Source organism: Triturus cristatus, chromosome 1_1 (assembly GCF_964204655.1).
Source record: "Triturus cristatus chromosome 1_1, aTriCri1.1, whole genome shotgun sequence".
Taxonomy (NCBI): Eukaryota; Metazoa; Chordata; class Amphibia; order Caudata; family Salamandridae; genus Triturus; species Triturus cristatus.
In genome coordinates this window covers 1,074,319,795-1,074,463,973 of record NC_140579.1, presented here as the reverse complement: position 1 = coordinate 1,074,463,973, position 144,179 = coordinate 1,074,319,795, and the positions used below count along the sequence as shown (strand labels likewise).

General features: G+C 48.1%; 1 protein-coding gene and 1 long non-coding RNA gene across 2 annotated transcripts; one reads left to right on the top strand and one right to left on the bottom strand.

Annotated features, from left to right (window-relative positions):
• Positions 1-28,569: 28,569 nt before the first annotated feature.
• LOC146871567 (uncharacterized) lies at positions 28,570-97,105 on the bottom strand. The gene is made up of 3 exons (XR_014981021.1): positions 97,004-97,105; positions 67,530-67,693; positions 28,570-30,317 (listed from the first exon to the last, which is right to left on the bottom strand). It is a non-coding gene; the product is annotated as an uncharacterized LOC146871567 (long non-coding RNA).
• MLN (motilin) lies at positions 88,130-131,537 on the top strand. Its single transcript, XM_085651171.1, has 4 exons — positions 88,130-88,358; positions 94,984-95,088; positions 128,169-128,277; positions 131,371-131,537. Exons 1-4 carry the CDS (start codon positions 88,242-88,244, stop codon positions 131,376-131,378), a joined length of 339 nt encoding a protein of 112 aa, XP_085507297.1. The 5' UTR covers positions 88,130-88,241; the 3' UTR covers positions 131,379-131,537.
• The last annotated feature ends 12,642 nt before the right edge of the window (positions 131,538-144,179 follow it).

Sequence of the window (144,179 nt, the reverse complement as noted above, 5' to 3'; positions counted from 1 at the left end):
CACAGAAACATAATGATTGAATATTCAAAGGAGAAAGAGAGGAAACATATAAACAAAATTAAATACAATAAGAAGCAGAAAAAGGAAAATAAATAAAAAGAAAAGAACAGATAAGTACTGATAAAAAAAACTTAATTTAGCTTAGAACAACTAGTAAACTTCATAAATCCATACGTTTGGGAACAAATCTCCTGCGACTACTCTTCCTCACCAAAGAAGTAGACGTATCTGGAGATATACCATCGCTAGTTGAACTTTTCCCGCTCAAGTCAATCTCCACACCATCAAAAGATGATTTATTAGAAGAAAAAGCAGGATTAATTTTCAAACCCACCTGATGTACAACTTTATCAGGCATTTTATAAATCCTGGATACATTCCACCAATTCTTCCCATTGACTCTCACAGCATAACGTGAAACTGAATCAACACACATCGGTTGACTACATTTTGAGAGACCTTTGGGTACATTATGAGGATTCTTTATCTTAACCCAATCCTTCTTTGTGAGAACTCTGTCCTGAATGGTATGAAGTGTTTTCCTTAGCATTAGCTTTTTTGTGTACAGGAGAATGCGTCTCTCCCTCAACTCTCTCCTCAGAAGATAACAAAAACGACCTGGACAATAGTCCCCACTGCCTCATCCAAGCTGGACACATGCAGAACGTAGCAACTCTCCCTCTCAATAGCTCAAAAGGACTTTTCCCAAACTCAGTGCCCGGTGTGGTCCGATGAGCCTACAGCATACTCTGTACAGCTCCTCTAATATCAGTTTTTCCAGAGACCGCCCATTGCACACATTCCACCAATATGCGATTCATGCGCTCAATGAAACCATTCCCTTGTGGGTGGTAAAGAGCAACTCGCCGATGGATAATACCAGATCGATTTAAAAAACTGGACATTTATTTGGAGACAAACTGTACCCCATTGTCTGACACTAATTCCTTTGGAAAACCTTATCTTGCAAAAAGACTCTCTAAAAACTTAATGACTTCATTCGTATTAGGATCAGTCATAAAACAAACCTCCCACCATTTGCTGTAATAATCGGCAATGACCAAGGCAAATTTGTATCTATTGGGCAAAGCATTAAACGGTCCAATAAAATCCAACGCCAGTTTCATCCAAGGCCCAGAAGGTAAGTCAACTTTCACTTTGGGAGGAATGACAGTCTTGATTACTTTGTCACTGGAACAACAAGTAAAACAACTCTCAACCATATCCTCTATATAGCGATCCTTTGAAGGCCACCAATAAATTGAACGAATTCTACGTTTGGTACATGTTTGCCCCCGATGACCTTCATGTCCGGCCATAATTATACGATCTCTCAAACTTGCAGGAGGTACAAATCTATCACCACGTAAAATCATCTCACCACCTTCTAGAGACAATTCATCAGCCACTTTAGAAAAAGGTTGCAGTTCTCTATCCAGATATTTTTCCTTTGGCCAACCTTTAATGATACATTTTCTTACTTTCTTGAGAACAGAATCAGAATGCATTGCATCAAACTACTCTTCCTCCTTGAAACACCCCTCTTTACAAACGTCAATACTCGCAATTAAACATTCCTCATCTTCATCTTCAGTACATTCACTCTGCACAAAGGCAGTCTAGAAAGTAGGTGAGGTCTAATGTTTTTTCTTCCAGGAATATGTTCAACCACAAAATTGTATTGAAGAAGTTTGGAACTCAATCTAGCGATCCTGGGAGTGTGATCTTTCACTACACCATTGAGAATAGGAATAAGAGGTTTGTGATCAGTTAATAGCTTAAAAGACCTACCCCAGAGAAAACTTTTAAACCTCTCAATTGCCCAACAACCAGCCAGAAGTTCTCTCTCGATGACAGAATAATTTTTTTTGCTGGGACGTAATGATCGAGAGATGAAACCAACAGCATGTTCAGCACCACCTTCCATTTGAGTCAACATGCCACCAAGGCCATCAAGACTTGCGTCCACAGATACAATAGATTCTAAAGAAGGATCAAAGGGAGTCAAAATTTTGCAGGAACCAAGTTCACTCTTAATATTATCAAAATCAGTTTGACACCTTTGATCCCAGAGAAAACCAGTTCCTCTCTTCAAAAGTTCACGTAAATCAGCAGTTTTGGCTGAAAAATTGGAAATGAACTTTGAATAAAACTGACACATTCCTAAGAAAGATGAAACTTGCTCTTTGGTCTTGGGAGAAGGATCCTTGACAATAGCCTCTATCAGACCTACTCTAGGAAGAATCCTCTTTCCAGATATGCGTTGTCCTAGATAATCAATGGACTCCACACTAAAAACACATTTGCTCAAATTACCCACAATACCCTTCTCTTGTAATCTATTTAAGACTTCATTCAAGCTTTTGTCATGCGAAGATCTGCAAACTCCTGCCACTAGGATGTCATCTTGAAAGACAACAGTGTTATGAACTCCCATCAGGACTTTTTCCATGACAAGCTGGAACACGGAAGCCGCCGAGGCTAGCCCAAACGGCATCCTTTTGAATTGGAAAGTCCCAGATGGAGAAACAAAAGCAGTCAAGTGTTTAGACGATAAGTCCAGTTCAACTTGATGGTATGCCGAAGATTAAGTCTATCTTCGAAAACCATTTGAAACCTTGAAACTTAGCGATTATATCATCAATGCGGGGTAGCGGGTGTGAGTCCACCCATATATTCTTATGAAGACAGCGCAGATCAATGCAGACTCTGAAATTCCCATTCTTTTTCCGTGTGACCACCAAGGGACTTAACCAGAGAGAGGATTCGATGGGCTCAATCACACCTGATTCACACATCTTCTCCAACTCTTTCGTTAAATCATCCCTAACACTCAAGGGTACATTTCGCAATTTATGTTTAATTGGAATATCTCCATCTTTTACTTTGATAAGATGTTTAAAACCATTGATTAAACCTAGTGTGTCACAAAAAACATTGGAAAATGTTCTTCCCCAATTAGAAGGGTCATCATCGCATGCAAATTCATTGACACTGGTTCCTTTGTGCTAGGTCTAAGGGTCATCCCGAATAAACCTTGGTGATACCATCCTAGGATGTTTAACCCTTTTATAGCCACATAGATCTTCCCAGTTATAGATCTCTCTTTGAAAACTAATGTACTTTCAAAACAACTCTTTAGTTGAATCTTCCTTCCTTCATAAGATATGGGGCTTCTATCAGGAGGTTCAAGATGCTTATCACCCCACACAGATCCAAACAACTCTTCAGTGATCATCGTCATATGTGCTCCTGAATCAGCAAGCAATTTCAAAGTTTTTCCATCAACTATAATGTCAACAATGGGATCTGCACACTCCTCACAATCATCTTTAACCACTAACATTAAATCACTCATGGAACTTACAACTTCCGTGTCACTCTCCACTTTGTCATTCTCCTCCCACACAACATTAATATTCCTCCTAGAAGTACACACTTTAGCAAAATGACCTTGCTTACCACAATTTCTACAAGAAGCATTCCTAGCAGGACAAATACGTGAGTTAGGGAAATGTGAAGGAAAACCACATTTGGAACACACAGTTTTCTTTTGAAAATAGAATTGTTTCTTATCATGTCTAACTGCAGGCAATTTCCCTTTAATCTCATTACTGTTTTTCTCAGACCCACTATTCTTCTCCGCCCCATTTTCCCTTCATTTACAACACCAACCATAGATTTGTCTGATCTAAGCTCGTTGGAAGACATCTGGGATAACTCAAAGCTCTTGACTATGGAGACCGTTTCTTCAAGAGATGGATTTTTTAAAGTTAATAACTTCTGTTGAACTTTTTTATCTCTATGTCGTACAACAATTTGGTCCCTGATGAGTTGAGACGTAAAATTTTCAAACTCACATTCAGAAGCCAAAATACGTAACGAAGCAACATCCGACAAAATCATTTAACGGTTCATTACCCTCTGCTACTACAGGTAAAGGTAAATGTTGTAACACAGCCTGACCCCCAAACCCAGGTTGTGTTCAAGGATAAATCTCTTGCGTTCAGCACTAAACCTAAGGCCACCAATGGCTCCTAAATATTTCGTAAATGCCCTGTACCATACTTTCCACTCTACTGGTGGGTCTCCTGGAAGCTGTAGGAAAGGAGAAGGTGCTTTTACATTCTGCATAATAAAAATGCAATGAAAAACAAGCTACGAGACTTTGAGGTAAAACAAGTAGTCTCCCTTTCCCAACAAATATTCTCTTTTTTTTCCTTTTAAATATTGATCTCAAACGTTGTCAGATTTGCTCCAAAATAAAAAGAATTGGTGAAATTGCACATGCAATGAAAAAGAAGTAGTATTAAAAGTCACCATTTACCCAGTACACTAAGGTGCCGATACCGATCCTGTAAAACCCGGGTACGAACCGTCGTACGGAGCATTTTCTCCGTCCGACTCGTACCCGGGAAAACCACCTTACAAACCCGCAAGTACGATTCGTACAGAAATACCATTTCCGTACGATTCGTACAAAACACCGACCGGCTAAAATATACCGACAATTCCGATCCGGGACACCGTGTACGTGACGTCCGGACGGAGTCAGGCAGCGTTTTACGAACCAGCAAGTACGATTCGTGCATACGTCACTCCGCACATAGCATTTTTTACGGGAGCCAAAAACTGCAGGGAAATTGAGGACGAAGCGAGGAAGGAGCACCTGTACGCGGCGGACAGCCATGGACCCCATCCTACGTGTCATCCCGGCCCTCATATCCTACGACCTGGTGCACAGGAACCGACGCAGACACCGCAGAAGGTCAGAACAACACCCAGGGGCAAAGGTGGGGGGCAGGGGCAGGAAACATAACCCCCACCCAAGGCAAAATGTATACATGCCCTGTACATACCGTACCTCCAGGGACTGGTCACTCGGGGGGGGGGCGTGTCCACCAAGGCCTGCGTCCCGCCACAACGGAAGTGGACGTGGATGCGTCCTGTCACCACAACAATTGTGGTACGCATCGTACCCACGCCTTAAGAGCGTGGGTACGGGTCGTACCACGCCTACCCCTACGTCACCCCAACATTGGGGGTACAGCCCGTACCCAGGCCTGAACAGCGTGGGTACGGGTCGTACCACGCCTACCCCTACGTCACCCCAACAATGGTGGTACGGCCCGTACCCAGGCCTGAAGAGTGTGGGTACGGGTCGCACCACGCGTACCCCTACGTCACCCCAACAATGGTGGTACGGACCGTACCCAGGCCTGAAGAGCGTGGGTACGGGTCGCACCACGCGTACCCCTACGTCACCCCAACAATGGTGGCACGGCCCGTACCCAGGCCTGAAGAGCGTGGGTACGGGTCGCACCACGCGTACCCCTACGTCACCCCAACAATGGTGGTACGGCCCGTACCCAGGCCTGAAGAGCGTGGGTACGGGTCGCACCACGCATACCCCTACGTCACCCCAACAATGGTGGTACGGCCCGTACCCACGCTCTTCAGGCCTGGGAACATATGAGGGGTGGGTGCCTATCACTCCCAGCAGTGCCCAGACATATGAGGGGTGGGTGCCTAACACTCCCAGCAGTGCCCAGACATATGAGGGGTGGGTGCAGAGGACTCCCAGCAGTGCCCAGACATATGAGGGGTGGGTGCAGAGGACCCCCAGCAGTGCCCAGACATATGAGGGGTGGGTGCCTATCACCCCTAGCAGTGCCCAGACATACGAGGGGTGGGTGCAGAGGAACCCCAGCAGTGCCCAGACATATGAGGGGTGGGTGCCTATCACTCCCAGCAGTGCCCAGACATATGAGGGGTGGGTGCCTAACACTCCCAGCAGTGCCCAGACATATGAGGGGTGGGTGCCTATCACTCCCAGCAGTGCCCAGACATACGAGGGGTGGGTGCAGAGGACTCCCAGCAGTGCCCAGACATATGAGGGGTGGGTGCAGAGGACCCCCAGCAGTGCCCAGACATATGAGGGGTGGGTGCCTATCACTCCCAGCAGTGCCCAGACATATGAGGGGTGGGTGCCTATCACTTCCAGCAGTGCCCAGACATATGAGGGGTGGGTGCAGAGGACCCCCAGCAGTGCCCAGACATATGAGGGGTGGGTGCAGAGGCCTCCCAGCAGTGGACAGAGACATGGGGGTGTGTACATCATCCTCCCATTAGCAAAACTCCATGGGTGCATGAAGGCATCCACAATGTGCGACAACACATCACTGACAGCAGTGTCCCACTCCCATGAGGATGGATGTCCTTCCCCCACTGCATGACACACCACATGTGGGTGTGATGACAAATTACACATGCATACCCACCCCTGGCGGTGGCAGCACAATACACACACTGAGATCATGCAACAAGACTGTATCCTCATGTGAAACCCCACTAAACTAAGAGAGCCTAAGGGAACACACACTGTCACCCACATTCCAGGACTGATAGGAATGTACAGGTGCTGGGGCAGCCAACAAGTTGTTGCCTCCCATGGAAGGAAAAGGGTGGAGTACCCACAGATACAATGCCCACAATTGTCAGTCAGGTGCCCAAATACCCTGCAGAACAAGTAACACATGTGTGCTAGGCTGGGAGTACACACATGCATAGTGCGGAAAAGGGACCATGTCCACATTAAGCCATTGCAACATACTCCATACACAAGTACAGTGACTACCAAGGATGGCACAGACGATGCAGGCGTAGACATTGCTGAGCAGGCATGGGCAAGTTGAAGGGATCCCTCACACAGCAAGGAACTGTAGACACAGGTCAGCACAACAATTGGGAAATACCCTGCAGGGAAGAAGTCAGGTGCCACAGAGGAAGGTACACTCCTTGGGACAATGTCACCATACAGTAAGAGCTTACATGACCAATGATTATTTGCAGAGACCTTGTGATGGCACGCAGATACCAGGGTCCTCCCCATGAGCAGCACACTACAACATTTCCCAGAAACCTAACACATTATCACCACCCCAACTCAGGGAGCAGCAGCACCAACAGCAATACCAGAAAAGCATTTGTGTGCAAATGAAAAACAAAATGCTTTATTCAGCATAAAAAAAAAATTGGATTTGAAATGTACACTATATACAAGGCCCATAGGCCAGTCCATATGCGAATTCCGGGGGGGGGGGGGGGGGGGGGGGGGGACCACATTGGGACGCGTCTCCCCTAGCTTGCCTGCACAGTTCACAGTTCCTTTCCATCCACAGGGGGGGGGCATCAAGTGGGGGGGAAGGACCAGACACCGCAGGGGCAGGAGGGGCAAGGGTAGGTGTTGTGGGTGCAGGGACGGACGACTCCACCACAGGGGGTGGGGCAGCGCCAAAGGTGGTGGTTAGGATGGAGCTGCACACGGTCGCAAGGTCTGCCAGCGTCTCCCCTGCCCCGAAGGAACCACAGGCCCCAAGGAGGGGGGGGTCGGAGGGATGGGTTGCAGCGCTACTGGGGGAGGGTGTGGACAGGGAAGGGGGACTCAACTCCCCTGCCTGGGGACTTTGACCGCTTGCGGGGTGGTGTCACACTGGGGCTGAGGGACAGACTGGCCATGAAGGACTCTTTGTCCGACTGTTGGGCAGGGGAGCGGTTTTGGAGGAAGTGGGTCGTGAGGACTGCGGACTCCCACTGTGGCTGCGTGGCTGGAGGAGTGCGCATGGCCTTCCCTGTTGGTGTGCTGCCTGTGTGGGGTGCGTGCATGGGGATGTCTGGGTGTGCTTGGGACAGGCATGGGAGTGGGAAGTGTGGATGGGGCAGGGGTAGGGGGGGACGGAGCGCTGCAGGAGACCCACTGCTGCCGTCAGTGACGAGTCCATGGACCTCAGCAACATCCGTTGGTCAGACATCGCTGATGACATGCCCTCCATGTACGACACCATCTGTGTCAGCAGTCTGGTGTGGCCATGGAGGACATTAAGCAGCGATGTCTGACCAACCTGCAACTGCCGCAGGATGTCCACAGACTCGGCATTGACGGCAGCAGGGGAGACAGGGGCAGGGGGTGCGGTGCCTGGCATGAAGGAGATATGTGGTCGCCTAGCACGGACAGAAGGGACCCAAGCAAGTGGGAGGGCGGTGATGGGAATGGAGGGGGAGGCGAGAGATGTACTGCTGCTTTCAGCTGTGGGAGCAGCCTCCGCCCCCTCTGGGAGCTCAGCCTCGGACCCGTCAGCGTCATAGTCGGTGTTGGGACTGGACAGGTCCTCCGCCTGACTCCCCTCGCACTCCGTGCCACTTGCTGCGCCAGACTCCCCAGCACTGGTGGCACCGGTGCTGGATCCCTCCTCCACGTCCGTGCCAGTGTCTCCCTCGGTGTCCCCAACGATGCTGTGGGCAAGGTGAAGAGACAGGAAATAATCAGACACCTGTATACATATGACACATGAGTCCAAACTACATAGGTCACAGTGCATAGCATGAAAAGCATCATGAGTAACATCTACAATACTACGCACATATGTAGGCCATGCACTACACATTTGGTTGAGCCACCATGCCACTATGAAACAATGGAGAGCATGACACAACAGCAAAGAACTTGATATCGAATTATACAGAGAAGCTAGTGTCTGTGGACAGTCGAGCACAGCATCTGGACCACACACCGTTAGCAAAAATGGATGAGCAGGAACCATGTCTTTTAACTTTTGACACATGCTGCAAAGCACAAACATTAAACCCAGCACAACATGACTGGGTCAATACTTGTTGAGTGACTGTTCCGACATCACACACAGGCCAGACCTGGCAAGGAGACATATGCTTTGGACATGTAGGCCTTGCCCGCAAACCCCCCCCCCCCCCGCCCCCTACCTGAGACAATGTGATTGAGACAGAGGAAGGACTTACACCTCTTAATCAGGGATCACATTAATGGGCTCCATTAAAGCCTAATTGCACTCTAACTACCCCTCGTGGGCTGACCACACATATTATTGACAAACAACCATCATCAGATAGTTGTACACAGACACACAGGCACTGGCCAGTGTGAGGATGCACAAGCCACATTGGGTCACCCTGTACATTGTACACATGTAGCACACTTTACGTAAATACAAATGAGGCCAGGGTACAATGCCACAGAGGCCAACCTATGCTGAAGACACTGAGAATGTCCACAGTGTTGGATGACACACATGATTCCTAGGAAAAGGTGTCTCAGGGGACTGTAGTGGCCACACTGCTCCATGGTCCTGGATAGATCTGACTGCAACAGGAGCAACCGTCCCCGCACTATGCATATCTCCCCCTCATGCACATCATGTCTGAGGCCCCAACATCGGTCATGCATGCTGCAAGGCAGTTCATTTTAAGCCTCACACTCCTATGTTGAGACTCTGCATCAGTGCTAACAATCATGGACCCCCAAATGACTGAACTGGACAGGGCACAGGCAAGGTCCCAACACATGTCACAGACCACCCCCACACATGATGCTGCAAGCATTGGGCACTTGGATTAACTGCCAGCCTAGATTACCTTGTGCAAGAGTGACTACACACAGACCAGGGAACACATGTCAAGGAGGGGAAGAGAGGAAAAACAGGACCGGTTGACTTTGGGGAACAGGATATACACTGCACATATAAACCCTGGCATTGTATCCAGGCGACTGAGCACTTCCAAAAGCTGGTGACACACAACAAACACACATGTACCTACCCCCTTCCTGCTGCTGCTTCTCCTGTAGCCGCCTATCCATGTCAGGGAAGACCACCGCCAGGACACGCTTCATTTGGTGGGTCAGGCTCCGGCGCCCGCGGTTCTTGCCCTCTGGTGAGTCCCCCAGCAGGACCCGGGCGATCCTCCTGGTCCAGCACCGGATATCCTGCCAGCGTTTCCTCACCTGGGCCAGGCGCCGACTGAGACCCTCCACCGACCTGACGGCCCTGACGGCCCGCTTCCAAATCTCCCCCTTGGCGTAGGTGGCTACCTGTGAGGATGACAAAGTGAGACAACATCAATACACCTGCTCCATGTCACAGAGACACACGTTAGAACAATTGGGCTTGTTTGAACAGGGCATAGTATGCAGCAAACTCATTGCACCTTTGTCATAGGGACATTATTCTCTGGGAAAGGCCAAATGCACTACGTGGCATTTAAAGTACACAGGTGGCATGAGGGGTGCGAGAGAATCAATGATCATGGCTCACACTGTGCATCACAAGCAACACCAGGATAATGGACAGCACCTCAAAGCAGTCACATGCCCCAGGCCACTGACACAACCTCAGTGGAGTACACAGACACACACAGGCACAGGACAATCACCTGCCATTGGCAACTGCGGGTACAAACATCACTCTGCACATGTGCCACTTGACTGGGGGGAGTCACAGGTGTGGGCCTAGCTCAGCACGTCAGACACACAGCACGGCTCCCTGCTCACATCAGATGGGTAGGGCATATGCATCCTCCATGCAGCTGGGGTGCAACAATCCACATAGACACTCACCCACATGACAGGGGACTTACACACACACCAATGACCAGGGGCCGTACACATCATTTGGACACTATCACCACAGGTACACTCAACTCACACACATCTGTGGGTACAGTCACCTGTCACACTGGGGGGAACACAGAATCACATCAGGACTATGAAAACAACATTCCCAAGGGGATTAGCCAGGCTGAATGTGGCATGCACCGTGCAGTGATTGTCACAGTAAGCACAATGCAAGTGAGGAGTGCAGATATGAACCACATCAGGCTCTGCATGGGAGACATAAGGCATTCTCCCCCCCGGGACCTACCATGAACAACATTGCATGTCTGTCACACCTGGACACAATGCCAGAAGTGACAGACACAAAAAAGGGGCACAGTCACAGCTAGTGGAGTCAGCACTCACCTGGTCCCCTGGTCTCCCATATAGGCAGGGGTACTGTGGGAGGATGACGTCCAGCAACACCTCATTCTCCTCTTGGGTGAATGGCTGGGCCCTCTCCACAGACCTGGACATGGTGCCAGAGGAATCACGAGCAGCAGCAGTGGTGTGGAATGAAAGGTTGTGCAGGCAAGTGCTCTCTCATGGGTCCTGGCTGCCTTATATCTCCCTTGCTGGGCTGTTTCATTTACAGGAGTACAGAGTGATTGGTCAATCTCATTTGCATCCTACGTTTCCTCCAATCCCTTTAAACCTACCCCAGTGAGGGCCTTTGCATGGTTCAAAATTTGAGCATGATGTCAAGTCAACAACCACTTTGCAACATAGTATATTGTCTCCAACCGACTTTTGCTGGCCACCTGATGCAAAAATTTGAACTTACAACTCGGTCTGCATGACAACCAGCATGCATTTAGGCCCTTATACTTGTCCCTCATGTGTCCCCTATGTAATTTCACTATCCACACACAGGTACGGTGCGTTCCACACGTACCCCTAGGGCACCACTACTCCAGTGATACAGTCCGTACCCGCGTGTGTAGGGCTCAAATCACTTCGGTAGTGTTGCCGTAGGCGTACGCCATAGAAATAGGGCTCGTACCCGCGTATGTACGGCCCGTATCTCTGTGGCGTATGCCTACGGCAACACTACCATAGTGCTACGGGCCCTACACACGCGGGTACGGCCCGTAGCACTAGGGTAGTGTTGCCGTAGGCGTACGCCATAGTGCTACGGGCCGTACATACGCAGGTACGAGCCGCATCTCTATGGCGTACGCCTACGGCAACACTACCCTAGTGCTACGGGCCGTACCCACGTGTGTAGGGCCTGTAGCACTAGGGTAGTGTTGCCGTATGTACGTCCCATAGCACTATGGCATACGCCTACGGCAACACTACCCTAGTGCTATGGGCCCTGCACACGCGGGTAGGGCCCGTAGCTCTAGGGTAGTATTGCCGTAGGCATACGCCATAGTGCTACGGGCCGTACCCGCATGTGTAGGGCCCGTAGCACTATGGTAGTGTTGCTGTAGGCGTACGCCATAAAGATACGGCTCGTACCCGCGTATGTACGGCCCGTAGCACTATGGCGTACGCCTACGGCAACACTACCCTAGTGCTACGGGCCGTACCCGCGTGTGCAGGGCCCATAGCACTAGGGTAGTGTTGCCGTAGGCGTACGCCATAGTGCTACGGGACATACATACGCGGGTACGAGCCGTATCTCTATGGCGTATGCCTACGCCAACACTACCATGGGGATAGGACCAGTGTGTACACGTACGTGTGTACGGTCCTTGCACACACGCGTACTCCTACCAAAACCCCATATTGTGATACGACCGTACACACGCCCTCAGAGCGTGTGTACGGTGCGTTTCACAGCTTAAACTGGCGATAGGAGGCGCACAGGAAAGGAATGGAGGTGTATGACTCGCACAAGGATGGACATCAAGTCATTGTCAGTGCATCATGTGTAGGGCCTAGGTGTGTCAGGCAGTGAGCTGGCCTCATAGTTGTGTGATGACCTGTGTACACATGTCATGTGTGATGGGGCACCATGTGGCGCACTTCCCCTTCACACCTTTTACATGTGTGCATGTATTTCAAACTTGTCAAGCACTGCATCACTTGGATGGCACAGTCCCCAACACCCGCAAATGTCCCCTGATGCCAGGTAAACGGATGATGACACCTGACATCTCACTACCAGCGTGCCACGATGTGACTATGTCATGTGTGTGTCATGTGTTCCCATGATCTTGCTGTTGGTGTTCCGTCAACGGCATCTGCAGTCGCTGCATCCAACATGTGTCTGTGTGTAGATGGCCATGTCACACTATTACACACACCAGGACACATGTGGAATAACATGTGACGTGTGTCTGTATGCATCTAACAGGGACTTGCGAGCTTAGGACATATCTGCGTAGTCTCAATGTCTGTGTGATCATATTTGACATGTACCCCTTCATGGCAAGGTGTGTGGTCTGTCCTTTTTCCATTACATGTGACCTGTGCGTCTAGCTTGCCGGCAGCTGTCTGTATGAGATGACATCCTTCAAATGCACATATGTGGATGTATGTCACTCCTGTAATGTGTCTGGCTGTTCACTCACACTGGCCCACAGCTACTTTAATGGCATGTCATGTAGACCTTGACAATCCATGTTTGTAGCTTGCTCTTGGTAGGAGTAGCACCTGGCTGATATACGTGTGCAGGATGTATTGCACAGACCAGACTCTGTATGTGGCATATGTGTATTAGCTGTTGAACATGTGCTCAGTTAATTGACATTGGTGTAGTAATGTACTCAATCTTCGTTATTCCTTCCTATTTTCTGCAGGGCACCGCCTCTCCCCCGACCAATGCCAGACTTGGCTGCCATGAGGGAACGTGACTGCATACGCCGCTACCGATTCCCCCAACGGTTAATTGTGGCTGGCACCACACCCCCAACCGCGACACAGTTATCCGACTGCGCTGACCCCCAAGATGAAGGTGATGGCAGCCCTACATTTCTTTGCCACCGGTACGTTTCAATTGACCATTGTTGATGTGGGTGGCATGTCTCAGACCATGTTCAGCCGTGTCCTGCATGATGTTTTGGAAGCCATGTTGGAGCACCTGGATGAATTCATCCATTTTCCAACTCGTGAACAGTTGACAGGTATCAAGGGTGAGTTCTATGCCCTGGGAGGGATGCCCCATGTAATTGGGTTCATTGATGGGACACATGTGGCTTTGGTACCACCACAGGCACAGGAGGTAGCCTTCCGTAACCATTACCACTCCATTAATGCCCTTGTGGTGTGTCTTGCTAACACAGTGATTTCCCATGTCTGTGCATGTTTTCCAGGGTCAGCACACGATGCCTACATCATGAGGCGTAGCAGGGTGCCAGAAATGATGCTGCAGCTGCACAACGAACGAGCATGTCTTGTTGGTGAGTAGACTCTGTTTGTCCAGTATTCAGTGTTATCTTAGTATGTGATGGCATCTCCTGATCCACTTCTTTACATGATGTTTCCATGTAGGGGACTCTGGCTATCCCAACATGCCATGGCTGGTGACGCCTCTCCGCAACCCGAGAACAGCTGCAGATCACGTTTCAACAACGCCCATGGGCAGAGCAGGTGAGTGATTGAGAGGACGTTTGGCCTCCTGAAGAGCCGATTGCGGTGCCTCCACAAGACCGGCAGGTCCCTCCCATATGCACCGGTGAAGGTCTGCAAAATCTTCCTCGTGTGCTGTATGCTGCACAACATGGCAGTGGAGAAAGCTGTGCCACGACCAGACTACAGAAAACATGACAGCCCTCAAGAACGCCACCCGCATACACCACCAGCTGATCCGCACCACCAAAAGAACATTCAAAAAACGACTGGACAACAACACCCACAACAGCAAGTAACTCTTCAGCATCGGCAAAGAGGTCTCCAACCCCAGCGCCGGAAACAACAACATCACACCCTCGCAAGTCCTCTGCGACTCACTCGCCTCATTCTTCCACCGCAAGATCACTGACATACACAACAGCTTCGGCGCACAGACCACACACCCAACCACCGAACCAACGCCCCCCACCACCACCCTCTGCAACTGGACCCCGGTCAGCACCGAAGACACCAACCGCACGATGAACACCATCCACTCCGGATCCCCTGCCGACCCCTCCCCCCACCACGTCTTCAACAAGGCCGACTCCATCATCGCACCCCAACTCCGGGACATCATCAACATCTCCTTCACCACCGCCACCTTCCCGGAAAGCTGGAAGCATGCCAAGCTCAGCGCCCTCCTGAAGAAACCGACAGTGGACCCCACCGACCTCAAGAACTTCCGCCCCATCTCGCTCCTCCCTTTTCCTGCCAAAGTCATCGAGAAGACCATCAACAAACAGCTTGCTGCCTTCCTCGAGACGAACGGATCCCTCGACCCCTCACAGTCCGGTTTCTCAGCCAACCACAGCACCGAGACCGTCCTCATCGCAGCCACCGACGACATCAGATCCCTGCTCGACCATGGGGAAACAGCTGCCCTCATCCTCCTGGACCTCTCTGCAGCGTTCGACACAGTTTGCCACCGCACACTAATACAGCGCCTCAGCAACATCGGAATCCAAGAGAAGGCACTGGAGTGGATCATCTCGTTCCTCGCCAGAAGAACCCAGAGAGTCCGCCTCCCTCCGTTCCGTTCCGCAGCCACCGAAGTCATCTGCGGCATACCTCAAGGATCCTCGCTCAGCCTCACCCTCTTCAACGTCTACATGAGCCCCCTCGTGGCCATCGCACGCCAACACAACCTTAACATCATTTCCTACGCCGATGACACCCAGCTGATCCTCTCCCTCACCAACGACCCCACCACCGCCAGAGCCAGCCTACACGAAGGAATTGAAGACGTCGCCGAGTGGATGGAGAACAGCTGCCTGAATATGAACTCAGACAAGACGGAAGTCCTCATCCTAGGATCATCCCCCTCCGCCTGGGACGACTCCTGGTGGCCCCCTGCCCTGGGCACCACACCCAAGCCAACGGACCACGCACGAAACCTAGGCTTCATCCTGGACTCCTCCCTCTCGATGACCAAACAAGTCAACGCCGTCTCGTCATCCTGTTTCAACACCCTGCGCATGCTCCGAAAGATCTTTCGATGGATCCCCACCGAAACCAGGAAGACGGTCACCCAGGCACTCGTCACCAGCCGACTGGACTACGGGAACACCCTCTACGCGGGATCCACAGCCAAACTACAGAAAAGACTCCAGCGCATACAGAACGCCACCGCACGACTTGTCCTGGACATCCCCCGCCACAACCACATCTCTGCCCACCTGAGAGACCTGCACTGGCTCCCCGTCAGCAAGAGGATCACGTTCAGACTCCTCACCCACGCACACAAGGCTCTCCACGACCTGGGCCCCAAGTACCTCAACAACCGCCTCACTTTCTACACGCCCATCCGCCAGCTGTGATCGGCCAGCCTCGCCCTCGCCACCGTTCCACGCATTCGCAGAGCCACCGCCGGAGGAAGATCCTTCTCCTACCTGGCAGCCAAGACATGGAACTCCCTCCCCATCCACCTACGGCTGACCCAGGACCATATCTCCTTCAGGAAGCAACTCAAGACCTGGCTTTTCGAGCAGTAACGGACCCCTCCCCCCAGCGCCTTGAGACCCTAGCGGGTGAGTAGCGCGCTTTATAAATTGTTTGATTAATTGATTGATTGCCACTCATCCTGGATCCCGATGAGCAGGAACATCCACCCGTGGAGGATGACAGCCTTGGTCACGAGGCAAGTGAGGAGGAGGAGGACGACATCCGGAGTCAGCTCATACGCAACTTCTTTTCATAATGGTGAATCCCTGGGTCTGAGTGTGCATGCTTTGAGCCTTTGAGCTCTCCTAGTGGAGAGGTGTGGCTCACTGGTTAGAGGCGGCAGACCCGTAAGCAGAGAATCGGCTAGGGACCAGGGTTCAATTCCCGACGCGGCAGGGTTGTGGACCAGGGTCAAAACGGACTCGATAATTCTCGCCTCGGTACCTACTCTAATCAGGAACACACTCGGCAACTCTGGGCATTAAGCTTGCCTCATCTCTACAACGGCCCCCCACAGATGCCAGGGAAGCCTGGTTTCACCTTGGAGATACCCAGAAAGGGACCATCTCACAGGGAAAACCAGGACGGGTTCCCCAGCGGTCTTCAGCGCCAGGATACTCCATGGAGTCACAGTGCGCTTTACAAGTACACCCACATTTACATTTGTGTGGCATGTGTTGCAATGTGTGTGTCCAGCTGACTGTATGCTAAGTGACTTTGAGGTGTGTGTCACTCGAGTGCTGATGTCATTCCACACATTTTAGCTGACACACTCAATTGACAACTGGCATGGTGTCAACCTTAGTCATGTAGAGTACATGACCATGCATGCGGATGACTATGTTTTTCCTGACTTCTTGTGTGTCTCTCATCCCCAGGTATTTGCGCATGCTGTCTGCTCGTGGCATCGTTGTGCTCCTGCTATTCCTCATGAGTAATGCAACGTGTGCTGAATCAGCGTTACATGCACGGACATGGTGAAAATTCTCCTTTGGGTAAGGATTGCAGCAAGGCTTTTTGGGTGTGGTAGTTGTTTGTAATGTGTGGGCACTGCTCCTGTGCAGGTTATGTTACTATGCATGGATGTCGACTCACCATGGGGCACATGACATGTGGCATGACTCACATGAATTGATAGTCACACTTTGTGACAGTCATCTGTTATGGGATTGTGGTTTGTGATGAAGGCATCAATGTGTGTACAACTTCCCTCTGAAACATACGGGAGGCTACGGGTGGACATCTTGCGGACATCCCCATATGATGCTCAATGGGGAATTGCAGCCTCTCCGTGTGCAGCAGGGAATGTTTGGCTCAGCCCCTTCACTTGTGTGCCAGTACAATGGATTTTCAGCATCTGTGGTGCAAAGGGGGTGTCCGGTGTAGGTCCCACATGTTAATCCAATAGACCTGTGAGTCTGTTAATGTTGATGCTTTTGCATAGGTGTGAGCCTGAGTAATAAAGGTGTTCCTCAGCCTCCAAGGTGCCTCATCTCTGTCAATGCAGGTCTCTTGCCACTGTGCATGCGGCATCTCTGGCATGGTTGTCAAGGATTGTGCATATGAGTCTATGTGTAGATTAGCAACCTGCATGCTGTTCTTCATGTATTTGATTCTCTATTGTGCATGATGTCCATGGCTGTGTATGTGTTTTGGCATGTTAGTCCCCCCGACGGGCCGTCAACACCTTCTGGGGTGTGTTTCCTGTGCGCAGATCGGCCTTCAGTTTCATGATCCGGTGTCAGTCATATTTGGTGATTGTGCATCCTTTGTCTCTGGGTGTGCCATTGCAAACCGGTTACTCCTTCCTTGACATACACCTGTTGCAGTAGTCCTTTCTGACATCCTAGTCTTTGTGTGGATATTGTGGCATAATTCCCAGGACATGCCGCCTGCTGTTGCCGCCACTGCAGCAAGGGCACACATAGTTTCCAGATTTGGCAGCACACACACATCAAAGGTGCTCCTCCCTCAACACATTAATTTGGCTGTCTTCGGCTTGTCTGTGCCACAGTTGCGGCCACGCGGTACCAAAGGCTGGACCGTCTGCACATGCAACGTGCACATTGCACGACCCCCATGTCCTTGCATGACCCACATCACACTACAGTGTGATGTTGCAGCCACCCTCCAAGCAAGGTCCATCCACACATCTCCCGCCTGCTCTCAGGCATGCACTGAGCGCACACACAACACTTTTGCATGATGAGTGTGCAACTCCGACTGCCTACACAGCGCTGCCACGCCTTCCAGGACCTGTCACACCTACCAGGTCATGTCCCTCCTACTCCCCACCAGATCTGTACCCCTGCAAGGCCATGGGAGTGGGACTCAAGGCTTCTGCATGTAGTATGCTTTCGTCGTGAGGCACATGACACAGGTATCATCTTTCAGCGTGTCAATCTACAATGTGTCCAGGACCCCCCTATCCACCATCACATGCGCACACGCCCTCATCATCAACTCGTATGCCTTTGACAGCCAGGCGCTCTTCACCCTCACCAAGGACGCAGACATTTCCAGTTCCAATATTCAAGATTACATGGGATCCATAGATGAATGGCAGAACAGCAGCCACCTGAGGCTGGACTTGTACAGGACTGAGGTCAACATCTGAGGATTGTCCCCTTACAGCTGTGTCAACTGCTTGTGTCCCACCCACAGAGGCCCCGCACAGGCACCCAGTGTACACGCACACAAGATGTTGTGCATCATGGATTGCTTGCTCTAATTTGCCATGGTAATCACCAGCATCTGTACCTCACACTGCAACACCCTCAGCATTATGCACATGATCCCCAGATAGATCCACTCCAAGGTAAGACGGACCATCCCCCAGGTCCACGACAACATCCGTGTCAAATACTGCCCTGCCCTCTACGGAGCAGCCACATCCAAAATCCAGGGACACTTGTCCACATCCAGGCTGCATCTGCACACCTCAGCGTCAACATCCCGTGCCCCAACCACATCAACGTCCAGCAGAGATAGCTGCAATGGATCACTGTGTGCTGCAGGATGACCTTCAGACTCCCCACCCACACTCAGGAGGCAGGCCACAACCCTGACCCAAAACCAACCTTGTACCACTGTCATCCGAGACTCCGTAGTGCCATCTCCGTGCATCCAACCTTGACCTGGCCACCATTCTTCTGATCCACCGTACTCCTGCATGCAGGACATAGTTCTCCCACCTGGGTACACATACCTGGGACTCCCTCCCCGGGAACCTCCAAATGAGGCATGACCTCTACGCCTTAATGTTACTCTTCCAAATAGGTGTGTCCTCACAGGTTCCCTAGCACCCCCTCAGCAGCTTGAGGCCATCACAGGTGAGTATTGTGCTCCATGTCTGCATTGAATGATACATTGTGACCCATGTGTGTCCTGTACCAGACTCCGTTCCCAGGGTATGGATGTGTGGAGTTAGTTCAACACTCAGGGATAGTTTGACATTTACACACACATATGTTGGTGAATAATGCCAAATGACAGCAACATCTCATGATGACAAACTTAAGTATTTATTTTTGGTGGGGTAAGTCTTTTGGTGGATGAAGTAAGGTGCTCTACGGGGTGCATAGAATCCAAAGTTCACAGGGGGAGATGGCATCCTTGTCAGTTGGGAGTCATCAGAGTCCAGACCACAGTGTTGGTCATCATTGGTCAGACTTACCAGCAAGTCCATGTGGCAGAGAATGTCATTGGGTGAGGTGGTGCTGTTGCGCCAGAGGGCCAGGTGCCAGGCCAGGTGACCTGGGAGATGTGGATGGTCCGCTGACTCTCATGGTCTTTTCCGTGGACGACCCACCTTCCTCCAGGGACCCTCAGATGCAGGCCTTGACGATGTCTGTGATGCTCCGTCGGAGGAATCCTCCTCCTCCTCCTCCCTCCCTGTGGCTGGTCTTCGCCTGGTGTCACAGGGAGGGTTGCCCATGTTGTCGGCAATCCGACGGAGTGAACGGCTCATGTTTGTTTGCACCGCCAGGAGCTCAGCCAGTCTTGCCTCCATACGTCCTTGGTGTTGTTGTTGACTGGCATGTTGCTCGGCCTGCAGGTTCTTAATCTCGTTGAGGGTCGCCACTACCTGGCTGATGCCCCTGGTGTCACGCCGGTATGTATCGACGATGTGGCGCATGCGTGCTATACCGGTTCCCTCAGCTGGCTGGTCAGGTTCTCGCCTCCGCCTGCCTCCACTCCCACCACCCCTGCCCAAACGAGCCGGGCCTGCCGTTGTGGGCATATCGGGTCTACGGGACCCCTGAGGGATGGCATTAGCGTGGTCTGCCTCCTCCTGGGTGCCCGGAGAACCTTGTCCCTCCTGGTCAGACCGGCTGTGTTCGGTGCGAGCAGGGCTCCTGGGTGTCTCCTGGGATGTGGCAGGAATGGGGGGGGTGGTTGGCACAGATGTACCTGATGCAGGTGCTGCAGGGGCTTGGGCACCAGAGGGGCCAGGTTGATCGGGGTCATCCACGGAGTGGTGAGATTCGTCGCTGCCGGTGGGGTCATCTTCACGCTGAGCCTAGGACTGTGATTGTTCCCCCCCCATTGTTGGGGGGAGGTCGATGACATTGCCCTGTGTGAGAGAGAGAGACAATGTTAATGCTGTTTCATGCCACATCCATGTTTCATACATATTCAAGTAGTCACAGTTCCTCCAGGTGGTTGGATGTGCCTAGCATTCCACTCAATGTCCACTTGGGGATGGGGATGTTGCGGGGGACAGATTGGTATGTGCTCCTGAGTGTTTGCCAGTAGTTTTGTTGCTGGGATGCTTTTTTGGCTATGGATTGCTCTTGTTGTGTCACATGTCAATTGTGAGAGTGGGTAAATCCGTTGCCTGCCCTGGGGGTGTGTGCTTGTGTGAGGGGGGGTGTGACCAGTCCTGTTGTTGGGGGGGGGGGGAGGGGGGTGACCAGTCCTGTTGTTGTGTGTAGTGTGATTTGTCATTGGGTCTCCCAGGTGATGTGTCTGTCCCCTCATGGTGCATGCTGGCATGACAGTGTGTGTGAGTTCCTGTGCTGGGTATGTGAGCTAGTGGAGTTGTTGTTTGAGTATACAGTGGTCACAGGAGGGCCTTGTGCTGCCTACAGCAGGGCCAAGTGTCAGCTACCTTGTCATTACTTTGCCAGTCCCTGTGCATTGGGCATGGTGCATGGGTATGTACCTAGGCCATGTGAGCTGTGGGCATTGGTGTCTGGTTCGGAGTTGCACAATGTGTTGTGTGAGCCCCACCCTCCCAGCATCCCGGACATCCAGTCTTGGGTATGTGGTTGGTGTGGCCTCGGACATGGCATTACCTTTATTTGTGAATGGGGCATGGAGACGTTAGTGGCATGAGCGTGGTTTTTAGGGTGTGGTTGTGTGTGGTGAGGGCTTGGGGGTAGGTGCGTGCATTTGTTGTAGTTGGGGTGTGGATGCCATTCCCCCCATGTTACGTGAGTTGTTTGTGTACTCACCAGGCTCTGCGACTCCTTCGACTCCGTGTACTCCCACCGGCGGAAGCGTGGCCATCACCTTCTCCTCCCAGGGATGGTAATGTACGGGTCTGCAGGGCAGCCCGCCTCCAGTGATGTTACTCTGGGCGTATTCCTCATTCATCTTCCTCTTGACTGCCCTGCGCAGATCGTACCACCTGGCTTGGCATTCATGCCTGGTCCTTCGGATGGGCGCCACAGCATTCACCTTATCGACGATCCTCTGCCACAGACTGTTTTTTTGGGCTAGGCTGATCTGTCTGACCAATGTTCCAAACAGCTGTGGCTCGACTCTGATGACTGCGTTGACAAGGAGCTCCAGCTCCGCCGTAGTGAACTTTGGATTCTTGTCAGTGGGCATGGTGTGGGGTGTGGATGGCTGTGGGTGTGTGGGTGTGAATGTGAGGGTGTGTTTGTGAAGGTGAAGAGGGGGTGTTTGTGAAAGAGGTTGTGTGAAGGTGTGTAACTGAAGGTGTAGTTTAGGTGTGAGTAAGGTGCGAGTAAGGTGCAGTTGTTTGTCTGTGGTGTCTGTAAGCAGTGGGTCTGTTGCAATGGCTCATGAGTTGTGTGTGTGGGCCCTTTTTATTGGTCCAATTTTTGGGTGTGGCTGTGTTTGAATTTGTGGTGGGTGTGTTATAAGAGGGCGTTGTGATTTGGTTCTCAGTTTGGCAGTTTGGATGTGGCAGGTCAGTCATAGAGATGTATTTTGTCATGTTGACGTGTTTTGTGGTGTTGTGCGAGTCGAATTGACCCTCCTTGTGCTGTATTACTGTGTCCTGGTCCTGTACGAGTCTTTTTCGCGTAGGTACGGTCCGTACATACGCGATGCTGGGTGAGGGTGCTGGGGTACGGTGTTGGGGTGCAGCGCATACAGGTGCGGGCTGTGCTACGGTGTTAGGGTACGGTGCGTACAGGTGTGGGCTGTGCTACGGTGTTAGGGTACGGTGCGTACAGGTGCGGGCTGTGCTATGGTGTTGGGGTCCGGCGCGTACAGGTGCGGGCTGTGCTAGGGTGTTGGGGTCCGGCACGTACAGGTGCGGGCTGTGCTAGGGTGTTGGGGTGCGGTGCGTACAGGTGCGGGCTGTGCTACGGTGTTGGGGTACGGTGCGTACAGGTGCGGGGCTGTGCTACGGTGTTGGGGTACGGTGCGTACAGGTGCGGGGCTGTGCTACGGTGTTGGGGTGCGGCACGTACAGGTGCAGGCTGTGCTAGGGTGTTGGGGTGCAGCGCGTACTGGTGCGGGCTGGGCTACGGTGTTGGGGTACGGTGCGGAGGGGGGTATGGTTCTGACGTACGGGGGTACAGTGCTGACATGTGCAGGGTGAGGGGGGCTGTACGACTCATATTCGGGCACAAGTTTACCCATGTACATGTAGGCTACAGCGTTCGCTCCGTACGGGGCCTTTTACATGCGGTTGTGTATTCGGACGGGCGGTACGGATCGTACTAGCGCGCTCGGACTTCTGTTTTACAATTTGCACGTACAAATGTCCGGCTCCCTATCGGACACTTTTCCAGACGCTATTCGGATGTAAAGTTTTACGGCTCCCTCTCAGACCATTTTTCCCGACGCAATTCGTATGTATTTTTCACGTACGAATCGTACTTCGCAGTTTGTAAGGTACTTGTACGATTCCTACGTAAAAAAAATACGGATACGAGTCGGATGGTAAATTTTTAACGGATCGGAATCGGCACCTAAATGAGTCCTTCATCCTTATATGAAGATCCACAAGATGGCGGTAGAACGTTATGAATGTATTGCTAGAAAATAGACGAACGTGCTCCGATGAATAGATTTAAATGAAAAACGACGTGCAGTGCGATGCAACAGTACCTTGACACACACTAAATATCTAGCAGTCCCCTTCCGTTGCGAACATCTTGCTGGGTAACACAGCATTCAGAGTAGGATGATTATTCTTAGCGTGCTGACTTCACTACTGGAGGACGTTACCACGTGAGGGAAATAAGAGCGCACTGACCTCACAACTAGAATGTAGAAGCAGGAAGAATACTTGATGAACGTGACAGCGCCATCACTAATACGCACCCCACGTCATCATTTCACCAGCCGGCATAGAGGAGTGAAGACCAACGGCTTCCTCGGATCTCGTGCACCTCCTGAAGCAATTCACCGATCAGGCAAGCAGCAAGATGCAGAACAGAGACTAACCCGATGCCGAAGGTAGGATGAAGCTCCGGAGAATGTTGCGATTAGATGAAAGTGCCGGTTGATGCTGTTAAGTCTGGTTCATAAATACTCTCGTTCCACAGTGAAAAAAACGAATTTGACTTACTTTAGATGATGTCAGTGATAGCCGAAACAGAGTGTCCCATCGGCAACGGAAATGTCAGTGCACTTCAGTGAGATTCTGATAGTGTTTGAGCCAAAGACAATTCTTTACCAAAAAAAAAAAGAATTTTAAAACACGAATCTCAAGTAGAGAGATTCCGCACACGTGGGTGTAGAGATGAGCAGTAAATCCAATTGCGTCGCCAATTGAAGTGACCACCAACACAGCTTGTAGGTAGAGAAGTCGTCTTTATTACTGCTCATCAAAGACAGCTTCCAGGGAATGAATACAAATATCACTCTAGACTCCAAGCATGAACATTCCATCACCAAGGAGGTGACAGAACATTCAGTATGTCATGACATTACCACTGTGGATACTACACTAGCTTGATGTGGTTTTATATGGTGAGATATGGTGCAATATTAAGATTGGATTGGCGGGATTCAGCCTGATGTTGTGACTGAAATGGTGTGATGTGGTGCTTGCGATTTGTTTTGGTGTGCTGTGGACTGTTGTGGTGTAAAATGGGGTGTTGTGGTCAAGGGTATTCTGGTGTGGTCTGGGGTATTATCTTGCAAGGTGTGGTGTTACATGATAAGGTGCAAAAAGATGTGTTAAGCTGTGGAATTGTTTGATGTGAGGGGGCAGTGATGTGTGGAATGGAGGGCTGTGCTATAGTATTAGATAATATGATGTGGAATGGTGTTGTGAAGTGTGGCATGCTGTGGCATGATATAGGTTTTGTATTGTGCATGCTGTGAGGTGGCAAATGTAAAAGTATCTTGTGGTTCTCTCTGGTTTAATGTGGGGTGATATTTAATATATGTATGGTACCGTGAGATGCAGTGATGCAAGGTGGGATGTGGCATTGCATAGTGTGTGTTTGTAATGTGGTACATTGTTGTTGGGTATGGTGTGATGATGTGATGCTGGTCTGAGTGACATGGTGCGAAGTGATGCTGGATGATACACTATGGGGCCGATTCCGATGGCAGTCGGACAGCTGTCCGTAGCCTTAGCCTGCGACCGACACGTACCCGGAGCCGGTCCGTCCTGTAGAGTAAGTACGATGTGCATTACTTCCAAAAACACGACCGACACGTAGGCTGTGATTCAAGACCCATTCTCCGTCTGAGCCATAACTCCTAAAGAGGAACCGTGTCGCCCGGAAGCAGTATCCATAGCAGTTTCCGGCATGACAAGTACGATGCGTACTTCCTACGCGCCGGACTGGTCGTCACGTACGGCATGTCACAGCATCCGGAAAACAAGCATATCAGCTACGATTCGCGCCACAAATCAATACACTGCTACAAGACGGACCAGCTTGCAGCGGGTTCGAGACGGAGCAACAAGCAGCGTGTACGACAGGAACACATCATGAATCCCATCCCGCAGGTCATACCAGAACTCTACATCTATGACCGGCTAAGGAACCGGCGCAGGCGGTAAGTCAGACACCTACCACATAAACAAACAACACGTACCCGCAAAATGGCACACAGACACAGGGGATCCACATCCTGGCCACTAACAACAGCCCACCATAGGGGTTGCATGGCCAGCACCACTAACACCCCCACCCATAGGGGGCCTGTTGCCCATCACTACTGCCACCCCCACCCATAGGGACTATGGTGCCCATCACGCATGCCACCCCCACTCACAGGGGACCTGTTGCTCATCACTACTGCCACCCCCACCCATAGGGACTATGTTGCCCATCACCCCTGCCACCCCCACTCACAGGGCTTATGTTGCCCATCACCCCGTACACCCCCACTCACAGGGGACCTGTTGCCCATCACCCCTGTCACCCCCAGCTATAGGGCTTATGTTGCCCATCACCCCTGCCACCCACACCCATAGTGCTTATGTTGCCCATCACCCCTGCCACCCCCACTCACAGGGCTTATGTTGCCCATCACACCTGACATCCCCACTCACAGGGGACCTGTTGCCCATCACCCCTGCCACCCCCACTCACAGGGGACCTGTTGCCCATCACTACTGTCACCCCCAGCCATAGGGCTTTTGTTGCCCATCACCCCTGCCACCCCCACTGACAGGGGACCTGTTGCCCATCACTATTCTCACCCCCACCCATAGGGAGTATGTTGCCCATCACCCCTGCCACCCACACCCATAGTGCTTATGTTGCCCATCACCCCTGCCACCCCCACTCAGAGGGGACCTGTTGCTCATCACCCCTGCCACCCCCACTCACAGGGGACCTGTTGCCCATCACTACTGCCACCCCCAGCCATAGGGGACCTGTTGCCCATCACCCCTGCCAGCCCCAGCCATAGGATGGGTGATGCGCAACACATCCAGCATACGCAAACAGCAGGTATGTCCGCAAAATACATCCCCCATGACATCATGGCAACAGTGTGTAGTCTGTGACAAATGCCCACAACAGTGAATATGGCTACGAGCATACAATGTAAGTAACAGCACATGTGTGACCAACACAAGAGTGTGACATACACAAGGCAAGCATCACCATAGCTCTGTGGCAATGTAAAAAGAACACCCCCTCACTGTGTAGAGCAGAAGTTAAGTGGGGGCTCACAAAATGCAGCAGATGTGGAGCATTGTGGTGATGGGGACCAAACCCTCCTCATCACAGTGACCAAAAGGTAAGTGTCATCATGGTCAAAGCTGCAAATAACAAACAGCATGTATGATCTCTGCTCCCAACACATCAAACACTTCTGGGGCAAACTAGTGGTTGTGTCCCATACACACAGAGATGTGGTGAGGCTAACAGTGCTGTGAAAACATAACACTCTCGGCCATGTGCAGACAAGCACCACACATGGGGGCTGACAATGCCTACAGTGTACAATGACACAACAGCAGAAGTGACCATCACCAAGCATGCACACATCTCGAAAATAGACACACCAATCAAAACATGTGTAGACTGTAGGTGTCAGCTCACAAACTCACATTCCATGCCAGCAATGGCACCCAACAACCAGGATGAATGTGCACAATGATGTGAAATGACTCACAGGGACAGCAGGCAAAAATCACAGAAACAGCATCCAGGCAAAGGCCCACAACAGCAATACCAATGCACTGGTGCAGATGCACAAACAGGCAAACTCACACTGCACATCAGACACAACATGTGTGTGTGTGTGTGTGTGTGTGTCACAGTATCCCCAGGCAACTAAACACATGAGGGGGGCTGAACCACAGTGACACAGATGTGAACACAGGGCCATACAAAAGTAAACCATCATTGGGACACCCTCAGTGGGCAATCAGGCATTGGGAGATGAGAGGGAGCACAACAGACACATGAGACACAAGCTGGAATCAATACCAACTAACGCAGCAAGAGACTGACACACACCAATACCCCCAGGGACCAGACAGTGGGGTGACACAAGCATGCATGACACCTCCACTGTGATGACAAAGGCAGATGTCGTACAAACTGGGAAACCCAGACATGTGTCCTGTGCCACAAACGTATATCACACATACACAAATCACTCAGCATGGCCTCTCATCCATGGACAAACGTGAGCTAGGGGACCGTCCATGTAAACATTCACATCAGTCCACCATCAACACCACACACCTGAACTGCAACAATGTGTATCTGTGAAGTCCACATGGACAGGTGACATTGCACATGCACCCATGACAAACACAGGAATGTTGCCAGGAACTAAGGTGCACACACACATCACACAAGGACGGTTTACAACCCTGGGGAATGACAGTAACAATGCACAGTATGCGGTACATGGCCATGACCTCAAAGGTCATGTAACCTTCAGAATCCCTGCCACAGTCCCAGGACTATGCAGATGTCAAGGAGGAACACAAGGCACCCATGCTGACACCTGCCAGCATCGCTGCTGTGAACCCGACAAGTGGGAGCAGTCTCACACACATACAAATGTCTCAATCACTGAAAATGACCATCTAGGGACAACTACATGATATTGCGAACAAACAAGTGCCTTGAGGAACCCTCACTGTGTCCCATCTGTGTCTGACAACATTATCAACACTCAGAACTGACAAATCACAATGATGATACACCAATTAGTAGTGTGTCATGCACCCACACATCTGGTAGCCCATTGGAAAAGTAGAGGGATGAACCCAGTACCACTCAGCAAGCATCAACAACAGGAACATATCAAGGGAACCCTGTCTGTGTATGAACAGGGATGTGGACACACACACATGCACATACAACACACACCATGGGCCCAGGCCATGTCACTGGACAACACACTAACTTGAGGGGACACAACTCCTGTGGAAGCCCAGCTGTGCCAAACATATTCACCGCAAGTCCCACCCATGTCTGCAGAACACTTGGTCAGTCAGCCATCAGTTACCACACAATGAAGGCTCTGGTCACAACAGCCTGGGTACGGGAGTCTCCCCTAAGTCAGCTGCACATACCCAAAACATGTCTAGCAAGTTGCACAGACGACCCAGTTGCTCCTATTACAATGATGCACACACCTGTAGGGCCAGTAGTGATGAGCACGAAGTATGTGGAAGTGACAATTTGGACAATGGGAAGCACATCACATGTGCAGGGATGCAAGCCACAGATGTGACCATGCCAATGAAATGCTCACGGAGAGAAGTACACAAATAGTTGATCCAGACACACCCAGGTAGCTGCAAAGGATGACATGGATACCCACCAAAATAGGATACATATCTCATGGACCACAGGGAGTACTTCACATCAACACATCAGTATGCAATATTGTAAACCAAGCATTACAGGTGCAAGGGCATGTAAAACAGCATCAACATGATGTACAGCTAAATCAAGTTCACATGGACAAAGAAAAAAGCTTTATTCAGCATATGAAAAGCGAAACGTCTGTGCAACCAAAGGCTAATGGCCAGTCCATGTCAAAATGGCAAGGAGTGAACTAGAGTGACAACTGCCACACCTTGCTTGCCTGCACTGCTAAGGACCGAGGTCATCCCCTTGGAGGGGCATACATGGGGGCAGGCCAGGCACCGCAGGGACAGGATCAGGGCGCAGCAGAAGGAGGCAGTGAAGAGGTGGGGGATGCAGGCGAGACACTTGCAACTGCAGTGGAGCTGACTGAAGTGGTGGGTGCTGTCACAACTGTGGGGCACAAGTCAGATGGGGTGGGTGCCGGCACAAATCCAGTGGGCAGGTCAGATGGAGTGGATTGGCTCACCACTGCAGTGCCCAAGTCAGACGGGGTGGTCGTGGACTCCAAAGCAGTGCATACATCCATGGGAGCGGAATGGGGGACAGGTGAGGTCGGCAGGGGGGGACACGGTCCCCACATCAGTGGCACCAAATGTCTGACCAGGTGTGGAGGAGCAAGTGCTAGGGGGGGATGGCCTTAGCATTTTGGGGATGGTGTATCTGTGTGTGGGGGAACCCGGGGCAGGGAGTGGCAGGGGAACCTCTGGAGTGGTGGCCTGGGGGATGGAGGACGGAGACTTTGCCTTGGAGCTGCGTGCTGGTCTTGCTCTTCTTGCGCCGGGGGGACTTGTGGGTGGGCATCTCGGTCTGACTGCGCCTGGGGGAAGAGTGTCCGGGTGTGAGGGGCACTCCGTTCTGTGTGTGGGGACTTCCCCTTGTAATCAGGATCTGCTGGGTCGGTGGGGAAAAGGCCAAGGTCCGAGAGGAAGAGCTTCTGGGGGGGGATGGGGTTGCAGGTGAGGCAAGGGAAGGGGGCTGGGAGGGAGACATCTCGGAGGACTGTGGATGACTGTGTGTGTTTCAGCAAACCAGCCCCTGTGAGTGTGGAATCAGTCCCCTGCGCTTGTTTGTGTGCACGTCTAGCCCTTGGTTTGGGGGTTTCTGTGCTTGGGACAGGTAGGCTGCTAGGAATCATGGGTGGTGCAGGGGTAGGAGGGGTGTGGGACTGTTGGAGGAGGGACACTGCTGCCGTCAGGGAGGAGGCCACGGACTGGTTGGTCCTCTGTAGGGCAGACATGCCCGAGGAAATGCTCTCCATGAATGACACCAGTTGTGTCAACAGACCTGTGTGTGCATGGAGGACCTTCAGCATCGATGCCTGCCCTACATGAATCTGTCGAAGTAAGTCCACAGACTCCTCACTCAGGGCAGCAGGGGACACAGGGGCAGGGGGTGCGGTGCCTGGCAGAAAGGAGACATGCTCACGAACACGGGAGCCCACAGGGACATCTGGGATGGGAGCCGATGGGAGGGGGGTGGTGGTGGTGGTGGTGGTGGTGGTGGTGGTGGTGGTGGTGGTGGTGGTGGTGGTGGTGGCGGTGGCGGTGGCGGTGGCGGTGGCGGTGGCGGTGGCGGTGGCGGTGGCGGTGGCGGTGGCGGAGACAGCCTCACTAGCTGGGGTTTGGTGGCTGCTGACACCCGCCTCCACAGGGGAGTCATCCTCAGAGCAGCTGTGGCCTTCAGCTGGGGGGATGGTGCTGACGACCCCTCTGTGTGGCTCAACTCGCCCTCCGTGCCACTGGGTCTACCTGACTCCTCTCCTTCTGTCTCTGTAAGGCTCTGTGGCTCCTCCTGGTCCGTGGAGCTGTCCCCTCCTGTGGCCGTGGATGTAGCTGGATAGGAATAGGAAGTAACAGAACAACATCAGTCACCTGCACCAACTGCACACACCACAGTGAGTACATCACATCACAGGGCAAGCCCTGGCATCATCAGCTGAACACAGCTCAAAGTGCCAACACTGTTTAGGATGAGACAAATGTCATTTTCAACATCAACCATGGCACACATATCCCTCCTTGACTTTCACACATATGTCTGTTGCATGTTGGATGCTAACACACCAATGTGTCAACATGCACCACCCACACATTAGTTGTACATGCAAGTGAACATGTAGGAGTATGTCACTAGAAACACAGCACATCTCTTGCGACTGACTCAGTACAGGTGTCCGGATGAAGGGATAGGCAGAGACTCATTTCACATTGGGATGCATGCCAGCAACACACACACTATGATGTACTCATGTCCTGATGGGCAAGGCCACAATGGGGTGCATGGTGCACACTTGAACACAACCCAGGCTCACTCACAGCAAGTTCAATGCCATGGCACTGGGATGCCCTGAAAGTCAGTCAACACTGTCTCCTGTCACAGGGGCAGGGCATCCAGACAACAACAATATGCACTGACTCAATCCTAGCTCAGGGGTAAATCTGACTCCGCAGATGACTGGCGCACTTGCCCATCCCATGCAAACAACATATCCAGGACCCAGAAGACCCCACATCATTCAAATCATTCATATGAGTCTCAGCAAACACAAATCCATGTACATTAACACATCACAGTCTTCCATGCATATAACCCAGCTGCATGAGGGACACAGTTGCATACACCATTGTGCGCTGTCAGATGATCACACACCTATGTCACACAAGTCTTGTCTCCCACAGTCACATTGCAGATGTCATGCTGACCCTCTGAATCATGGACACCCCAGTTGTATGTAGCAACAAGCCACACCCTAATGACACAGAGGCACACACCTGAGGGCACATGTCAATAAGCACAACCTGCACAGGAGTGGTATTACAGAGTGTTTCTGAATGCCCTTGAGGGGGCATGACTGGGCAGGACTAAGTGAAACAGTGTATTGCCCCGGACAGTAGTCAGGTGGCTAAGCAATTGTGACATACTTGATATTCATACTCCTGATGTCCAAAAATTGGAGTCCCCGGCTGCATGGTTTTGTTTTGAATACCCCAGAAACATGTTGCGAGTCAGACCAGCAATTAGTACACTTCTCAAGGGCACACACAGTTCACATGTCAGATCTCAGGCATTGTGTAAACAATTGACCCACCCATGAAACACACAGTCATGGGAACTGATGCTGACTGGTACCTGAAACATAGATGACTGCAGGGACACAGTGCCCTAGTGACACAAGCAACAGACTGTAGGGGCCACACCTGTGGAACAGATGAGGAGGGTGCATCACACAAATGAGGGACCTGATTTTGGGACTCCAAGACCTACGTAATGTGGAAGTGTGACCAGGACAAAAGACTGCTATTTGCATGTCAGACATAGTACACAGATCAGGCATGGACTTACCCCCTTCCTGCTGCTGTCTGGCCTTCAGCTGCCTATCCAGGTCCGGGAAGACCACCACCAGCATCCGGAGCATGTGGGGAGTCAGGGTCCGGTGTCTGCCCCTCCTGCGTGGAAGTGAAAGCTTCAGCTGAACTATAGCTATCCTCCGGGTCCAGCCACGAAGGTCCTGCCACCTCTTTTGGCAGTTGTGGATCCGGCACTTGTAGACCCCCACAGAACAAACAGCCTGGGCGATGGTCAGCCAGATCTCCTGCTTCTGGTGGGCATCAACCTGTGAGGATGACAAAGTGAAAAGTACATTAACACACATGCCCCAGATTTGTGCAGCACACTATTGGATATACATGTCATCATCACAAAGGGAAATAAATTACACAGGTATTGCAACCATGGGGAATGAAAACTCACATGCATGTCTGATATGTTAACAATGCCTGGGAAGTTTAAGCTTACACTAATGCAATTTAGCAGCAGGACACCTGTTCATTACATGTACCTACATACTTTGTGGGATGAAAGTAGTCAGTGAGAATGCTTGCCACTGGTGTACACACTGCTAGTACTGCTAGTCAGACAACATGCATAATTAGGAAGGCAGTGCACAGCACACTCACCTGCTCCCCTGGTGTCCCATTGAGCTTTCTGTACTCGGAAAAGGAGCCCGTCCAGCAGGGCCTGGTTCTCCCCCTCAGTGAAGGCTGGGGCCCTCTCCAGTGTACGTGCCATAGCAGGAGCCAGAGGATGCATAGACAGCAGCAGTGGTAGCAGGGATGTGGTCCAGTAGCATGTAGTGCAGGCAAGTGAGCTCCTTGGGGGCCAGCCAGCCTTATATCTGTGCTGCAGAGGCAGACTCTGTGCCATGTGTCCCAAGTGATAGGTCCAACACGGTTGCATCCTATGAATCTGGCCAATCCATTCAAAAGTACGACTCGTACACGCCTTCCGCATCATTCAAATCTTCACCTTCATGGAACACTTGAAATTGCAACATTGTTGTAGGCATCCAACTGAATTTCCAGTGTACAGCTCGTACAAGTTTTGAATTCGCATCCGTCTCCATGACAGTCCTGAGCCAATGGGTGCGCCCGGCTCGTTCAACTGACTGTACAACGCGTATTTTGAATATACACATGCACCCGTCTCCATACGATTCAATGACCAAGGCGTACGCCTGTCTCGGACCATGCCTGTCCGATGCGTATGCATGATAGTCACCTGCGTCGGACCTCATTGTACGCAATGACAATGCGTACGCACGGCTCGGTCATGACCCGTGGAATGCATACGCATTGTCACCCGCGTCGGACCTCATTAGTGTGACTATTAGACGGATGCAACACACATATACTGGCCATGGACACCTGCACACACCTGCCACACTATAGCATTGGCCACACAGTGTCCCATGGCATGTGAGGCTGCATTCCCTGGGTGTTTGAGGGGGCCACAGCTGTTTTTTTGTCTGGCACTTTGTGCAGCCACTCCCAGACTGTGCACGTGTACATGGGGGCAGAGTCCTTTGTGTGTTGTGCACATTAGCACTGTGATGTGCAATTGGACAGTAATGGGCATGAGTGAAGGCCACAGTGTCAGGTTGGATATGTTTAAGACATGTCACATACACCCCGAGTCCTGGGGGTGATGGCATGTACGTCACAGTGAGACCTGTAGCCCCAACACTGATGTGCACCCACAGTCTGTGTGCATGTTGTGTCTCAGATGTGTCTGATCACATGTTACCAATGGGTGACAGTCTCCACATCCATGTGGTATATGCATCAACCTTGATGGGGTGTGTGTCTAAGAGACGTACATGGAGGGCCGGCAGGAACAACATTGGCCACTACCTGTGGGACTTGCGCTTGCCTTGAGGTGTGTACGTGCTACGCCATGTCCATTGCTGTGTTGATGTGGCAATACAGGGAGCCTGGGTTTCTGCATGGCAAAGATCTGTGATGCCTGGGAGACACGAGTCCTCATTAGTAAATGGGGTGGGTTTTTTGAACGTTGCAGCAGCACATAGGTTGGGTGACACAGCCAGATGATTAGCCCATTGCACTACATGGCACTCATGCCTGTCCGACGCGTATGCACGATAGTCAGCCGCGTCAGACCTCATTGTATGCAATGACAATGCGTTCGCATGGCTCGGTCATGACCCGTGCAATGCGTACGCATGACCAACAGCACACACCTCAGTACATTGTGTAATGTCATGAACTAGCATGTGATAGTGATCATGGTCATGGCCACATGGGTGGATGTACTGACAATCTTCCTTTGTGCATCTCTGTACTGCAGGGCACCAGCTGTCCATCGGCCGTTCCCAGACCTTGCAACCATGCAGGAACTCGACAGCATCAGGCGGTACCGCTTCACCAGGCCACTGATTGAGGAGTTGGCGGAGCAGTTGGCACCACATCTGCTAACTGGCCGGACATACCCCACAGCACTGACCCCAGAGGTGAAGGTGATGGCAGCCCTGCACTTCTTTGCTACCGGTACCTTCCAGTACACTGTGGCTACTGCTGGTGGTATGTCACAAACGATGTTTAGTCGGGTGCTACGCAATGTCTTGGAGGGGATGTTGCAATTCCTCAACCTGTATATCAAGTTCCCGAGCCAAGATGAACTCCCTGAAATTAAGGATGCCTTTTATACATTGGGAGGATGCCAAACGTCATTGGATCTATTGATGGGACACATGTTGCCCTGATACCACCACAGGCACATGAGCAGGCATACCGGAACAGGAAGCACTACCATTCGATCAATGCTCTGGTGGTCTGTCTTGCTGACATGTTGATCACACATGTGTGTGCACGGTTCCCTGGTTCGGCGCACGATTCCTACATTATGAGGAGTAGTCACATTGCAACGCTGATGTCACAGATGCCAGCTGAGCGTGCCTGGCTTGTCGGTGTGTACTGACTGTTTCTCATTGTGTGTGTTTGGCAAAGTTGTATTCCACACTCCTACAAAAATCAGCTACTTGTTCATTTTTGTGTGTGTAGGTGACTCTGGATACCCCAACATGCCGTGGTTGCTGACACCCCTCAGGAACCCTGTGACACCAGCCGAGCTGCGCTACAATGAGGCACGTGGTCGGAGCAGGAGGGTGATTGAGCGGACATTCGGCCTCCTGAAAAGCCGCTTTCGCTGCCTGGACAAGACCGGAGGGGCCCTCCCATATGAGCCTGCAAAGGTGTGCAAAATACTGGTCTGCTGCATGCTACACAACATGGCGGTGCGGAAGGAGGTGCCTCTCATCCAGGATGACGATGACGACGACCAACGTCCGGCACCTGTGGAGGATTCCGGCCTGGGCCAAGATGCCAGTGATGATGAAGATGATGGGGACGTCCGCTCCCAGCTCATCAACAACTTCTTCACCTGAATGTGAGTTTCCAGTGTTGTTATGTGAATGTATGGAGGTAGCCTGGAATGTGCTGAGCCAGCTCTGTTGCTGTCTGAGTGTGTCAGTGTGCCACTTGACTGGATGCGTGCTGTGATGTGTCCATTCAGGTGGTGTGTACTCCACAATAGGGTAGTACTGCTAACTAGTGTTTGTGTAGGTATTTTGCAACATGTTTTGTGCATGTGTATTGCATTTCCCTCCTGTTCGTCTGTGCTTTTGACTGTATCTTGTCGGTCCTTCCCAGGGTCCTTTGCCTGTTGTGTGGTCAACACTGACCCCCAACACCCAGAAGCCAACACCAGTGTGACAGTTGACAATTCCCATCAACTGATGTACCACACAACCCTGGACTTCCATTCTCCAACACATTGTGAGCATGTGTCCACTGTTATGTAGAATTACCGTGCAACTAGTGTGGAATAAACATGTTGCTGATGTGTTATGAACCTGTGCTACGCTTTGTTATGTGCATTGTCTGTCTTCCCACATCTGAGTGACATCTGCTTACCTCACCTGTGGACTGGTTACCACTGACTGGGGTTGGTGTTGTGTCTGTGCATGCCAATGTGTTTCAGGTCAACATCTTTGTGTGTGATGAGTAACATGGCCATGGTGAGCATGTTTTGTGTTGCCATAGTGGTGTGTCTCCCAAATGTGTCACATCCCCATGACTCACCTTACGTTGGTCACATTGTTGCAGTATTTGGCATGCACTGTGTTGTGTAGCAGATCGACTTCGCCCTGAACATGACAAGTTGGAATCACAACAGAGGCAAGTATGGTGTACTGGTGAGTTTATTTACAAACATGTATGAGTGAAGTGCACAGGATGGTGGGTGCTGTACAGTGGTTTGGGAATCCAAAGTTCACATTGGAGTTGGAAGTGCTGGTAGATGAATTGTCCAGAGTAAAGTCCACAGTCGTCTGCTACATTGGCCCCACATGAAAGATTCATGTAATGTGGGCGAGTTGTGTGCGATTGGACAAGGTGAACGGGTTGCGCACAAAAAACATTGTCCAGAACAGGTTTGTAGGCCCTGGGGGATGTGCTAGGACATCTGCCTCTCACATGTCCTTCTTCGGACGACCCCTCTTCTTCGGGGGGGGGGGGGGGGGGAGGGAATCCTCATGTGCAGGCCTCTGCGGTGCAGGGGACTCTCCGCCAGAGTCCTCCTCCATTCCTGTGGCGCTGGCAGATGGTGTTGCGACAGATGTTGTGGGCACACAGGGGGGTGTGGACAGGTTGGTGTTGATCTGGCAGAAGCATTGTAGTATGTCCCGATGCACCGCAGTAAGGGCATCCCACTTTGCCTCCTGCTCGTGTTGCATGTCCTTGAGGATCCCCACTACCTGGCCAAATCCTCCGGTGCCATCCTGGTATGCATCTAAGATGCGTGCCAACTGGGAGTCATCATGCAGTCCAGACCCCTCTACAAGGCGTGCCGTGGGCCTCCCACCCCTTCCAGCACCCCTCTCCACACGGGCAGGACCAGCGGCGTTACGCACAGGTGACACTGGGACCCCTTGGGTGGTGTTGCTGGTGGTGTGGTCTGTAGCTTCCGGGGGGTCCTGTGTCCCTGTGCTGTGGGTGCGGATTGTCCTTGGTCTGTGTTGGCAGGGGTGCCCTGTCGGTGTCCAGATGCTGGAGGTGTGGGTACAGGGGGGGGGGCAGATGTTGCTGCTGCTGGTGCTGCAGGATGGCTCACACCAGAGGGGCCAGGTTGGTCGTCGTCATCCGAAGAGGACAGTGAGAGAGTCAGACCAGAGAGCTCAGTGTCCACCAGAGTATGGGACTGGGTATCCTCGTCATTTGGCGCTGGGTGCCCAGCACGACCTGTGTTTGGAAGAGACACACAATGTGATTTATGTTTCTACATGCATCATTGGTTCACAAACATGACATTTTTCAAACAGATGCCTGCCTGTACACTGCTTTTTCCCAGCTTGTCACAGACAGAGTTTGATCTTCTTGTTGGCCATTTGCCAGCATGGCCTTGTGCTCCCCACAACAGAGCCCAGTGTCAGCCATCTTCTCAGTCCCTTCCCACTCCCTGTGGGGCGAGTATGGTTCAGGTTGATCTTGCGGGGCCATGTGGGTGGGTGTAGGTTGTCTGTGACTGCGAGTCCCATCATACTCTTGGCTACGCCCCCCTTACCAGCATGCCCATGCTTCCTCCCTCTTGACTCTGCTTCCCTGTGAGGTGGTGTGACATCAATGGCAAGATGGCTGACTGTGAAATCCTGGTGTTTGTTTGGCTACAAGTCCCAAGTGAGCCCCTGTGCTTCACACAGCAGCACCCAGTGCGGGGTATCGTTTGCTGATATTTCAATGAGGTGGGTGTCAATGCATTGTACCCGGTGAGTTGTGTGGAGTTTGTGTTGGGGGGTGTCTCCCCATGCTGAGTAGTATGGTTAGGGCTGTCAGTCCTCCTTCCCATCATGAAACGTGCTTCCATTGTAGGGTGTGCAAGTTGTCTTTCAGGATGTCAGTCAGTGGTGTCCTGCTTCTGATCTGCACACAAGCCCTAGCAGGGCCTTGTGCTCCCCACAACAGGAGCCAGTGTCAGCCATCTTGTCAGTCATTTTCCACTCCCTGTGATGTGGGCATGTTTCAGAGGGGTCTTGATGGGCCAATCAGGAGGGGGGGCATTATCTGTGACTACAGGCCCCTTCATGCTTTTGTCTACACTCACTTCACCTGCATCCCCACTATTCCTTCCTGACAGTCAGCTGCACTGTGAGGTGGTGTGTTTGTGGTGGCAAACTGTCTGGCTGGGTGTATTTGGCTTAGTGCCACTGGCTTGCTCTATTTGTTTGTAGGTTGGTGCATGTCATGACACAGTCCACAGTCACTATGAGATGGCAGATATTGTGTTTGTGTGACTGGCATACACATCTTGGGTTGATTATCTATTGGTTAGTGTAGCTTTGCTTGCGGTGCATGGTTTCACTGTTCCCTTGCCACACAATCTTGGTTATGTTTGTGTACTCACCAGGCTCTGGGATGTCTCTTAGGCCATGGACACTCTCTGGTGGTAGGAAGTCCCGCACCTTCTCCTCCCAGGTCCTGAAGTAGACTGGTTTGGCAGGAGGGCCACCGCCGGTGCGCTGACTCAGGGCGTGATCTTTCTCGATGAGTTTCTTGACCCTCCTGCGCACGTCATACCACCGGTTCTGGATATCGTCCTTTGTGCGCAACGTTGGTGCTTGTGCGTTCACCTTGTCCACATATTGGTTTTCTGTTAGATGGCGGTTCTTTGAACCAATGTACCCAACAAATGTGGCTCTACTCTGATGATCTCGTCTACCAGCACTTCTAACTCACTATCTGAACTTTGGATTCTTCTTTGGAGGCATGGTGATGGGTGGTGGTGGTGGTGGTGGGGGATGTGTGTGAGGGTGCAAGTGATGTTGGTTTGGTGTTGTATGTGTGTGTGCTTTTGTATGAGGTGCTGATGGTGTATGAGTTGTGTTATGGGTGAGTTGTGAGGGTGTCTGTGGTTGCTGTGTACTGGTGTTTGCTGCTGGCTGTGTCTCCTGTTTGCAAGGGATGATGGTAGTGAGTGTAGTCCTTTATATAGTTGGAGTTGTGGGTGTGTCTTTGTCCCATGGTTTTTTTGGGGGTATTTATTGGCTTAGTCATTGCTTGTTTGGTCCTTTTTTTGTGTTTTTTCCTTTGTGTTTTGTAGGCATGAAGGAGACGTTCAGGTCACGAAAGCGGACGCTGCTGTTGTCTTGTGCGGGCTTCTCCACCTCGTTCACGCTGCCTGTCTTCTGTGTTTGGTACGCGTCGTTCGCAGCGGTCTCTATTGCTTGTGTGCCGGGTTGTCTGTGCGTGTCGGTCGTGCGGCTTGGTCTCCGTGCGAGTCGGTCTGGTTTTACACACATTGCATCATACTGCGCTAATCGTACATCGCGGGTACGGGTCGGTCGGGTTCATTCCGGGTTCGTGTCGGTCGGTGAAAATCGCGTCAGTTTTCCGACCGGATCACTATTTTGCCTCCGGCTTGGTCGTACGGCTTGTATTCCGTACGTGTCGGTTGTAATTCACTCGCGTTGCATCGTACTGCATGGGTCGTACGGCACTGGTCCGTGTCGGTTGGTATTCGGTCCGGGTCCGTGTCGGTCAGTTCGTTTTGAGGCCGGAATCGGCCCCTATGTTGTATATTATTGTGTAATATGTTTTTATACAGTGTGGTATGGATTAATGCAAATGGTCTGATGTAATGTATTGCTTTGTGGTATTATACTGTTTTGCATAGTGATGAGGTGTGCTGTACTGCAATGTGGTCCATGTGGTGTAGCATTGGGTCCAGTAGGGTTGAAAGAGGGTAGGGTATTTAGTGGTCTTTTCCACTGTGTTGCAAGGTGTTTTTTGGTGTGGAACGGTACACTGTTTTTGTTAACTAGTGTGAACCTATATTGTATGGAGCGATGTGAAGTTGGGTGAGGTTGTGTGGTATTAGATGGTATAATGTAATACGAAAGAGTGGTGTGTGGTACAGTGTGATGTATTGTCTGCTTATGTGATAGGTTGCTGGACAATTTTGTATGCTGTAATATGTGTTATGTAGTACTGACTGATGATTTGCTGTGTGATATGAAGTGGTACGGTCTGATGCTGCACAGTGTGGAATGGTGTGACTAGTATGATATAATGTGGTTGCAATGATGTAATGTGGTACGGTACAAAATGCATGAGGTATCATGGTTCGGTGTTGCATGGTATGAAGGTGTTGGAAGCAGCGTTGTATGGAATAATATGATGCACTAAAAAAGGTTTTGTGGAGTTGTAGTAGTAGTAAAGCTTTATTTCGATATAGAAACATATCATAAAAGCAACATGACAGCATAAAAACAATGGTCGAAACAAAGCAATTTACAATTCCTATTACCATTAAAAACATTTCATATTTACACGGGATAATCTTAAAATTTATGAAAAATCAAAAAGGGACACTTTACTGTATCGTCAGTTGTTTAGCAGATCTTATGCGCCAAGCCCAGCCTAGGAATTTAGCCAAACAAATGGCAAAAAAGGGTCTTGCATCTGAGAGCAGTATTCTTATAGCTTCCAGATGTGAGCGAGTTCCCAGGCTCCTACAAAGAGGCTTCAACCACCTCCGTCTAGGGGCCATATAGACTCGACACTCAAATAGAAAGTGTGCGACAGATTCGATTTTTAGCTCGCAGAATGGGCAATAGGGTACAGTTTGCAGTGGTGGTTTCCAGGTAGAGGTAAACTGACATAAAGGTAAGACCCCAACCCTGAATTTAAAATATAATGCCCTATCATGTGGACTGTGAATCAAGTCCAAATATGGTTCTCTGGAGGGGATATCTTTAACCATCAAGAAGTTGGCAACAGATCTTGGGTGATTTGATTTACCAAGTCTCTCGTTATCCACCCAAGACCAGTAAGCCTTCTTCAGTTCTTGTTTAGGAGGTGCTGTTTTATTTTCCCACGCAGCTCCCAGACCGAGCTTGTATAATGCCCTCTTGACCTCTCTGAGCCAGGCGATCTTATGCCAGCCAGGTAAGGACAGTACATCTTTTAGGGCGTCTGCATAGCTGTGGAGTTCGGGGACGTTCCAAATTCTAGACCATAGTAGTAAGGGGCGTAATTTAGCTTGCTCGCAGATTGGACGGGTACCTGCGTCCAGCAAGAGGGGGATTGTGGGGGTGCTCTGGGGTAGCCTCATCAGATCTTTGTGAAATTTATTTTCTAGGTGGGCCAAAGTATCCACTCTCTGGGTACCCCAAAGTTCTGCGCCATACAGTGCTGCACTCACAACCCTACCCCTATAAATATCAAGAAGTGCCCCAATAGGTTTTATGAAGGAAGCACGCTGCTCTTTAAGTAACGCACCAACAACCCTCTTATGGGTTAGAAACACTTTTTGGTGATGGGCCTTCCAGCTCATACTATCACAAAGACGTATGCCTAGATAGTCAAATTATTTGACCCGTTCTAATGTGACAGAGTCTAGAGTGGGGGGTTTAACAGATTTCTTAGGGGGGTTGAGGACAAGAAATTTGGTCTTGCCAATATTTATGGCCAGTCCCTTGGTGTCACAGAAGGCCTTGAAGCTGGAAAGTAGTGCCTGTATGCCTACAGGTGATTTCAAAATCAGGAGGGTGTCGTCCGCAAACAGGAGCGTCGGGATTTTCCTTCCAGCCAGGGATGGTGCATCTGCAGGATGTTGAAGAAGGTGCTCCACCACTCCATTGACGTAAAGCGAAAACAGAGTGGGGGCAAGCACACACCCCTGGCGGACGCCCCTGTCTACTGGAATACACAGGGTTTTTTCTCCCTGGGCACCCCATCTGATTTGGGCAAAGTTGTTTTCATGGAATTTTATCAGCAAGGCCAACAAATAGGGAGGTAGACCTAACTCGTCAAGGACCTTCCACAATAATGCTCTTGGAACCAGGTCGAAGGCTGTTTTTAAGTCTATAAAGACTAAGTATAAGCTGCCCCCTCCTAGCACCACTACCTTCCAATAGAGCATTAAAAGGCGGAATGTCTGCTCGACGGTGCCTGTCCCTGATCTAAAACCCGCTTGGAAATCAGACAATATCTGATTTTCATCCACCCACTCCAGAATCCTGCCCAATACCACTTTCCCCGCTACCTTTTGCGTCGAATCCAGCAAACTGATGGGGCGGTAATTGGCTGGGTCTTCCCTGCTACCCTTCTTGAAAATGGGGACTACTTCAGCGCTCCTCCAAGAGTCAGGGAAAGACCCCCCCAACATAACCTCATTAAGAAGAGCAGCAATTAATCTGCTCCAAAATGGGGATTATTTTTTATCAAGTCGCCCGGGATCCCATCAGGTCCTGCCGCTTTGTTAGAAACAATACACCCGATTGCCTTCTCTACTTCCAAGGTGGTAAATAGGACTTCATTTGGTGGGAGATCTGTGGAACTGAGCCTTGGGAGCGGGTCTGGTTGCGGAGGCCCTGTCTGAGCCGAATACAATTTCGAAAAGTGGGCAAACCAGGGATATTACAAGTCAGTTGTTGATTAATGGGCTTGTCTCTTGATCTTAGCAAGTCCCAGAACCCCTTAGCATCTTTCCTTGTGCTCGCCTCCGTTAGGTCACACCAAAAGTTGAAATCATATGTCCGCTTGGCCTCAGTCACAGTTTTCCTATAAAGTTTCCTTGCAGACCTGATGGTAGCTTGGTCTTTTCCTTTTACTGCAGCAACAAGATCACCCTTAGCAAGTCGACACTTGGCTGTGAACCACTTTTAACTTGTTCTCAGGGCCCCCTTTGAGGCAGTTCTGGAGCTGGGTTTGGGAATGATGAACAGCCCACTTAATGCCGTTACAGTCTCCGTAAATAACGATAAAAACATCTTGCTATCGCTATTCGTGCTATCAAGCCTAGATTCAGCCTCTAGTAAGATGGTTTCAGCTTGTGACATCCTAGCCTCATCCGCTGAGACTCTTGCCCATTTAAGACGTCTGCCACAGTTTGAGGGAAGAATCTCATGTGAAGCTTTCCATAACTGATTAGTAGCTTCTTGAGACCCAGTTTGCCTGGGGACAGAAATGGTTAAAGCGAGAGGGTTGTGGTCGCTGTCACAGGTCTCTATAACCTCCATGTCTTGATGATATGGCCAGAGGTTATAGTTGAGCATAACAAAGTCAATTCTGGATGAGTGGCCCGTCCTATTGTATGTATGGGCACCCATGGGATCTGATTTAGAACGCCCATTCGTTGCTCTCAAGTTATGCTCCATGCAAAGAGCATTTATATTGATCGCCTTTTGTGTCGATTTAGGGATCGGTTCGAGGTTCAAAATAGGGATGCCCCTCCTGTTATCCTCCTCGTTGGTATCCAGAATATCTTCTTTGGCTAAAGGCTCAAAACAGCAATTAAAATCGCCTGCCAGCAGGACGAGAGAGTCAGCGTCACAGGCAAACAGGTAGTTACTTAAGCCTAAAGAGTTTAGAGATCCTCCGTTCCTATTGCCCCTTAAGTAGAGATTAAATAGTTCTAGTTTCCTTCCCCCTTTGTAGTGCACTGTTAGCCATTGAAGGTCAGGTGTTTCGGTGGTCCTTTGAGAAACACTGAGGTCTAGTGCTATGTTGATCCAGATGAGAAGACCACCGGATGGGCGTCCTTTAGAACCTTGGTGACATACAGCCGGAACATAGAAGGTCGAAAACCCCACTCTATGTCTAGGTTCCTGGCACCATGTTTCCTGTAGCAAGCAAATGTCATAGGGTGCCAGGAAGGTGTTCCATTCCGGGTAATCAAAGTTACGTGCAAGGCCAGCCACATTCCAGCTTAAGACCCTCAGTGAAGAATCGCCTGGGGAGGCAACTCTATCAGGCAGGTCGATCTCCATTGGATTAGATTGTACTGGAGGAGGGGGGATCGAACAGGGGCTGTCTGGCCTCGTTTCCACTCTTTTGCAATCTAAAATGGCCATTTTGATCGGTTCCATGGCCCGGGGCAAGAGAGTCAGAAGCCCAGCTTGGCTAGTTGGAGGGCCGTTGGTTGGATTTCCAATTATGTCTATAACATGTGGAGACAATGCTTTATCTAGTTGTGGGCATGCTGGGAACATAGAAAGTCAATCGACCTCCTCCAGGCCTCCAAATCTATTGTAGGTTGAAAGGCCATTCCAGTGTAAAAGAGTATTCTTTTGCCTCATGGGATGGGTGTTCCATGGGTGGTGCTGCACCAAGGACCAGTTATCCGCTTGGGTATGCAATTGGCGTGGGGGGTAAAAATAGGATAGCGGCCTTGGTATGACTAAAGAATCTTCACTAGTTGGCCAGGAACAGATATAGTGCGCCGTATGTGGGTCTTCAAAAGTTACAACTACACAGTCCCCTTGCTTAGATTTCTTGGTTGGGCCCACCCAGGGTATTCTACGGACCATCATTACTCGGCTTCTTTTGCCATTGGGAATCGGTCTGTTGACATTAAGCCAGTGCATAGTTTTATTTTTCAATGACCAGTGGTTTTCGTGTTGGTCAGTGCCAATCACAGGGACGCCTGTCAACACGACCACATAGTCATTGGCCTCTGGTGGAAGGTCTATATAGCCTCCTCTAAAATTTTCTTTTGGACGAGGACCCTGGGTTTCGGCAGGCTGGGGTCTGGCGGATGCTACCAGGTTTGGATTTACTTTTCCAGGCTTAGAGTTCCGTGTGGGAATCTGCGGTTTGGTAGCCTGAGGTTTAGCGGTTATGGAAACTTGATCCACAGCCACAGTCCTCGACTTAGGAACAGGCCTTACAGCAACAGGTACTGGTGGGGGGTGCTGCTCAGCTTGCAAAACAGGGGCTGGCGAAAGTGGGTCAGATAAGGACACGCCCTGGTTTGAGACTTCTTAGGCCGAGAGTGGCCAGAGCAATAATGCTCTTCTCCATCTCGAGTAGATTGTTTTCTATCCTAGACAATCTTAAGTCGAGTGGTGAGAGAAGTTTTTTTAATGTTTCCCAGACTTGATCTATAAATTCCTTATCATTCCTTCCCTGGTCTTGTACCTGCGCCCCCTCGTCTACTGGGGTGGTGTTGGCTGGACCCTCTCCCATACTTTGGCATACTGACTGTGTGCTCAAGGAACCCTCAGGTAAAGCATTACGTGCCTGAGTGTTGGTCATTGTGAGCTGGTGGGAGACTGCGACCTTTGCCTTTTTACGAGAGTAGGCTGAGCGTAATTGGCGTTTTCTTTTGGGTTGTGCACCACTAACACGGGAAGTAGTTGGGAATGCTTGGGAAAGGGGATTAAGGGTGGGGGTCTGGGCGAGAAAAGGTGCAGCGAAACTTAGCTCTTCTGTAATGCGTGATTGTTCTAAGGGCGGAGTGAGGGTGGAAGTAATCGGGGGCTGGTGTAAATCAACCTGGGTGGTAATACTATTTGGGCGGGCAGGGCGTGCTGGAGTGACAGCAGAGGCTATATGTCCTAGGGATGATTTTTTCGAGAGGGCAATTACCTCGGACAGCCTACGTGCAGCTACCAATTCTAGGGATACCCGGGTTTGAAGTTTAGATATTTCTTCATCGATGGCTATATTTGTGCGGGTGATGAAGTCGTCCATAGGGCCACAGATTTGTGAACCACCTTTGGAGGCTTTGCTACGTGTCATCCTAGTACTCATGGTGCTTACGATGAGATCAGGGTCGTCATTCGACTAACTAACTAGGGAGCTTCAGTTTAAGCTAACCTGTCTCAGCACGATGATACAATAACAAGCAGGTTAGGAGCAATAAGGGGGGTGGGCCTGGGCCGGCCTCAAACGGCCCGGTCTTAGCCCCGGTCTTAGCCCCGGTCTTAGCCCCGGTCTTAGCCCCGGTCGTTGCCCCGGTCGTTGCCCCGGCCGTTGCCCCGGCCGTTGCCCCGGCCGTTGCCCCGGCCGTTGCCCCGGCCGTTGCCCCGGCCGTTGCCCCGCGCGCGCGCGTTGTCCACACAAGCTATGAAGGAAAAACAAGAGGAAGGGGCGGGAAGAGGACCAGCTGCGGCCGATCCACGCCGCTAGGAATGCTGGTCCTCGCAGTCCCGCCTCTACCCCTGTTGACCAGATGACAGCTTGCAAGGGGCGCGTTGGTGCTCAAAGCACGTGAAGGAAGGCAAAAAAGATGTTCCCCAGAGAGAGTCTAAGCCTACGAGCGGCACCCGCGAAGCGGGGGCCGCGAGGCGTGGCGAAGTGGCCAGACAGCAACAACACAGGAGCAGCGCTTCTTTGCAGGAAGGGTCCCCTTTGTGGAGTTGAGTGGTGATGTATAGTTTTGAATGGTATGATAAGGAGACTGGATTTTATGATGTGGTAGGGTGTGATGCTGTTAGGATGAAAGTCCTAAGTAAATCTCGGAAAAGACATGCCGTTCTGTTGTGCACATTTCTTCTGCCTAACACTATGTTTTCTTCCTGTGAACTTGACAGTCAAGCCCATAAGAGGTCCTCAATCTTTTTACTTTTCTGTTATTCATCACAGCTGGGATAAACTGTATTCCATGCTGATTTCAAAATGTGTAACTGTCTGTATTTCTCATTTCTTCAAAACTACATACATCAAGGGGCCGATTGCGATCCGGGTCAGAAGGGCACCGAACGCGATCCGGCTGGAAAAACTACAAGCCGTACGCGTGTTTTCCACCCGACTCGTACAGCTGTACGATCGAGCCAGTACGATGCGAGCTACATGAAATTCACTGACCGAGTCGTTTCCAGGTCCGAACTGCTCCGTACGTCTCGGTCATAAGCTAACCGTGGCGTGCAATGGATGGGATTCACAATCGAGCCAGTACGATGCACGCGTCGGACAGCCTGTGCGAGCCGGAGTGTCCAGCTCGCAAAAGCTCCCGGAGTCGGAATTCAGGGGTCGGACCCCCCCCCCCCCCCCCCGACACCCGCAGCCGTACGACTCGCACACAGGGGGAGACACATGGGACTCCCCCACACAGGCATGTACGGCGCAGATGGCACCGACGCGTACCCACTGTAGGGGGCTCACTTGTTCGAGACGTATCCATTCAGTCAATGGGAGCGCATGTACGCATCGTACAACTGGCTCCCATTGACTTCTAGGGGAGTCCGACCGAACCGAGTCCGACAGCATACGTGCTCGTCGTACTCGCTCGGTCAGACTGTAGGGGTCCGGCTCGGTCAGAAAACACTCCGGATCCGCCTCGGTCGGAGTGGTTTCCGACCCGGATCGGAATCGGCCCCTAAATGTCATTGTATCATATGGTGACAAACAGGAACATCATGATATATCATGTGTAGGTCTATGAAGCTAGTTCAGGTTGACATGGTCATATGACCTGATTTTCATACTGAGGCATATTATTTTGCTAAATCCGCATAAGTCCAATTCTTATGTCTTCTTCTATGAAGTCAGCAACAGTTCAGAGACAGTGTTAACTACACATCTCTGCCATTCTGACACTGTAACACAATCATGTATATATATATATAAGGTACACTTAGAAGTGTCCTCGATCACATGTCCATCTAAAAGTCATGCATGCCACGCCCATCATTGATCTGTTGGTTTCAGAATCACGCCTACAATTCTGTTTTCCATTATGAGGGAATGTGAGCTGATGTCACTTGAAATATTCAGGGCATCCCATGTGCTAATGTGACATTTCTGTATGTAGTCCTTTGCAAAAAGTTATGTTGGAGTGGGAAGCACCATGTGCTATAATTGTAAATGTGTTGCTCATAAACACCCACTGCTACATGAATCACAAACAGAATATCGAAGGTCAGAATAATCGACCTACAGAAATATCGACGCAAGAATATCGAAGTCAAGACATCCTATCAACATTATGGTAAGTACAAAAATATCGGGGGGAAAATATCGATGTCAAAAATATTGTTGTTAAAAATATCATTTTTTATTTAAGTTAAACAAATAATGTAAAATAAAGTAAATAATACATAAAATTAAAATAAACATGGTTAATAAATATTTTAAAATGTGTAAAAATTATAAGTAATATATATGTAATGTAAAAATAAATGTTACATATAATATATATACACACACTTAATATTTTTTAATAATTCTTTTAATAACTTATAAATTGTTACAAAAGATCTTATATTATAAATACATCTATACACATAAAACAATATAAATAAAACTTAAATAAATTTATATAACAATTTAAATTTATTTTTAATCTTTTTAAAATTATATACTACATTAACTAAAATAATACAAAAAATATTAGATAGCTTAAGGATAAAAATTACTATTCCAACTCCAAACAGTGGAACAGTAGGGAAAGTGTTGGATAGCGTAAGGGTAAAAATTACTATTCCCACTCCAGTGACTGCAACAGTAGGGAAAGTATTGGATAGAGGAGAGGATAAAATTACTATTCCAACTCCAAACAGTGCTAAAGTAGAGAAAATGTTGGATAGCGTAGGGGTGAAAATTACTATTCCCACTCCAGGGAGTGCAACAGTAGGGAAAGTGTTGGATAGTGTAGGGGTAAAAATTACTATTCCCACTCCAGTGAGTGCAACAGTAGGGAAAGTGTTGGATAGCGTAGGGGTAAAAATTACTATTCCCACTCCAGTGAGTGCAACAGTAGGGAAAGTGTCGGATAGCGTAGGGGTAAAAATTACTATTCCCACTCCAGTGAGTGCAATAGTAGGGAAAGTGTTGGATAGCGTAAGGGTTCGATAGCGCAAGGGTTAAATTAACATTATTAATGACATTTTTTTAAAATAAATAACATTAATAATTAACAAAAAGTTAATAATAAATACCAAAAGAATTAAAATAATATTTACTTAACAGTAAATTACTTCCCAGCCTATTCCCCCCATAAACACACAACCCGCTACACATAAACAATAACACAATTAATTTAATTATCAATTAATCAGTTAATAAAAATTAATTACCAATGAAAAATTAATAAATTAAGAATCAATACCAATTAAGAATAATTAATATTTACTTAAACAGTAAATTACTTCCCACCCTATTCCCCTATAAACCCACAACCCGCTACACATAAAAAAAATAACAGAATTAATGTAATTATCAAGTAATCAATTAATAAAAAATTACCAACTCATAATAAATTAACAATAAAGTAATTAACAATAAACATCATAATAAATTAATTACAATTGATATAATGATAAATTAATCAAATAAAAAGTAAGTACCAATTAATAATTAATTAACAATAAATTAATCAAACCCAATAAATAAAAACATTAATTATAATTACATTACTTCCCACCCTATTCCCCTATCAACCCGCTCTGATACTAAAACGCAAAATTTACTTTAAAAACAAATACTCATTTCTAAACATTTAATACATATATTTAAACATAATAAAAATACATTACAAAAAATGTTAAACATACATATAAAATACATACTAAAACACATAACACTAATATAAATATCGATATTATTAACAACGATATTTTTGCTAACGATATTACTTATTTCGATACATTTGACTGCGCACCCTGCTAAATCAGGCATGCAGGAAAATCAAACCTGCATAGGACAGGGGAGTGGACTATGTGGCAATGTCAATTTTTGCCTCAGTAACTAATGTACAAACCAATGTATATTTTTATGTACATAAAGGAGTGTACATATACTCTCCTGTCTTTCTCAAGTTTCCTTTCCAGTGGGCAGCCTAAAAGGAAGCAGGAACCATAGGATGAGGGATGACTGAAGAGAAGGGACTCAGCCATTTCTCAGGCACCAGAAGATTCCACCACCACAGAGGAGTAAAACAAGGATATCAGCAGGGAGACTGTGCCCGCCAGGTGAGTGATGGTTGTAATCGAGTCGTACATGTCACCACCCCTCATGTAAGGGGGTGGATGCACGTACTCTTAATACTGGATAGATATTGCCACCCACAGCAAAGGTCTCTGCATGGAGATTTTTCTCTTTGAATAGGGCTCTATTTTGGTTTGCAAACACTTACATTTTTAATCCAATTTCTGGATAGAAACCAGAGTAAATATTAGAGATTGACAGCCTGATTTTGAGTTTGATGGTATGATTATCCACCCATCTCGATGTTTGAGTTTGATTCATACCTTTTTTTTCTTTATATGTATTTGACAGTTCATCATCACCGGTATGGCAATAAAATCCAGTGTTCTTTTGATGGATTTTCACATTTTCAACATGGCACCACTATTCCATTCAAACTCCATCAAGTACACCACCACTGTCCCATCAATAGCACAGTACAGGACATCTTATCAGACTTGTATGCCACCTTTCATTTCCACATAGCATCCTAAACAGTCAACCCAGAGATGTCTGTTTCAATATGGGTAGATTATCAAGGGAGGGATGAGGAATGATTCTTTAGAGGGGTCCAGCACCCTTGCTCCTCCGAGATCAATAAATTCACACAGGGCCGGGCCGGCTCTAGGGCGGTGCGATCGGTGCTAACACACAAGCCTCTGACTTGGGGTGGGGCTGTCATTTTTACAAGTAATATTATCATTTTAAAAGCACCAACCTGCTGGCGCGTTCCTGGCCTATAACAATTTGTGTAGGCATCAATTAAAAGGTCAAGATAACTCAGGTGATTTATCGTGTTCCTGGAAAGGGACAACCGAAGGTTTGTCTAGTGGAAGTTTTGACTCATCCAAAGGTGGCGCAGAGGGTTAAAATGCCTGCTGCTAAGAACGTGTACCATCCAGATAACAAAGTGCATGTAATGTAAATAGGTCAGTGTGTTACTGCTTCTGTAAGAGAGCTCCTTTTGTTACTTGTTGTTGTTTGTAAGTCAAAATCGTACTATAGAACATTGAGCTATTAACTGTTTTTTTTTTCTTGTCCTCATTTGCCTTGTTACCACCTTACTTCTAACAATTTTGCCCTGGGTAATCAAACCTCATTTTGCTGGAATAAGGGATGACATATTGTGCGCGGAAAAAAAAACCCAGAGAGCTAGACGCCATTGGAATCTACTGGGCGACCTTCCTCTACCAACAACCGGAGACCCAATCCCTTATCCTCCTGCCTACACTGGAAGACAAATATCAACAGCTGAGGCAGATGAAAGGCTTAATCATTGGACTGATTTATTTTTCCTGAGTACCCCAACTTTAACCACACCAGGACAAGAAAGGAGCCCAAAATTTGTCTCTCTTTTTCATCCGATCCGAAATATCCAACTTTGCTAAAAAATTCATCGATTGTATCCAGCCACCCTCCGTTGGGGAGGCTGAAGAGACCCATAATTTACATAACTATCTGCGGACCAACAGCACAGCATAAAATACCAGCTTTGCAGTGTCTTTTGTAATTTTACCTTGCAGATAGAGCCTTCCAAATATAACCAGTTCAACGCTTATCTTGATCTGATGATTTAAAACACTCGACTGGCAATTACTCACGGCCTCCCAAAAGACTGTACCTTCGGGCAATGCAGAAACATATGTAGATCATCTTCGTTTGGACTACCACACTTGGGACATGCCACCAGTCCACCTGAGCCGAATTTAGACAGCTTCTGTGGAGTCCAATAAGCCCTGTGCAACGTAAAAAAATAATTTCTACTCAGATATGCAGGTTTGACTTTTTTGTAAAGCATAGACATTGATACTTGCCATTGGTCTTCCATCGCAGTCTCTAGCAAGCATCTTCCCCACAGATCTTCCGGTAAAGTGAAGGCGCCATCCTTCGTCTCTAGCATCAGCCAGTACCATAGTGCAATTTCTTTTTTAGACATAACACTGGACACAAGTTTTTCCTCCAATTCATTCGGTCCTCCTATCAATACCCCTGACGCCAAATACCAACTTTATCTGGACGTACTTAAATCTTGAAAAGCTCTGGCCCAGCTCCTTCTTGCACCAACCCCACAAAATTAAATAGCCCTCTGGAAATAACTGCTTCTACCTTAAAATACCCGCCTCCTTTAAGGGTCTAGCCAGTAAATCTTTAGTCCAAGATGGAGATCCAGGTGCATCCCAAATCGGAGCCAACTGACTGAAACTGAATCTTTAGGGACATTCTGATTCTATACCAAGTTTCCGCCATGCCCATTAGAACTTTTAACCTGACTGTCTTGAAATATTTCGGATCGGCATACTTTAACATAAAACCACTTTCTGCTCCTTTCTTTCCTCAACATTTCCTTAAAAATCTTGCCTATCTCTGTGTTCGTAGGGGTACCTAATAACATCATTCCCTTCTTCAAAAGGAATGCCCACGAGTAAAATAATAAGTCTGGAAGAGCTAAACCCCCCTTCACTAATCTCCTTCTAAGCTTTTTCCACGCTAGTCGTGGCCCTTTTGACGCCCAGATGAAAGAACTAATTTCACCTTGCAATTTTAAAAACCATTCTTTCCTGAAAGTTAAGGGGATTGTTTCAAAAAGACAAGTTAGCTTCGGAAGAACCACCATCTTCACCAGATTAACTCGTCCAAATAGTGTAAGTGGGAGATGCATCCAACCTCGTAAACTAGCACAAATTTCCTTTTTAACCCTATCAAAATTTGCCTTAGTGAGTTCTGCGATGTTCTGGGTTATCCTGACTCCTAAGTATCTCATTTCTCTTTTACATTCGATGCCCTCTGTCTCCATATTCCATGCCATAACTTCCGTTTTCTGCCTATTAATGTCATACCCCGAAATTTTACAAAACTCATTCATTATTTTTAAAAGACAACTCATGGTTTGTTGTAAATTGATAGTATATAATTACAATATCATCAACATATAGCCCGATTTTTCTGTTCCAATCATAGAATTTAAAAGGCAGTATACCCTCAAAACTCCATATTTTCCTAGCCAGCGGCTCAATATGAAGATCAAACAAAAATGGGGATAGGGGCACCCTTGCCTTGTGCCCCTCATAATCCGCACCTGCAGAGTCAGCACCCAATTGACCAGCACTCTAGCTACCGGAGCAGTATATATACTTTTTAACATTATGCAAAACTTTTCACCCAAGTTAAGATGTTCGACCAGGGTCTGCAGATATACCCAGTTGATCAAACGCTTTGGCAGCGTTTAATGCTATTACTGCCAACGGTAGATCGTAAGCCGTAGCCATATCTATAGAACCAGTAAGAGAAAACGTCAGCTCTTTCAAAGCTCTGATAAAACACTTTTCTGATCTTCGTGGACCATATGCGACGTAATCCCATTTAACCTCCTTGCTATAACTTTGTAAACAGCTTGTAATCAGCATTTAAAAGAGAAATAGGCCTATATGAAGCAACATTTTTTAATGACTTTCCAGGCTTAGGAATCAAAGCTATATTGGCCTCATTCCAAGGCTCCATATGCTCCAACCAGATCATCACATCCTCCTCCGTAACTACCAGATCTTCCTTATATACCCTTCCAAAAATGTCTATAAAATGCTGATGCAATTGCTCTACTATCGCTGAGGACCACACCTGAATCTTCACAACTGATTCCTTAATCAAACTCCTGACCTGATCGCTCTTTGCCTTCCAGGCTAGCAGCTTGCTACAGCCCTCGCCATATTCAAAATGCGCTAGCTGGCTAGACCTCCATTTCTCCTTGACTCCATTTCTCAGGACTCCTGATAAACTCACTTTTAAATTTAGCATTTCGTCCATCTCCTTTTCATGGCTCCCTGAAGTTATTAGAAGTGCTTAAAACCTCCGGATCGGTTCTTCTAACTCCAACACATCTCTAAGATACATTCGCCTTTTCCCTGCTGCCAAGGCACCTAATCTGCCTCTTAAATAGGCCTTATAGGCATCCCATTCAAACCCGATCTTTGCTGAACCTTGGTTCCGCTCAAAAAATTCCTTGGTTTCCTCTTTCAAAATCTCCACCATCTCATCTTCAAACAGAATCGTACGGTCCAGCCTTCATATTGAACTTGTGATCCCCTCTCCTACCCTCATCCAAAGAAGGATAGCTGGATGATCTGATAAGTGAACCCCAATATGTTTAACTTCCAAAACCAAATCCTTCACAGCTCGGTCCACCAAATAATCATCTATCCTTGACCTATGTTTATATATTTTTTTATAATATGTAAAACTGATATGGGAGCCTACCTTACATCTCCATATATCGCAAAGACACCACTGCACCATCAACCTTCTCACCCTATGTACTGAATTCCCCTGCCATAATAATATGACCGGAAAAACTCAAAAGCTCATTTGCTAATTCGTCCAACGGACCTGTGTCATCCTGATTCGGACCATAGTAGCCTACCAAATTAAAGATCTGCCCAAGAACTCTTAACTTAACTATTAGCCACCTTCCTGTAACACTCGAAACATTGCCTTCTATCAAAATATTCAAACCATGCTTAACTAATAATGCAATCCCTTTGGTAACTGCTGTCTGGCTCGTATACATTGCATGTGCAACCCATCTCTGTGCCTTAAAGACCGCCCTGCTCTCCTCCTCTGTCAAATGTGCCTCCTGTAGAATAATGATTTGTGCAGAAGAGTCCTTCAAATACTGCATTATCTTGTCCATCTCCTACTCTTTACCCGAAGACCATTTACATTCCACGACAGGACTTTCAGCTCCTTTATTCTATTCCCTATCACCACCTAAAAACCCTCTCCACCCACAAACCATTGGTGAAAACCGGACAAATTAGGCATTTTAATTTTTTTCCCCTAAACCCCCCTCCCTGTGCAACCCACACCCCACCCCCCCCCCTCCCTTGGAAAACCCTAACCAACTTTCCATGGCAAAAACCCTGTGAGTTACCCCTCAGCGTGCAGTGCACTTACAGATACACCTATACACCCCTCATTTGAAACATATACAAAGCAGGAAAACATTTATCTGTAAAATATATCACTAAGGGGCCAATTCTGATTTCGGCCGCAAAACGAACTGAACGACACGGACCCGGACCGGATCCCGACCGACACGGACCAGCACCGAACGACCCGTGCAGTACGATGCAACCGACACGTACGGAATACATAGCGTACGACCGAGCCGTAGGGAAAATAGTGATCCGACCTGAAAACCGACGCGATTTTCACCGACAGACACGAACTCGGAATGAACCCGACCGACCCGTACCCGCGATGTCCGATCCACGCAGTACGATGCAATGCGTGTAAAACCAGACCGACTCGCAATGAGACCAAGCTGCATGACCGACATGCACAGACAACTGGGCCCACAAGCAATAGAGACCTTCGCGACCGACGCGTATGAAACACAGAAGATAGGCAGCGTCAACGAGGTGGAGAAACCCGCACGAGACAATAGCAGCGTCCGTTTCTATCACATGAACGTCTCCTTCATGTCTACAAAACCCAAAGGAAAAAAGACAAAAAAAGGACCAAACAAGAAATGACAAAGCCAATAAATATTAAAAATAAAAAAATGGGACAAAGACACACCCAAAACTCCAAATATATAAAGGACTACAATCACTACCATCATCCCTTGCAAACAAGAGACACAGCCAGCAGCAAACACCATTACACAGCAACCACAGACACACTCACAACTCACCCATCACACAACCCACACACCATCTGCACCTCATCCAAAAGCACACACACATACAACACCAAACCAACACCAACCCACCCTCACTTGCACCCTCACACACACACACATCCCTCACCACCACTACCCATCACCATGCCCCCAAAGAAGAATTCAAAGTTCACAGATAGCAAGTTAGAAGTGCTGGAAGACGAAATCATCAGAGTAGAGCCACAATTGTTTGGTACATTGGTCCAAAGGACCCCCATGTCACAGAAAATAAAGATGTGGGTGAGGATTGTGGACAAGGTGAACGCTCAAGCACCAGCAAGGCGCCCAAAGGACGATATCCAGAACAGGTGGTATGACGTGCGCAGGAGGGTCAAGAAACTCATCGAAAAAGATCACGCCCTGAGTCAGTGCACCGGCGGTGGCCCTCCTGCCAAACCAGTCTACTTAAGGACCTGGGAGGAGAAGGTGCGGGACATCCTACCACCAGAGAGCATCCATGGGCTAACAGACATACCAGAGCCTGGTGAGTACACAAACAAAATACCCAAGATTGTGTGGCAAGGGGACAGGGAAACCATGCACCGCAAGCAAAGCTACAGTAACCAATAGATAATCATTCCAAGATGTGTATGCCAATCAGACAAACACAATACCTGCCATCTCATAGTGACTTGGAACTGTGTCATGACATGCACCAACCTACAAACAAATAGAACAAGCCAGTGGCACAAAGCTAAATATACACTGCCAGACAGTTTGCCACCACAAACACACTACCTCACAGTGCAGCTGACTGACAGGAACGAATAGTGGGGATGCAGGTGCAGTGAGTGTATCCAAAAGCATGATGGGGCCTGTAGTCACAGATAATGCTCCCCCTCCTGATTGGCCCATCAAGCCCTCTCTGAGACATGCCCACATCACAGGGAGTGGAAAATGACTGACAAGATGGCTGACACTGGGTCCTGCTGTGGGGAGCACAAGGGCCTGGTAGGGGTTGTGTGCAAATCAGAAGCAGGACACCACTGACTGACATCCTGAAAGACAACTTGCACACCCTACAATGGAAGCACGTTTCATGATGGGAAGGAGGACTGACAGCCCTGACCATACTTACCAGCATGTGGAGACACCCCCCCAACACAAACTCCACACAACTCACCAGGTAGGATGCATTGACCCACACCTCAGTGAAATATCAGCAAAAGATACCCCATACTGGGTGCTGCTGTGTGAAGCACAGGGGCTCTCTTTGGACTTGTAACCAAACAAACACCAGGATTTCACAGTCAGCCATCTTGCCATTGCTGTCACACCCCCTCACAGGGAAGCAGAGTCAAGAGGAAGGAAGTATGGGCATGCTGTGAAGGGGGGTGTAGCCAAGAGTATGATGGGAGTCGCAGTCACAGACAATCTACACCCACCCACATGGCCCAGCAAGCATACACTGAACCATGCTCGCCTCACAGGGAGGGGGAAGGGACTGACAAGATGTCTGACACTGGGCTCTGTTGTGGGGAGCACAAGGCCATGCTGGGAACTGGGCAACACGATACCAAAGGGGATGATGGACGGAGCGCTTGAGCAAATCAAACAGTCACCCCCGGTCAACTGATCTGGGTTTAATCCATCATCATTCTTTAGCTCACTCCACCACCCCAGTTCAGACATGGCCATATGCAAATCAGTCTGACCCTGTGCCTCATGGGAACAGTCCAGCCCGAACTGCCAAGCCATGCCTTTCCTGGACCGGAAACAAGCATCCTGGGACCAGTTTCGGGTTCATAACCCTCATCAGCCAGGCTATCTTGAATGCAGTGGCAAGGTGAGCAAGGGACCCACGTCTGGGCATACCCTGCCAACTAAGGGCAAACAAAGCGATACCAAAGGGGATGATGGACGGAGTGTTTGAGCAAATCAAACAGTCACCCCCAGTCAACTGATCTGGGTTTAATCCATCATCATTCTTTAGCTCACTCCACCACCCCAGTTCAGACATGGCCATATGCAAATCAGTCTGACCCTGTGCCTCATGGGAACAGTCCAGCCCGAACTGCCAAGCCATGCCATCCCTGGACCAGAAACAAGCATCAATATCAAACGCTGTCCGTGACAAGCTGGGAAAAAGCAGTGTACAGGCAGGCATCTGTTAGTAAAGTAGAAAATGTCATGTTGGTCAACCATCGATGCATGTAGAAACATAACTCACATCGGGTGTCTCTTCCAAACACAGGTGGTGCTGGGCACCCAGCACCAAATGAAGAGGCTTCCCCGGCCCGACTCTGGCGGACACTGAGCTCCCTGGTTTGACTCGGTCTCTGTCCTCTTCGGATGACGACGACCAACCTGGCCCCTCCGGTGTGAGTCATCATGCAGCAGCATCAACATCTGCACCCCCTGTATCCACGCCTCCAGCATCCGGAAACCGACAGGGCACCCCCGCCAACACGTACAGACCAAGGCCACTAAACACCCAGAGCACAGGGACACAGGACCCCACGGAAGTTACAGCAAACACCACCAGCAACACCACCCAAGGGGTCCCAGTGTCACCTGTGCGTCCCGCCGCTGGTCCTGCCCGTGTGGATAGGGGTGCTGGGAGGGGTGGGAGGCAGAGGGCGCACCTTGCAGAGGGGTCTGGACTGCATGATGACTCCCACCTGGCACGCATCATAGATGCGTACCAGGATAGCACCGGAGGATCTGGCCAGGTAGTGGGGATCCTCAAGGACATGCAACAGGAGCAAGCTGCCCACCATGCCCGCATGGAGGCCAAGTGGGATACCCTTACTGCGGTGCATCGGGACATACTCCAATGCCTCCACCAGATCAACACAAACCTGTCCACACCTCCCTGTGTGGCCACAACATCTGTTGCAACACCATCTGCCAGCGCCACAGGGAGGGAGGACGACTCTGGCGGAGAGTCCCCTGCACCGCAGAAGCCTACACCTGAGGATTCCCCCCCCAGGAAGAAGAGGGGTCGTCCGTAGAAGGACATGTGAGAGGCAGATGTCCCAGCACATCCCCCAGGGCCTCTAAACCTGTTCTGGTTAATGTTCTTTGTGCGCAACCCGTTCACCTTGTCCAATTGCACACAACTCGCCCACATGACATGGAGGGTTCATGTTGGGCCAATGTAGCAGATGACTGTGGACTTTACTCTAGACATTTCATCTACCAACACTTCCAGCTCCACTGTGAACTTTGGATTCAAAAACCAATGTACAGCACCCACCATCCTGTGCACTTTCCTCACACATGTTCGAAAATAAACTCACCAGTACACCATACTTGCCTCTGTTGTGATTCCAACTTGTCATGTGTCATGGAGATGTCGATCTGCTGCACAACACAGTGCATGCCAAATACTGCAACAATGTGACCAACGTAAGGTGAGTCATGGTGATGTGACACATGTGAGGGAGACACACCACTATGGCACCACAACACATACTTGACCATGGCCATGAAACTCATCCCACACAATGATGTTGACCTGAAACACGTTGGCATGCACAGACACAATACCAACCCCAGTCAATGGTAACAAGTCCACAGGTGAAGTAAGCAGATGTCAGTCATATGTGGGAAGACAGACAACGCACATAACAAAGCGTAGCACAGGTTCATTACACATCAGCAACATGTTTATTTCACAATAGTTGCAAGGTTATTCTACGTAACAGTGGACACACGCTCACAGTGTTGGAGAATTGAAGTGCAGGGATGTGTGGTACAACTTTTGACAACTGACAACTTCCACACTGGTGTTGGACCAAACAACAGGCAAAGTACCCTGGGAAGGACAGCAGAACAGGAGAGAAATGCAATACACATGCACAAAACATGTCGCAAGACACCTACACAAAAACAAGTTAGCAGTACTACCCTATTTTGGAGGATACACCACCTGAATGGACACATCACTGCACACATCCAGTCAAGTGGCACACAGACACACTCAGACAGCAACAGAGCAGCCACAACACATTCCAGGCTACCACCATACATTGAAATAACAACCCTGGAAACTCACATTCAGGTGAAGAAGTTGTTGATGAGCTGGGAGCGGACGTCACCCTCATCCTCATCCTCATCATCACTGGCATCTTGGCCCAGGCCGGGATACTCCACAGGTGCCGGAGGTTGGTCATCATCATCGTCGTCCTGGATGAGAGGCACCTCCTTCCGCACTGCCATGTTGTGCAGTATGCAGCATACAAGGATTAGTTTGCACACCTTTGCAGGCTCATATGGGAGGGCCCCTCCGGTCTTGTCCAGGCAGCGAAAGCAGCTTTTCAGGAGGCCGAATGTCCGCTCAATTACCCTCCTGCTCCGACCATGTGCCTCATTGTAGCGCATCTCGGCTGGTGTCACAGGGTTCCGGAGGGGTGTCAGCAACCACGGCATGTTGGGGTATCCGGAGTCATCTACACACACAAAAATGAATAAGTAGCTTAGTTTTGTAGGAGTGCGGAATACAACATTGACAAACACACACATTGAGAAACAGTCAATACACACCGACAAGCCATGCATGCTGAGCTGGCATCTGTGACATCAGTGTTGCAATGCGACTACTCCTCATTATGTAGGCATCGTGCGCCGAACCAGGGAACCGTGCACACACATGTGTGATAGATATGTCAGCAAGACATACCACCAGGGCATTGAAGGAGTGGTAGTGCTTCCTGTTCCGGTATGCCTGCTCGTGTGCCTGTGGTGGTATCAGGGCCACATGTGTCCCATCAATAGATCCGATGACGTTCGGCATCCTCCCCAGTGTATAAAAGGCATCCTTTATTTCTAGGAGTTCAGCTGGGCTAGGGAACTTGATGTACAGGTCTAGGAAATGCAACATCCCCTCCAAGACATCGCGTAGCACCCAACTAAACATCGTTTGCGACATACCAGAAGCAGTAGCCACAGTGTACTGGAAGGTACCAGTAGCAAAGAAGTGCAGGGCTGCCATCACCTTCACCTCTGGGGTCAGTGCTGTGGGGTATGTCCGGCCAGGTAGCAGATGTGGCACCAACTGCTCCGCCAACTCCTCAATCAGCGGCCTGGTGAAGCGGTACCGTCTGATGCAGTCACGTTCCTGCATGGTCGCAAGGTCTGGGAATGGTCTATGGACTGCTGGTGCCCTGCAGTACAGAGATGCACAAAGGAAGATTGTCAGTTCATCCACCCATGTGGCCATGACCAGGCTCAATATCACATGATACATCATGACATTACACAATGTACTGAGGTGTATGCTGTTGGGCAAGGACACATGTCACCTACATGACCATCACCTCACATCTCAATTCCACATGTCCACATGAGTCCCATGTAGTGCAATGGCCAATCATCTGGCTGTGTCACCCAACCTATGTACTGCTGCGACGTTCCAAACACACACCACAGTGACAAGTGAGGCCTGATGTCTCCCAGGCATCAGATCTTTGCCATGCAGAAACCCAGGGTCCCTGTATTGCCACATCGACACTGGCATGGACATAGCGTATCACGTACACACCACAAGGCAAGCGTAAGTCCCACAGGTAGTGGCCACTGTTGTTCCTGCAGGCCCTACATGTACGTCTCTTAGACACACACACACCATCAAGGTTGATGCATATACCACATGGATGTGGAGACTGTCACCCATTGGGCACATTTGATCAGACACATATGAGACACAACATGCATACAGACTGTAGTTGCACATCAGTATTATGGCTACAGGTCTCACTGTGACGTACATGCCATCACCCCCTGGACTCAGGGTGTATGTGACATGCCCCAAACATATCCAACATGAAACTGTGTCCGTGACTCATGCCCATTACTGTACAATTGCACATCACAGTGGTAATGTGCACGACACACAAAGGATTCTGCCCCCATGTACACGTGCATAGCCTGGGAGTGGCTGCACAAAAGTGCCCCCCAACAAACCAGATGTGGCCCCCCCCAAACACCCAGGGAATGCAGCCTTACATGCCATGGGACACTGTGTGGCTAATGCTGTAGTGTGTTAGGTGTGCACAGGTGTCCCTGGCTAGTAATTGTGTGTTGAATCCGGAGAATAGTCACACCAATGAGGTCCGACGCGGGTGACAATGCGTACGCATTGCACGGTTCATGACCGAGCCATGCGTATGCCTTGGCATTGAATGCACTGAGGTCCGACGCGGGTGACTATCATGCATACGCATCGGGCAGGCAGGGTCCGAGACAGGCGTACGCCTTGGTCATTGAATCGTATTGAGACGGGTGCATGTGTATTTTCAAAATACGCGTTGTACACTCAGTTGACCGAGCCGGGCGCACCCATTGGCTCCGGACTGTCATGGAGACGGATGCGGATTCAAAACTTGTACGAGTTGTGCACTTGAAATTCAGTTGGATGCCTACAACAATGTTGCAATTTCAAGTGTTTCATGAAGGAGAAGATTTGAACGATGCGGAAGGCGTGTACAAGTCGTACATTTAAATGGATTGGCCAGATTCATATAATGCAACCATGTTGGACCTATCACTTTGGACACATGGCACAGATTCTGCCTCTGCAGCACAGATATAAGGCTGGCTGGCCCCCAGGGCTCACTTACCGGCACTACATGCTACTGGACCACATCCCTGCTACCACTGCTGCTGACTCTGCATCCTCTGGCTCCTGCTATGGCACGTACTCTGGAGAGGCCCCCAGCCTTCACTGAGGAGGAGAACCAGGCCCTGCTGGACGGGCTCCTTCTACAGTACAGCAAGCTGTATGGGAAACCAGGGGAGCAGGTGAGTGTGCAGTCCACTGCCTTCCTAATTATGCATGTTGTCTGACTAGCAGTGTGTACACCAGTGGCAAGCATTCTCACTGAGTACTTTCATCCCCCAAAGTGTGTAGGTACATGTAATGAACAGGTGTCCTGCTGCTAAAGTGCATTAGTGCAAGCTTAAACTATCCAGGCATTGTTAACATGTCAGACATGCAGGTGATTTGTCCTTCCCCATGGTTGCACTACCTGTGTAACTCATTTCCATTGGTGATGATGACATGTATATCCAAATGTGTGCAGCACAAATCTGGGGCATGTGTGTTAATGTTCTTTTAACTTTATCATCCTCACAGGTTGATGCCCACCAGAAGCAGGAGAAATGGTTGGCCATCGCCCGGGCTGTTGGTTCGGTGGGGGTCTACAAGCGCTGGATCCGCAACTGCCAGAAGAGGTGGCAGGACCTTCGGGCTGGACCCGGAGGATAACTAGAGCCCAGCTGAAGCTGTCACCTCCACGCAGGAGGGGCGGACTCCGAGCCCTGACCCCCCACATGCTCCGGATACTGGTGGTGGTCTTCCCAGACCTGGATAGGCACCTGAAGGCCAGACAGCAGCAGGAAAGGGGGTAAGTCCATGCCTAATCTGTGTACTATGTCTGACATGCTAATTGCAGTCTTTTGGCTTGGTCACACTTCCACATTACATAGGTCTTGTAGTCCAATACTCAGGTCCCTCAATTGTGTGATGCACCCTACTCATCTGTTCCACAGGTGTGGCCCCTACAGTCTGTTGCTTGTGTCACTAGGGCACTGTGTCCCTGCAGTCAGCTATGCTTCAGCTACCGGACGGCATCTGTTCCCGTGACTCTGTTGTGTGTTTCATGGGTGGGTCAATTGTTTGCCCAATGCATGAGATCTGACATGTGATCTGTGTGTGCCCTTGAGCAGTAGCGGTGCGTCCATTAGGCCATTGGGGCGTAGCCCCCCCGCCCGCAGCGTCGCCCACAGCGTTGGCGTCTTTGAACTTAAGTAAACTGATTCAGTTTACTTAAGTTCAAAGAAGCCGAGGGAGAACTGACAATCATGTCAGTCAGCATGTCGTCGGACCGCCCACCCCCTTCAGAGTCTGAAGGGGGTGGGCGGTCCGCGTCATGTTGACTGACATGATTGTCAGACGGGCCAGGCAGGGGCAACAGGCAGCAGCACAAGTGCGGATGATTGGGGAAGATGAGCGAAGTGTCTGCTCTGGCTGGCGCATGCCCATTAGGAGAGCGAGGGTTGAGCAAAGGCTCAAACCTCGGTCTCCTAATGGGCAGGTGGGCGAGCAGTAACCGTGCCCTAAGCCAATCCTGGCGCTGCTGGCAGCGCCAGGATTAGCTGAGAGGCTGAGAGGGGCTGTAGGCGCCAACGTACGGACCCGAGGCGGCGCGGACGTGCTCAGGACCTCAGGTAGGATATGGATTTTTTAAATTGTATTTTAACACTCCCCCCTGGTCCCCACCACTGCACGATATTCCCCCCGCGCAACATCCCCCCCCCCCCCACCCCCCCGCGAGCCGCAACCGAGTGCGAAACACAGACCGCGCCCACATCAGGCGATTCCCATTACCCAAACAGCTTTTTTAGCTGGACTTTTGTGGAAATGCTTTGTGCGGGCACCACTCAATCTGCAGGTCACTCACTTTGCCACAGCCAGGTGTCTAGTGAAGTCCTTGCAGCATGTAACCCCCGTCTTCACATGGTGTTCCGGCCTGTTGTACATTGACAGGTGTCTTGTAAGGCTATCACTCAGAATAAAGGCCCTCAGCCAGGCATAGGTGCGTGCTTTGTGATGTCATCTCTCACGGTGTAGGCCTCCTTGCCATAGGTAGGTGTTGTGTGATGTCTTTGTTTAGCGTGACTCTGCGTTACGTCATCATTTAGGGTGTTAGCCAAAGATACCTTGTGATAGCATCACTCAGTGGCCTTTGAGATAATAATGCCTTGTCTAATGGCCTGGCCTGTGTGTGTGAATTTACGAGAAGTAGCGAGAGCCATAGAGAGATCTTCCAGGCAAAAGGTATTTTTTCTGACAGGGGGCCTGATTTACATTTCAGCGGACAGGTTACTCTGCCACATAGAAGATGGCTATCCCGTCCGCAGCATTACAACTGCATTACATCCAATGTCTCTTGTTATGCGGTAGAGGGGATACCCGTCACCTTTGTTACCGACTAACTCATCCGCTGAACTCGAAATCAGGGTCAAAAACATTAATAAACGCAGGGCACATTAAAACACTTTTTTTTTTTATTGTCGGGGACTCTGGAATTATATTGCAGGGGAGGAGCAAACTAAATTAAGGGACAAAAAAAGGCAATTATGCAGCATAATGCATCACATTTTGTGTTAGTATTACCTCTTTAGTTTGTCATTTTTACATATCAACATTGACTGGGCAAGGTTTCCTAATATTAACACCAGTTTGTGACTCAAATACAGCAATAAGGAACAAAAAGGTGGCCATTCAACCTTCTTGAAGGGCCTTCCACTGTGCAGCAAGACGTGTTGCAGTGGTTCAGTAACTTTTGATCCGTTTGAGCTAAAAACAATTGTTTTCATTAAAATATTAACGATTATGTGGCAAATGAGGCAAATAATTAAGCAGAAAATGATGCAGCCACAAAACTTCATAATTCCACTGGCTCTGGTTGTATTACCATGTCTCACAATTCCAGCAGAGCCAGCATGAAAGTGATAAATTTTCTCCCAAGCCCCACCCAATCAGTGTGATAGCCATTTTTGCTGGAAAAATAAAAAGGCTATGGAGACCTCCATCTTGGAGCGATAAGCAGCTGCGGTTTTAGACAATCAGTGAATTAAGCTCCATCTCTTCGACGTCTATGCGGTAACCAATTCTAACGCCAACCTCCTGAAATGCAATCCACACATGGCTAAAGCCAACCCACTGACCACCGAGGTAATTAAAATCTGTTTTTATTTCATTATGGTAATTAATAAAAAGCACATGTTTCCAGAATGGCAGAAAGAGCACCGTACAAATCAACGGCATACAGCAAATAAAACTTGTTCACAAAACGGTATTTTTACAAAAAGAAAACAGAAAAAGACTAGCCGATACATCAAATCTGAAAAAAAAGTACTTTTACCTGTGAAAGGTAAGAACTGATACATTAAAGACCTCAACAAAAAAAACATTTAGTTTCGTGCTCAAGCCAATTAAAGTGTAGTCAAATATCTGCCCATGGACCGCAACACGGTCACTGTCACTTTCACCTGGACACCTTTCAGATGTAGGTTGCAGCAATCAGGCATTTAAAAAAATGAGTTTTTGCTCTTAGTCTGTGCACACCCATAATTGATGGACTTGGTAGGAGTTTTGTCTGCAGCAGGAAGCAAACACTGTAAACATTGAAACACACTTCAAAAGAGTGAACAAATGATTCCTTGTTTTTCACGAAAACACATTATTTTACTAGTCACACAAGTTGATGTTTCCATCATAGCTGTTCTGCCCAAAGCAGCAGTTATTAAAGAGGGCACTCAGATTTCAGTGCCATCTGAAACACGGTGCATGCTTTGTTTTGAAGGTCCTACGAGTCCTAAATTGATCTCCAGGGAGAAACATACATCACAAAAAACGAATGTACCATAGTAACCTGTTTTGCTAGTCTGCTGCTTAATGGAAAGCAGTTCTTTCAGAGGCCCATAGTGTAAACACAAGATGGATGCCAATGGGCCCATTAGATACTGCTCCCGTCTTTCCCAGCCCCAGCTGTTCACATTCTTTGTTCTTGTTAAGCCATTTGGGGCTCTTCTGAGTCCATCTGAGATAAACAGATGATACATACTGACTCGGGAGCTGTGAAGTTAAACAAACCTGGCTCCTCTTTAAATGCATTCAGGATGTAAACCCCATTTTTAAGTCTGCGTGTAAATGATGCTCATTGCCCACATGTACCGAAAGCATAAGACGTCTCCTAAATTTAAGAGCAGACCGTACACTTTTATTGCACACCACGCTTAATAATATTTGGTTCAAAGAATGTTCAATGATCAAATATTTTCCACATACGTCAATTACGGAAGAACCGCTGTTATTGCTTTTTGATGTTTGTGGAGTGTACAATGTGCCATAGACTGGCTTTGATGTGGTTTCTGTAGTTGGAGGGGCATGGTTGCCGGGTTTTCATCAGGACCGGAGTGTGATTGAGGGTGAGGATATGTAGTGAGTGAATGCGCTTCCGTCTTATGAAAGCGTTTGATGGGGGAGGCCAACCTACTCCCCCATGTGCCCCGCATACCATGGAAGGTGATTTTAATGCTGCCCGGGTCTAATGGGCAGTGGCTGCAATTAAAGAAAAACTATTTTGAGAAGCTAAATGCAGGGATAGAGGTCCGCTATTCCTACCGGCATCTGGCATTCTCAGGCATTCTGACTGATTCACAAATGGAATGCCTGCTTCCTTTATATCAATTGTTTGTCATATTTGTACATGTTATATGCTGCGTAATTTACTATGTGTAATATAGTGCTTAGTAATTGCTTACATTTTATTCTGCATCCACCATGTGTATCTTCCTGTGTCAATGTGTTTCCCTTTGATTAGCACCATGGAGATAGAATGTTACTGTTCTGTAGAGAGCCAGTTGCATCTGGCACTTGTTGGAGATGGATGGGACAATTTGTACTCTGGAATAAACGCATCACTTTCTACATTGGAACTTTCTCCATGGATTCATTCATCTAATTTTACACTGGCGACGAGCGTGGTGAACTAACTCTGCGTTTCCAGAGAAAGAAATTCTGTCCCAACATCATTTGCTTACCAACGCTTCAAATCTACAAACTTCTACAACTCCTGTGAGTGCCTCTCTCTTTTAAATATTCAGAAGTGAGCATTCGCCACATGCCTACTGTGTGTTTTTATGAAGGGTTGGGAGGCTTCGATGTGGGCTCTGTAAAATACAGCCTATGAGAAGAATTTTTTTTTAACATTTGCTGAGTTTGTTTTGTTCTCCGTGCGGTATTGTCAGTCTCGTGTCAAGATTCACGTGAAAATGGTGATCTGCATCAGAGACATATCAGCGTGGATGAAAGAGCTGTGAATCGTTTGAGAACTTGGTCTTAAAATAAGAGTTAAACCTCCAGCAATAGGGGCATCTCAGAACTAGTGGAAGACTTTAAAGTGGTGTTTAGGGACCAGCACTGGAAGTATACCAGAGCGTGTGAAATACCAGTAAACTGTTTGTGTTGGAAATTGGTTTTGGGAAAAATTAAACGAAAACGTTCAACATATCTGCTCAGAAGCTGTGAGCAGGGTTCGTGTCATTGCGTCTCTGCTGAGAAGCGGTGAACAGGCTTCGTGTCATTTTGACGTTCGGAGACTTCAGCCGCTTTTCGTCCCGCATACTGAGCGTTTTGTGAAGGCATGTAGACTTTGGGGAACTGTGAACAAGGTCCATGCCATGTTGATGTCGCGCGACCCCAACACCTTATCGCGCACTCTTAGCCCGGTTTGAAAAGCGTGCAGAATTCTTTGCGCATGCAAGTTGTGGCTCACCTTGCTGAATTTTCATTGTTTCTTGCATCATTTGAATCCCATCTGCACCTGCATTGAGCGACGTTCTTCTGCACGTTACATTCCTTCTCTGCGAGCCATCTGAAGTCACGTGCAACGTTATTAAGCGTCATCACGCTACGGCGTTTCCGGCGTGCTCCGTTACCCTGGATACGAAGAAACATCGGACTTTTGGAAATATTTTGTTTGTGAATATCCTTTTCTTATCTTGTTTTTTTTTTTTTCCATTCCAGTATACAAATTATTTTTTATAAAAGGGGAAGAGTGAGTAAAGAAACAATAGTTTCCTGCTGCAACTGCTCACATCGCCTCCCCATGGTTTACTGGCGTTTTGCTTCAATTACAACAAACTTACAGTGCAAGTGACTTTTCATCTTATTTTATTGATGTGTTTCTTTTGTGCCTAATGTTTATTAATGACCTTTGCAACTTTTCTGCAGTAAAAAAAAAAAAGTGGCAATAAGGATACAATAAGTTGTTCTAGGGCACTTACAATTTCATTACCATTTAAATAACTCAATGTTGTTTCATATGTTCATCTGCGATAATTTGATTTATGTGTTTAGTACAATTCCAAGCGCCATAATTTAGTGTTTGCTTGTCACACGTGTATGTAGAAGTTGGAAAAGGACGTTTACAGTGTTACTTTCATTAGATGACCTCTATTTGTTTTTCTGTTGGGTATTGATTCCTTTCTTCGTTTCATAAATATTCTGTTGAGTTCACATAGTGTCACATAATGCAAAATGTAACAACACCTCCTTTCTTTTTGTCATCTCCGGGTGATTCACCCATCAAGTGGCAAAAATGGAAGAAGGTGTTTGAGAGGTATGCGAAGGTATGTGGTACCAATCTCAGTGCTGAAAGAAGAACTGCACTGCTATTACATTGCCTAGGATCAGAAGGTCAAGAAGTGTTCGATCACCTTCCTGAGATTGATGATGTCCTTAAATGAATATGAGATTTGCATAACAAAACTAGATAGACACTATTTGCCGAAAGTGAGCACTATCTTAGAGAGGTTTCATTTTGGGAAGAGAATCCAAAATGAGGGCGAAACGGTAGAAGATTACATTACTGCGTTGAGGAAGTTAGGATCTTCCTGCAAGTTTGGTGCATTAATTGAGGAGAGAATAAGGGATCAATTCATGCTAGGGTGTAACATACAAAAGGTTAGGGATGACATTTGGCAGAAGGATGAGCCTTCGCTGGATGAAGTAATCACCATTGCAAAGCAGATAGAACATTCACAAAAATGTGTAGAGATCATTACTAAACACGAAAAAGTGTTGAAGGGGTTCATGAAGTTAAGTTGGGCTCCAAAGGGAGTGTAGTAAAAAGAAACATTAAGCATAACTCTGTGGGGGGCAGTTGGAAGTCAACTCAGAGTAATACCTTTCTACCTAAGTGTTTTCGGTGTGGAAACTTAGGTCATTTAGCCAACGACAAAAAGTGTCCAGCGTTAAAAAGCACTTGCTCTAAATGCAAGAAGGTGGATCACTACACGAGTGTTTATCGTGCAAGTAAATTTAAAACCAAGGTGAACTCGATCATTCCTAATGAGTACATAGAGGAGGGTTCTGATTCTGATGTTGACTGTGGACAGATCATCTCACAAGTTTTTAGCAAAAATAAAAAGGGGCCCGTTGACACGGTGTTGATTGGAGGTAAAGGGAATCGCATGCTCTTTGATTCTGGGGCAAAACTTTCTATTGTCTAAGGATTTTTATGTGCAGTGTCTTAAAGAGAAAGTAAAATTGATTAAACCTGACATCAAGCCTTTCGCTTATGGTGGCGAGCCCATCAAACTATTAGGCTATTTTGAAGGTTTGATAGACTTTTCCAGCAGTGAACCTCCCTTTATACTCTGTTTCCCATAAGGGCGACAGTATACTAAGTTGGCTCCACCAAGAAGAGCTTGGCGTAATGTTGGACCCTAATAGTGATCCCCCAATTGTGTTACGAGAAAACAGTAAGGTCAATTCGGTCAACTCCATGGATGAAAATGGGAGCTATATTTCCAATCTTAGGGCATCATTTCCTAATGTTTTTAGTGGTAGTTTGGGGTGTTTACGCGGCTACACACACAAAATTAAGTTAGTGGTAGGTGCGGTACCTGTATCAAGCAAAGTGCGCAGCGTACCTTTCTCAGTGAAAGATGAAATGAGAAAACAGATTGATAAGTTAAAATCAGATGGGATCATAGAAGAAGTGGAAGGAACGCAATGGTTGGCGCCAGTGGTCGTAGCACGCAAATCTGACGGTAGTTTGCGTCTGTGCATAGATTTGAGAGCTCTGAACAAGCAGGTTATTGTTGATAGGTATCCCATTCCTAAAATTTCTGAGATGCTCATGCTGCTTAAAGATGCTAAAGTGTTCTCTACCGTAGATTTAAAATCTGCGTACCATCAGATATTGTTGGACGAAGATTCTAAGGACTACACAGCCTTCATCACCCCTTTTGGAACGTTTAGATTTGTCAGACTACCGTTTGGTTTATTTTTGGCAGCATCAGTTTTCCAAAGGGCATTAGAAGGGGTGTTACGAAATCTACCTGGAGTTAAGATCTATCAAGATGATGTGTTAATTTTTGGTAGTAATGATGAAGAGCATGACTCGAGAGTGAGGGAAGTCTTTGAGAGATTTAATCAGTTTAATCTTACGGTCAGATTAGGGAAATGTAAATTTAAAAAGTCATCAATTAATTACTAGGGACACACTATTTCAGAGAAGGGTATAGAACCTAAACAAGATTTAATTGAGGCCATACATAACCTAGCTTCTCCTTCTAGTAAAGAGGAATTGATTAAATTCCAGGGTATGGCTGAATACTACAGCAAATTTGTGTGTGGGTTTGCTGAAAAAAGTGTTAACATGAGGAAATTGTTATGTAAAGGGGTCGATTTTGTATGGTCACCCCAATTCAACAGCTTAAAGTCACATTTGAAGGACACTCCAAAGTTAAGAAGTTTTGATCCTGCATTGAAGACTGTTTTAATCACTGACGCAAGTATGAAGGGTCTTGGGGCTGTCCTTCAGCAAGAGAAGGATGATGAAGTGAATGTGATTCTTTTTCTCTCTAGAAGTCTTAAGGGGGCTGAGCTCAGGTATTCAGTGATTGAAAGGGAAGCCCTAGCTGTATTCTGGGCCACAAAAAAGTTATAGAGCTTACTTTGGGGTTCTAATTTCTATGTAAGAACTGATCATAAACCCGTATGCGAGGTTTTCAACAAAAAGGGAATTGATTCGATTTCTAGTCGGATATCCAAGTGGGTTGTCAGTCTTCAGGTATATCATAAAAGAAGAAAAATGGAAAGAAGAAAGTATGAATGATGTGGTGATGAGAAAGCTATCCACTCTGATCAAAAAGGGGTGGGTTAAAAAAGGAAATGGTGAATTGGAAAAATTTTGGAATGTACTATCTGATGAACATGGACTCATTTTTAGAGGGTCAAAACTCATTCCTCCTGCAGTTTTTCGTGGAGATTTAATTGAGCTAGCACACAGGGGTCACCAGGGAATGTCCAAAACGAAAGAGAGAGAGTGAGGCTTTATTACTGGTAGCCTGGAATTGACCTTCAAGTGGAGCGCGCTGTCAGGGAGTGTATACCTTGCGCCCTTAGTGAAAAAACTATGAAGCCTAGAGTGCAACCTATGGTTATCAGACAGCGGCCTGAGGAACCTTGGCAGGAATTAGCCCTAGATATATTGGGGCCTGTCACTGGTGATGGAGGTGAGACATATGTTTTGGTACTGATTGACATGTTTTCTAGGTGGCCGGAAATTAAACTAACTAAGTCCATTGATTCCAAACATGTTCTCTTTCTTAAAGGAGAATTTTACAAGGGAAGGCCTACCTGGTTGTTTGTTAACGGATAATGGTGTGCAATTTGTGTCCGTCGAGATGGAAAATTTCTTTTAAAAATGTTCTATCAAACATAAAAGATGTTCACTGTACCATCCGGAAACAAATGGTATGGTGGAACGCTTCGTCCGTGTGCTAAAAGAAACACTCTTTGTCTAAACAAAATAGTTTAGATTGGAAGAAGGAGTTAAATAAAAAGGTTGAAGTGTATAGGTTCACTCCACATTCCACGACTGGGCACACGCCTTTTGATCTTTTTAAAGCAAGAATTCCTAGCACTCTTGTGGCTCCGTTTTTGGATTAATCCTCTAGTTTCAAAAAGGGGTAAAACATCTGAGTGTAGAAGTTGGAGGGATATGGAGAAAGCCAAGATTGAAAATCGCAAACGATATTTTGACATCAGGAAAGCTGTGAAACCTACTGGAGTGAAGGTCGGGGACTTAGTCATGATCAAAGCTCCACTGGGTCGGAGATCATCTGGGTTGTTTCTAAGACCCCATAAAGTCATAAAGGTTTTCACTAATGCTGTCAGAACTGAAGATTCTCGTATATGGAATCTTAATAGGGTTGTTGTAATTAAGAATGGCTTGGTTCGGCTCAGGATATTCATTTTTTCGACTGCCTGCCTCTAATGCCAAGTACAGTGCTTTTCTGGACTGGACTTCTCTTGACTTTACGTGTGAAAATGAGGGATGGACTCGTCATTCGCTCTGTTTTTAAAGGTGACTTTCTTTTGATATTACATGTTAATTCTTTACTAATGCATGCTGCAGGTTGGCCATTGTTTGTAGCTTGTATGCTTTGGCTGGTGTACAGGGGTTGCTGGTTCAGATTGTGAAGTGTCCACATTTTCGAGCACCAATAGGATTGGCTGTCAGACTTGCTGAGATGGTGCTGTACTCTTTCAGCAACAAGAGCAAAGCTGTGTGAAGTGAAGGGAGGGGAAGGGAGGTGCAGTGACCGATCTAGGTTTATTAGGCTCAGCACTAATTGCTTTATTAACCTTCCTGCTTCCTCAAATTTGCTTAAAAATGCACCGTTTGTCCGCTCTTTTTACAAAATTTTCTTGGGCGAAGAACCCCCTATAGGTTGTTCTAGCTCGCTCGTTACGCTCGCTGCAGTGCAGTACAACAATAATGTCACTCCTCACCACTTTCAAATGTCACCAGCCACCACTGCCCTTGAGATGTGTTCCAATTGCTGGTCTGACTCGCCACATGTGGCTGGGCTATTCCAAACAAACCCATGCAGTAGGGGACTCCAATTTTGGGGGCTCAGGAGTATGTATATCAAGTATGTCACACTTGCTTAACCACCTGACTACTGTCCAGGGCCAAACACTATATCATGTAGACCTGGCCAGTCATGCCTCCTCAAGGGCATTTAGAAACACTCTGTAATCCCACTCGAGTGTATGAAATTACAGGCTGTGCTTAGTGACATGTGCCCTCAGGTGTCTGCCTCTGTGTCATTAGGGTGTGGCTTGTTGTTACGTACAACTGGGGTGTCCATGATTCAGAGGGTCAGCAGGACATCTGAGATGTGACTGTGAGAGACAAGACCTGTGTGACATATAGGTGTGTGATCATCTGACAGCGCACAATGGTATATGCAACTGTGTCCTTCATGCAGCTGGGTTACATGCATGGCAGACTGATGTGTTAATGTACATGGAGTTGTGTTAGCAGAGACTCATATGTCTGATTTGCATTATGTGGGGCTTCTGGGTCCTGTATATGTTGTTTGCAGGGGATGGGCAAGTGCGCCAGTCATCTGCAGAGTTAGCTTTACCTCGGAGCTTGGATTGTGAGTCAGTGCATATTGTTGTTGTCTGGATGCCCTGCCCCTGTGACAGGACACAGTGTTGACTGACTTTCCAGGCATGCCAGTGCCATGGCATTTAACTTGCTATGAGTGATCCTGCATTGTGTTCAGGTGTGCACCATGCACCCCATTGTGGCATTGACTATCAGGACATGAGAACATCATAGTGTGTGTTGCTGGCATGTATCACAAGCATGTGTAATGAGTCTCTGCCCATCCCTTCATGCGGACACCTGTACTGAGTCAGTAGCAAGAGATGTGCTGTGTGTATAGTGACATACTCCTACATGTTCACTTGCATGTCCAAATGAGGTGTGGGTGGTGCATGTCGGCACATTGGGGTATTAGCATCCAACATGCAACAGACATATGTGTACAAGTCTAGGAGGGATATGTGTGCCATGGTTGATGTTGAGAATGACAATTGGCTTATTCTAAACAGTGTTGGCACTTTGAGCTGTGTTCAGCTGATGATGCCAGGGCTTGCCCTGTGATGTGATGTACTCACTGTGGTGTGTGCAGTCGGTGCAGGTGACTGATGTTGTTCTCTTACTTCCTATTCCTATCCAGCTACATCCACGGCCACAGGAGGGGACAGCTCAACGGACCAGGAGGAGCCACAGAGCCTGACAGGGACAGAAGGAGAGGAGTCGGGGGGACCCAGTGGCACGGAGGGCGAGTGGAGCCACACAGAGGTGTCAGCACCATCACCCCAGCTGAGGGCCACAGCACCTCTGAGGATGCTCCCTTGTGGAGGCGGGTGTCAGCAGCCACCAAACCCCAGCTAGTGAGGCTACCCCCGCCGCCACCACCACCACCCTCCCATCGGCTCCCATCCCAGAGGTCCCGTGTTCGTGAGCATGTCTCCTTTGTGCCAGGCACCGCACTCCCTGCCCCTGTGTCCCCTGCTGCCCTGAGTGAGGAGTCTGTGGATTTACTTAGACAGATCCATGTAGGGCAGACGTTGATGCTGAAGGTTCTCCATGCACACACAAGTCTGTTGACACAACTTGTGTCGTTCATGGAGGGCATTTCATTGGGCATGTCTGCCCTACAGAGGACCAATCAGTCCATGGCCTCCTCCCTGACGGCAGCAGTGTCCCTCCTCCAACAGTCCCGCACCCCTCCTACCCCTGCACCACCCACGATTGCTAGCAGCCTACCTGTCCCAAGCACACAAACACCCAAACCAAGGTCTAGACGTGCACACAAGCAAGCGCAGGGGACTGATACCACACTCACAGGGGCTGGTTTGCAGACACACACACAGTCATCCACAACCACTCTGCAGTCCTCCGAAACCTCTCCCTCGCAGCCCCCTTCCCTTGCCTCACCAGCAACCCCATCTCCCCAGAAGCTCTTCCTCTGTGACCTTGGCCTCTTCCCCACCGACCCAGCAGATCCTAATTACAAGGGGAAGAGGAAGTCCCCACACACAGAGGGGAGTGCCCCAGACACCCTCCCCCAGGCACAGTCAGACTGAGACCCCCACCCGCAAGTCCCCCCGGAGCCGGAAGACCAAGACCCACCCCCCCGCCACCACGCAGCTCCAAGGCAAAGTCTCCGTCCTCCATCCCCCAGGCCACCACTTCAGAGGTTCCCCCGCCACTTCCTGCCCCGGATTCCCCCACCCACAGATACACCATTCCCAAAATGCTACGGCCCTCCCCCCTACCACTTGCTCCTCCACACCTGGTCAGACAGTTAGTGCCACTGATGTGGGGACCGTGTCCCCCCCCCCCTGTCCTGCCGACCTCACCTGCCCCCCATTCCGCTCCCATGAATGCAGGCACTGCAGTGGAGTCCACGACCACCCCGTCTGACTTGGGCACTGCAGTGGGGACCCAATCCACTCCATCTGACCTGCCCACTGGAGTTGTGCTGGCACCCACCCCATCTGACTTGTGCCCCACAGTTGTGACAGCACCCACCACTTCAGTCAGCTCCACTGCAGTTGCAAGTGTCTCGCCTGCATCCCCCACCTCTTCACTGCCTCCTTCTACTGCGCCCTGATCCTGTCCCTGCGGTGCATGGCCTGCCCCCATGTATGCCCCTCCGAGGGGATGACCCCGGTCCTTAGCAGTGCAGGCAAGTAAGTTGTGACAGTTGTCACTCTAGTTCACTCCTTGGCATTTAGACATGGATTGGCCATTGGCCTTGTGTGAACGGACGTTTAACATTTAATATGCTGAATAAAGCTTTTTTCTTTATCCCTGTGAACTTGATTTAGCTGTACAGTATGTTGATGCTGTTTTACATGCCCTTGCACCTGTAATGCTTGGTTTCCAATGTAGAATACTGATGTGAGGTACTCCATGTGGTCCATGAGATATGTATCCTATTCTGGTGGGTATCCATATCATCCTTTGCAGCTACCTGGGTGTGTCATGGGCAACTATTTGTGGACATCTCTGTGAACATTTCATTTGCATGGTCACATCTCTGGCTTGCACCCATGCACATATGATGTGCTTCCCATTGTCCAATTTGTTTATTTCCCTGACTTTGTGTGCATCACCACTGGACCTACAGGTGTGGGCATCATTGGTATAGGAGCAACTGGGTCCTCTGTGCAACTTGCTGTACGTATGTATGGAGTATGTGCAGATGGCTTAGGGAGACTCACGTACCCAGGCTGTTGTGACCAGAGCCTTCATTGTGTGGTAACTGATGGCTGACTGACCAAGTGTTCTGCTGACATGAGTGAGACGTGCTGTGAATATGTTTGGCACAGCTGGGCTCCCACAGGAGTGGTGTCCCCTCAAGTTAGTGTGTTGTCCAGTGACATGGCCTGGGCCCATGGTGTGTGTTGTATGAGCATGTGTGTGTGTCCACATCCCTTTTCATACACAGGCAGTGTTCCCTTGATATGTTCCTGTTGTTGATGCTTGCTGAGTGGTACTGGGTTCATCCCACTACTTTGCCATGGGCTACCAGATGTGTGGGTGCATGACACACACTACTGTTAATTGGTGTATCATCATTAGGATTTGTCAGTTCTGAGTAGTGATGATGTTGTCAGACACAGATGGGACACAGTCAGGGTTCCCCAAGGCACTTGTTTATTTGCAATATCATGTAGTTCTCCCTAGGTGATACCTTTCAATGATTGAGACATGTTTGTGTGTGTGACTGCTCCCACTTGTCGGGTTCAGTGCTGCAATGTTGGCAGGTGGCAGCATGTGTACCTTGTGGTTCTCCTTGGCTTCTGCATTGTCCTGGGACTATGGCAGGTATTCTGAAGGTTACGTGAGCTTTGACGTCATGGCCATGTACCGCATACTGTGCAGTATGTCTGTTATTCTCCAGGGTTGTAAACTGTCCTTGTGTGATGAGTCTGTGCACCTTAGTTCCTCCCAACATTCCTGTGTTTGTCATGGGTGCACGTGCAATGTCACCTGTCCATGTGGGCTTCACAGATGCACATTGTTGCAGTTCAGGGTGTGTGGTGTTGAGGGTGGACTGATGTAAATGTTTGCATGGATGGTCCCCTAGCTCCCGTTTGTCCATGGATGAGGGGCCATGCTGAGTGATTTGATTTTTGTGTATGTGTGATGAACGTTTGTGGAACAGGACACGTGTCTGGGTTTCCCAGTTTGTACGACATCTGCCTTTTTCATCACAGTGGAGGTGTCATACATGCTTGTGTCACCCCAAAGTCCGGTCACTGGGGGTAGTGCTGTTGTGTGTCAGTCTCTTGCTGTGTTAGTTGGTGTTCATTCCAGCTTGTGTCACATGTGTCTGTTGTGCTCCCTCTCATCTCACAATGCCTCATTGCCCACTAACGGTGTCCCAATGATGGTTTACTTTTGTATGGCACTGTGTCCACATCTGTGTCACTGTGGTTCAACCCCCCTCATGTGTTGTGTAGCTGCCTGGGGATACTGAGACATACACACACACACACACACACACACACACACACACACACACGTTGTGTCAGATGTGCAGTGTGAGGTTGCCTGTTTGCGATTATGCATTTGCATCAGTGCATTGGTATTGCTGTCATGGGCCATTGTCTGGATGCTGTTTGTGATTTTCCCTGCTGTTCCTGTGAGTCATATCACATCATTGTGCACATTCATCCTGGTTGTTAGGTGCCATTGCTGGCATGGAATGGGAGTTTGTGAGCTGACACCTACAGTCTACACAGGTTGTTTTGATTAGTGTGTCTATTTTTGAGATGTGTGTACACTTCTGCTCTTGTGTCATTGTACACTGTATGCATTGTCAGCCCCCATATGTGGTGCTTGTCTGCACATGGCCGAGAGTTTGTTATGTTTTCACAGCACTGTTAGCCTCACCACATCTCTGCGTGTATGGGACACAACCACTAGTTTGCCCCAGAAGTGTTTGATGTGTTGGGAGCAGGGATCATACATGCTGTTTGTTATTTGCAGCTTTGACCATAATGATTGTAGGAGAGTGGAATCTGACTAATGGTTGCCCCCAACTTTTTGCCTGGTATTTAAGTGGTTTTTGACTAGTCTGGCTGAGATCCTGCTATCCAGGACCCCAGCCTATCTGCTTTCTCCCTAAAACTGTTGTGAGTACTCTAGGTACAAACATAATTGGATGCTGGGCATGCCCTACCAGTCCCTTGTAGATGGTACCCTAGGTACCCAGGGCATGGGGCCCCCAGTAGGCCTACCAGGGCTGCAGCACTTATTGTGCCACCCTGGGACAGCCACCCAAACTGACACCACCAGGCCACTACTGTAGCCTGGGTAAGGTGGTGCTAGCACCCCTTACAGGGATGTAGGTACCCTATGTCCCATACCATTACAACACATATACTCTCATAGGTCACCCCTATGGCAGGCCCTGGTAATCCTACAGGGCTGGGTGCTGAGGTATGTGTGAGGGGGGACCCCTACGTGAGTAGGACCTCTCTGCAACCTTCGTAAAAATGTTACTGGGTTGTTTGTAGTGTAGCCATACCATATACTCTTAACCGCATTATAAGTTATTGCGTCATCGCTGTAACTTTGGAGTGGCTACACAGAACCATATCGTGTTTGGTGTCAAACATGAAGGAATCATACCCCCAGTCCAGCCATGGGGGCACGATTCCCCCTTGCTAGGAGGGTGATATGGGAAAAGCGGTAGAATTTGGAAACCAATTTAAAAGTGCACATGTACCACAAAATGGCTACTGTTCGCCACCTACACGACTCTGGCTGGCTGTTGCTGGGGAAAACCCCAGCCTCGCCATCTGGACAATAGGGCTCCTGTGGCAGGGAGGTGCCAGCACCTCCCCAGACAGGATATGTGGTTTGGAACAGGGTGGGTGCACCAAAAGGCCATTCAGAGTTGCACGTAGGCAGCTGCAGAGCCCCAATTCTGCATACACCGCCTGGAACCGGTTCAGGGGCATCCTGCCCCTCGCCCAGGCGGGAAACACACAAAGGGGAGTGGGTGTAGCCACCCTTTCCCGCCTCTACTCTGATTGGTAGGCTCTATTTTGGACCATCCCCTAATCTTGGGGATATATGGGAATAACTTTGCCCTAGAGCCTTAGATTCGTACAGGACTTCACAGAACTGACCTTCGACGAGCTGCTGCCCAGCTGACTGAAGAAATCTCCCTTGGGATAAAGGAGTTATCCCCCTGCTTGGCAGGCACCTAAAAGACTACAAGATACCCGGTTGGAACTTCGTTGCTCTCACGACCTTCGACGCCTTCCAGCAACCTCGAGGTGGGTCTCCAGTGCATCCCAGCGTCCTGTGAGCGTGCCCAGCAAGTCTGAGCACCCTGGACCACGTGGGTGTCGAGATCCCCGCATACCCCGAGACACCGGCCACCTCTTGTCCAGCACACGACCCCGACCAGTGGGGAAGTTGTGCTTTGGCCCATTCTTGAGCCAACCTTCAAGCAGCATTTGTGCCGACCCTCAGCTCCCTGGCCCGCTCCGGTGGCCCGTGGGAGCCCTTTTACGCACTCCATTTTGCTGCCTTCCGCGGTCCCTTGTCTCTAGACTTGTGGGCCCTGACGGAGGACAATCTTCTTTTCTAAGAATTCCCCTGGTTGCTCCAGGCCTGCTCTACGCTCCCTGCAAAGGAGAGCACCCTCAGACCACGTGGGTCTGCACCAGCAGCTGCTTTGTTCATCTTGCGTGGGTTGCGGTTGCCAATGCTTAGTGGATCCAATCGGGACACTAACACCGCAGCGACCCTCAGCCGACGTGGGACAGTCGCCCTCCAGAAGCTGGCCTTCCTTGAAGCCTCCCGGAGCCCGTGACTGCAGAGCCCAGCTGTACCTTCCACACCTGAAGCACCCGACATCCACGAGCTCCTTCCTGTGAGCTCCCTGGTCACTGTGCTGTGACCCAGACTCTGTCCCCTCTGCTTTCAGGTTCATCTTTGTCTTTTCTTCAACTTTAATCTTCACGACTTCAGCGACACTTCCAGCTAGCAGCAGTTTGGACTCCTTTTCCATAGAAAATCAGCCCGCGACCCGACACCAGAATCGACCTATGCACCCGGCTTCCCTGGGGCAGGTAACAGTGGTACTTCGGTACTTCCGTGGTGGTGGGCTCTCCAAAGCCTTAAGTCTCAAGCCTTAACTTTGTACTGTTGTTAGAAGTGTCCTTAAACCTTAATTATTCAACCGCGACATTCTCCATAGGCTAACATTGCGATCCCGACAGCAACTTCTCGCACTGCACACGCCTCCCGTGGGTCCCCTTCCTCTTAACTGTGGGTGGATTCTTAAGGGGCCAGCGATCCTGAATGCCCTAGGCATTGCCTGTAGAATTGTCGTGGTTCTTATACCACTATTTTAGTATATGGTTTGGTCCCCCCCTGGGGCCCATTGATTTCTGTGCTATTTATTGTGTTTAGAAATGCTTGTTTGAATTGTAACTTTGCCACTAGCCACATAAAGTGACTGTGGGATTCTGTCTAGAATAAATACATATATTTTATATATATACCTGTGTGGGCTACTCTTTCATTTGGTTATTCAAGAGGTTATTATGGTAAAACAATAAGCTTAACACTCCTTCAAGACTTAGCCTGAAGGCTGCTCTCCACAGCTACCACTAGGATAGCTTTCTTTAAAGGTTGTCTTAAACCTACCATCAATAGGAGTCGAATTGGACTGGTGCAAGGTGTCCCTATAACTAGGAACAGCATATGCCAGGCCAACTTCTCACAATGATACTTACCTTTTGGTCACTGTGATGAGGGGGGGGGGTTAGACCCCATCACCACAATGCTCAACATTTGCTGCAGTTTGGAAGCCCACAGTTAACTTTTGTTCTACACAGTGAGGGGGTGTTCTTTTTACATTGACACAGTGCTATGGTGATGCTTGCCTTGTGTAGGGCACACTCATTTGTTGGTCATACATGTGCTGTTAGTTACATTGTATGTTCAAAGTGATAATCACTGTTGTGGGCATTTGTCATAGACTACACACTGTTGTCATGATGTTAGGGGGGGGTGTATTTTGCTGACATACCTAATATTGGAGTATGATGGATGTGTGGCGCATCACCCATCCTATGGGGGGGGGGGGTGGCAGGGGTGATGGGCCCCAGGTCCCCTATGAGTGGGGGTGGCAGTAGTGATGGGCAACAGGTCCCCTATGGCTGGGGGTGGCAGTAGTGATGGGAACCAGGTCCCCTATGAGTGGGGGTGGCAGTAGTGATGGGAACCAGGTCCCCTATGAGTGGGGGTGGCAGCAGTGATGGGCACCAGGTCCCCTATGAGTGGGGGTGGCAGCAGTGATGGGCACCAGGTCCCCTATGAGTGGGGGTGGCAGTAGTGATAGGCACCAGGTCCACTATGAGTGGGGGTGGCAGTAGTGATGGGCAACAGGTCCCCTATGGGTGGGGTGGCAGGGGTGATGGGCAACATAAGCTCTATGAGTGGGGGTGGCAGTAGTGATGGGCAACAGGTCCCCTATGGCTGGGGGTGGCAGTAGTGATGGGCACCAGGTCCCCTATGAGTGGGGGAGGCAGTAGTGATGGGCAACAGGTCCCCTGTGGCTGGGGGTGGCAGTAGTGATGGGCACCAGGTCCACTATGAGTGGGGTGGCAGTAGTGATGGGCAACAGGTCCCCTATGGGTGGGGGTGGCAGGGGTGATAGCAACATAAGCCCTATGAGTGGGGGTGGCAGTATTGATGGGCAACAGGTCCCCTATGGCTGGGGGTGGCAGTAGTGATGGGCACCAGGTCCCCTATGAGTGGGGGTGGCAGTAGTGATGGGCACCAGGTCCCCTATGGCTGGGGGTGGCAGTAGTGATGGGCACCAGGTCCCCTATGAGTGAGGGTGGCAGTAGTGATGGGCAATAGGTCCCCTATGGGTGGGGTGGCAGGGGTGATGGGCAACATAAGCCCTATGAGTGGGGGTTGCAGTAGTGATGGGCAACAGGTCCCCTATGGCTGGGGGTGGCAGTAGTGATGGGCACCAGGTCCCCTATGAGTGGGGGAGGCAGTAGTGATGGGCAACAGGTCCCCTATGGGTGGGGGTGGCAGGGGTGATGGGCAACATAAGCTCTATGAGTGGGGTTGGCAGTAGTGATGGGCAACAGGTCCCCTATGGCTGGGGGTGGCAGTAGTGATGGGCACCATGTCCACTATGAGTGGGGTGGCAGTAGTGATGGGCAACAGGTCCCCTATGGGTGGGAGGGGCAGTAGTGATGGGCACCAGGGCCCCTATGAGTGGGGGTGGCAGTAGTGATGGGCACCATGTCCACTATGAGTGGGGTGGCAGTAGTGATGGGCAACAGGTCCCCTATGGGTGGGGTGGCAGGGGTGATGGGCAACAGGTCCCCTATGGGTGGGGGTGGCAGTAGTGATGGGCACCAGGTCCCCTATGAGTGGGGGAGGCAGTAGTGATGGGCAACAGGTCCCCTATGGCTGGGGGTGGCAGTAGTGATGGGCACCAGGTCCACTATGAGTGGGGTGGCAGTAGTGATGGGCAACAGGTCCCCTATGGGTGGGGGTGGCAGGCGTGATAGCAACATAAGCCCTATGAGTGGGGGTGGCAGTATTGATGGGCAACAGGTCCCCTATGGCTGGGGGTGGCAGTAGTGATGGGCACCAGGTCCCCTATGAGTGGGGGTGGCAGTAGTGATGGGCAACAGGTCCCCTATGGCTGGGGGTGGCAGTAGTGATGGGCACCAGGTCCCCTATGAGTGGGGGTGGCAGTAGTGATGGGCAATAGGTCCCCTATGGGTGGGGTGGCAGGGGTGATGGGCAACATAAGCCCTATGAGTGGGGGTTGCAGTAGTGATGGGCAACAGGTCCCCTATGGCTGGAAGTGGCAGTAATGATGGGCACCAGGTCCCTTATGGGTGGGGGTGGCAGGGGTGATGGGCACCAGGTCCCCTATGGGTGGGGGTGGCAGGGGTGATGGGCACCAGGTCCCCTATGGCTGGGGGTGGCAGTAGTGATGGGCACCAGGTCCCCTATGAGTGGGGGTGGCAGTAGTGAGGGGCACCAGGTCCCCTATGAGTGGGGGTGGCAGTAGTGAGGGGCACCAGGTCCCCTATGGGTGGGTTGGCAGGGGTGATGGGCAACATCAGCCCTATGAGTGGGGGTGGCAGTAGTGATGGGCACCAGGTCCCCTATGAGTGGGGTGGCAGTAGTGATGGGCACCAGGTCCCCTATGGGTGGGGGTGGCAGGGGTGATGGGCAACATAAGCTCTATGAGTGGGGGTGGCAGTAGTGATGGGCAACAGGTCCCCTATGGCTGGGGGTGGCAGTAGTGATGGGCACCAGGTCCCCTATGAGTGGGGGAGGCAGTAGTGATGGGCAACAGGTCCCCTATGGCTGGGGGTGGCAGTAGTGATGGGCACCATGTCCACTATGAGTGGGGTGGCAGTAGTGATGGGCAACAGGTCCCCTATGGGTGGGGGTGGCAGTAGTGATGGGCACCAGGTCCCCTATGAGTGGGGGGTGGCAGTAGTGATGGAAAACAGGTCCCCTATGAGTGGGGTGGCAGTAGTGATGGGCACCAGGTCCCCTATGAGTGGGGTGGCAGTAGTGATGGGCAACAGGTCCCCTATGGCTGGGGGTGGCAGTAGTGATGGGCACCAGGTCCCCTATGGGTGGGGGTGGCAGGGGTGATGGGCAACAGGTCCCCTATGGCTGGGGGTGGCAGTAGTGCTGGGGAACATAAGCCCTATGGGTGGGGGTGGTAGTGGTGCTGGCCATACAACCCCTATGGTGGGCTGTTAGTGGCCAGGATGTGGATCTGTGTGTGTGCGTGTCATTTTGTGGGTACGTGTCGTTTGTGTGGTAAGTGTCTGACTTACCGCCTGCGCCATCGGCATCGGTTCCTGATCTGGACATAGATGTAGAGTACTGGTATGACCTGCGCGATGGGATTCATGATGTGTTTGTGTCGTACACGCTGCTTGTTGCTCCGTCTCGCACCCGCTGCAAGCTGGTCCGTCTCGTAGCCGTGTATTGAGTTGTGGCGCGAATCGTAGCTGATAGGCTTGTTTTCCGGATGCAGTGACATCCCGTACGTGGCGACCCGTCCGGCGCGTAGGAAGTATGCATCGTACTTGTCAGGCCGGAAACTGCTATGAATACTGCTTCCGAGTGACTCGGTTCAGCGTTAGGAGTTACGGCTCGGACAGAGAATGGAGCTTGACTCACAGCCTACGTGTCATTCGGGTTTTTGGCAGTTATGCGCATCGTACTTCCTCTGCAGGACGGACCGGCTACAGGTATGTGTCGGTCGCACAGTAAGGCTACGGACACCGACCCGGGATCGGAATTAACCCCTAAGCAGAAAAGAGACCCATCCTACTGCTTCCAAAAATATGAACTCTTAATGATTCCCAGCCCCTAGCTGTTCAATAAAGATGTCAACCTCCTCAACGAACCGAGTGCATCTTATTATTCAGCATCACTTTGAGTAAAGCCGGGAATTTCAGCTGAACCAAAGCACCTAGCTTCTTTAGTGGCTCGATTCTTTTCCCCAGCTCCCAATGCCTATTAGCTGTTACCACTGACAAATCTGATCTTACTTCAGCTCTTACTCCATCCACCACCAACGTTTTCTTCCTCAGAGCTTTAGCTAAGATCTTTTCCTATAAGGAATAAGTGAGGAAATTAACAAGGATTCTCCTGGGCTTAGATCTATTTATATTTAACCTAAAAGGATCTCTATGTATCCTCTGGATATCTTTAGCAATTTCCTCCTCAGTCTCTTCCAGCTGAAGTTCACTTCTCAGCAACTGAACCACAAAGCTTTTAATATCCCCTCCTTCCTTACCCTCAGGAACTTTTAAAACCTTCAAATTGTTCCTCCTTTGAAAGTTTTCTAATCTTTCTACTCTTTCTTTGCGCTCTCTCCCCCTAGCTCTGAGCCCTTCAATCTCGTTCCTGTTGACCTATATCTACTCCTTAAGGTCCCTGACTTCACCCTCTAATGCCAATGTTCTTCCACTCAAATCATCCATTTTTTTTCTCTAGCACCGCACATGCAGACCTGATGCTTTTCTGATTTAGCTCTGAAGTCTCGAATCTTTCTCACATCTCAAGGGTAAGGGTTTTGAGCAACATACTTATAGAAGGATCTCGACTCCCGGGACTTTCTCCCTCATCCCCCAAAGCATCTTGCCCCAACCTAGAGTTCCTCCCATGTTCTAACTCACCCTGTACCTCCTCCGGATTTTGGCAATTTCCCTCCTTCCTCCGAAAGAGACTCCACTAGGGGATTAAGAATACCCTATGGGTCGTTTAAATTGACCTCATCCCTTGTGGCTCCCACTACCTCCCCCATCTCCACAGATAGCACTTGAAATCGATTTGGGCTCAAATGTGCAGACAAGTCTTTCAGAATTTTTATCCCCTAAGGGCTGCCCCCACCTCCTAATTGATTGCTATACTTATGTGTTTGTTGAAGCTCCACCACCACTGCTGACATGGGGTTATTCCTTAACACCAGAGTTTTCGGAAGCACCTTAAAATAAATCCTAAGGGATGGTGTCACCGTAATCTTGCGCTCCAGAGAACCCCCTTTTGCCAGCTTGTTATGCACCTTAGTCTCTTTATTGCACCGTCTGCCCCTGGACTTCACCACCTTCACCTCCTCCTTCTTCGCCCCTTGCTTTTTTTCCAGACTTCGATGGAAAATCCACCAACTCCAAGAAGTCCGCCGCACCCCCTCTAACCACAATTCTCAGTTAGTAGCTTGAGAAACCAGTAGGCAGTCCGACCACCTCACCAGCATGACAACCCGCACTACAACCACTATCAGCCCTCACTGCTGCTCTTTTACCCTCATCCACTCTACGGCTCTTTCCATTAATTCCCTGCTGCTGGGCCGGTTGGAAAAAAAAAAAAAAAGGAGGGGCAAACTGTACCTCTGTGCTTTCAGCACCCAAAGACTGCTCCACTCTACTCTCGCCAATTTGCTCCTCGCTGGACCCACTCAGCCTACTGCCTTCTCGTCCGCTGCCTCGAAAGAGGACCCTGGCAGCAGCACGACGCCCCTTTCGCAACTCCAGTGCCGCTCTTCTCCATGGCTGCTCCGCCTTGCTACCAAACACCGCCTCCAGCCTTGCTGCCTCGCTGCTCCACACTCAGCCCCAGGAGCTCTGTAGAAGCTCCGCTAGCTCCAGAACTTCTTCTTGAAAACTGCACATGTGTGGGCGCCCGCGCATGCAGTTTCCCCAGAAGAAGACGCGATGGAGACGGAGGGAAGCCCGGGGACGCCGCCGATAAGGTAAGGTGATTTAAATTGTTATTTATAATGTTTTATAAAGTTTTAATACTGCAGATGGGAGGCGGGCGGGAGGCAGGTGGCGCGTAGCGGAGCTATGCGGAGATTGGTTCCATCTCCATGCCTCTCCGCGTAGACCCCCTATGCAACTTACGCCCACCCCTACCCGCGCCCCGTCGCTAGCCGGCCGCCATGTTTTCCCCCTCCGAGCTATTAACTGTTATCAAACAGCTGTGTGTAAACTGCAAGATATATGTTAGAGCTATAGGTTTTTTCGCCCAGTCTTTCATTATCTTAATCTTGCCAAAAGGGTTCATTTGGGTGGAAAACAATTCTTGTTATTAAAGAGAACCCCTAACAATGGTGTTACATTTTAATTTTTGAATTTGTGCTTTTCCAGACTAAGGACTCCTAAACTATATTGCCAACCAGTATCGATGACATGTTACTCCTACACTACACCTTGTAGTCCAGTCTGATGTAACATTTCCTATACACTGATTTACACACCTAGGATTGTCTCTGTTCAATGTGTGTATGATGTATAGTGCTCTGACACCTTACACTGGTATGAGTGGTGCTATAAAACTAAATGAATCCGAGAGACAGTGGTTCTGGAGACTTGAGGGGCACTGTTAAAGGGCGGTGGTGAGGGAATCCGTGGCAGAGGTGGTCATTGGGGGGGCGCCAACAGACATTGTCGCACAGGGTGCCACCAGCGCTAAAGCAGGCCCTGACACAGGGATGAGGTTCCTCAGTCATGTGGGAGGAGAGGACCCTGACAGGTGGATCGATTGGTCCAGTCAGAGTGATCCCAGGAGGGGGGAATCCAAGTGATCAGATCAAAGTGGCCTCACAAACTCTGTAGTTTGTCATGCTTCCTTATAGGGTGCTCCATGTTGGGCCGGTTTTGCAATACCTGACGGAGCCCACAATGGGGGCTCTTTGGCGGAGATCTTTTGACCTTAAGGTTGTATGATGAGTGCAAGTGAGGGATTATGGGTGTAGGGTGGGGCCATAGTGATTAAAATAGTGTAAGGAACCCCAAAGGAGTATTATTGGAATGGTGGTTTCCTTGACACAGTAAAAACAAGTGAGCTGTCATGGGTAATAATGTACTGTGCGTTTTGAGAGAGGTCAACTCAACGCACTCAACCCACATTGAAGCTCTCACAGTACATTTTGCAGTTTCCCCATTTTTCCATGCCAGAATTATGTATTAAAAAACCTTGATTTGGGGAGTAAACTAGAGATTTTTGTGCTTTCCTCGCTGCTACTAGGCATGCTGTCTGATCTTTTTCTTGACCTTACTGCTCATTTAGGACTTCGAATATATTTTTGATTTTGCATTATCTGTTTTACTCTGTATCTAAGAGCCTTCATGGCATTGACTTTGAACCATTTATTTTTTAGCTTTGTAATAAAACCCTTTCACTTTTCATTGAGCTAGAACTCAATTATTGAGTAATTCTGAATTGTTTACTCTGCTAAATGATGTTTTGGAATTGTCTTGATGTGTAAGATTAACCTGTGGGAGAATGGCAGAGGGTAAAGAAATGCTGGGGCACTTAATTTTGGGGTAAGTTTGTGCTCCTACATAGCCAGCACTGGCAGATTGCACGTGTACATACATACATACATGGACATGGGTTATGTGCACAGGTATATAACTTGTAATACTGTGCCTGTCTCTCACACTTTTTCATCCATCACACTGCTAAGTGCTGTGTCCCATGACACAATAACTGTACCTCGGTGATCCTCAGGCACGACATGGAAACACTTTCCAAATTGGATCAACAGACTTCCAATCAAACATGTATATAGCATGCTACCCATGTAGGCAAGCACTTCAGTGCACTACATAGTGGCAGTAAGCGTTATATAAGTGTTATAATACAGTACATGTGTAATCGCATTGAACGAAAACAGCCATACTTCTGGCCTACGTGTATGCTTACAGCAGGCATATATGGCAAGAACAGCGCGTGCACGTGCACACCCACTGAATTGCTGCGGAATGACTATTTCCGTTTTGCAGAATCCAATAACCCTTAACATTCCGTGGTGATTGAGGTTTCGATGTAATAAATCGAGGGCACTGCCCCAGTTACCCCGAGCCCCAGGTATCCAGCAAGGGTCGGGGCAATAAATCACCCACAGAACCTCGGATATAAAAGGGGCGCACAGCGAAGGCTGAGGAGACACGCAACCAGAGATCGGGCAGAGAGTGAAAGAAAGCAGAGTGTGCGAGAGAGAGGCGAGAAGAAGGGGAAAAAGAGACAGAAAGCTCCGCACGGCACTCCAGACTCGACATGGTCTCCCAGAAGGTGGTGGCTGCCCTGCTAGCCACCTACGTGGTCGCCATGCTGGCCGAGCAGGCCCAAGGCTTCCTCCCAATCTACAGCCCCAGCGACGTCAGGAGGATGCAGGTGAGCACGGCGCTTCCATACTTCGCAGTTTCCTAGAAGATGCGGCTAGCCCCTTTCCGGCCTCGTGCAGGTCTGTCAGTAATAGGGTTACGACCTGTGCACAGGGATTGAGTTAACCATAGGTAGAGTTGCAGGCAGGGCTTTAAGTGGGCTGGGTCTCACCGGGTCTGAGCACCGGCGGTTTTTTAAAGGGGGCCTCGAAACAAGTCTCTATCGGGCTATGTTTTGTGCCTTGGCACAGGCGGTCCGTTTGTTTCGAGCGTTATAGGAGAAGGGAAATCCTTTAAAGAGAGTAATTTTCTCTCTGGATTTCCCTTCTCTTTTTGAAACTCAGGAGCAACAACATTGTCGTGGTGTCACCAGGGCGTTAAGTGGAAGCTTTTTCAATATTATATACAAGCCATAGTTGCTACTTATTTATCTTATGCAACAAAAACCCATTGACAAAGCCAATAGTCCCGACTTGTTGTAGGCATGATGTTACTTGTTGTATCATAAATCTTGATGCAAAGACAGAAACAGCAAAATACCTGTCGGGCGGCACACTATGCTAAGCACAGATTTTTAGCTTACGTTTTTTTAAACCATGCCGTTAATTACATTGGCCACGCCCCTTTGAGGGACCCCCCAGTTTTTTCATCCCACTTAAAGCCCTGGTTGCAGGACTGGCGGTTCATGTAGCAGCTATGGTGTTGCACGTCATCTTAGATATTGCACAGCAAGTGTTGACGAGTTACACTCCTATGGGCGGCCTTGTAAAGTGAGATAAAGGCAAGGAGTAGTTAGGAGAGGTATAACGAGGAGAGAAGGTGAGTTACCCCTGTAACGGTACCCAGTGAGGCCTCTGCTATAGTACCGTAATAATGGGCTTTTATTTTTTATTATAAGAACCTTTTAATTAGTGCTATCAGTGCCATAAGATTACAGGTGTTATGTTTATCCAATTTTATTGCACTCAGTTTACTGACCTCAGAAGGGTGGAAGGCTGGATCAGCTTATCTAGATTCCTACTCGTGACCTGCAGATCAGTGTGTCAGCAGCTAGCGTTCAATTCAGTGAGCCGTCCTGCCTCCTAAACACATGAGGCCCAGACCCGGCTCCAGGAATTTTTATTTGGGTGGGCCAAGGGTGCATTTGGGTGGGCCACTGCGGGCTCGATTTGTCGCATATATGTCTAGGCAGGCCTGCTTCAGGGCCCTCCTTTCTCTCTTCTTAGTCTTACAATGTCCAGCAAAACGCACTCTTTTCCAAATCTCTTTCTAAATATTATCACTCTCAAAAAGTGTTTTTTCCATGTAATGTTCCTTTGATGGGAAGAGGAGGTTTCTGAGGTGGGAGTATCAGGCAACTGACTTCTCAGGCTCCCTCTGTGCGAGTCTTCAGGGAGAATCCCTCTTCATTACTACCTCCACCTGACCCCGGACTCTGCAACGCACTCCCTTACAGGCTTGATTATCCACTACTCCTCTCCAGTGCACCTTATCTCACAGCTGACCTTGGGCCCCAGCCCCATATCAGGCACCATCGGGCTCCACTTTCATTTTTCCCGGTAAAAACATTAGTAAAATCACCTTCAAACTTAAAACATTGAATATAGCGGTTAATATAATTAGCACACACTTTAAAGTATGTTCCACAGTAGCCCTTATGACCCGACTGCTAATTAAATAAAGAAAAACAGAAAGGCCATGACAGGGCCTGCTTCAGCGCTGATGCGAAAGTCTTTTTTGGTGCCGCACCAATAACCTCTTTCTCCGTAAATAACCTTTACTACCACCTTCCAACAGTGCCCCTCATCCCTCCATGGCCCCCCCTACTGACCTCCTCCTCAGATTCCCTCACTGCCACCCTCCACTAGTGCCCCTCATCTCTCTGTAGCCCATCCCCCTCATGACCTCCTCCTCAGACTCCCTCACTGCCACCCTCCAGCAGTGACCCTCATCTCTCCCTAGCTCCCCCCTCCACCCCATGACCTCCTCCTCAGACTCCCTCACTGCCACCCTCCAGCAGTGACCCTCATCTCTCCCTAGCTCCCCCCTCCACCCCATGACCTCCTCCTCAGACTCCCTCACTGCCACCCTCCAGCAGTGACCCTCATCTCTCCCTAGCTCCCCCCTCCACCCCATGACCTCTTCCTCGGATTCCCTCACTGCCACCCTCCACCAGTGCCCCTCATCTCTCCCTAGCTCCCCCCTCCACCCCATGACCTCCTCCTCGGATTCCCTCACTGCCACCCTCCACTAGTGCCCCTGCTCTTTCTGTAGCCCATCCCCCTCATGACCTCCTCCTCACACTCCGTCACTGCCACCCTCCAACAGTGACCCTCATCTTTACGTAGCCACTCTCTTATATGCATTTAATTTGTTGTACAGCGCTACTCATATCAGTGTAGTGTGCGTCAGTACTTTACACCATGCACACATTATACAGACTATGAATCATACAAGTATGTAAATCAGTCTACAGGGAATATCACATAAGGCAATGGGGATTACAAGGTGTATGAATCACATGTCATCCATACTGGTGGGCAGTATATTTTAAGAGAGTTTGGTCTGGGGAAACACAACCGTAGGATTTAAAGCATATTCCATGCGGGTCAGCTTTACTGATAAAAATGTATATCTGCCCAAACGCACTCATTTTAGCAACATTAGAATTAATAAAGACTGGGGAAGTTCTAACTATATCACAAAAAAAGAGCGAAGTTCTAACTATACAATTCATGTTTGTATGCAGCTCTTTGATGACAGTTCATTTGTCACTGTCCTATGTTAGGATTGTAACTTCTGAACTGCAAGTAGCACAAAGATCTGTGACAAAGGCAGTAACCCACCGAGCTTCCACATAAAATACAGTTCATCTGCATTTAAAAACTACTAACAGACAAATGATTGCTCTCCAGCAGGATCATTAATCACCAGCGTTATCTGGGCATTTTGTATTGTCTTATTGTTGTCCTGCATCGGCCATGATAATGATAAAAACGGTTTAAATGAAGCACACACGTAGTATGTGTCCTGCTGGGCCTGTGATTATTTTAAAAACAAAACAAATAGTAACACATTCTCTTACCTACTCCATTAGTCAAAGTTTGTGTCACAGTCTGATATGATAAGCAGCTGCAGGGGTCAGGAAAGGTGAATAGGAAAAAAAACCAAAAAAAAAAAAAAAAAAAAAAAAAAAAAAAAAACTTATTTTCTCCTGCGCTGCATAGAAAAAGAAATATCCACGCAGCAGAACATTGTCGCCTTTGCCATGTGGCGATGAAGGGGTGAAAAAATAAACAAAGCCTCGCTAACATGTAAATGGTCTTTTAGAGACCTGTGAAGCGGGTGCGGCTGCGATAATCTTTAAAACTTTCTGTGTGCGTGCACGCCCAGGAAGCTGTCTCGGTCCGGGCTGACACACGACGTGTGCTTTGCGCGCCTGCCTTCAAGCCCTCACTGCGAGGGCCAAGGCTCGTGTTTGGGTGGGCCTGGCCCAGCCGGCCCACCCGCTAGAACCGGGCCTGATGAGGCCCATTGGAAACAGCTGACAATGCTCACGAGGAAGGTAATAGAGAGGGTGTCCCGGTGAACCCAGCATCTTATGACCAGGATCCAGGAGTGCCCACATTCACTCTGTGATCTGGACGAGATGTGAAGGTGCGTTAAAAATCCCCAGAATATAAATGCAGTGGAAGTGCACAGCATGCTTCAGAGGAGGCGTGAACCATGCATAGAAGACAAGGCGCCATGTGGGCAATGAGAAATAACCTGGGTAGCTCGCTACACAGACAGGAGGGTAAATATGTGGCACCCACTCTTCATTAGGAATAGGGCAGACTCGATAGCAGAACGGAAGAAGGCCTGGAGCAGGATGAGATGAGTAAACACTGGGGCTGACATCTTTTTGTATCCCATGATTAGTAGGGCGTGCTCTGCCCCTCTGGTTAGGATACCCTCAGCTCAGGCACTAGTACAGAAGCCATCGAATGGCTGTGAAGATCTTGCTCTCGGTCAGGCGTGGTGCGTCCATTGGGGCGTGGGGGCGTAGCCCCCCCGCCCGCGCCTGCAGCTCTCCCTCCTCTCCTCTGTGAATGTCAGGCTCTCCCTCCTCTGTGAATGTCAGTCAGCATGACGTCGGACCGTGGGCGGTCCGGCGTCATGTTGACTGACATCATTGTCAGACGCCTTTAGGAAAGGCAGCACAAGTGCGCATGAGTGGGCATGGAGCTTAATTTTTACTCCGTGCCCAGTCATGCGTACTTGTGTTTTTGCTGCCTTGCGCATGCCCATTAGGAGCCCCTCGGTCTCCTAATGGGCAGGCAGCGGGCGAGGAGTAGGCGGTGCCGTCAGCCAATCCTGGCGCTGCTGCAACGCCAGGATTGGCTGAGGGCCGGGTTGCAGGCAGTCACTGTCACTGTTGCGTCACGTGGACGTGGTGTTCCGGACCGTTTGAAGGAGCAGAGAGGCGCCAACACGGGCCAGGAGAAGACGAGGCGGTCACCGGTCAGGTAAGTGTTTTTTTTAATTTATTTTAGGGTGGTTTCCTGACTGTGACCCGGGCCGTCGCTGCCTTTGGCCGCGGCGCCGGCCCCCGTATTATTTATTGATGTGAAGTGAATCAAGTCAGTGATTTAGTTGGGTGGGATCTTAATTCCCTGCCTGGGTGCGTTTTCTTGTAATTACCCTGCCGAGTTTCCTGTCCCTGTTCGGGTGGGTTCTCGAGCTTTCACTGACACCGTCTGTTGGTTCTCCAGTCACTGCGTGCGTGTGGTCCAGTGCTCCCCACTCCTTGCTGGTTTCTCGTGCTATCATTGGCTTTGAGCGGTATTTGGCGCTTCAGTTTTTGGTTGAGAGGGTTCTATCACTGGGATTGAAAGTTTTGTGTTTTACTGACTGGGTAGGCTGTCCTGTCGCTGGACAGCTGGCGTCTCATGATCTCTGTCTGCACTTCTTCTGTTGGTGGTACGCGGAGGGGGGGACTCTATGCTGTTTCTGGTTGTGTTTTGTTGTCACTTGAAGAACATCCATGAGCCCACGTCTACTCCATTAGCGTAGTGTCTTACAAGTTAACGGCCTGCATGGTTTGTGGTGTTAATTAATCAATGCAAGTCCAGTGTGTCTCAACAGTGTTTCATTTTTTAAGAGACAGCGCCATTTACCAGAACATTGTATTCCATTGAGTGGAAATTTATAGAGCGCTTCGTAACTGCAGAGTTTTCTGATTCTTGCCTTTTTGTATGCAACGGCTTGCTGTCTCATTCCCAGGTAAAAAACAATGTTTACATAAATAAAGCGATTTGGTGTATATTATCCGCATTCCTGATTTCATTACTTTCCCTTCCTTACAGCAAGAGACGTAGATATCAAACGTGCAGCAAGGTCAGTGGCACCACAACCCCGGAATCAGAGGGGCCCATTGCATCCCCAAATTATAGCTGGTTTTTATTAACACATGTTGATTGGGGGTGCGGGGTGGTCCGTTCATATATTAGGGCCCTATATGTTTTGCAAATAGTATTTCTTGTTACGCTAGCGTCATGAAAAGAGCAATACCAAATGAATTAATGAAGCTAAACAGACCCTTGTACCAGTGGGTTTTGTTTGTATTAGGCAATTACTGCGTGAAGTGAATTCATGTGGCTGATGGGTTCTGATGCATGTGGCTGACAGGTGATGCAACAACAGCTGTTCCTGAGTTTGTGCGCATCTTTTTCGGTTACACTTTTCAACAAGGCTAATGGACCGGGAAATTGGGCACTTTCAGAAGTTGTTAGCTGGGTAAACATGCTGATTGTGTGCTGCCATTTCTTTAAACGAGTCGCCTCTGCAGGTTGGCATTTCTCCTGATGGTATGTGCAGTATGCCAATCATTTTACGCCCCACCTCTTTCAAATGTCACCAGCCGCCCCTGCTCTCTGTATCTAGTACGCAACGCCGTCTTCCCGTGGGAGTGCTCCCTTCAGGAATTCACAAAGGAGCACGCAAAAATATTTTTTTGCATATTTAGCGGACATAACAGCCGAGCAGCAGTGCAATTACACTTTGAATAGTATTTCTGATTCCACAAACGTTTCTCCATGGAGAAATACTTTCCCTGCATCCTCACGAATTCCAAGGGTGTTCTCGTCCCATTTTCAACCTTTATTTACTCCTGCCCTCGACAGGAATAAATATCTGACCATATGCAAGGTAAGATTGGGCTATGGAAAAGTATGCAAATGACCAACTTGTTTATTTACGCACTCACTTTCCAAGGCTTTCTGACCTTGGAACACCCTCTCCACAACTCTTGAGAAGATTTACTCACTTACGAGTTATGTGATTGTATATCTCCTTTTAAGCATAAATGCAGGGGTTCCATGGATGTTGTAGGGTAGCTTGAGGAAGTTTCTGGCTTCGATTGAGAGCCAAGTGAGGTTAGCCACGATCGGAGTGGTATGGTCTCCTCTGTTGGCTTCCTACATCAGTCACAGTAGGAGTCAGGTGACCAGCAAAGGAAACTATTTATTCAAGTGCATGTCTGATGTGTAAGTAAGAGGCACTATATTCCTCTGGGTGTAATCATTGTAAGGAATGTTGTCTTTGTTTACACACAATGGTCCTTAAAACATTTGTCTGTTTTTGTCTCTTTACAGGCGAGGGTGAGGAACAAGGCTATGAAGAAATCACTGCGATCCGAAGATGGGGAATATGCAGATCTCAGCAGCTATGACAATTTGGAGGAAGATGAAATTATCAAGGTAAATGAGATCTGCCGGCCCCCCTCCAAACTCACTGTGGCCATGCAGAACCCAAAGCTTCTCCAGGTACCATGCCATGAATTGCTGCATGTGTCAGTTTGTCAGCCACTATAACACTCAGTGTCTCACTTTAGATTTAGAGAGTGGTTTGGAGTTCATCGAGCTCTCAAGCTACCATGGGCTTTAGAAGGGCAGTAACCCCAACCACTTCCTTCTTAGCAGTTCCATTAATCACTTAAGTTAAACAATACTTAAAGTTGAATTTTAACCAAGCAGCCATTTTGTGTGCTTCGGAGTGTCATCCTCTTTCAGCACAGGGGCATTTGGTTTCCTCTATGTGCAGACTTATGTATCGACTCACAAACGGTAAAAAGAGTGAGAAACCACAAAAGGAATGCCAATGTCCCTTGTGAACGCTGCTGAGACATCTATATCAAATCACCCAATGTCTTGGAGTCTGTACGGCACAGTAGCGCTATTGCTATTGGAAATTCCTGCTAGTCAGATAAAAATGGTTTCCAATAGATATAGTTTGCATATATTGCTTTTAGGATATTGAACTATATAGAAGTATAGGGGAATTATTCTGTCTGCAATAAAACACCAACTGAAACCTAAAGACACAATCGAGCACCAACATGCGTAAAGTTATCAGTCAAAAACTCCTCCTTAGTTAGTTTGAAGTAAGAATAGTCAGAGTACTTAGATAAGTGCAGGTTCTTCTTTTATTTGTTCAAACATGAGAAGTTCTTTTTCAAGTGTTCCAACATTCAGGTTGTATCCTTTATTGTATGATTTCTTTCTTCACACTAAAACAAAGCGAACAGCCGACACGTGTTTCACCCAGTGGCTAAAATTGGGCCAGGGCTTTTTCAAGGTTTGAAAAAGATATTAGTGAGGTAATGTTAGATAGGTTTGTCTCAGAGTCTCAGTGTTTACCAAATACACCCAGTGGTATGTGAATTGAGTGGACGTGATATTCAAAAAAACAGTGACACTTATAAAAGTGCTCAAACATTTTTTTTGTGAAGGAAAAGAAAGTGCTCCCAATAGTGCATAAGAGAAGTTTTTTTTACTCTATTTAAAAAGACAGTGGGGTTACTGAATGATAGTTTTGTTTGTGCTACAATCTACATGTGAAGCCGAGACAGGTGTCAGAAGGAAGGCAACCTTTGTGACAGCTTAGTGTGTGTTAGTATGCTTTTAAGATCAGGTTATATTAGTACATACTTTCGTCTACAACAGGGTGACTAAATCCTAACCGTGATCATGCTATTTCCTAGGTGTTATTCATGCTTCAGTAGAGCGGATGCAAGGATCTATAACACATTTTTCATATCAAATATATACCTTAAAATTCGGAATAGTGGCACATCATGTTAGCATTGACGTTTTCTATTCAAAAATACTTCACGATAGAGCAGGGCGAATATCTAGACAGAAATGAGCAGAGAATAAAGGACAGATGTAGATGCCGATGGGATTGACAAGACATATACGCTTGGTTTATTATGCCGATGACATCAATCAGAAAGAGTACCAAAGTGGCAATATATTTACGGTCCGTACTAACATAAGCAAGAAAAGTGTTCACTAGGCAGGTTGGTTTATACATATTTTACACGAGAAAAGTGAGAGCCTAAGGAGAATGGTGTTTATCTTGGTGGCTCGAGGATGAAAAAATATTCTTTCATTCCCCAGCCTCAAGGGGCCGAGCCTATTACTATGGGGCAAGCTAGCACATTCTTTCGAAAAAAACAAGTATGGTAACCTCAGAGAAAGCGCCTTGCGCTGGGTTCTTCTTTTCTTGACCCGTTTTAACAGGTAACACGAGAAGAAAGGCGGTTCCGGGTTTCTCTAAACCGCTGTTAAATACAATTAGCGACATTTCAGAACAAACCCTAGACTCACTTACTTTAATCTGTTCGAAAGAGTCGTAGTCCCGGGGTAATCCCAACACGGTTCTTCCCACTGAAGTGTCAGCGTTGTAAGCAGCGGCCATCTTTAAGAGTGCTACAAAGTCCGATCACGTGTTAGGGCGTTCAGGATGGTATGCGCCCTCAATGGGGAGGGCCATCTTTAAATGTGTTAATGCAGTCCAGATTGCGCCCATCATACATAAAAATAAAGAAATAGATGGCAAGATTTTCTACTGTGATTGTTTCTAAGGTCTTTTTTAAAAAAAACAGAAACCAGGGGGTTTATTCATGTCTCAGATGTCTTAAAGTAGTCCATGAGCGGTCATTTTTAAAAGACCAACTTTGAGGGATAAAGGCAATACACAAGTCAAAACAGGTACGGGAGATTTTAATGGCCCGGGAAAAGTTCTATAGTCTATATGGTGAAAGGAAGGCTACGTTTTTATATATATATATATATATATATATATATTTATATATATATATATATATATATATATATATATATATATATATATATATATATATATATATATATATATATATATATATATATATATATATATATATATATATATATATATATATATATATATATTTAATCCGTCATCCGACTCTGGATAAGGATAAGCTTAGATTCAGATTTACTACATTGGTATGGCGTTGCATGCCAATGGTTATACTAATGTCCATCATTTTTTGTTGTGAATTATAGCTATTTCAACTGGAACTAGCATTACTTTTGTATATCATTAGAGTGGCCGATGTCAGTAAAACTAGGAATTGTCATATTCGTTTAAGGGAGAGAGGGTCTACTTAGTCTTGGCTATAATATATGCTGTCCATATCCTATCGGTGTAGGCTTCATGACATAAGCAAAAGTTAGTGCGACGCCTCAGATTAATATGCGGCGGCGACCAGATGATGGCAAAATTAAAAAAATATACGGATTTTAGTGTTTGTACAAGGTATATAACTATGTTCAAGATGAAAGGAAGGAAGATGTGAGGAAGAGAATAACAGGCAAACAAGGGGGAAGCTCAGAATAAAGAGATTTTGAGGAATAGATAATTCCTTGGGTTGGTGGAAGCCTGAGGGTCATATCACAAAACTACATTTCATAGATTTTTAAAAAAAGACAGAAATTATAGCGCCAAAGTAGTGACTTGTCCTCTAGATGTATTTTTGTTCCTCTCCTTTAGGTGAGATATCACCTGTATCAGTGTCATTATGTTCGTAAAACAGGGCATATTACAACCAGTGGTGCCATTCAAGATCTTTATTCAGGCCTGTTTCCACAGTCCCAAAATCGAGCACCAACACTGGTAGAGCAATCCACGACTGGACAGAATGACTGTTCTGAGGTCAACAGGAAGCAAAGTAGTTTTTGAGGTTGCTGCAGGGACACATTTGTGTGGTAGAGGGAGATGCGATTGTTGAAAATAAGTGTCCATGTCTGATACCCTACCCCTCACACACCTTTATATAAACACACACATCACAGATCTTCTCACTACACAGCACTGTTGACAAATTCTCTTTTGAAAAATGCCTTTGTGTCAGCTTCATGAACCTACAGTAGGAACATATGAGCTCCAGAACAACCGCAAAAGAGGAATCGTAGTCACATCTGACTTGTGAGATGAGATGAAGGCTGAAGGAACCAGCAGACTCAGACTAGTTCGATGCAGAGGTCATTGCACATTTTCCATAGACAGAAAGGTTTGTTTGGTGCATGCATTAGCAAACAGGGAATGGAGTCACCCAGAGAGTAGCCAATCAGCCTCCAGGTGGAGCATGTGTCATCTCCTAGTAGAGCCCACTGGCATCAAGATAAAGCATTAAGGGTCCGGGTTTCTTCTAGAAAGAGGAAATGTTGTCAACCTTCAGTGATGACAATAACACGTTCGATCTCTGGTCTCGATACCGCACACCCAACATTATGGCGGTCTATGTCTCACTTCTTTCTCCCTCCCTTCAACAGGTCACCAGATGCAATGGAATAGCCCCACGCCAAATTATTATACATGTAATTCTGTAGCGCCGGGACACCTCTTTGCTGAGGCAGCTGTGCGCTATATAAACTCAGGTAATATAACATAACATATGCACCTCTAGATGTGCAAGAGTTGCATCTCCGTTGGAGTGTGAACCGTCATGGTTGTTTGTCACAGATTTTGCCTTACTTTGAGATCCCACAGAGGGTGACTCACAGGCATTTACACAGGTTTCTTACATATTAGGGCTCTGGTATATCTTTCGATGCGGAATTGTTCCCTAGCACACTCAGTAATTCATTCCATTCCTGTTGGAAGGCGAACCCCGGGGGAGTCGGAGAGACCACCCAGGGGGGCCCCCACACTGTACGAAGTAGCCGAGCGCTGCTGAGAAGCCTCCTAGGAGAGGTCCTTCTCCTATACCATACCAGCACAGTAACACCACCACACAGGACTCGAGGATGTTTATCACGATGAGCAATTCTTTATCAGCATTTAAGAAGTTACGGTTATCGATATATACAAGGGGGGATCGAGGGACCTGCAAGAGTCTCAAAGTCTTTGGTAGGGACGGGGTAGCGGGACAGTCTTTGGTAGCAGCTGGGTACGAGGGTACCTTAGGCCCAGTTCTTGTTCCTCAAGCTGGAGGGACTCCGTGTCCCGGAGTGGTCGAACCGCAATGGCGTCAGCAGGGCTCTGGTGATCAGTTCGTGGAGCTTGAGCCGCGACTAGGTCAGCAGGGCTCTTAAGGTGGTTCAGTTCAGCTCGAGCCGCAACGACGTCAGCAGGGCTCTGGGGGAGGCTTCAGCGAGGTTGGGCCGCGACAGCGTCAGCAGGGCCCCGATGTTCCGTGAGGTTCCTTGTCTCAATAAGGTGGAGCCGCGACGCAGTCAGCTGGGCTCGTGGTATAGGGTCAAGCACGAGTTCTTCTCCGTAGGGTCAGCCGCGATTCCATCAGCAGGGCTCTTGACTCCGGGATACAACTGCTGTTCCATTGCGGGGTTGCCCCAGATATAGGTCTGGAGCCCTTTGATGTCCGGACCCTTGCGCCTGGGGGGGGGCGGAGAGGCCGGGCTGGGAGAGGCCAGACGCCCAGCGGGAGAGGCGCCAGGCCCGGAGAGGCCGGAGGACGATCGCACCTAGGTGTGGAGGGACGGTGGGGGTCCCATCGAAACTCTCCTCCTCCGGGAGAGGTGAAGTGGCCATGCGGTGCCCCCTGGCCAGATCTTGGTGCCTCGAGGCCGGGGGGAGCCGGGTCGTGTGGGCTGGTGCGTGGAGCAAGCATGGGGGGAACCCCGAAGAGATGAGGGGTTCCTGGGCGGCCAGGAAAAGGGGGCCGCTGAGGCGGGTGTAGGCAAACGGGTACAATCCAAGGGGGACCTCGAAGGGAGGAGGGGTCCCTGGCGGCCTGAAAGGGCGGCCCGTGTAGGCCGGTACGGGGGACGAGCACAATCCAAGTGGGTTAAGACCACGCCACGAGGCCGGGTCCAACAGGCGTCCCCCCCAGCCGAAGGCAGGGAGAGTCACCCATTTCCTTGGGGGTTCTCCTCGTCGAGGCGGAAGAAGCGGGACAGGCCGTCGGCGTTGGCGTGGTCACTGCCGGGCCGGTGTTCAACACAGAAGTCCATCCCTTGCAGCGAGATGGACCATCGCAGCAGCTTGGGGTTCTCGCCCCTCATTTGCATTAACCACCGCAAGGGCCGGTGGTCGGTCTGGACCCGGAAGTGGGTGCCGAAGAGATAGGGCCGGAGCTTTTTGAGGGCCCACACTACAGCGAAGGCCTCCTGCTCGATGGTGCTCCACCGCTGCTCCCGGGGCAGCAGCCGTCGGCTGATGAAGGCCACGGGTCTGTCGAGTCCCTCCGAATCTACCTGGGACAGGACGGCCCCAATTCCATATTCGGAGGCGTCCGTCTGCACCACGAACTCCTTGCTGTAGTCAGGGGCCTGTAGCACGGGGGCAGTGCACATTGCCGTTTTGAGAGTCTCGAAGGCCGCCTGGCAGCGGGGGGTCCAGTGTACCTTCTTGGGCTGCTTTTTTGACGTGAGCTCTGTGAGGGGGCCGACAATGCTCCCATAGCCTCTGATGAATCGCCGGTAGTACCCGGTGAGGCCCAGGAAGGCCCGGACAGCTGTCTGGGTGGTGGGGGGTTCCCACGCCTGGATGGCATCAACTTTCGGTTGGAGGGGAGCCACCTGACCGCTCCCTACTTGATGGCCCAGATAGGTCACCGATCCTTGGCCTATCTGGCATTTGCTGGCCTTGATCGTGAGGGCGGTCAGGACTGCTTTGAGGTGCCCCAGGTGCTCAGCCCAGTGGCTGCTGTATACGGCAATGTCATCTAAATAAGCCGCGCTGAAGGCCTCTAGCCCGGCCAGGACCTTGTTCACTAGCCTCTGGAAGGTGGCCGGGGCGTTCTTCATGCCGAAGGGCATCACCCGAAAGTGGTAGTGCCCGTCAGGGGTGGAGAAAGCGGATCTTTCTTGGGCACCGGGGGTGAGCTGGATCTGCCAGTACCCGGCGGTGAGGTCAAAAGTGCTCAGGTAGCGGGCTGCCCCTAAGCGGTCGATGAGCTCGTCGGCCTGGGGAAGAGGATGGTCATCGGTCTTGGTAACGGTGTTCAGGGCCCGGTAGTCCACACAAAATCGTAGCTCCGGGGGGGTGCCTGGTGCGGCGGCTTTTGGCACCAGGACGACGGGACTGGCTCACGGGCTGTCGGAGGGCTCGATGACCCCGAGGGCCAGCATCTTCGCCACCTCAGCCTGGATGCAGGCCCGCACCCGGTCGGGTACTCTGTAGGCTCTGTGTCGCACGGGGGGACTGTCCCCAGTGTCGACGTCGTGGACACACCATGGAGTCACCCCCGGAGTGAGGGAGAAGAGGGCCGCAAAGGGCTGCAACAGTTGCTGACAGTCGTGGTGCTGTTCCGGGGTCAGGGAGGGGGCGAGTTGGACGCCTTCGATGGTCCCGTCGTGGTCGCTGGTCCGCAGGAGGTCGGGTAGGGGCTCGGAGTCGCCTTCGCCCCCGTCGTCGGTCGCTAGCAGTAGGCTTAGTTCGGTCCGGGCAAAGTGGGGTTTGAGCCGGTTAGCGTGCAGAACCCGGAGGGGGTTCCGGGGAGACTCCATGTCGATCAGGTAGGTGACAGGGCTCTTCTTTTCCACCACCTTGAAGGGCCCGGTCCACTTGTCCTGGAGGGCGCAGGGGTCAACCGGTGACATGACCCAGACTTGCTGGCCCGGCTCAAACTCGATGGTAGAGGCGTTTTGATCGTACCATCTTTTCATGTCCTCTTGGCTGGCCTCGAGGTTGGCTTCGGCCAGGGCTCAGAACCTTCGTGTCTGGTTGCGGAGGGTCAGGAGGTATCTGTAGACGTCGGGAGGGGCATCTCGGGGCTTCGTCTCCCAGCCCTCCTTGACCAGGCAGAGGGGTCCTCGGACTGGATGCCCGTACAACAATTCGAAAGGGCTGAACCCCAGGGACTTCTGCGGGACCTCCCGATAGGCAAACAGGAGGCACGGCAGCAGGACATCCCATCTCCGCCGTAGGGGCTCTTCCAGGCCCTTGATCATGCCTTTTAAGGTTCTGTTGAACCGCTCGACCAGTCCGTTCCCCTGAGGGTGGTATGGGGTGGTGAACTTGTACGTGACCCCGCACTGCTGCCACAGGGACTGCATGTATTTAGAGATGAAGTTCGTACCTCGGTCGCTCACCACTTCTCGGGGGAACCCCACTCTCGAGAAGATCCCCATTAAGGCCCGGCCCACTACGGGGGCTGTCACAGTTCGAAGCGGGATGGCCTCAGGGTACCTGGTTGCGTGGTCTACGAGGACCAGGATGAAGCGGTGACCCAGGGCGGTCTGGGGGTCCAGGGGCCCTACGATGTCTATTCCGACCCGTTCGAACGGGGTGTTGACTGCTGGGAAGGGCTGGAGAGGGGCTTTGACCCGTCCCCCCGTCTTGCCGCTGGCTTGGCAGGTCTGGCAGGACCGGCAGTGGTTGTCCACGTCCCTCCGCATCCGGGGCCAGTAGAAGTGGGTCACCAGGCGGCTGTAGGTTTTGTCCTGCCCCAGGTGCCCAGCGAGGGGCACATCATGTGCCAGGTTAAGGAGGAACTCCCGGAATCGGAGGGGGACCACCAGCACTCGACTGGCCCCTAGTTCTGCAATCTTCTGCTCGCTGTACAGTAGTCCTTCAGCCCAATAGACCCAGTGGGTTCCGGTCTGGTCACCGTTGGCCTGCGAGGCCGCTTGTTGCCGGACTCCTTCAAGGGAGGGGCAGGTCTTTTGTTCCTGCAAGAACTGTTCTCTGGTGGGGCCCCCGTCGTGGCGTCATTGGGCAAGTTCCGGGAGGGTGCCGAGAGAGGCGATCTCGTCCGGGGGGGGCACCGTGGATCTGGCATCGGTGTCCGCTTCTCCCTCGCTGGAGGCAGGTGGTGGCACGGGCCCCTCGGGCTCGACGGTGTCGGCGACCATGGACGAACGGGGGGCCTGGGCGGCCATGGACCGGGTGGTGGCGCAGGCCCATTCGGGTAGTCCTAGCATTCGGAGATGCTCTCGCCGCTCCACTTGAGCCCAGGGGGAACTCTCGAGGTCGTTCCCCAGGAGGCAGTCCACCGGAGCGTCGTCGCGGACAGTCACCTTCAGTATGCCCGTCACCCCTCCCCATTCGAAGGGAATCTGTGCCATCTGGCACATGCTCTCGCTGTTGTCGGCCGTCCGGACGGGGCATAGCACATTCGGCAGGATCTGTTCGGGGGCCACCAGGTGGCAGCGGACAGCGGTGACACTGGCTCCGGTGTCACGGAGGGCTTCGGCCCGTCGTCCATTGATAGTGACCCACTGTTGGTACTTCTGGGTGTTGCTCGGGATGGGTGTTCAGGGCACCATTTCTTGGCTGCCCAGGCAGACCAGGGACATGGCCGCCGGCTCCCACTCAGTGGACCCCCCGTTAAGGGGTTCTTCCTCTTCCTCCCCTTCTCCCAGGGCGGCAGCCACTAGTTGTCGGGGCGGGGGCCCGCTGGTCCCACTTCGTCGGTTCATGGGGCAGGCAGGGTCGCTGGCATAGTGTCCTGTTTGTTGGCAGCCGTAGCAGGTTATCGTGGGCCGGGGTCCAGTTTTGGCTGGCGCCGTCCCTCTTCGGGCTAGGCTCGGGGAGGTGTGTTGCTGAGGCGGCCCCCGAGGCGGACTCCGGGGCGGCCCGGCTGGGATGTCCCGATTCCTGTTCGACCCTCCTCCCCCGCCGCGCTGGCGGGGGGGTCCGGTGGGGTTTCGCTGGTACTCCCCCATCGAGCTCCGGGGCACTCGGGTGTTGACCCATCGATCAGCCTCGGCGGCGAGCTTCCGCGGCTCGGTCAGCTTGCTGTCGAGGAGGTGTTGTCTTAGCTCCACGAAGCAGTTGTTGGAGAGGTGTTCCCAAATAATGAGGTCGACCAGCTGCCCGTAGGTGGTGACCTTGCTCCCCTTGATCCAACCTTCTAGGGCCCTGCTGAAAAAGTCAACATACTCTACCCACGTGGTACCGGGGATTTTCTTGCAGTCTCTGAAACGCTGGCGGTACATTTCCGCGGTTAGTCCATAGCGGGTGAGCAGGGCCTCCTTCATATGGTCGTACGAGGTCATCACCTCTTCCGGGAGCTGGAGTAGGGTGTCTCGGCCCTCGCTAAGGAACCGACCCCATAGGCCGGCACCCCAATCCTTCCGGGGTACCCGATGGGAGGTCATGGCCACCTCGTACGCCTTAAACCACTGCTGGATGTCGTCGTTTTTATAGTACTCCTTGACGACATCTTATGGAATATGGACCTTGGCTTCGGTGGGCGGCAGAGCGTCTCTATTGCTGGGGGTGCCGGTCTCCCCCTTCTGGGCCTTGAGCTCGAGTTCTTTGAGGCCCCGCTCGTGTTCGAGGGTCAGCCTTTTCTCCTCCAGCTCTCGATGCCGCTTCTTCTCCTCTATCTCCTCTTGTAGCCGTAGCTGTTCCATGGCCAATTTCTTTTCGGCCAGCAAGAGTTCGCCGTCCAGCCGAAGTCGTGCGAGCTCTAGCTCATGGGTCCGGACCTTCTCCCGCTCTCGTATTTCTTCCGCGGAGAGGCCGGTTTCCAGGCTGTTTCTCCCTCCGTTCGCGGGGGTCGGTGCTGGTGGCGTGGCTGCATTCAGGGGCAGGGGACCTTCACTCTGGGAGGGACCCACCTCGGACTCTATCCAGGTTCTCAGGGCTTCCTGCATCTCTTCCTTGGTACCTAGGCCGGTGGTCGCAATGCCCTTGTCCTTGCAGAACTGTTTTAACTCTTTGTGCGTGTACTCTTCCAATCGTTCTGGTTGGAACTCCATGGTCTCTGTTCGTCTGGATGGATAGCGAGTGGGTTACTTGCTTGTACGCTCTGCGTTCGGCTTGGATCCCACCGCTGCCACCAAATGTTGGAAGGCGAACCCCGGGGGAGTCGGAGAGACCACCCAGGGGGGCCCCCACACTGTACGAAGTAGCCGAGCGCTGCTGAGAAGCCTCCTAGGAGAGGTCCTTCTCCTATACCGTACCAGCACAGTAACACCACCACACAGTACTCGAGGATGTTTATCACGATGAGCAATTCTTTATCAGCATTTAAGAAGTTACGGTTATCGATATATACAAGGGGGGATCGAGGGATCCGCAAGAGTCTCAAAGTCTTTGGTAGTGACGGGGTAGTGGGACAGTCTTTGGTAGCAGCTGGGTACGAGGGTACCTTAGGCCCAGTTCTTGTTCCTCAAGCTGGAGGGACTCCGTGTCCCGGAGTGGTCGAGCCGCGACGGCGTCAGCAGGGCTCTGGTGATCAGTTTGTGGAGCTTGAGCCGCGACTAGGTCAGCAGGGCTCTTAAGGTGGTTCAGTTCAGCTCGAGCCGCGACGACGTCAGCAGGGCTCTGGGGGAGGCTTCAGCAGGGCCCCGATGTTCCGTGAGGTTCCTTGTCTCAATAAGGTGGAGCCGCGACGCAGTCAGCTGGGCTCGTGGTATAGGGTCAAGCAAGAGTTCTTCTCCGTAGGGTCAGCCGCGATTCCATCAGCAGGGCTCTTGACTCCGGGATACAACTGCTGTTCCATTGCGGGGTTGCCCCAGATATAGGTCTGGAGCCCTTTGATGTCCGGACCCTTGCGCCTGGGGGGGGGCGGAGAGGCCGGGCTGGGAGAGGCCAGACGCCCAGCGGGAGAGGCGCCAGGCCCGGAGAGGCCGGAGGACGATCGCACCTAGGTGTGGAGGGACGGTGGGGGTCCCATCGAAACTCTCCTCCTCCGGGAGAGGTGAAGTGGCCATGCGGTGCCCCCTGGCCAGATCTTGGTGCCTCGATGTCGGGGCTTCGCTGGGGCCGAGGCCGGGGGGAGCCGGGTCGTGTGGGCTGGTGTGTGGCGCAAGCATGGGGGGAACCCCGAAGAGATGAGGGGTTCCTGGGCGGCCTGGAAAAGGGGGCCGCTGAGGCGGGTGTAGGCAAACGGGTACAATCCAAGGGGGACCTCGAAGGGAGGAGTGGTCCCTGGCGGCCTGAAAGGGCGGCCCGTGTAGGCCGGTGCGGGGGACGAGCACAATCCAAGAGGGTTAAGACCACGCCACGAGGCCGGGTCCAACAATTCCAATGTGTGTGACTGCAAAAAAATGTAACCCTATTAAACACACAAGCACTGGGTGCAGTATGAGCAGAGCTGGTGGGGCAAGACTGGGGCACACAAGATCCTGCTGATATCAAGTAGTGACTAGTCCTTCATCGGGTAAGAGGTAAACTCCTTCTTAAAGACAAGTGAACAGTGACTAGCTTTGCATCTGGAGAAATCCCAAACCTGCAATGTGAATGCAGAGACTCCTCAAAACATGGCAGGGATACAGTGTGTTGGTAGTTAGCCATGGGCCAGTCTATGCTTTTGACTTTTGCTATACCAAAAAGGCTTCTGCTCAGTAAGCAAATATACAGTCACTCTTTATGGGGACTATACCTGTGATTACTTTGGTATCTATTTGTGGAAAGCAAGTTGTCACTTGCGCACCAAATCTAAAGTGTAGCCGCATTCCGTGTGTTCAATATACTGCCTGTCAAACGACCTCAGGCGTTTTGAGTAGGCACTATGCTGTGTGTGGAGATGAGTGACGGTGAAGTGGGAGGTTAACTATTCTGGATGGAGCCTCTGTACAAGTTTGCATTTCCAAACCTTCTCATTTTCTGTGATATCTGTTGATGTTGAACCTGAGGTGGTCTTGTGTATGTTGGCCAAGTTTTGGTCTTGTCTCGTTCATAATGGGCATGTCTGAGCCCTTAATGATCCTCGGAGAACACTCAATACTTGGGACCAGAATATTGGGTTACTTAAGGATCTGCCACTGGCAGCTGTTGTGTGATCGCAGAACTGTTCTTCAAAGCCATACATATGGGCTGTGTGTGTATCTTGTACAGATGCTTAAAATTGCATTAGAAACTCAGAAGAAGAAGAGGAATCCTATTTGTAAAGTCATATTCCCATGTCAGGAATTTAAAAAGTCTTTCTACCGTCAGATGGTATGCCTTCACACTCCCTTGTAGAGAGTGACACTTCCAGCTTTTTACCACCAGTGCACATTCATCAAAATGCCAGAGATAGGGGAAGTGACATCATACACTCTTTGGACTCAGCGGCTCCACAGGAAGTTACATTATAATAACCTTTGACTGAGAATCTGTGCAGAAAGTTATGCCAATGAACTAAAACCTGCTGACATCGCAAAAACGGACAATGCTGAAGTCATGAATAATATAATAACTGTTGGAAAGTGGATTATTGGTAGGGGCAAATGTAGGTCTGCCACTGGCAATAAGGCCACTAACACAGTATAGAGCTCAGAATAGGTCTTAGAAAATCATCCCCATGCTCAACCCTTGGTAGCTTGGCTGCGAGCAGGCAGGCAGGCTTAACTTCAAAGACAGGTATGTAAAGCATTTTAAAACACCAATTTAGCAAATAATTAAGACACAACACATAATAAAAATCCAACACCAATTTATAAAACTAGGAAATATTTTTATCTTTAAAATGACACCAAAACGCCAAAAATCCAATGTAGGGAACCGGAGATAGGAATTTTCAAAGATTTAGCATTATATAGCACTTAGAAACTTATAACACCATATTGGGATATCTGGTCGCGATAGACCGACTCAAAGTCAAAATTTCAGGCCGACCGCCATGGAGCCCTGAGTGGCTACCATTCGCGGTAGGTCCCGGTCACAGTTTTTACCTTCGGACTTAGAAACTTTTCTGGAGCTTTTTCTCGCTCTTCACCAGGCCAGATTCGGTGAGGGTTCGCCGGCCTCGGATTTCTTCTACTCCCGGTCAAACTCTGGAAGTCGGACCTACAGAGCTTTTAGCGGGACGAACCTGGATGGCTTGGCCGGCTCGTGGTTGAAGGCAGATGGCTTAACTGTCTAGGTTGAGTCGGTCCCCCTATGGAGCTTTTTTCCAAAGTTGCTCCAAAGTTCTCCAAACTCCTGAGACGTCTTCCTGAAGTTCCCCAAGGGGTCCCAAAGTGTCTCAAACTCACTATAATGGTCTGGATGCTCCAAGATGGTCCTTGAAAGTTGTGGACTTAAGTTCCCACAATCCACTTGAACAAAACCCTTACAAATCCACGGGTAGTTCTTCAGGTTGAGGATCCTTGGTGGTGATGTTCCAGGTGAGCTCTGTTAACCTGTAGCTTACAGGGAGTCCACTCTTTAGTTCTTTTGCAGCAAGGTAATCCACAGGGCTGTAGTTTCAGCTGGTGCAGTCTTCAGAGGGCAGGCTTTTGAATTTGCACCCCAACGTCTCAGCATGGCAATGTCTTGCATTCTTAAGTTTCAAGCAGCAGATCTGAGAGACTCTGCCCCTCTCAGATACTTATTCAAAGTTCTATGGGTCAAGCAGGAGGTCACTGCTGACCAATCGGTGCAGGGCAACTCCCCAAGGATATGGCCACATCCTGTAGAGTGTGGCGTTATTTTGTCCCAGGGTGCACCAAATCCTCCAAATTGATAATGGCTGATTTTCCAGCAGGGAGGTAAGAGCTGGCTAAACACACCCCTACAATGGCTACTTTACATAGACTCTCCCCCGTGCATCTGCACATTCCTTCCATAAGCCTAGCTCTGCTTTTAGGGTCAAAAGAGTGAAGTTGTAAATGACACTGAGGCCTCCTCTTCTCGTTGAAGACCATGGTTCACGACTCCTCCCCCTGCTCTGGCATTCCTGTGTAGCAGCACACTGCCCTCCCAGCAGAGCTGGTTAATCCCAAGGGCTCTTTATCACCTCTTCAAGGCAGCCTGGCTAATCCACATAACTCTGACCAATAAGGGCAGACCACTGGAAGGCTGAATTTGGACTTACAAACAAGAAAGTCTTATAACTTCTTGTATGTACATTTTAGGAGAAATTCAACAATATCATATTGTTGGATTTATCACTATCATTCTGGGAAGTTTTTGAATGGAAGTTCTATCATTCTCTTATCAGGAGTAATTAGTTAATAACCTCTTGCCATGTTAACCTATGTGGCATCGGATTTGCAATGGGAAAAATGACTTGGGACTTTTTCCCAGCACCAGGACTTACACAAACAAAGTTCTTTGCTTATATCTACAGGACCCTCACCCCATGGGACAACTAGGGGAGACTTAGGGGGTTCTGAATCTATAGAAATATTGCAGATCCTCCCTCCACAGTGCTCCTAGCATCAAAGTAGAATTTGAGCAGCACTTTATCACAATGTGGGGAGTGAAATGTGAAATGTCACTTATCCCAGGGCATATAAAACTTATTTTATAAGGGTCTACCATATAAATACCTGACCCCCCACTTCTGGGACACCTAGGGGAGACCCTGGGGGTTCATAATATTCCAAAACATTGCAGGTTGTCCATTTTTAAGTGCCCCAAACAGAAAAGTCGAGTTTGGGCACAATTTACTTTTTAAAAGCAGTCCTGCCACCCAGGGCTACTTTAAACTGGCCTCAGGCTTCAGCAGTGCACACATGCAAGTGCAGAAACCACTGCTGGCCTCTAAACTGCCATTCCCTATTGTGGACGCCGGACTTCTAGGTAGTTTTAATCCCCCTGCCCTATTATTTAATGGGGTGTGATAGGGTAGGTCATGCCAATCACAGGGGTACCCCATACCTTAGTGTACCCTAATGTATGTAAGTGTTTTCACTGTATTCTAAATGCATCTCTTTCAGCATAGCACTGGCCCTGGTAAGGCAGAGCCCAGGGTCAGTCAGAGTCAGTTACCACCAGTACCATTAAGCAAACAGTTGGGGGGTGCCCAGGGCATAGGATGACTTTGCAACAATAACACAACACAGATAAATGGTTGCTCGAGACATCATCTCTTTTTGGATTGATTGGGGTGTTTACGCACTATGCCAGGGGAACAGTATTCATTTAGGGGATATAGGGGATTTAGGGGATATAGTTCCACAAACTGTAGAACAGTACAGCAAAACAAAATCATTTATGCCAATCCTCCCCTACCTTATACACTAACAATAAATGTATTGATAAATCTGAGGGGGAGGGGAAAAAGAGAGAGGCAAATATAATGGGATTCAAAAACAAAAGTAGTCAAGTCCACCTGTATTAATTGTTATGAACCATATATTGAATATGAAAAAGGGTATTGGATTTAATTGTTTCATATTATTAGTACATTTTAGCCCTGATTATAGGTGGAGGATCAGATTTATTCTACCCCTGTGAAAGTATCTTGAATTGGGCATAGTTTACCACACCCAGTAATTACCAGGTGCAATAAAACCTGCATCCTTTGCTAAATTTCAGCAGGTCAAACTTGCTGGATTTAGTGGGGGGCAGGGGGAGAGTACAGTACTGACTATGAAATGTACATTTTTGTGCAGTAAACACTAAAATCCTCATGTTAGTACCCTAAATCTTAACATAGGTGCAACTTATTGCACCCCAAAATGTGCGAACCCAAGGAAGTTATATTTTATCAGGTACAATCAACATCACCTTTCCTCCCCAGAATGTGTAATCAGGGCTTTACAGTTATAATCATTTGAAGGCATCATCACTACTGCAAAGCACAAAGGCAAAGGTTTTATTCAAAGATATCTTTTACATGTATTTCCAATAAGCAAGATTGACAACAACTTATTTAAAATATGTTTAATTCTTATTTCATTATTTTATTTCACCAGAACAGTGCACTTTGCACTGCGGAATTTATTTCATTTACAGAGCTGAAGGCTTATGTCTTAGGCCCACTGAAGCTGCAAAATAGTAAACAGAGCACATCAAGATGCTGTTTACCTTTTGCCACCTCTGATGTTTGGGGGTCTCAAAGACATTGCCAGCGATTGCAAGGAGCTTCGCTTTGATTCATTTTCTTAAGTATTGTTGTGTTTCTATTATCACCTTTCATACAAAGCCAGAGGAAGACCTTGGTGTGGAGACCTGTTCATAGAAAATGCTGAACAAAAAACACCAAATAACAAAAAAAGCAAGCAATGCGAACAGTGTAATAGTGATTGAACGTGACAATAAATGGTACCCATCATGCCACGTTCATATTGTAAATACGGAGGTAAAGGAGATTGCACCAGTATGTGTGTATACTGTGATACAGTTTTTTAGGTCTCGCCTAGCGACGCAGCACATGCGCTGATCGCTTGCGAGATCTATTGTCTTCGATTTTGCTTCGGAAGCGGGGTGGAAGCTGCACCCATGCTTCTGATTGGCGCAGGTCCAAAATGCGTGCTTTTCATTTGAAGGGAGGCATGTTTTGTTCCCTCCCTGTCTCCAGTTCGCCGTGCCAACCCGGACAGGAGATGTGCACACATGTGGTGTGCACGCATGGCTTGCTTCCACTTTCTTTTGCATTGTATTCTCCCCAGTCCCGCGGGCGTCTCTTTTCATCACGGCATTTTAGCACAGTGCGCGCATGGCGCGCTTTCACTTTCGCGCACTTCCACTTTCTTCTCCTCCATATTGTATCTTAAGCCTAGCCGCAGTGCTACGATAATGATCTTCTAACCATTACCCCATGGGTGCTTAAACGACAACTTGTAACACCACACAAAGACAATTGTGTTGTTATGAAGAAATCGCCCATAATCTGTTGAAATCACCGCTCTATACCCCCACCCCCTTCTAGTGGTGCCCCCGCGCAACCACTTCTGTAGTGCACCCCCAGGTTTACCCCCTTCATCCTTCTGAATCCTGGGCTCAGATCGGCCTTGCATCCTGTTAATATTCCACCGGGGAGCACGGCTGGGCGCCTGGGGCTGCTCATGGCAGAGGAATGCTGTGATGTCAGGCTGCAGGCAGCTCCTTTTCATGCCAGCTCCTAGCAGGCTGGGGACACCACCAAGGCGCCCATTTAACCAATATGAACACATGTCCATTAACTTCCTCCTCCAGATGTGGCAAGAAGGGACCCCCGGCTTCAGTGCAGCTTTGCAGACATCTCAAGAGAAGCAGATGTTATCCGCGGCAGAGCCCGGCTACCCTTCTTCCCAGAGCTGTGCAACTGTCTCCCAGCACATCCTTTTGAGTTGAGCAATGATTTATCTTGGGCACCCATAAACAACACAACTCCCGCACAAACACACAACAATGGCAGCCCAGCAGTGACAGACACCCAGCCATAAATCAGGGATGGTGGGGTACCGCGCGCTGACCAGGGGCGAGAGAAGGCATATTCCTAAAAAAAAACAGCAATGATATAACTGCATGGGATAAAACACACACACAGACTGCACGACCCCTGCGAAGAGAAATGGCCCCCAATGAAGATGGCTATTTGCCAGATTTTGCGACAATAACATTAATAACAAATAATTAATTTCCATGGACACACAGGCACGGGATGCCCTGCTACTTACAGCGTTCCTGCCCACGGTGTGGGCTCGGCTCCCAGAATCACTTTATGGCACAGCTCCCCCTTCTCTCCCCGTCTCCCCTTCTCCTCGCTCTCTCCCTCTTCCCCCCCAAGCCATAGGCTTGTTTTTTAAAGGACATTTGAATTTCACGTCAGATACAGGGATTTTCCTGACGAATACATATGTATTCTGCAACCTCTGCATTAATTATGTAATGAATCACGTGGTCTTGGGGAGGGGGCGTGAGGAGGTTGAGGGGGAGCTCTCACTATCGTACTCAAAGGACCACTATGACCTTCCACAGTAGCGTTTGTTCTTGTCAAATCTGACAAAAAAATCGCTGACTATCGCTAACTCGAGAACCGCATTTCCCCACCCACCCCTGCCCCAGACCCTTTCCTTATCTGGCGTTCCTCTGGCCTTTTGTCTCAATATCACAACATTTTACACACATCCCGTTCCCGGCCTCTTAAATTCACATTGAAATAAACTTTATTGGCATTCCAAACCACAGCCTTATTTTTTTACTGCATGCCATGCATCAAAGTGCACCGCGTGTCTCCAGGTCTACACGCATGTCTCAGTGTGGGTATCTTTAGGGTGCCCGGATAGCAACATGCCAAGTGGCCAACGTTGTCGCAGCCATGGCCTTTCCTTTTTAGGTGGCATCATTATCAGGTTCATTAAATCGTATTGGTTCCTTTCAACCAAGGAAAGACTACATCTTTCAGAATGCACTGATACGTTAGATGGCATACGCATACAGGAAGCATGCTGTCAAGGTGACATAGAGTCACCCTATGAAGTGTTCTTGTTTAGTCTTTTTAGGTCTCGCCTGATCCAGCGCATGCGCTGGTCTGGCTGAGACATTTTGTGTATGGATTTTCAAAGTGATGCCTGTGGCCTAAAGCTTGCGTGCACGTGAGCGTGCACGTGTGCAGCCGCCATGTGTCTTTCCTCCACAGTGCTTGATCGCGATGCGATCACTTTCACTTTCGCGGGCCGCGCGGCCGTGTCACTTTCACGGCCGCGCGGCCAATGCTTGTTTATTATTTTCGTTCAGCAATGCTATGATTGATCTGTAGTAGGCGTTTAGATCACGCGGAACTGACGGTGTTTTCTCCTGTAAGGCAAAACGTGTGTTTTAATCATTGATTCAAGCGACGAGCGTCCATAATGTGACTCTACTGTAAGCACTGTGCAAGTGGCGTTAAAATACAGCATATTTCCGGTTCCCCGGCTCTCTAAACTGTTCTCGTGCTCTGTTTAGCTTCCATCTAAAGTGTCACCAAAAGCTAGTTCTCGGCGCGGCCCCCCTTGGAGCTGTCATCTGGCACAGCACTCTCACCCACCCACATCCCTTGACGGAAGTGTGAATCCATGCTGCAAAGACAGTGAGCGCCAGATAGCCATCCAGCGAGCCCCGTGCAAGAATCACTTTTCACGAGTCAGCGTTTAACAGGTGCAATTAAATGAGCTCTGAGACGTGCGAGTCGGAAAGAAAGAAAGCTTTCTAAGGACATCCTGGGAGAGGCTATGTGGGCGGCTCAACTATTTTAAACCCATTCAGCCACAAGGAGAAATTTAGGAGAAATGCCATTTGATTTTCCAATGTTTGTTTATTATTTTCGTTCAGCAATGCTATGATTGAGCTTTAGTAGGCGTTTAGATCACGCGGAACTGACAGTGTTTTCTCCTGTAAAGCAAAACGTGTGTTTTAATCATTGATTCAAGCGACGAGCGCCCATTATGTGACTCTACTGTAAGCACTGTGCAAGTGGCATTAAAATAAAGCATATTTCCGGTTCCCCGGCTCCTCTAAACTGTTCTCGTACTCTGTTTAGCTTCCATCGAAAGTGTCACCGAAAGCTAGTTCTCGGCGCGACCCCCCCTTGGAGTTGTCATCTGGCACAGCACTCCCACCCACCCACATCCCTCGAAGGAAGTGTGAATCCATGCTGCAAAGACAGTGAGCGCCACTGAGCCATTGTCATGTTTTGTGCCCATAATTTGTTTGTATATTTACTTGCTTAAGATATTTTCTTTTAGGCATTTATTGGGCTATTCCCTGCTCTTGGCAAGTTATCCTTTTGCAGGGGACCCCTCTCTTTCAAGATAATGGCACAAATATGTATCCACATAGCAAGCACGTGCAGTTATAAGAATGTAAACAAATGTTAAGGTACAATAATTCAAAAGTGTAATGCCTGCAATCAAAACAATACAATTGGAAAAAAGAGCTAAAGACTATTGAAATACGAAATCACTAAATGTACAGGTCTGTAAATGGGATATGTTTATAGAACCATAAACTTATAATGTAGGTTAAGAATTGCAATTTCTAACTCTTACAATGCATTTTATGCCCTTGGAGATAAAAAAGAAAAAAGCTATAGAAGCAGTGTTCCACTGAAGGCACACAACTGGGAGACATTAGTGCTGAAAGGTTTCTTTGAGTACATTTTTTTCTTGCACACATAAGGCAACATTCAGTGCCCTTTACAACTCCATCATAAATACATCTAAATACACGCATATAGCTCACAGGTATGCCATTCACAACTCTCGTGTTGAGATTGACACAACACTCCATAGCAAAGACCAATTTAGCATTTTGCGAATAACTTTGCCAACCTCTGCAGTCAACTTTACAATTTAAGAAACCATAATCCAAATGTTGTCTTGCCACCTTCGCAACAGATTACTCGGGCAGGAGGGATTCATAGTAATATGAGGGTTCCCAAAGCATGTGAAATTGTGATCTAACTTGTAAATTGCATATGCAAATGTAGGCATAAGAACAAAAAGTGTGATTCAAGGAATACACAATTTGGCCATCTTGTGGTCCTTTCCTCTATTTGGTGGATTTATTTGGCTTGAATTTGAAACACTTCTGTATCTGAGAGTTAAAATGTCAGAATGAGAAACAAGAGTTCTCATTAGAGCTTTTGGTTTTAGACGGTCATTTGGATTGGCTGCTGTATCTTGTGCTTACAAATGGCCCTTTTCTTACTTTCCTTCCACCTCTACAGCCTTCAGAAACAGCTGAAAGGTGTGTCTGACCCCCACATTGCCCTAAGCCGTGTAAGGCACTTCTACCCATAGCCAATAGGTCTCGCCTTTGGGACCTTATAAGTATTTAGTTATGCAGCACAATATCCTTACTGCAACAACATTAACTGTTGAATGGCTAAACACTTATAAGGTCCCAAAGGCGAGACCTATTGGCTATGCCAATGCTTGTTGTTGAGGGGCAGCAGGAAGACTTTTTAATGGGGTTTAAGGGTTTTGATGACACAGTAATAGTATTGTCGAAAATAGACATTTTAAAACTTTCTTGCCTCCCTACGACTCTCCACCCATGTAGTGGAGACGGAGGTTCAGCTACACACATTGCTATGTTAGCATAAGCGTCTTAGAAGTTAAAACGCCATCTTGCCACTTTTGCTGCTTTTGCACACAACACTGCTGATAGGTGTTATTATATGAAATCTGCTTGCTTGTCTTTTTTTCACATGAGAACGGTCTGTTGTTCACATCCCTAGATGTGCAACGCGACCTTGGTCTGAACATTGTGTGCAGACACAGTCAGGGCCAAAAAACAATGTATGCTTTTGAATTCAGGTTGATCGGCCCACGCTCTAGCCATAACACGCACACAGCTGCAAATATCTGAAACTCGAGCGCCTTTAATATTGAAGTTTGCATGCATGAGATACGCACTTTAAAGAAGACCTTTTCCAAACACAGAGCAATGCTGATCCTGTGATGTGATTCACCTAAACTGATATTTACGGTATGGGGTTCCCCATTCAAGCCTAGAGACCTTCTATTAGTCTAATAATACTAGCTTAATAGCGAGGGGAGAAGGGTTGTATTCCACTATCATTTGTAACATGATTTCTCCCTTCATTTTCTATGGTATTGTAACAATGCTGATGGTTTTATTTTTAATCATTTGTCTGCTTATGTTAGCCAAAGTACTGCATCTTAGGACACGTAGTTTATAAAATAAACATTGTAAACTTTACTGTGTCTCTGATTACTCTTGTTGTGGACTGATATGAGAATAATAACGAACAGGTATTTTTGATTCCCACCATTCCTGAGTCGCACGTTCTGGGTTGTCTAATCATTGGTAGCTTTGAGATGATACGGAGAGCGAATCAGACACTGATGCTAGTCGGATAGGGGTTCTGGGTACTGAGGTGAGTTTTTGGTACACTGCAATTCACTGAGGTCCTGGTTTCCTGCGCATAGTTCTGTACATGAGCAGAATCCCTGCAACATGGCGCACCTAACGTTTGGTCTTATAATTTGAGACGCCTTAGTAGTGCTTATATTCGTCCACGATGCCCTCACTCCTGTTTCCGGATAACGGGAGTGACGGTTTTGACCTACCTAATAGTTACTCTATAGGTTCAATCAAGCTTGTCAATTAAAAAGGTTTTTCTATTTTGAACCCTTGTGCTACTGGTATAATAGATTGTTTTTCTTCTCTGTGTCCTTATGGTTGCAGTCGCTATTGCGGCGCATAGCCGCGCACCTCTCTGGCGTCATTTGACGCAGTTTGGGGTGCCGGACGATGGGATGGCTGTTATCTTTGTGGTGAGTGCCGATGCGTCATATCCCTACGAGTTGTTTTACTCTTGGGTAACTATGCCGGCGGTGAACGGGGACGATAGCACATTTCACTCCTATACTCCCACGAAGGTCCCAGCGAATTATACGCCATATAGGACGCAGGAGATTCCTATTTCAGCTTGGCAGCATCGTATTTGGTTTAATGGCGCCCTCCCCCACACGGTTACACCGGTTCGTTTGGGCCCTTTGTCCATTCCAGGGGCCACGTGGCCAGTACTGGCCGGATTTACACCTCATCCTCGTTATTTAAATGCCACGGTGGATGAGTTACGCGTACTCCATACAGCCCTGATTACAGTACATCGGGCTTTAGTGCAATACGTTTCACGCAATGTGCAGGTTGGGGATCCTGTTGTTGCGGGATAACCAGCTGGTCTGGCTGGGATTGTTATTAGTCCCGTCATGGTTAATTCGGTAATGGGCAAGTGCCCCCAAAATAAGGATGATTTACCTTATTGGCTTGCTGAGAAATTTGACCAGCAGGAAGCAGTATTTCCACACTCTACTCCTGTGGAGAAACACAGGGTACTCACCATTAGTTTGCAGAAAGACTTAGAACCAGAAGTGACCGATTGTGAGAACTGGGGTAAGGTTTTTGCAGCGGTCTACTCGAAGTGCTTTGGCACCCCATCTATGGCCATACTTCCTTCCGTGATCAAACGTGTTCAAGATCAACACGGTCCGGAGGCAGCGGTCGAGTTGGGAATGAGACTTGTCGGTGTGTTCGACGTGGTTGCCTCTCTCATCCTTAGTAACCTCAAGGGAGATGCTGTACACTTTCATTTGGCGAATGATTTAGCCCTCGTAGACGACGTCGATAAACCCCAAGAGTTGCCTAAAATTATTGTGGAGGCTTATAGAACTATTGGCCGCAGTAATTTGGGGATTAAGCCTAATATTATCATTCAGATGTGCAACAGCAAACTAAGGCGGGTTCGTCTGTCAAAGACGATCGTCCAGCTTTTCCTAAACAGAATTGGAGAACTAAGAAACAAGGAAAACAGCAACAGAAACAGGGGTCTCGTCCTGCGTCACCGGTACAGGCGACTAGTGAACGCACATATGATTTGCGCGATCGCACTAGAATTAGGTCACCTGATAGATTTCAGGTTACTGAACAACGTTCTCCTCGTTCTTCACAGGAAACATCGGCCTCGCAGTCCGGTGGCGGAGAACGTGGCAAAGGTCGGGGTGCCCAACAAGGACATGAGCAACCCCGTCAGCCTGACGGTAAGGGCAAGCAGGACGAGTTTGCACGTCAACGTCCCCCGTTTCAGAAAAAGAAGGTTGCTGCCCTAACAGCGAGGTATGCCACAGATAGCGAGAACGCAGCTTCGGAACCTGACATGGGCACTAACGCTGCTCGACAGCGCAGTGGAGGTTACAGTAGTGCGGCAAGCACTGCGTCCATATCTGGAGGCGACAGCAACTGACACGTTCATTACTGTAGAAACTGCGGATACTAGAGTGGCTCACCCTGACAGACTATATGATATAGTCCTTTTAATTGAGGGTGACATACAACGTACAATACAAGGGATTGTTTGGGATAATCTGACCTCTACATATGACATTCTATTGGCAGAGGCGGACTGGCCCCCAGCTTTCGTTTTGGCTGCTCCTAGAGGGGACGAGGTAATCCTCCCATCTTTCGCGCATACTGTGCCAAAGGATCACGCTCAAAGATTTGCAGAAGAGTGGGCCCAGGTGCTTGCTCCGGCTTTGTACCGTACTCAGGTTGGGTGGGATAGATTGTCAACAAGCCATGAGATCCCTTTACGGTCTATGCCCCAGCCGCAACCCCAATATCCCATGCGCTGCGGAGCTAGATCTCACGTCGCAGAAATCCTTGAACAATTGGAATATCAAGGTGTTATTGAAACCTGTGTGTCACCAATGAATAATCCTCTATTCACTGTAACTAAACCTGATGGATCATACCGCCTAGTTTTGGATTACCGGCATTTGAACTCTCATTGTCGGACTTGTGCTGTACAAAATACCCACAGTTCTGCCCTCGTTGATAGTCTAGTGAGAAAAAGGTTTAAGACCACACTTGACATATCTAATGGCTTTTCAGCCATAATCTGTCCTCTATTAGTAGTCAATGGACATCATTTACTTCTGGCGGCAAACAAAAACAGTTTACGAGATTAGCCATGGGCTATAAAAGCAGCCCTGGCGTCTTTGCCTCGCATGTAGTCTCTCTGTTAGAGAGCATTGACCCTGATGCGTACTCGTATGTTGATGATATCTATCTCACAGACGACGAATTATGGCTGCATCTGTGTCGCGTTGACCGCATCATTGTTATGTTTGCGGACTTCGGTTACAAATTCAACTTTGCAAATTCACACATTGCAGAGTATACAGTGTTGTTTTTGGTCTATGAACTCAACAATGAAGGTCGAGAATTAGCCCCTCACTTCCTGGAGAAGTGCGCGTGTTTGCGTGCTCCGACAACACTGAAAAAACTACAATCTTTGCTGGGTTTCCTAAATTTCGGGCGTACTTACATTCCCGATTATGCCCAGCGTATCATGCCTTGGTACAACCTAATTTTTCCAAATGGAGCTGGCTGCCAGAACATTCAGCTATCTTGCAATGTTTGCAGGCTGACCTTCTTGCTTCGAAATACTTACAGACACATGATAACCGCACTAACCTGGTAATAGGAATTGTGCCTGGCACAGTGGGTTTCACATACTTAACGTTCAATGAGGGCGACACAGTCCCCATTGCTTACAAATCACACTTGTACACTTCGGCGGAGATGCGTTTTTCCACAGTCGAAAAGGTTTTGACTGCAGTGCAGATGGCAATTCTTAAGGAGAGAGCACTGTCGCAGGGGAAACGCATGTTGGTTGTCACACCATATCCTGCTCTTGAGGCAGTGACGAAAGCCAGTGTACCTAATTCTAAAGCTTTGCATCCACGTTGAATACAATGGGCAACGTCCTTGACATGACCTGATGTCACCAACATCTTTGATGCCTCATTGCAGACTCAGGAGTACTTGCAGTATGAATTTGTTCATCCAGCTCCTCTGTCTTTGCGCCCACTTGAGGATTACCATTGTGTCATATACACAGATGGTTCTGCGCAACCGGCAACGGAATCAAAGCATGCTTATTCGGCGGCCTGTGCAATTGTGGCTGGTACCTTCGTGAATGGTGAATTCAAGTCTGATGTCGTGCATACACAGTCATTGGGTGATTGTACCGCACAGTTGGCAGAGTTACGTGCTCTTGTGCTTGCACTGGAGTTTGCTGATCCACGGGTTACAACTGTTATAGTGAGTGACTCGTTTTACTGTGTTCAGTCTTTTAATGACAATTTATTCTTTTGGTCTCAAAATGAATATCGTGATTCCAAGGGTAGCACAATTAAGCATAAAATGCTTTGGGTTCGAGTGGCGGAACTTAAACAGAATCTGCCTCTCGTGAATGTGATTCACACTCTTGGGCACCAGCGAATTGGTGTCAACGCTGTCGGGAACAGCTTAGCTGATGAAGCAGCGAAAACTGCAGTGGCAACATATCTAGTAGCAGCAGTTACAAGATCTAAAAGTAAGATTGATGATGACATCTTAGCAGCTATTGCTGCAACAGAAAAGGGAAGTAATTACCCGAGAGGTTTCCCTTCTCGGTACTCTTATCATTTAAATCCTGATAAAGTTCCCTATGTGAGAATTAACGACGTTGGTGACAGGTTGATTCCCAACGCGGACTGCAGACTTTCTTTGATAACAGCGGCTCACGAAGGTATGGCCTCTGCCCATGCCGGCGTTTCAGCGACTGTTACTCTCTTACAACAACGTTACTGGTGGCGTGGATTGTATAAACAAACTTGTGCTTATGTTCTTAATTGAGACATTTGCCAGCAGATTAAACCTTCGACTGCTACGCACCCACCACAAACGCAGTTGTACATATCTAATAAACCACTTGGGTGTGTTTATTTAGATCACTGCGGTCCTTTCTCCTCTGATACTGCGTATAAGTACATCTTAGTTGCAGTAGATGCGTGCACACGTTTTCTTTGGGTACGGCCACAAAGGAGTGCTGATGCTCGCACTGTCATCAGGGATTTGCATGTCTTTGTGGAAATTTTTGCGTGTGGCACCCTTCATTCTGACCAAGGTCCTGCATTCGCCTATAAGGCGTACAAAGAAGCCATGAGATCTTTGGGGGTCCAAGTCAAATTTTCGTCTCCATACCGGCCTGAGGGCAATAGTGTTGTGGAACGGATGAACCGTGACTTAAAGCAATCCCTGACAGCTAGGGTTTTAGGCACTGGCAGGAACTGGTTAGCCCATCTGTATAACGTACAGCGTGCACTTAATAATCTCCCTAGAAGGTCTCTGAGTGGGCGAACCCCATACGAAATGCTCTTTGGCATAAAGATGTTTGTCCCGGACCTTGATGGTCTAGACATGGCGGTGTCAGCCGCACCCTTTGACGTAGATGATCACTGTGCTGTATTACAGAATCTACAAGAGACCAGAGACAGTCTTGCAAAGGAACACTTGCCCTCCACAACTGATGCTGCGCTTCAGATTCCGGTAGTCGGCTGACTACTTCGAGTTGGTGACCTGGTCCGTGAGAATGTGGAGAACAAGAAGGAGTTTGGCCCCTCTTATCGTGCTCCAGTACTAGTGCTTGGCGTGCAGGGTACAAGAACAGTCATTTTACCTCCACTTCCTGGTCGCAAGGATAACAGGTACATCTCCATTGACAATGTCAAACTACAGCGAGTGGCCGATTCTTCTTAGTATGACTCCAGCGGTCTCTTGTCCAGCGATGTTGAGGAATTCTGTTTTGGCTCCGACAAATACCAACAGCCCTGACATTGCCATCGAGATGCTTACAGTTACTAATCCTTTGTTGCCTCCACCGGCTGGTGGTGGATCTGAAGATCCTGAGTATTCTTATCCCACAGATGTATTGTTGCCTGGTTTACAACCAACTGCAGTTGACCAGTCACGATGTTCATTTGACACTAACTCTTTGACTTCCAATCCCCCATCGAAAGTTACTATTTTTTCTCCTTGGTTTAAGAGACATTTTTTAATCGCCCCCTGGACTTACATTTGGCTGTTGCTCATAAGTATCTTTTTGTTTATGTCCATTGGATTTGTGGTGATATTTTTTTGTCTTGTAAATGGACACTATCTCACCGAAAGAACTGCAATTAGACTAATTGATGGAACTTTGGCCCCCCACTCATCGCACATCATGAAAAGGGACCAGACTTTTGTGAATATTACTGCCTGCCCTGTGTTGGATGGGATTGTGTGGGATGCTGTTAAATTTCAAATTCATGGTCCTACAGAGGTGATTAATGTCCCAAATGTTTTTCGTGTTTCTATGGGAGATGATGTGAAACAAAACGTCCGCTCTGATGATTGGGACGTCCAGGCCATAGAAGCACTGTTTTCTGATCTGAAATATTATGCTGTCTTTGATGCTGAAGATTTGTATTTAGACACTGCTAATTATGGGGAGCTATTTTGCTACCAACACTATGGTAAACACTTCTTTCATAAAGCCAATACATTTAGAAATTTTGTTAATTACACGCAATGGGAACATTGTCCCGCGCCAATTGAAGGTAGCTCTAAAACTTTAGTGAACAAATTTACATATTTTACGGACTTCAGTGTATCTAACCCTGAAGCATTTTATTTTAAATTAACTGCGGAGCCAGCTTCTAATGTTAGACTGAATTCGACTAAATTGTTATATTCCAAATCCTTTATGGATGAGTTAACTATAAGGAGTTATGAGCTTTGGAAAGATACCATTGATCTTAAGTCACTTTGGGGTTCTAAACCATGGCAGGTACAAGGAACTGAGTCTCTGCATCATGCTTGCCTTATCCCAAACCACATGTTATTTTTGAATTCTACCATTTTTCAAACCACCTACTTTGGATTGGCTACTTCTAAAAAGATGAATTCCCCCTCAATTCCTGATCTGGGTGCTTACCCAAAATGGGATAATCACACAGATCTGTCCCTTGCGGCGTTGCAGTCATATATTACTAACACATCCTTCAACATTTCCAATTTAAATTGTGACGGATGGTTGATATGGCAGAAGAGCTCAGATTCCTGTCAACATCGTTTTCTGGGTCTATACCCTGGTTATACACAGGATAGAGTGGACCCACGCTTTGAATCTTCCCATTCGGTAACTACCTATTCAACAGGGAAGTTATGTCAGACCTGGCTGCAACATTCCACCTTGGCATCTGTTAAACTTAATTTATCAAAATTGCATGACAAGATAGATTTGAATGATTTTGTTAAGGGTCCTGTGGGTGGCAGGTCCAAAAGATGGGTATATGCTATTTATAACGAAGTTTGGAAATTATCTCAAATTGAAGCGGCCTCCAGATTGAGAGCTATTGATCAAGCAAATTTGGATAAGGTACTAGCTGTTATCGATAATAGCATTAACACCCTGTCTTTCAGAATTTACATATTAGATAATATTGTTTCATCTGTTGTGGATATTGTACAGGATGATACGTCTGTTTTATATCATGTCCAAAATGAATTGCGTTCTATAATGCAGTTTGCATGGACTTTGCAAACGTTGAAGGCTGGGAAAGTTCCCTAGGACTACATGAATACATCTTCTTTATTTCTGCCGTTTAATCTGACTGCAAAACAACAGTTCATGTCCATGAAAGATGCAACATACTCATTACTGCATATTGAAAAGTTGGAACCTTTGCCTTTCTCTGTGGCCGAATTGAACTCCGCAGTGTGGCTTATCCACGGGTTAATCACCTTGCCATTTCCTTTGTTTAAGTTCAGTTCCTGTATGAAACATTATGCCCTAGGCAGATATGAACCATTGGGTACGGCTTTTCTTTGCATGAAGTTTGGTCTCTCCCATTTACATACAGATGCATGAGAGAAGGTAAAGAGGTTTATTTGAAAGGTGAGGAATGCACTTCCACACCTGATCACTCAGTAGTCTGTAGGCACATCCAATTGCATGGTGCATGCAACGTTCAGGCGGCGAATTTAGCTTGCATTCTAAAAGGGATTCCTGTGCCAGCTATTACGCCCACTTTTACATTGTTAGCTAACGGTAGTTATTTGCTTTTAAATAATGAGGCTTGCTGCGGGATGCTAGTGGGTATTCCCTACATTGTGACTGTTTCACAACGAGTAGTCTGCTGTAAGAATGTCCTTTTCCCGCCCCCGCAAGGGAGGCTGGTTGTATCCATCTGGCCTTCCATCCCAATCTTGAAAGCAGAGTTCAACAAGATGAGCAGAATAAGGGCTCTATTATCTCAAAAAGAAGTCGCTCTGACTTCCTCCCGCGAAACATTTGTCCTTCACGTAGCAAACACCCACACCGAGGTGCATGCGCTTTTAAATACTGATTTCCCCCTTCATTTCGGTGCTCTAATTCCCACTATATTCAATGCCTCGTCAACAACTGGCTTGGCTCATTTTATCAAAGTTGTGGGCTTTGGCCTCGTGACCTCTTTCCATACATTTTTTGGTGTTATACCGGCATTTTTTCATTCTATGTTTTCCAGCGTCTTCGGCGGGCTCCCGTTGATTCTCGCCCTCGCGGCTGGTGTGCTCCTGTTGGTCTGCTTGCTGCGCAATGGCTGCACAATATGTGTCACACGACAACCGACCCCGGCTGCTCCATCTTCGTAACCGGATGCTTGAATATTATGGAACGTTGCCATTGGCCACCTTAAGCATAGCCTATGGATTGTCCTTCCGGTTTTCTTACTTTACTTGCGTGCAACCTGTTTTTCATTGCCTAGATTGTCCCTTCAAATGGGCTCTGGATTTGTGCCTGTCGAACTTGGTGTCTCCTGCCCCGGATTATGATCGACTGATGAGTTCCTTAGTGGCTCATGAGTTGGACTGTTCTGGTATCAGGATTATGGCCTGTGGAGCGGCACATGGAGTCCTAGGGAATTGGGACATCTATACGGCAGCGTATGACTTCTTGGCGAGAAGTTACATCGAAGAACACGCAAGTTGCCCTCTGATTGTGCTAGAGGCTCCAATTATCGAGGAACATGTATGTTCATTTACTTTGTTAGACTGGATGGCGGACACTTTTACCGAACATTATAATGACTTCCTCTTGGAGGCTGTCGCTACTTATTGTGCTTACACGTTGATGGATTAACTTGGAAGCCGACCCACTTCCGTTATTTACACAACCTTTTTTGAGTTTTTTTTTCTTCTTCTCTTTTTTCTATGCTTTCTCTTTTTCTCTTTCTTTCTTTTCTCTACTTTTTTGACTCGCTATTTGGGCTTTGCTGCACTTTCAAGCGTTTTTTCTTTTTTCCATTTTTTACGCTGATTTTTCGTACTTTCACTGCCATTTATATGGATTTGCAATACATGCCCTTGGTTCTGACACTATTGAACTTGAACTCTGCGTTCCTGAATTGTATCCCTGTTTGTTTGTGGTCCGATCAAGGGGGGGTGTAGTGGAGACGGAGGTTCAGCTACACACATTGCTATGTTAGCATAAGCATCTTAGAAGTTAAAACGCCATCTTGCAACTTTTGCTGCTTTTGCACACAACACTGCTGATAGATGTTATTATATGAAATCTGCTTGCTTGCCTTTTTTTCACATGAGAACAATCTGTTGTTCACATCCCTAGATGTGAGCCGCTACCTTGGTCTGAACATTGTGTGCAGACACAGTCAGGGCCAACAAACAATGTATGCTTTTGAATTCAGGTTGATCGGCCCACGCTCTAGCCATAACACGCACACAGCTGCAAATATCTGAAACTCGAGCGCCTTTAATATTGCAGTTTGCATGCATGAGATACGCACTTTGGAGAAGACTTTTTCCAGACACAGAGCAAAGCTGATCCTGTGATGTGATTCACCTAAGCTGATATTTACGGTATGGGGTTCCCCATTCAAGCCTAGAGACCTTCTATTAGTCTAATAATACTAGCTTATTAGCGAGGGGAGAGTGGTTGTATTCCACTATCATTTGTAACATGATTTCTCCCTTCATTTTCTATGGTATTGTAACAATGCTGATGGTTTTATTTTTAATCATTTGTCTGCTTATGTTAGCCAAAGTACTGCATCTTAGGACACGTAGTTTATAAAAACAACATTGTAAACTTTACTGTGTCTCTGATTACTCTTGTTGTGGACTGATATGAGAATAATAACGAACAGGTATTTCTGATTCCCACTATTCCTGAGAGTACTCTAAGTCGCACGTTCTGGGTTGTCTAATCATTGGTAGCTTCGAGATGATACGGAGAGCGAATGAGACACTGATGCTAGTCGGATAGGGGTTCTGGGTACTGAGGTGAATTTTTGGTACACCGCAATTCACTGAGGTCCTGGTTTCCTGCGCATAGATCTGTGCATGAGCAGAATCCCTGCAACACCCACACCAAAAACGGTAAATAATTTGTGGACAATGGCAACACGGAATGCATAGGCTTGGGTCTGAGACAACAGAACAAGAGCACAGATTACATAGAACAACAGGGTCTGGTTTTAAACAGCAGCGCAATCCCTCCAGATCCCTACAGTCAGGGATCGTACAGCAGAGCTACCCACAACGTCACAAACACCTTACCGGCACTGGCCTCCCACAGCAAAGACGTTCCATAAATTTCTCCACTCTTACAGGCGTTAATCTATAAACAGCATAGCAATGCCACGGGAAATGTACAGTAAGGCATCTCACAGCAGAGCTACCTCCAAAGTAACAGAAACCTTACAACCACAGGCCTCAGAAAACAGGGTATTCCTCAAATTTCACAAATCTCACAGGCTTTAGCCTGTATAGAGCAGAGCAAAGCTTTGGAAAACCTAGATTGTACAGAGTTAGGCCACACACAGCAGAGCTACTCCCAAAGTGACAAAAACTTTATAGGCACTGGAATCTCACGGCAGAGACATTCCTCGGATTTTACACCTTTTACAGGCACTAACCTGTAGCAACAGAGCAATGCCTCAGGAACCTAGAATGCACAGAGAGAAGCACCCGCACAGAAGAGACATCTCTCAGATTTATGCACTTCAGCCCTCCTCCCAGTATTGTGACACCCACAGCAGGGCTCCATAAGAAGTCCTGCAATTACTGTCAGATCAAGAGAAACATATCTCTCAAATCAGCACTGTCACCAGAGGCCTGTGAGAAAACAGAACATCACCAGCTTTCAGTGTGGATTTTTATTTGTGAAAACCGAGGACGCTGTGAAGAGACAGGAACGTGAAAGTGGTGTGTGCTAGAGATTAGGGGTTATTCTGCAATCATGTGCTATCAAAGTGGTCTCAGTGGTGATTTCTGCATTGTCTAAGGAAAAAGTCCAGGTTATGCTGCTAAAGGCAAAGTATATTGTTCTGTGTAAACAAGCATTTGCAATGCAATAGGTCTCGCATTTGTGAAATTTTAAGCTATTGGCATTGCAAATAACAATGGCTTTTATTTATGTTTTGAAAACCAACACATAGATAAAAGGTTTGTCATTTTACAATGCCAGTAGCTCAAATACTCACAAATGCGAGACCTATTGCATTGCAAATGCTTGTTCTGTTCTGCTTTCAATGCCCTTTATGCAGCCCCTTCCTGTTTGAAGGCTGACGCTTGAACACTGTCATTCCCACCTCTCCCACAGGTGACGGCTCCAGTGGAATTTGGGGTGAGGCTGAGTGCTCGGCAGCTGGAGAAGTGCCGGGTGGCCATGGAAAGCCTGCTGCAGGACATACTGCCGGAACCCCGGAACGGTAAGGCTGTGACATCATGACTTGAGGGTTCTAACAGCAGATTCACGATCAGGAGTCAGGGGGGCTATTTGTGTTTATATTCATTAGTACCAGGGGTTCAGCTTGGTCGTTAAGACTTGGGGGTGTGGGCTTCAGATTTTCCGACAATCACGCTGACATATCATGTTTATTATTGTATGGGAAGCAGCGCATGTGGGGGCGTGAGGGCCAGTGGAAAGAGACTGGAGTGCGGGTTGTTAGGGGTACTGAAAACAGTGCTTTGCAAAATAACCACGGTTTAAGAATTTCAAAACAGAGACGAAAGTGTGTGTGTTCTTATCTGAGAGAGCAGTCAAAAATTCCAAGGTGAAATCAACAGCTATGTGAAACCTCCTGTTCCCTGCTCCTGTTCCCAACTATTTATTAAATGATACATTTACTAGGCATGTGTAATACCCCACACTCCGCCCCTGAAACTACATCCACACCCCTGATTAGTACGTCATTTGCGGCTTGACGGACAGTCAGGCACTGGCGTAACGAAAATTGAGGGGGCCTCCCTGCAAGGTACATGGAGGGGCCCCCTCCGGGCTCAAATAGAAGCTCTCCAGCCAGAGTGCCTTGCTGAGGGGGCCCCTGGAGCTTGCCCTTCCCCCCACCCGCACCACGGGGGCTGCGGGGGCCTGTGTTACGCCCCTGCAGTCAGGGCGTGTCCTTGGTGGCACAGTGTTGATGAAATGAAATACTGATTTGTAAAGGGCACTAAACCCAAGGGTATCAAAGTGGTAATGACAAGAAGTTGAGGGGTGTGTTTTTGGCGGCAGGTTGTTGACAACAGGAGGTGAAAGATGGGTCTTGCTGGCACACTGATGATGGACTGAAGAGAAAGGATAGGTTTTTCGTGACACACAGTTGATGAAGGTGTGTATAGTTTGTTCATTGGAGGCACAGCGTTCAGGCAAACCACAGACCCAATGTATTGGGGTGGCTACTAACCGCCTCGGGTGCTCAGGGTGGCGCTTTCTTTCAGAAAGCTACTCCTGCAGATGGGTGGACTGCGCCCGCACTGGAATCAGTGCCTTAAGCCTCCTATCCTACAACATGCTGCTGCCCTGGCATCTTTCTGGCAACCCGTACAAAGGTCTAGATGGGCAGTGGAGTAGGGGAGAGAGGCCAGCTACTGGAGGGTCCCCATCTATCTGTTCACAAACGATGTATAACGTCATATGCACATCTATTGTCACCGAGGACCTCTGTTTTTTTCTACTATAAGCAGTTTCGCTCTATTCACACGTTTTACTTTTGTGCCTCGATATTCCTATTTTCCTTTGCTAAAATACAGTTTCGTCACCACCTATTTTCCATGGTAAATCAAGACTTCTCTGGTCAGTTTCATAATTGCTCTTGATTTATTTCACTCGTCTCTCGTTCTCCTATTGTACGTCTTTCACTATTTGTTTAAGTTAGGGTTTGCCCAAGCACTTGAAATGAAATTAGAAAGAATGGTAGGCAAAAGGAATTGGTATTGGTCAGGCAAGTGGTTGTTGTAGGTGGAAGCGTTTTAGTGGTGTGTTGTTACACAGTGGGTAGGTCCTGGGGGTAGATGAAGGACTTTTGGCATGTGGCTAGGTGGCATAAGTGGAGGTGCAGAATGGTAGTGCTGTGGGCCCAATAAGGTAACAGTAGTATGTGTAGTGGAGTGTTGTTTCAGATGATGTGCAAGGTGAGGAAGTGGTAGGGATTTGAGAATGGATTGGTGATAGGTGGAGGCATTTGTAGTTTAGGAGCACTGCAGGGTGCGGAAGTTGAAAGTTGAGAAGTAAATACAGGTTGGTGGAGGGTGTGTAGTGTTATAGGCCTTGCAACACTGGGTATGAGTAGGCATCTGAGGGACTGCTGACAAGTGGAAGAGTGTGTAGTGTTAGATATTCTGCAAGGTGGCGGTGATAGGGGCAGTGTATGGGGCTGTGGTAGGTGGAGGCTGCATGCAGTGGAATCTCTAAGCAGCAGAGAAGGGTATATAGTGATAGGAGGATATGTGTCTAGTGCTACAGGTGGAGCAGGGTGGAATGTGGAAGCAATCAAGAAAACAATTTGTGGTAGGCAGAGGGACGGATAACATTAGGAGCTGCAGGGGGGAATGAAACAGCTGAAAAAATGTATGGTGGTTTATAGAGTAAAGGCTTCTTACTAGCTGATCATATAAATAATGGTATTGTGACGGCTGGTTGTGCTCTCACGTTAATTCGTTTAAATAAACTGCTGCTGTAAGCATTCTGAAGGTAAGCAGCAGACAGTCCGAAGAGTGGCATTGGCTGACAATAGGGAAGCCGCTAAAGGCTTGAGGGAGAGCATTATAATATAAATATAAAATAATAACAAAATAAGAAATAATAATAACGGTATCAATAAAATGTAATATTATTATTGTTAATAAGAATTGTTACTTCTCATCTTTTAAAGCACTATTTCACCTAAGTTTCAAAGCATTGTGAAAGTTGTAAAACTATAAAAACAGAAATAACTTTTGTGAATGACTGCAATTACGGAAATCTTTTTTGTGAATAGCTTAGCGTTCATGGGGCTAAATTTGGCATTGACTCCCATGAATTTCAAGCATAATGTAGAATTCAGGATAAGACTTAGCCATATCTGGCGGAAAATCTATTTTCCTGACCTCAATAGGAGCTATAAACGTGCAGGGGCAGACACAGCTGCTAATCCAACCGGAAGTCACATTGAACGTGGAAAGTGTAACATCCAGCATTGCATCTCATGGTGCAGTAGGGCTCAGGAATCAGTAGGGGCTACAGGGGATGGTATGTCAGGGCGTGGCTGCAGTCATGCACTATTACAGACACCTTGTCTTACCTATAGTGCACGAGAGGGAAAACATAAGCAAACACTACAGATTGAAGAATCAAGAGCAGGTTGGTAAATGAGGGTTCTCAATAGCCACAAAATGAGCCTTTTGGGGAGCCAAGGTCACGTCAAGTCTCAAGTTCCCAATAAATATTTCATGGTTCTCTCAAAAAACAACCTCGGGTCCCTGGTGACAGGGTTAAGTGAACAGGTGTTGATGTGCATCTGATTTCAGTTTCGTCTCTATTTCAGTGGACTGATGGTCGGAGACCACGGAGAAGACGTTCACGGCAGCTTCTCCCTTTCTTTCCCAATCCTGATTCATATCTAAACATGAGGACACTGCGGAAAGCCGGGACATAATTTTTATGATGCAACGTGTTGATATTGTGTGATCTAATAAAGTAATTCAGAAAGGCGTAGAGGTGCATCTTGATTTTATTTCACACTTAAGAACAGGCACTGGGGACAGAAGCTTCAAATTCTGATTTTGACTGGTGCTTAAATGGGGAACAAACAGAAGGGTTTGTCGCTGTTTTTTAGCCACGCTGTACAGCATCCGTGAAGCTATGCAGCATGGCTAAATAAGAAAAAAAAAACTATGACACAGCTGCTTTTTTGCCAACCAACTTTTTTGAAGCACGGGCACAGAATTAAGGGAGGAACGCAGGGCTGAGGAAAAACAACACAGATGGAGTCTGCAGAAGGAGGCAACACGAGGTTTGTGAGGATGGAAGCAACAAAGAGGGTGGGGTGGGAAGAAGAAGGAACAGTTGATAGGGAAAGAGGGAGCAGGTGGGGGAAACAACTGTGATAAAGTAAAAAAAAGGTGTATGTGGTCTCTTCTCCTTTTGGCATTAGCCTAACCCTTCCCATTGCGATTGTGCATATTCATATCAGTACAGATTGTTGTATTATTCCACAGGAACCATTGTTTCTAGTTGTAGTTGAAGGCATACTTAGGGTTGGCTAATGAGTTGGACATGCCAACCTGAGCATAGGCGAAACTGCGCATGCACAGGCCTTACAATGGCAAACTTGATATATGTTTGAAAGGCCATCCTGGTGGGTGACACAATCAATCCTGCATCCCACTGCTGTACCTGCCCTGTATATGTGGTGTACCTTTTTAAAGGGCACTCACAAGTACAACACCTAAAGTAATCAAGTAAGCACCACTTCCTAGCAAGGGTAGGAAGGGTGTGTGCTTTCACACTGCATTACAGTGGGAAAGCACCAGAGTCCTAAGGCCACGAAAAGAGAATCAGCAAAACCAAGAGGAGAGAAAGCAAAACGTTTTAGGTAAATCCCCTAAGAAGAGCCATGCCCAACAAATATTCTTTTTGTTGTCAGTAAATTATAACCCATCACTAGTGCTGCAATACATTACAGTACAAACAATTAAGAAAAAGTTGCATGTATAGGAATGGGGGAATATATAATTGCAGAGAAACCCAAAAGACTGCACTATTTATCTAAAAAAATGCTAGCACCATCATGTATTGTAATATCAAATACAAATTCAAACATTGTGACACACCAGAGAATCCATCACCTAGAGTCCAAAGTGGCGAAGGCAACAACAACCACCTAGTAGACAAGAAGAAAAACACAGGTAACAACTTACCTGTATCTAGGACCATGAACCAATCATCATGTTATTATGTAAACAGAGTTTGTAGAGAGCACTATACCTGAAGGTGTCAAAGTGCTTTGGGAGGCAGTGTGTAGCAGTTTATAGCAGTTATTTGGATAACTTTGGGGATTAGCAGGAAAAAAGCCATGTCTTTGTCCCAAAGTTTGGCGGCAGCCACCGAGATGGAATGACAGCCCCATATGGCCTTCCGAAATATGGGTAATTTTGTCTTTTTGTGGAAGGAGGATCTGAAAGGTCTGCTAGGGATGTACGAGCGAAAAAGTGAGTTGAGTTGACGGGGCCCTTTCTGATTCAGGGCTGAAAACATCCTACAGAGAATTTTAAAAGTGATCCTTTTTTGATGGTGAGCCAGTGGAGGGAACAGATCCCATACTTGACTGACACATGTCTGAGGATATTGAAAACCAGATGGGATGCAGCATTCTTGGCAAGTCAGAGCTTATGAAGGTAAGAGTTCCTAATGTTGTGATATAAAGAATTGCAATAATCCAATCGTGAGGTGACCAGGACGATAATAACATATTGGTGAAGTTGTAGCGGAATGTAGGGGAAGATCTTCCTCAAGATCCTAAAAATGAGGAAGCAGTAACTGGTGGTACGGCTAACTTGAGTGTCAAAACTTAAGGTGTTATCAAAGTTGACATCCCAGTTTTTGGCTGACTTGACGAGAGTAGGAAGGGGTCCACAATCCTTCGGCCTCAGATGTTACACCAGATGGATTCCTGTGTGCCAAACAGTTGAACTTCAGTTGTATCTGAATTCATTTTTAGGGCATTGTCCTTGATCCACCTACTGATACTAGTCCTACATTGACTGAACGTCTCTGCCACAGAAGTAGGATAATTAGAAATGGACACGATAAGATGTGTGTCATCAGCGTTATGACAGAACATGGAACCCAAAGGAGCACACCTCTTCTGCCAGGGGAACCACATAAACATTAAAAAGGGTCCGAGTAAGGGATGAACCCTACGGCACTTCACATGGGAGGTTAAAGGATTCGGCTCTGAAGCCCCTGCAGCTGACAATTTGTAATCTGTTGGTTATAAAAGAGCAGAGAAGCTTCAGAGTGATACCATGTACACTGACTTGCCATAGACGTTGGGCCATCCGTCCCGGCGAGATGGTGTCAAATGCTGCGGATAGGTCAAGCATTACCAGAATGCCCCCCATATCCCGGGTCCACCTGACGCCGGATATTGTCCACGGCCACAATCAGTGCTAATTGTGTTTATTCGTCGACGTTTCGACCCTTGCAAGCTGGGTCAAGGATACAATGGAAGCTGCTCACTGAAGAGTGATGTACTTTATATTTTAAAAGATAAGAACATAAATTCGGATGACTTAAGCATCCAGCATTGCACCCATTATTCGGCTGGGTTCATTGGAAGTTGCTTATTAAAGCACAATGTACAAAATACATTTAAAGAAGGAGCTTATTTTCGGATGATTTTGGCATCCAGCATTGCACCCGATTTTCAACTAGATGTTGTGATAAACATCCGTCCGGAAGTTATTTCACCCACTAGAATATCAATTTCTATATGAATGTGCAATCTTCTACCACTATTTTTGATGCTTCCTGTATATTTTTTATGTCCTGATGATGACCCTGCTTTAAATAACTTATGCCCAAGGGTCAAAACATTGACGAATCAACATATGTGGACTGTGTTTTTAAGAATTTGATGGAGGATATCAATACTCGCTTGACGATATTGACTTCAAACACTCTATTATCCCTATCAGCCACATGTATATATTTGTGTACATAGCACTTATGCACTTTTTTCACTATTGTCACTCTCACTGTACCTTCACTTTATAGTAGCACTTTATCTTTTGAATAAGTAATGTATAATAAATGCTGAAAATGTATATATATTCATGACTGAGAAGATACATAAAAATAAATGCACTAAGCGCATTATTGAAAACCAACTCTTGTAAGGGGTTTACTCTATCTCTGTTTTGATACTATTGCTGTGGAAGTCAAGGGCTACACTTCCCCTGTGGGGACCACCTTTTGCATACAGTAAGTGTCCCCTTCCCCCAGTTTGCCCCTGTACATTCTGCTCCACCCTTGCTGACCGGAAGCAGTGTCCGGTGTCCACCGCTGTGCCAGGGTGTGCAGGGTCCTAGTGCCCTGCTGCATTCCATCACTGTGACAATGTATATGATATATATGAACATAGTAACCTGCAGACAGGTCAACTCAAATCAATTTTTCATATCACCATATTTTATTGTTTTCAAATTAGAAACACAATGCAAAATAAGCAGATCCAAATCAAATTATTTAAACACAATAATATAAATGCATCATAGAAGAGTGAAACAATACAGGCAGGAATAAGTCTAGGTTAACAGCCGAGCCAGTGATCCTATTTCAAAGAATATCAATTGAGCATAGTAAGCAAGATAAAGAGGAAGCCCTTTGAAAAGGATATTGGAACTCTGCTGTGCCACTTACAATCCATTTTAAGAGTCAACAATTGCAACATTGTAATACACTTGGGACTAAGTTGGAGTATGGCAACCTGACTATTCAAGATGCTTCAGATGCTTCACTTTTATTGCCAATAAAAGAATGCGAAAATGATCAAGTCACTATGTTCACACTGTTTTCAGATTAGGAGGGTAATACCAACATGAGTTTTGAGTAGGTTACGGTTGAAATCAAAATGCACTCCAGAGTTTTCCAATGGTAACAATCAAGTTTTGGCTAGGAGCAGAATTGCACTCCCACGTAGCCTAGGATGCTCCTTTTATGCAATGTCTCCTCAAACCATGTGTCCATCTCCTATACAACTGGGAAGACACAGAATTACAGACAAGACATTAAGGGACTAAATATGGCTCTGGTGGTCGGAGGACTGACAGACCCGTGGTGGTGTAGCGGTCCAGCCACCGCCACACCGTTGGTCCGACTGCCCAATTATGACTCAGGCGGTCAGACCGTAATTGGACTGCCGACTCCGCCAGGGAACGGCGCATCTGTCTGGGACTATGTAATTTACAGGTTGCACCGCTGATGCACCGCCATGCATATTACAAGTTTCAGGACCGCCAGCAGTTTCAAGGCGGTCTTTGCTTCATGTAAAGGTTGGTGGTGCTGAAACAAAGGGGGCCCTGACCCTGTGCCTCTTTAACCTGGGGATGCATGCAAGGGAGCACAACATGTGCACCCCTGTGTGCATGCACCCAGGTTCCTGCATGGCACGGACCTTCAAGTCCATGCCGTGCAGGAACCCCGTGTGGTGTTTCCATTGCAGAGCCTCTTTGAAAGGCACCGCTGTCTTTGAAAGACGCACCGCAGCAGCGCCTGCCCGCCAGACCACAAAATTGGTCATAATCTGGCTGGAGGGCAGCAGCGACCTTCAGCGGAGTGGTGGCACGGCGGTTAGCACCGCCACACCACTACACCACCAAGAGTTGCAATTAGGCCCTAAGTGTCTCAATAAAACAAAAAGTAATTATTGATATGCCCCAGAGAGAAATATGATTTAAATTATATGACTACTCTTTCAGAACCAGTGATCCTAAATGTTTACAAGCCATCATTTTGGTAAAAATAGTCAGGTGTAAAAAATACATCAAAAGAATGGTAATAGAACAACTCTACTATAGACTATGAGCTAAAACTTGCATTGTGCATATTTTTTGTACAAAGAAAGGTGTGTGAATTTCATAGCTTTGAAAGGTTGCGACGTTTCTAATACTCTGGTAATAGAGATTTTACAGAAAAAAACAGAAAAAGGTTTTAGGTGGGCGATTTGCCTGTTACCATTCTACAGCAGATTTTACAGCTAATTAAAGCGGTTATGATGGTGGTGGTGGGAGAGTGGTGTTCTTCTTTTGGCAATTTCTTTTTAAATTAGTTTCCCAAATATCATCTACTTCCTGAAGTTCCAGAAGTCAGGGACGATTTATGCAATTCTCATGACGTGGGTGGGAGCAAAGTTGCGCAACACTGCAAAAGCCAGCTAAAATTATTCATCTGATGTGTTTGTAAAATATTTTTACTTCAGAAACGCAAAAATACTGTGCAACAAAATGAATATGAGACGCTAATCATCAACATTGCAGTAATGAAAAATGACATAGATGCACCAAAGATACACCTTTAAGAAGCCTCACAAAAGTATTATTTGAAGGTGTATTCTGAATCTTTCCAAAGATAATGATAAGGTGCATGCTCCGAGAGTTTATTATTTCAGCTGTTAATTTTGAATTCTAGAATGACTGATGAATGCTATGCAGTGTTTCTCAGCATATTTGAGCCGTCTCAAGATTGCATTGTAACAGAGAGCCCCTTTATCTTGTGATTTTTGTGTCCTCTAGTACATAAAGAGTATCTTACACAGAACTGACATTTTGTATATGATATTATGCTTCCCCACAAATCAATGGAGTGATTCTGAACTAACAAAATGCCTCTTAAATAATATAGTTTGAAGTAAAGCATGAATTACCCAAATGGTGGGATTATTGATCACAAAATCCTCATATATAATGACCATTCCCAATAAATAATCCTCTCGACCAACAGCAGTTTCCAGAACAAAATACATATTCCTCTACAGCAAAACGTCTTTTAAAACCGATGTCATACCACAAACAATGAATTTATCAAAGAGCACTTTACAATTCCTTACAACAGAATTTTCAAGAAAAGCAAGTTTGCCCTCACACATAGAAGGTTTTCCTGAAGAAATTAATATTTGTTTCCCCCAATGAACATCGAGTTAGAAATTACTTATTTTCTCAAACAATGTAAGTCTATGAAAATATACTAGAATCAATGGGAAATTCTTCAAGCACAGGGTATGGAAGCATTATTAAAAATATAATTTTTCATACTGTATTTGATAAAAAAATAGCGCAATGTCATCCATTAAGAGTGTTGTAGAAATTAGTCAAATTATTATATTGTAGCCAATTAACACCTTTAAAAAGTTGCATTATAGAATAGATCAATCATCTCAAAAGGAATACTGTAACGTAAAAAGATGCAGATCCTTCAAACAATAAAAGCTGTTAAGAAAATATAGAATTATAGCTCGTTAACAGTGAATTACGGGGATGTTTTCCACTGAGGGGTTCTTAGTGACATTAAATAGACAATGAGAACAAAGGGGTGACGACGTCAGAAAGACATATGTCTTACAACCTGTGTCTGCTTCCCTGCACATTTCGCCCTCTGCTGACTTTTGCAAAGCCATCTCAGCATAGCTTGAAGATAAAATTCCTCCAAAAATACTGAGAGCACTGTAGCTGAGGTGGCAAGGGATAATGCTTCTATCTACATCTCGCATGGAAATGTAAGTGACTATAGCATGTGCACGTGCAGTTGATTCAGACTCTCCTAATGGCCCTTGCTCTGCACACAGCGTTCCCCTGCCCTTAGACGCTTTAGCACCAGTACTATATTCACCGTCATAGAAATTAAGAATATCCTAGACCTTACTCAGGCAAGCTTTTGCTCCCTCTAGGGCATCGAGTTGGCCTTACTGACAGACATCCATCCACATGATATCAGGTAGAGAAGGTAGTGCTATGCTAATGCTCTTAAATCCTAGTGCCACATTCAATACCACCTCTCATCCCATATCACTGCAATGGCTGAACTCTATTGCCATTCAAGACAAGGCACTTGACCTGCTCACTGCCTTATTTGGAGTAATGCTCGCAGTGAGTATTTCCAACTCCATTTTGCTCATGTTCTATAACTCTGGTGTGGGCTGTGCCCATGGTCCTTCAGTAAATTTAACTCTTTTAAATATTTATCTTACCCCTCTGGTTGATCTTCTTTTGGATTTTTGATCTCTCTAATGTTGCTCACTGTTCAGGCCTCGGCTCCTGCCAACAACACCTCTTATGCATGTCTGTCGGCTGCAGCTCTCTGGATGACACAGACTTCTCTCAAGCTAACTGGAGGCAATCCCGATCTGCTGTTATATGACAGTGTCTCTATTATCGGATATAACTCCTGATGGCTGTGGAAGCAAGGTGCAACTCCTGCTGATTCTTCTAGGAATGAGACTAATTCTGGGTGTCTCCTTGACATTTGTGAACCAAATCAATGCTCTCACTTCCTCTTGCTCCAACTGCATATGTTTGTAATTTACTATTAGACCATTGCTCCCATTCATCTCTCGTCTTTCGATGGTACAAGCAACTGTTCTGTCATGCACTAACTACTTAGATTCACCGTATACCAGACAGTTTCCCTCCAAAAATATTATCATTGCATACAACTAATTCAGCCACACATCTCTTAAATTTTTCCCCACACTGCCATATCTCTCATTATCTCAGAGAACGTCACTGGCTGCATGTGTAAAGCTGCACAATTACTAAGGCCCTCTGCAGTTGTCTCAGGGCTCTGCAACACGGTAGGGCATTTATTCAATCTAGGACAGGCAAGCAATGCCCATGGGCTAAAGGCTTAAGAACCCCACTCACCACCCCCCAACCCCCATCGTGTATCACAGCCCGGGCTGATGCAGGTCGAGCTGCTGTGGGCTCGGCTGGGCAGTGTCTGGAGTCTTATCTCTGTCACACCCAAGTTTTTCAAAGGTCTTTAAAGACCATTTGCATATTTACATACCTTTTGTAAACTGGTTACAGAGGCTTGTTTTTTTTTCTGGTTCCAGTAACCCCTGGGCCCCCACTATGCCTATTCCATACATTTGTATTTTATATTTGCTGCTGTAGTGTGAGAAGGCATTTCATAAAAAGTAATATAAAGTAGGGTTGCCAAAAGAAAAATGCCAGCCATGTGTTGTTTAAAGAGCCTGCAAAGACCTCATCTTGACACTAAATAGAGTTATAAAAAAATAACTATGTATTGAATGTGACTTTTCTGTCTTTATTCCATTTAATTATCAGTCATGGATCATTCAGACAGCCTTAGAACACAATTGAAAGTGCTTTCTATTTATATTTGCTGTTCGAGGTATCTACAGATAAGTGCTGAAAATATGGCTTTAGGTGATTGTATATTTTTGTAATGTCTGGAACATCAAAATAATGAGCTGGCAACCCTAATCATAAGACTGGAAGTTTGTTGCAGGAGCAGCACATTATTTATTTTCTCCACCCTCGATCCCTGATTAATGCCATAACAGCAGTAGTTTAACTTACATCTGAAACCCTACGCCGCCGCCAATAACTTGCTGAGTTACTTCAAGTGTCTGGGAATGCACCCTGCTTTCAGACAACTCAATCCTCATACTCGCCCTTCACTTTCGTGCTTACCCTGTACTCACAGTGATCACAATGCACTCACTCTGATCACCATGCCCTCACACCATTCTTACGCTCACCCTGCACTCACAATGCCCTTGTGCTGTTCACTCTGTACCTCACCCTGCAGCCACATGAGCACACTACTCACCCTGCACTCATGTGACACTTCACTCACCTGTCCCCCTCACTGCTCAATCTGCAATCTCACTCAAACAAGCCGATCTCTAACCATGCATTCATTCGTCCCACTCTGCACTTACATCCAAACCCAAATTCATATGGTCACCTCACCCACCCTGCAGTCACTCCTCTTACTCTACTGTCACACTATTGCATAGCTCACTGTGCACTCATATGGGCACTCCTGCCACCCACACAGAGCAGATGATTAATGTGCCAACTATAAAGAACGTGTACCATGCAGATCACAGAACTGAGTGCGAGTAAACTATGAGTAGCGCTATAAAAAAAAATGAAAAGTTTGTCAGAAAGGTGCTATAGAGAGATGAGGTGAGTGGTAGTGAGGGAATTCATGGAGAAGGAGGAAATAAGAAGGGGGTGCCAGAAAAGACTGTTAAACTGTGTGCGACCAGCTAGGCCAGCCCTGGCTGGGAGTGTTAGCCGCCCCGTAGTTCAGGTCTAGTTGCGTCCCTGATCTAGGACCACGTGCTATACTGCCAGGCGCGAGCTCAGTTCTGACGAGGCTTCCCGGACAGAAGTTCCCCGAATTTCCTGCTACTGGCTGGAAAGGAAATCTTTCTCTTTTATCCTGCCCTCCCGGAATACTCTGCCCTCTCACCTTTCTCACCAGCCTCAAATTTCGCAAAGTTCTGAAAACCAGATTATTGTGTGAGTTTTCTATTTCCTTTTACTACTTTTGAGCAGGGGCATCCACTCCCGGGAACAGCCTGACTTCACAAATACCTGTCACAGTCATCATCATCAAATAAATCAAACGACTAATACTCAGATCGTTACTACAAAGGCGTGCTAGAGCAATAGTCTCTCTTTCTTAAATCAGTGATTCCTGACCTTCTGCTTGCATGGCAGGTGTATTATCTGACAGTCACAGGCTCATGATTTGTGCAGCATTTTTAAATGTTTAAATGTAAATATTCACAACTCCATGGTTTGTCAGTTACAACAGTCACATTAAAATAATCCTAGCCTTCAAATCCACAGCTCAGCTTGTAGTGTGACTCCCATGCCTGGCTTCATGCGAAACATAGGACTTGCGCTGCCAGAATTCTTCACAAGGAAAGTTGAAAAACCTGGAGTGGTTTGGATTGCCTCAATCTTTCTCCAGCCAGAGTTTATTATTCATATGGCTCCAGCTGAGTGCTAACCAGCCCTTCTACCCCCTTTCTAGTATCCTTGCTCTGTGGCACATGCAATCCACTTCTAAAGATTCCCTCTCTTGGAAGATCTCCTTCAACACAGAGACCAGTACCTTGCCTCCCTTCCTCCTCCACTAAAGTCTTCCCGTTTGTGTGTGTCTCTTCACTGTCCCTATAGCAGGGTGGCAATAAGGAGTTTTGTCACTGGGGCACTATATTTACAGTTCTGGTCTGTTTTCAGAAATTATTGTTTACCTTAGTTCGATAAAGCAAAAGACACACAATTGATGGACGGAATGCAGAACAAATCAAAACATTCACCCCCAGTCAAGACATCTGGGATAAATCCATCATTCTTTAGCTCACCATGCCACCCCAGTTTATCCTGGCTGAAGAGGGATGAAACCCCAAAACTGGTCCTAGGATGCTTGTTTCCAGTCCAGGGAGGACCTGGCTTGGCAGTTCGGGGATGGACTGTACCCATGAGGCACAGGGTCAAGACTGATTTGCATATGGCTGGGTTCAAACTGGAACGGCATGGTGAGCAAAAAAACGATGGATTTAGACCCAGATCTCTGAACTGGGGTGAATGTATGACATTGTTCTGCATTCTGTCCATCAACTGTTGTTTTTGCATTTGTCACCCCGAGTGGGAAGGGTATGCCCAGACGTGGGTCCCGTGTTCTCCATGCCACTGGAATCAAGCTATCCTGGCTGAAGAGGGGTGAAACCCCGAAAACGGTCCTAAGATGCTTGTTTCCAGTCCAGGGAGGACCTGGCTTGGCAGTTCGGGCTGGACTGTACCCATGAAGCACAGGGTCAAGACTGATTTGCATATGGCTGGGTTCAAACTGGAACGGCATGGTGAGCAAAAAAACGTTGGATTTAGGCCCAGATCTCTGTACTGGGGTGAATGTATGACATTGTTCTGCATTCTGTCCATCAACTGTTGTTTTTACCTTAGTTCGATTGGTTTCATTTCAGGAAGACAAAACTATACCATCTAGAATGCACCCGTCAGTAAAACGAAAGCTAAGGATTGAAATAAAGATACTGAACCTAGGAGAGACCTAAACATGTTACAAACTAATTGTTATGTCCAGGAGACATGGTCTGGGTGCTTGAGCTAATCACACTTCACATGCACTGACTAAGTCCCTGTAGCGTAGAAAAGTACTGGAAGGATAACACCCTCTCAAAGAATTCCTCGGTTCAATAGCACATTGACTCTGAAAACAGTTAGCCAAACATAATAGTGTCAGAGTGCGATGACACAGGAGCAGATCAGTCATCATACTATACAGGCCAAAACACTCCAAAAGAATTACAATACTATCGGCGTAGACTTTCTTTACTGATGATGCAGCACATATCCTCAAAAGGCACTACCTATAAAACGAGACAAGAATTATTATTTGCATTGTAGGACCAAAAAGTGTAATATTCACACATATTTTCCTAAAGTCCTCCTGCAGTGTACTTAAACACTTTGAGGACCTAGAAATAATTAAAACACAAAGATATGCAAAATAATAAACAGCGTAACTCTGCTCACGTTCAGCAAAACTAATACTGGACACACAAATATCCTACTTGTACACTCCACCACAATGGGCAACCATTAGGCGGATCAACTGATCTACTACCACAATCTCACCCTCTACCATAGATTCACACTGATGAAAAATATGCTCCTAAAAAAAAGAATCATAGCACACGCATAGCCTAATTTCGAGTTCTAAAGTAATGGGATTTTTTGTACAAATGAACAAGTTACTTACCTTTGGTAATGCAATTTTTGGTGGATACTTTATGTAACTGAAGGTTCCTCACCTTGTGAATACTCCCAGGAGGCAGACTGGCCCCGAAGATTTTTCTCAGCATTGCTCCTGTGCACCGGTAGGTGGCATTGTAATACTCCGTGTTTATTTCGTCCAAGCCCAGAAGTAATCCCCTAACCACATACAGTCGCCACCCTTTCACGCTGAGGTCAGTTTCCTTCTTGACTCTGTCCATACAATCAGATTCGGATCGTATTAACTGATCAGATTTGACAGTGTGCAGATCTCTAGTCTGGGATCTTTATAAGGAAGTTGAAGCACATCCATTCCACAGAATGGAGATGAGGGAGGGCGGTGAAGAATCTGTGGTTAGAGTATCTACAAGAAATAGCGTTAATGAAGGTACGTAACTTATTCTTCTAATGGGTATCTCTAACGCAGATTCCTCACCTTTTGAACAGATACCAAAAAAGAACCTCCCAGGTGGTGGGTCTGTGGAATGGCTCAAACCAAAAAGTCCTGCTGGATCAAGCGGGCAAAGAGTCCTTCATGCCAGACCATGGTATCAAGACAGTAGTGCTTCATGAATGTATGGAGTGACGCCCCTGTTGCTGCCTGACAGAAGTTCAGAACAGGTCGTCCACATGCCAGCACAGTAGTATCAGCCTTGGATCTAGTCAAATGAGCACCCAACCCTCTGGAAGCTGCTTTGTGGCCAGTGCGTAGCAGATCCTTCATACAAAGGACTATTCTCCTTGATATGATCCTTTTCTGCACTGCCTTACTGTTTTCTGCTTATCCAGCTGAAGGTCTTTTATACAATTGATGTAAGGAAGGGTAGTGAATTGTTCAAAATGAAAGAGCTTCAAAATGTTTGGCAAAAAAGTTGCTTTTGTCCGCAGCACCAGTTTGTCTGAAAAGAAGGTGATGCATTTTGGGTCAACAGAGAGAGCCTGTAGCTCACTGACATATCAAGCCGAGGTTATCACTATGAGGAAGGAGACAAAAAGACAACTGTGGTTCAGTTCAAAT

Coding starts and splice junctions, on each gene's coding strand:
- MLN (XM_085651171.1), top strand. CDS start 88,242: ATGGTCTCCCAGAAGGTGGTGGCTGCCCTGCTAGCCACCTACGTGGTC. Junction 88,359..94,983: donor GCGACGTCAGGAGGATGCAG/GTGAGCACGGCG, acceptor GTCTCTTTACAG/GCGAGGGTGAGGAACAAGGC. Junction 95,089..128,168: donor AGGAAGATGAAATTATCAAG/GTAAATGAGATC, acceptor CCTCTCCCACAG/GTGACGGCTCCAGTGGAATT.